At 37.2% G+C, this 144,179-nt stretch overlaps 1 protein-coding gene across 1 annotated transcript; it reads left to right on the forward strand.

The window, feature by feature from the left end:
- Positions 1 to 5,670: 5,670 nt before the first annotated feature.
- moxd1 (monooxygenase, DBH-like 1) lies at positions 5,671 to 94,870 on the forward strand. Its single transcript, XM_039747498.1, has 12 exons — positions 5,671 to 6,231; positions 31,713 to 31,859; positions 32,642 to 32,806; positions 32,908 to 32,991; positions 52,141 to 52,320; positions 56,658 to 56,760; positions 57,483 to 57,649; positions 69,387 to 69,578; positions 74,663 to 74,722; positions 76,220 to 76,362; positions 90,393 to 90,561; positions 94,473 to 94,870. The coding sequence occupies exons 1-12, from the start codon at positions 5,962 to 5,964 to the stop codon at positions 94,620 to 94,622; spliced, it is 1,830 nt and encodes a 609-aa protein (XP_039603432.1). The 5' UTR covers positions 5,671 to 5,961; the 3' UTR covers positions 94,623 to 94,870.
- The last annotated feature ends 49,309 nt before the right edge of the window (positions 94,871 to 144,179 follow it).

A 144,179-nucleotide genomic window follows, 5' to 3' on the forward strand; every position in this document is an offset into this window, starting at 1 on the left:
CACCTAAATCATTACTGGTGCCACCAATTGGCTTTAGAAATCATAATATTGTTTAATGGAGATTATCTGTCTGTAGTCAAATGGTTTCACTTGACACCAGTATAAATGTCACTGTATGTCGTTTGTCCAAACTGTGGTGACTCAGCATTGTGAATTAATCTAACAGTCAGCAAACTGACAAAATAAGCACAAATGAACAATCCAAGAGACTGAGTGAAGAGGAGATTGAAATGTATAATCCAAATCACTGAATATCCAGTTAAATCAATCATTAACAAATATGAAGAGTATGGTACAGCTGTAAATCTGCCTAGAGCAGGCCCTCCACAAAAACTGAGCGAATTTGCAAGAAAATACTGTGGGCAAGTTGCAGTGTACCTGATACAGTACTGTAATAGCTGTGAATCAAGACCAGACTACATAGTACAGTATTAAGAGGAGGCAATCCTCAGGTCTAAGTGCTGTTGCAGTGAACAGTGGAACACGGTCAATAACAAGTTTAACTAATTCACAGCTAGGCTTGTTTTTGTTTCTTGTTTCTTCTCTCTTTGCTTAGCTGGCCATCTGATTCACCATTAACGTCAGCAAATAACATCTTGTCCTTTTTCTCAATTAACAACTTCCAACTGCACATTCCTCTCAATTAAAAGGGACAGACCACAATTACAAACTTATCTCCTCATGTAAACCTATTAAAAAAAATAAAAATCGATAAGCTACAGTACATTTGATCCAAATGAGTGTTGCTCTTGTTATTGTAGCTAGCATTCACTTTGAGCATCTAACCTGGAGCAGAGATCCCTATACGGAAAGGAATGACAACAACAGGTAAACAGAAGTAGAATCAAATCTGAAACTTAAATGCTTCTCTGTAACTCGTAGATTAATCTACCATCGGAGTACCCGAGTGTCTTGGCGTGAATGAAAAAAAGTAATGCTGGCATTTTTCTATTTCAGCAGTATCTCGTGCACTTCCATGCAACATAAGGTTACTTGTATATTATAATTCTGCCTCTCAATCTCAATATATATAAAATCCAACATCTGTCTGCTTGTCCGCTTTTCACAAGAGAACTACTTAACGGATTTTTTCTATAATTTGCTTGAACATTCCGGTTGATTTTGCGACTTCTCTCATTGTGCTATGTATCATAGTTCGCTTGCAGTACTGATTTATTTGTGCGAATCCGAGAGACACGCAACGGGCTGAGGGGAGGGGGTTGGTTCGTGGCTTACCCCTGCTTAGCTAGCTAACGAGAGAACTACTTAACAGATTTAGGATGGGTGTTTTTTCTATAATTTGATTTGATTTTTGCAACTTCTCTCTTCAAGCTAAGAATCATAGTTCGCTTGCAGGAGTGATATATTTGTGCTAATCCGAAACAGAGGCTGCAGGCCGAGGGGAGGGGAAAGCATAACGTCAGGAGTACGTAGTCGGGCAGGGCCCTACACACTGTCCTGTTTCGCTTCTACATGGGTGGAGCCGCAGGGAATGGCTAGTCTAATACAGTATATGAGTGACATCTCACTGAATTTTATTTTATTTTTATATGTGATGGTCTTAGGCATACATATATACAATACATTAGACACCCTGTGGGGACCTTAATCCGCTCTTGTTGTGACTCTTTCCCAATATAGGTAATGTAGAAGAATTAACACTTGTCATTCATTATGTGCCCAGCTTTTCCTAATAACTGAATTAATCTAACAGTCAGCAAAGCATATAAAAACGCTAGTCAGTGGCGAGACAATATTCATAATGTCTACTCGCATCGCAATCTTCCCAATAGCACATAAGCTCTATATAATTCATATTGTGAGAGTTCTGGAGAACAGAAATTACCTACATGACACTCAGAAGGAATACAGCATTAGGAGAAACTGCCCGCATCTTTTAATTCTTATTTTCCAAACTGGCAACCAAGCGATTTCTTAATTAGTGACACTGACTCCTATATGACAAAATATAAATATGTCAATGCATCTGTTGTTTTTTTCTGTGGCATTAAGGTAAATATATTTGAGTCAATATCACACTATACATAACTCCAGATATAAATTATGATTTTCCTGCTTTTTAATGCTATATTGTTGCTTTTCATGTCCATAACAGTGTTTATTACTTTGTAATATTGTCTACCGCACTGAGTCAGTTAAATCTACTCATGAAGTGGTCTAAGTTTGTATGCAACTTTGTTCCCCTCTTCCAAATCCAAAAGGTCACTGCCACTGCACTTAGTCTTGGTGTTGACCTGCTGAGAAACCACAGCTCTGAGGCACACTACAACAGCGGTCGACCTAAACATTAGTCTTGTTATTGTAAATACTCACTTAGATTGGAGCAACACTGGAACACCGCAGGCTCAGGACACACTGCAATTGACCTTGTATGTCAGACCTTTTCTCATCTGTAATAAGCAAGTGTTAAAGTGGTAAAGAAAATGTAAAACATCCAGGAAAATGAATATTTTTTAGTTTTAATTCTATGTCTTGGTTGCATGAGAGCACACACCACCTTCACTAGCACTTTATTAAGCCACTTTTTTCTTGGATTCTAGCAGGAAGGCTGTTTATAAGTGTCTCTCTGAACTCACAACATGTATTGTTTTGCAATTTTAACCCAAATTTCTTTAGAAAACTTTAAGCACAATCTTGTTTCAAAGAGATCTCCTGTGTATGGTATACGGTGATGGCTACTCACACAAAGAGAGAGACAGAGGCAGATTTAAAGTCACGAATTGTAAAATCGTTTAAGGAAGATTTCCAAAAATATACATTCATACACTAGTATTTATTACAGTATCCTTCCTTTGTTTTGTCACACAATGCCCATAATCTACTATCAGTACCATACCCCTGCTACCAAACACACAGGGTTTGTCAAACTTGGATCCTGGAGGTTTTCATTCCAGTAACTTTCCTAATTAGTAATTAATTACTCCTGTCACTAGAACTTACTTTTTTGCTGTTTGGATTTTAATTGACTTTTTTCTTCAGATTCAAGACTCTCCATTGTTTTTCATTTCCTTAACCAGAAGTCAAACAATTCAATTTGCAGTTCAATTCAGTTTATTTTTGGATAGTACTCTTGTAGTCTCAGACTGCTGAAGCATGTTCACTGGTAAAATGTAATTACAGGCTTACAAAATGTTACTTACATAGTGAATATGCATAAGATTCAAATGTGTTTAAAGACACAATAAAACAATGCAGATTCATACTGATTAACATAAATGTAAGCTAACCATATCTGTCGAGTGACATCATATGGCTGAGCTATATAAATATATATAACAAAAACTCAGAAAAACTGATGAGCATCTACTGTACCTCTGGGATCTCATACTCCATTCCTGCAATGTCACTCTTTCACTCTCAGTCTACCGGACTTTTGCAAAACTGTTGAATTTCTTTTATCTCAGGGCACCATCCAAATGTTTGGTGGACCAGAAGTCTTCGTTATTTCTCAAAACCTCACCTTTTCCTTTAGATTTTCTTTATTGAAACAGATACTATATAATAGACAGACAGACAGACTAGTGCAAAAAGGGTCAAATTAGCTGGTAGGCTGTTGGTTAGTTTTGTATCTCATTATTGACTGATAACTGCCTTAAATAAATAAGCTGCTCTTTTTGCCGTTCATTCTTGTCTCACTATCCCACAGGTATGGTGAATGCATAAAATATTTGCTATACACAGGAAGTGACCATAAATCATTGGTTCTCATTTAAGGTTGTTGTGATTCTCTTGATAGACCCCATCATGATCTTTCTTCTTGTCTGTCATCAGTTTTGGAGGAACATTCTGATCTTTACAATGTTCCCAGGGTGCCATACTGTATTTCCTTCATTTCTAAAAACTTTGCAGTGTTCATAACGTATGTAATATTATCAAATTTCTTTGATTTCCCTCTGTCAATGTGTACCCACAGACATTTTCTCAATTCCTTGAAGGACACAAATATCTCTTCAATACGCAAACAAGAAACCCTCAAGGAAATCCAACAGGATCAGTTGATTTCATGTATGGGCAATCAGGATCACGTAAGGTGAAGGCAAATTACTGTTGTACACGTTAAAGTCAAAGATCAGAAGACAGTAACACCCCCTTATAGATGCCTACAAAACCACAATATCAAGAATTTTTTTTTTGGAATTATATTGTAACACCCTTTGGATAAAAGTGGCAGGTTTTTTTTTTTCATTTCCTAAAAATCACAATTTCTTTTTTTTTAACTTAAATAATATTGATTACAAAATAATTTTTAAAGTGAGAAAAGATTTGTGTTGAACCTTTGAATTAACTTGTCTTTACAAATGAATGAACCTGTGTTCAGACATTTTGGATGAAGCTGGAATTGTTTTCCCACAGAGTGATCCATTTCAGACTTAGGAGTCTCGGCATATGAACTTAAAATTGGTGTAATAATTTCCTTTTATACACACACACACACACACATATATATATAAAACCTGATATTATGTTATGAGGATGAATTGAATCAAATGAAAAATGATATTTGAATCTTCAATAAGAATGTGTAAATATTTAATAGTGACTTTATATCACAGAACATATAAGAATTAGGTGTTATCTGTTTTAAACATCTGTGGATTGCTTATGAAGTATTTGTCTTTTAAGAAAACCTTTTCTGTGCAAAACAAGATTATTTATTGATTGATCGATTGATTGATTGGTATTTGCTTATGGTTATGCAATTTCGCTGCTCCATCCATATATTAGAACCCACTATGACATACAGTACGTGCTCATAAAATCATTTTTTAACATAATATTCTCAGAGTGGCGGCACAGTGGCGCAGTGGGTAGCACTGCTGCCTTGCAGTTAGGAGACCCGGGTTCGCTTCCTGGGTCCTCCCTGCGTGGAGTTTGCATGTTCTCCGCATGTCTGCGTGGGTTTTCTCCCACAGTCCAAAGACATGCAGGTTAGGTGCATTGGTGATTCTAAATTGTCCCTAGTGTGTGCTTGGTGTGTGGGTGTGTGTGTGTGCCCTGTGGTGGGCTGGCCCCCTGCCCAGGGTTTATTTCCTGCCTTGCGCCCTGTGTTTGCTGGGATTGGCTCCAGCAGACCCCCGTGACCCTGTGTTCGGATTCATCGGGTTGGAGGATGGATGGATGGATGGAACATTTTTAGATGCGCTTAATACAATGCAGGGCTGCAGGGGCTGGAACCGATCGTGGCAACAAAGAAAGCACCATTCCTGGACAGGATGCCAGTCCATAGGAGGGTACAGTCGGACATACACACAGTCAGTTGGTAATCCTTGGTAATACATGAGGGAATACTCACGAGTAGAAGGGCCTGGTCGCTTTAACATAACCGAGGATGTTTGATCAGAGAGGAGCCAGCGCTAAGCACTGCACCACCTGGCGTAATATTTTAACAGTAGCTAAAAACGAATATTCATATTGGAATGTAAATCTGGTGCCTCGTTATTATTAGTCGGATGCGCGTAATGCGTGACTCGAATTTTCTTTTTTCAAACGTGTCTTCCATTACGCACTGTACGCTAGGTAGGCACACGGGGGGTCTCGGGGTGTTGCTGGCGTCAGGACAGCACCGTTCGGACCGCCTAAGTCATCCACCACGAGCGCTGCTCAAAGTTCCTCCGGCTCCCTCCCTTTTAAGTAGGTGAATATGACAACCACGGAAACTATACTGTCAGTTCTGTGCATTCTGATTTTGTCTACTGTGTAAGCGGGAACACAGCATGCCTGCACAGATAAAGGCAGCTCGACTTTTGCAAATGTTGGCACTTTGAATGGGGGGACGGGTCGGCTCACTCTGGTGACACACTCAAGACTGTTTTTGGTTGGATACTTTCTTTTCTGGGGCGCATGACGAATAGCTTGGCACCAGTACAGTCAGAAATCAAAGCTTCTGTTTGCGGACCTCGTAGTGACTTATAAACTCTGCACAACATCCTGACAAGTAAAATGACTTCTCTTGGCTTTTGCGCTTTACTCCTTTTGATGATTAGTGAACTGCGCCAGGTGTCCTGCTCGAGACAGACCTTCACGAATGCCGCACTTCTGGATGCGCACGGGAAATACCACTTAAGGTGGAGATATGACGAGAGAACCGTAGTGTTTGAGGTTGAAGTCGAGACCACCGGTTATATCGGATTTGGACTGTCTCCCTCTGGGTCTATGGCGCATTCCGACATAATGATTGGGGGAGTAGAAAACGGAAAGCCGTACGTGCAGGTAAGGATGGACGAATAGCGGCACTGCCAGAAATACGGGGTTAAAAATGAATGAACAGCGTAGACAGTAGCATCATGGTATAGTTAGTAGTAGCGAGAGTAACTTGCTAGGTAATGTACTGTATATATGCCTTTTAAAGGATTAAAGAACGTTCGAGTGTATTCTGAGGAGCTTCTGTCAGTATCTGACTGATGTGTTAATATGTGAAGGTTGCTCGAACTCTATCTATCTATCTATCTATCTATCTATCTATCTATCTATCTATCTATCTATCTATCAGTCTGTCAGAATATTTAACCTGTGTGATCAATTTTATAAACTGTTACACAGCTCTCATGTACGATTTCCCTAGTAATAATAATAATTTTATTCATATAGCGCCTTTCCCATAGTACTGTATATTATTATCTTTATTACAGTGTTGATTTAATTTATTAAGCCTAAAACATTTGAAGAGGGTATTAATATTTTTTAAGAGAATAATGCCATTGAGAATCACTATTATTATAATTGTTGCTATTTTTAGTCTTAATTGTAGAAGTATTAATGGAAGTATTGTATGCTCGTGTTGTTATGTATGCCCTTTTCTGAACAAATAAATTAAAATAAAAACATCTTGTTTTACTATAGTAAAATAAAATTACAAATATATTGAGTTTTTGATTTAATTGATATAGAAAGACAAGTTGTTGCCATTAACAAGAGATTCTCACAGATTATACAGATATTTTAGACTGTGTCGCTCCCTTCTTCAATGGTTAAGACCGTTTCACTTTACAAACTGATATTTATTATATTTGAAAAGCTAAAATATCTTTTAAAATTTGTACTGGTTTGAATGTCGGTCAATACGTCTGTCCTGTGGTAGCCTGATCTTCTGTCCAGAGTCGGTTTCTGTCTATCCTCTGCTTCTTTTTTTATCCCACAACCATGCTTTTTAAATATCTCTGCCTAAGCTGTAATGATATATTTTGTTAATACAATGCTATTAACAAAAGGCTTTTTTATCAATGTACATAATGTAGAAAAAACTACTTACAGCAAAATTGGTAGTGCTAAATTAACATTTATACTTATTTGTGGAAACAATTTTTCAATATAAACACTTTTAAAGGTTACTTTAACACTATTAGAGTAAATTTAACAAGACAAATCACTCTGTGACAACAACTCTTCATATATTAAATGCCATGCTCAATTTGTCCCTATAATGTTATTCCTAATAATAATGAAGATGGCTGGCAAGTTTGACTTTTCTATTTATTGGATCTATTTATTGACTAAGAAATAAATGTCTGCACAGTAGGTTCACAGAAGAGGCATATATGGAAGCGAAGGTCTATGATATGGCTTCAATATTCATAGCTAGTAATCCACAAAGAGAGAAAATGAGTCATGTATCTTAAAATTGTTTTTTCTTCCTAAACTTTCAACAATCTACCAGGTGGTATCATCAGCAGAAAATGATTAAATATACATGAATTAAATATCTCATTATTATAATAAAAAAATCCTGGGATGAGACGTAACTTTTTCTTTGTGCCAAGAGATTTAACCGGGCCCAGGGCCGGAAATAAAAGACAAAGAGTAAATGACAAAGTAGAACATTGTAAAGAATTCAAAAACGTTGGTGCGATACATATGCAAAGCAGGTTAGAGATAATGAAAATACTAAAATTCGAAAGTCTCAAAAAATGATAGTAAAGATCGCATTAGTGCAAACAAACGGAAATTATTACTTGATGAAATAATGGTACAGCAAAAAGATTGAATATATTGTTCAGATTTAAACTTTAAGTCAGAGATTTGTAGATCGCTTAAACCGTGTTGCCATCAGGGAAAAGTAGTGTTTTTTTCTCAATGAACAGGAGTATCTACGAGAATTAAAAGATTTATTGTTTGGTGAAAGTGAAATCCACACACGCGAGTGGCAGTGGCTGACGTGTAGTGCAGGCCGGGGGAGATGGGAATGAAGCGAGCAGGGGGCAAAGTCCCCTGGTGTATATGTATGTGTGTATATATATATATATATATATATATATATATATATATATATATATATTGTGGTCTAAACTGGGGCAGTACTGCTCCTCAAACCTCAACACAGACAGGTGGACCTCACAAGGGAAAAAGCAGCACGCTTTTTACTTAATTTTCTTGTCTTTTCATAGCACTCAGTGCACAAATCAGGAACAAATAATGCTCAGTCCCTTCTACTTCTCTCTTTCTCTTGTTTTGTTTGTTTCTCTTTTCACTGCCCCCACTCCTCCACACAAGCTTTGTCCACCACCTCCTGACTCTGGCTCCTCAAATGAAGTGAGGCGGCCTCTTTTATAATGCAGCTGGAAGTGCTCCAGGTGCACTCTCATTTTTTCAGGCAGCACTCCTGGGTATGGCGGAAGTGCTGCATAGGCACCTGGAAGTGCTCCTAGTGCGCTCAGATCCTCTTTTAGCAGTACTTCTGGGTGTGGTGGAAGTGCTGCAGTCCAGGTGCCCCCTGGCGGTGGCCATGGGCCCCAGCAGGGTTGAGCTTCAAAGTTCCAAACCCGTGTCCCCAATGCAATCCGAGGGGTTGCCCACTTGTCTTCTGAGGGAGGCATTTCTGTAAATATGTCCTCTCCCCCTCATCTGTCACTATATGTATATATATGTATATATATACATACATATGTATATATGTATATATATACATACAGAATATATAGTCATGGCTGGCCAGGGGGCAAGGACTGGGGGAAGATAGCGTGTTCAGGGCATTATCTCCCCTGGAACCTTACAAGACAGCCACCCCAGGGTTGCTGTGGCACTACGGATTCTTACAGGGCATGCTGGGAGTTGGACTTCGCTGCAGCCATTTTGAGTTTTGTGGGTATTGCCAGCAGGAGCTATGATGGCTGCAGAGTCTTATTATGTTGGGCTTCTGCGACACCTGGGAGTACATGGTAATGGGCCACCTGGAGTGCTCCTGGGTGTGGTTTAAATGGAGCCAGCTGGTACTACTCCAGAAGCCAGGTTCGGGAGGAGGGTGACAAAACTTGCCGGACGAGGAGTAAAGGCAGATGAGAGAGAGAGAGAGCCAAGAAGAAGACAATAAGAAAGTGCTGTAAAGTGTACTAGGCTGTGAAAGTGGGAATGAAATGGAAGCATTCCCACTAAAAATAAATGGGTGTTCAGCTGAATAATATGCATATATATATGTGTGTGTGTGTATATGTATGTATAAATATATATATATATAGTATATGTATTTTATTATATTATGTTATTTTTATTAATTCTTAAAATTTAAAAATATGACATTTTTGTACATTTGTTGAAATCCAGAGACAGCACTTCATGTTTTCATGTATACATTGTCACAATCGTAACTTGTGATTGTTATTTTCAGTTATCTTCCCACACCAAAACCTTAATTAAGTTGACTTTGAAGATTACTGTGATAAAACTGAGGCAGCAGTTGTTTGGTTTAAAATTAACTGAAGTATGGGTCTATAGTTTCAGATCCACTTAAGATTTTCTGATGGGAAAATGCTTAAAAATATATTTAGACAGTTTTTAACTTTATGTACACTCTGTAAAACTTCACAAAAGTTCCTGGCGAAGTCTTCTATCATCAAGGAATGTGACAAGCATCAATGGAGCACCAAGGCACCTAATTATCCATGCCCAATTATTTAAAATGGTTTTATTAAGGTAAAGTCAATTTGGTCTCTTTTAAAGTGTGCATAGTTTGCTGTGAATAACGTTGTGGTTACAAAAAGCCGAGCCTCATTATATTTGTCTAATTCTTGAAGCTTGTCTAACTGTCAAAATTCTGTTTATTGCAAACTAGAGTAAGATGCTAGATCACAGAAGAGAATTTTTTAAATGTTAAGTAAAAACAAAAAAGTTATTTTTTCAGTGAATGTATGCTTTGAAGTAAATCAATGATACTGTTAATTCTTTTACATTGCACACCTGCTGTTGCTGAAAACATCAAACAACAGGCTTATGATTTTTATGCCTGAAGCCCCAGATTCTTGTAAAATCTCAAGTTTGTGTGGGTTCTGCATGTATTGTTTTAGTCTGAAATATTTCAGACTTTCAGCACTGTGAGAATCCTTAAAAGGTACATGTTGCTTCCTAACTTCAAAGAAAATTCTTAACGGATAATTATAAAGTACAGTAGGTCTTTAAAACTAGAGAATGAGTATATTCAGGGCACAGTAAGCATATGCATAGACAGCTACTGTGAGAAGAGCATTTCAGCAGTTGTTAAAAGTGCATTCCATCAAGGTTTAGGGCTAGTGCTGCTGCTCTTTTAAATTTATACTAAAAACCTGGATAAAAATGCTACCAAGATGGTGTTTAAATTTACTAATGACCATTAACTAAAGTCAACAAATTCATTGCATATGGGGATTAACAGAATTCAGAGAGGATTACTATAAATGAATGTAAAGGTTTAAACACTGGAAATAAAAATGTTAGGCAGGATTGAGATGACTGAACATTGAAGTACACTTTATAATAAAGACCGTCCACAGCTAAGCACAGGATGTTGGATTCCGTAGCCTGATGTGTTTGGCGTACTGTATGTCCTAGGAGGTTTTTATCAAGCCACGCAACACACTTGTGAGGCTTCATGTGGAATAGTGTTAACAGTTCTGTGTGAGTACTAAATTAAATATATAACAGTGATGGAGACAGTTCAGAGTCATACAACTAATCTGATTCTAGGACTGCACAGTATTGGCATTGAGGAAAGACTGAGGAACCTGAATATTTTCTGTATAGGCAAATGATGATTAACAGGTGACATGATTGGAGTTTGTAAGACTATGAAGAAAATTATTACAATGGAAAGTATCACTTTAAAATGTAATCTTCAAAAAGAAATAAATAAATTGATGTACATTCTATACTAATGTTAGAAAGTATTTTTATGGACAAGCAAAGCGATACATGGATATGTTAAAAGGAAACACAGTAGACACAGTAGACAGACAGACAGATATTTGGCACAAGTTACTTTAGGATGGATTGAGAAATTATCTTTGGCCAAATGACTTGTTTTCATCAAAACTTTTCTTACATTCAGAAGATGGTTGTAGACAGAGATAGTCCCACAGACGAAATAAGAGTCAGCTGCCACTGCTACTCAATTTTGGTAAATCCTCATTTGCATTTGTCTGTGTTTCCTTTAATTCCAACAAAGTCTCTGTAACATCAGCCTGTATTATGAGACAATCCAAACACTTTGTGTCTGGATTAGCATTCATTTTGTCCACAAAACAAAAAACGAAGCATTATCTTTTTTATCCCACAGTGGAAATGTTCTTAACAATTAAGATTGCTGCTTTATAGATAACACATTATCTTCGCTATTTTTACCACTTCATGAATGATTAATTGTTTTTAAAGTTTCACTCTTGTTACAGAAGACCCAATTTACACAGGCATTGGCTCAAACGTTCTTTGAAGTAACATTGCCAATTTAATGAGAAAGTACTACCTTGTATCCGTTCAAATGGACTACTGAAGACATAATTCAAATATTTAATGTTAATTTCATGAATGTCAGATCACTTAGGGATTCTCATTATCTAAGGATATATCGGATTCTTTGAATATACAGTCATATGAAAAAGTTTGGGAACCCCTCTCAGCCTGCATAATGATTTACTCTACTTTTAATAAAAAAGATAACAGTGGTATGAGCATCTGAGTAATGGGGTGTTTTCTGAACAAAAAATTTTAGTGAAATAGTGTATAGTTGTATGAAATTAAATCAAATATGAAAAACTGGCTGTGCAAAAATTTGGGTAAACTTGTAATTTTGCTGATTTGAATGCATGTAACTGCTCAATACTGATTACTTGCAACACCAAATTGGTTGGATTTATCTTGTTAAGCCTTGAACGTCATAAACAGGTGTCTCCAATCATGAGAAAAGGATTTAAGGTGGTCAATTGCAAGTTGTGCTTCCCTTTGACTCTCCTCTGAAGAGTGACAGAATGGGATCCTCAAAGCAACTCTCAAAAGATCTGAAAACAAAGATTGTTCAGTATCATGTTTTAGGGGAAGGCTACAAAAAGCTATCTCGGAGGTTTAAACTGTCATTTACAACTGTAAGGAATGGAATCAGGAAATGGAAGGCCACAGGCACAGTTGCTGTAAAGCCCAGGTCTGGCAGGCCAAGAAAAATACAGGAGCGGCACATGCGCAGGATTGTGAGAATGATTATAGACAACCCACAGATCACCTCCAAAGACCTGCAACACCTTCTTTCTGCAATTTGTGTATCTGTACATCGTTCTACAATTCAGCGCAATTTGCACAAGGAACATCTGTATGGCAGGGTGATGAGAAAGAAGCCCTTTCTGCACTCACGGCACAAACACAAGTCACTTGTTGTATGCTAACGCTCATTTAGACAGCCAGATTCATTTTGGAACAAATTGCTTTGGACTGATGAAACAAAAATTGAGTTATTTGGTCATAACAAAAAGCTCCTTTGCATAGCGGAAGAAGAACACTGCATTCCAAAAAAACACCTGCTACCTACTGTCAAATTTGGTGGAGGTTCCATCATGCTGTGGGGCTGTGTGGCTAGTTCAGTCACTGGGGTCCTTGTTAAAGTCGAGGGTCGGATGAATTCAACCCAATATCAACAAATTCTTCAGGATATTGTTTAAGCATCAGTCACAAAGTCGAAGCTACGCAGGGGTTGGATATTCCAGCCAAACAATGACCCAAAACACAGTTCGAAATCTACAAAGGCGTTTATAAAGAGGGAGAAGTACAATGATCTGGAATGGCCGTTACAGTCCCCTGACTTGAATATCATTGAAAATTTATGGGATGATTTGAAGCAGGCTGTCCATGCTCAGCAGCCATCAAATTTAACTGAACTGGAGAGATTATGTATGGAAGAATGGTCAAAAATACCTCCATCCAGAATCCAGACACTCATCAGAGGCTATAGGAGGCATCTAGAGGCTGTTATATTTGCAAAAGGAGGCTCAACTAAGTATTGATGTAATATCTCTGTTGGGGTGCCCAAACTTATGCACCTGTATAATTTTGTTATGATGCATATTGCATATTTTCTGTTAATTCAATAAACTTAATGTCACTGCTGAAATACTACAGTTTCCATAAGGCATGTCATATTAAAAGGAAGTTGCTACTTTGAAAGCTCAGCCAATGATATGACGTAAGCAAAAATCCAAAGAATTAAGAGGGGTTCCCAAATTTTTTCTGATTCTGTAATAGAATCAAAGTACTTGTTTTACTCATATGCACAAGTTTGCCTGCCCATTATTGTGAAAGCATAACAATTCAAACTAGTATTTAAACACATTGAATCACATTATCTAGAGATCCATGGCCAAGATGGCAGTTTAACTCTCAAGTTCCCAACCAACTCAGAAATTTGTCTACAGAAATTTAACTCAAATACTACTGTACATGTGTTTCTTTAATCTGGATTTTCTGGCAAAAACATGGATAAAATCCTGATATCTCAATCTAGAAACAAAACAAATTTTATTCTGTGATGATCAAGAATATATTGTAATTATGTTCAAGCAGTTTATCTCTGAAACATTACAGAATTATGTTAATATAAGAATGGCAGAAGCCACAAGCTGAGAACATTGCTTCTGTGCTGAAACAGCAAGATTGAATAACTGAGAATGTAGCTCATCTCACATAGTAAAATGTCTGTTATTGTATAGGCTGAGGACACAAAAGAATCTGATTCGAATGGATTAATTAATTCCAAGTTATCAGATTGATTACTAATACTTTGTTATTAAGACCAAAAATCTCTTTGTTAAGATGTTGTTACATAACAGTATATGAGTAATAGATTCATTTCTTGTAGTACCTAATCTAAAGTGTTACCAATTGTTTTAACACTTTGGATAGCAGTTCTGCATTGCCTTTCCACTGGATAGCTATATTGTGGTTTTCACTTCTGATATTGCAGAGAGGTGCGCCATAAGCAACAAATTCAGAGGTAAATCACCTACTATAACTGACTAAACCAGGGGTTCTTAACCTGAGGTCCGTGGACCCCAGTGGATCCATGAATGGGTTTTAGGGGGTCCGTGAGGGTCAGATAAAAATTAACATTTATATTCAGCTATACAGCCCGGTACTGTTGATTTAGAGTAGATGTAGTAATAATAGTAGTAATGGCAATAGAAAATGTAAAAGCAGTAGTAGTAGATCTGTTTAAATTTGAACAAAAGGATTGTATTTCATAATTATGAGTGGCCATTACCTTTTGCCTAAAAAAAGAGTGTTTTTTAAGATTGTTTACTTTAAAGTTTAGTAATACTTTTTGTATGTTATATATGGATGAGACAATCAAACCTATATAAATAAAGTACATTATATTCATTGCATGCAAAGTTGTGTTTATGTGAATATTTCTGGGGAAGAGCGTTTATAGCTTACATCAGATTCTTAAAGGGGTTTGTGACTGAACAATGGTTAAGAATCACTGGACTAGACTAACGAAAAGGTGGACTTGTTGTTGCATCACTGGTTTAAAAAGTCCCCCCCTTCATTGCACTTTTATCTCCCTGTCCCTCTCATGAATGTTAGTTTTGAACCATGAGGAAGTATTTATGTTTACTTTTGTTTATATTAACGACATCATTCTGATCCAGTTCTGGGCTTTGTGTAGTGTTTGTTGTTATTTTGTTTTTAGCAACAATGGTCTTTGCCTTTCGCATACTTTGGTGGTTTTGTTGCATGTGACATCACTTCATGAATGCTATTTAAGATGGCGGCATGGTAACATTAGCATCTAAGTTTTAGATAAAATGTCTTAACAACAAACTTCTGATTGAGACAACAATTTAAGAAGAGGAACTTCAGGCAGCAATGGCTTTTGCTTAAGCTTTTTGATATGATTTTTCACCTTATTGTACATATTGAACTTGAAGATTGTTTTTGTTTGATTTCCTGGTTTTGACTGTTTACTTACCCAGCAATAATTCTTCTGGTTATATGTTTAGCTTAGTCTCCATTTTTTTTTCTTTTTCCTTTGTTATTTCTGTCCCTTGGGGCTGGTAGTTTAATCTTGCTTACAACACTGATCCAGTACAAGCTTTAGATGCATAAAAGGTGACCCCCAGTCATTATGAATATGGCTGCATTTTCAAGAAATGCTCTAAATACACAATTACATTTGGTTCCTCCATATATTGAAATGATAGTGGAGCCCCCTGAGGTACAAACAGCAGTCTAGAAAATCGAGATTACACATCTAGAGTAGAGAATGTAGTTTTTCACAGTTGGACTTCTCTTGAGATATCTTTAAATATCATAAATTTAATACCAAATGTGATATTGTCATTAGACTTGGGATTCTGACATTTCAGCTGCAGCAGTCACTCTTTGATATCTTAAACACCCTCAGTTTCAGCATTTGTTTAATTTCTTAAATTACAGCACACTATGCTTTGGAAATTATTCATTGAGGTAGACTTTTAAATCATTTTCATTTATCATGTTATTTGTAGCAAGATGGATCCTACTATGCCAGAGCAAAGACCATTTTCTCTTTCTTGATTAATGGCAACATACTGTATGGCAATGCCTGTTAGGGTATCTGTTTTGCTGGGAAAAGTTTCCCATTCATGCTACTCTTTTAAACATTTGAATTTGTAATGTATTTTAATGTCTAAGAATTCTCACTGTAAAGCTGGCATGGCTGAGTTTCTCCTTTATGCCAGGAATTGACAAAGGTCATTTAGAATCAGCACCGAAACCTTGTCTCCATTGTGAAATCCATGTAATGTTGTCCTTTGATCAAAGCTTTGTTTTTGTATCATTGGTTTCCTTTGCAGATGTTATTCATATGGCAAATAGCTTTAGTTTTTTAAAAACTCCTTCAAAAGAAATGAGCTGGGGTTTCCTGTATATTAAACTACACTTTTGCTTTAAGATCTGAAGAAACTCCTTGGGTTCCCAGATAACCTGCAACTCCAATGGACTAATCCTGGTTGATGCAATGAAAACAAGTTCCCACTGCACATATCTAGAATGGCATGACTGATAGATTTCCCTCTACAACCCTCTTTATATATATATTTTTAGTGTTTCTTTAAAACACTCCTTTGATCTGCGGATGGTGTACACACATACTAACCTACATAACTATTTTAATTAAGTAGAAGTGAAAGATGTTAGTCGATCAATTAACTTTTTTATAAAGATATCAATGAGTTTTCCCATACTTTGTTCAAATTGGTTTTCACAAGGGACTTACCTCTGAATATTCAGTAGCATAATTATCTATCACTTGGATATTTTGATAACCCCCTTTAGAATGAAACAAGGACTTATGTTGTTTCCTAGTTTTTCAATATAATATAAGACTGAGTCCCTTTTACTGTTTGGGATGGCCATTAATTCAAATTAAACTTGATGTGGATATTCCAGTGATTGATGTGGACATTCCAGTGATGTATACGTCCTTTGCCTCTGAAGCTTGTTTAAAGACAAACCTCAGTGTAGAATCATCACACAGAGCAGCAGCGACTGGAATAAACCAGTCTCCACAGCCTTTTAGCTAACACTGCAGGAGGAGGAGGATGTTGAAGCAGTTCATTCCCTGATCGCTTACATCACTTTCAAGGTCTGGTTTTGCACCTAAGAAACTGTTTTTAAATTTCCATGGTTTCATACGCCACTGCTCCTATTAATCTCAAGTGTTCTTGTTCCCAAGCACATGTAGGTTAGGTGAATTGGTGATCCTAAATTGTCCCTAGTGTGTGCTTTGTGTTTGAGTGTGTACGTGCCCTGCTGTGAGCTGGCTCCCTCTCCAATGTTTGTTCACTGCCTTGTGCGCTATTCTAGCTGGGACAGGCTCCTGCAGACCCCTCCATGATCCTATTCATGACAAAGAGGGTTTGAAAATAACTGAGTTACTATCATTTCTTAAAGAATACGATGGAATTCTTACTCACATGTGGGATTCAAAATGCACCCCAATATCACTCACTGGTGCCATGATTACAGATTAACTACCTTAACCTGAAACTTCTGTCTTCCTTAATCAAAAATCTCAATATGTAATTACCAACGTAAAATTATTATATGTTTCTTAGAATGGATAATATACAAAACCCTAGTGCTTGTATATTTTGATAGTTTAGGGCAGGGTTAGGACCGCAGTGGCTGCAGGTTTTCATTCTAACCCTTTTCCACTTAATGACCTGTGTTTGCTGCAAATAAACATCTTTTGAATTAATAGCAAATTGAGCTGCTCTTGAAGACTCAGAACCCTTAATAGTTTATTTTTCTTTAATTAGCTGCCAAACAATAGTGAGATACAAAATGAGCCAAAACATGACCAGGAAACTGTGTCCTTCATACAATATCTGATAATAAAGACAGATGAAAGTCTCAGGAATGTTGATCTGCTCAGGTCACCAAAACATTTTAACAGTGCTCATGGAAAACAGAACCTCGACCATTTCAGAAATGTACGCATGCTATTGCACAATGAGAGCAGCAACACACCATGGAATTAATGAGCAGGTTTAATTAACAAGACTTGGCGCCTAATTAAGCAACTGATTGGAGTGAAACTGGCTGGAGTTTGAGGTCCTTACTTAGTTGGTGTTCTGTTGTATACTCACTTCACATGTCAATTCTGTTTGGGTGCCGTTTAAGGAAAGAAATAAAGCCATTCAGAGGAATGATTTAGGGAAACAAATCCTAAGATACAAGTCAATTAAAATGATTTCAAAAGAAGTTAATTAGCAGCAAAAACAGGTCACTAATTAAGAAAACAGTTAGAATGAAAACCTGTAGCCACTGTAGCCCTCCAGAACCAGAGTTTGAGATCTCTGGTTTAGGGTGTCCATAATAATGTGAACTACTCTTATATTAAGGTGTGAAAAAAATGCATGAGTGGGAAATGTTAACAAGTAGAGATTTTTCAGTTGATTTATATTCAGTTAAAATGAATTGATTTTACTGATTATACAATTGTATTGATTTACTTTCCTCTATTTTAATGCCTAATATAGACTTTCATGTTATTTATTTAAATAAAAACACTGCAATGTTTGAGTTATAGTACCTGTCAAATCATTTTACGAACAGAAACAATGTACTGTAGATGCAAGAAGAAAAAATCAAGCCTGCTGAATGTAACTTGTCCTTGCAGCATTTCTTACACAATTGATGCTGAAAGTTGTGCAATTCTGTACTAAAATATAAATCAGCTCGCCTACAATGTACTACCACATACATAACAAGCATGTACATTTTGAGATGGGTCTACAGAACCTACCATTTCAGTAATATTAAGCAGGAAAAGCTGTTGAACAATGGTCAGAGGAAATCGCATAAGGGGGGTATACAATGGAAGAACGAGAGACACCACCAAGAAGATGAAGTAACAGATATCCTACTGACATTGAGATTCACTGGCAAAAAGGATGCAAGTTTTCACGATACGGCATATAAGATTGTGGCTACAAATTTACCCCTGCCCTTGACCTTGGCAACATGTTTGGCAGCATGTTGGCAATATTGACTTGTGGTGATGGATGTAACATGTATCTTAACCGTGGTCATAAGGTGCCTGTGCATGTCTGGAACATTTGTCCTATAACAGTGGCTTTTCTCGTCTTCCTTTCTGACAGCGCAACAGACCACTATGCTAAGTGCATTCTGTAAACATATTGTTGGTGACATGTTTTCCATTAAGATTAATTAAAACACATGCATAATGAACAAATAAAACTTTTATGGGAAATGTATCCTTGCCTTAGTTTCTATGTTATTGTAATGAATAAAAAAATGTGGTAGACCTCTATTCTAAAAAAATTAGTTTGTATTCCACTCAGGTCTGAAAACATGAAGTAAGCCTCAACAGCACAAGTATGAGTGGTAATCCAACTCGAGAACAGCACCCAGTTTTAAATGTCACAAAAACAGGTAGGGGAACTGTGAAACTCTTGCCCCAAATGGCATAAAAACATGTTTCTTTGTAAAAAAAGGTTTTTATTATCAAAATATACAAAACAAAAAGCAAATCCAGAGCAAATAGTGAATCAAAAAGGTTTGCCCTTCATAGTCACACACCTAACCATCAACAAAACCAAGTCTTATATCAAAAAATCTAAAATAAGAACAACAGCCAATGATTGTAAAACCAGAAAAACAAAAATAATTTTCTGATTAACTCTCGAATGCTTCCTAAGATTGGAACTGAACAACACAAGTGGGAGAATGTTTGTGGATCAATACCAAAGTAAGGAGTCTCAGTCATTTATAAAGGCTGGGGGAGTTTTCCTTACAGCTGCATTGTTACAGGGTCTGTGCTTTTAGATAAATATACAATAAAGAAGGGTAATATTCTAGAGGGTTAACATAAAAAGCACATCAAACTGTAAACCAAAATACATAATAAAAATAACAATGAAACAAGACATAACAAATACATTAAGTTAGAAATAGAACCATAATTCAGAAAGAAAATTTACAACAACTTTAACAAATGAAAACATAGACCATGAGTAGAGCTCTACCACTCAACCTATTACACAGGATGTTTCTTATTATCAATTATTAATCAATCTAACAGGACAATTTCAAGTTATGATCAAAATTCCTTCTTTGAGTTTATTCATTTAATCTGAAGTTAATTGAGAAGACCTCCATATGATTCTTATGAGAACAGTGGGCAAAGCCGAGGAGTCACTGCACATTCTTTGTGTCTAGAGCAGGTGGTTTGGTGGACGCACTGCATCATTTTCCTAAGTTATCCAGATTTGTTAACTATCAAACCTCATGCTTCAGTCCAATAAAAAGGTTGAGTCTTCCATTGCAATTTTTGAAAAGAAAGAGTAGAGTTACGTGAGGACATATAGACAAAAGTAAAGTTATAGAAAAAAAGATGAAAAACTGAAGAGATGACAGAATTCCGGATTTCTGATTCTTCTTCTTTTGGCTGCTCCCATTGGGGGTTCCCACAGTGAATCATCTTCTTCCATATCTTTCTGTCCTCTGCATCTTGTTCTGCTACACCCATCACCTGCATGTCGTCTCTCACCACATCTATAAACCTTCTCTTAGGCCTTCCTCTTTTTCTCTTGCCTGACAGCTCTATCCTTAGCATCCTTCTCCAAATATACTCAGCATCTCTCCTCTGCACATGTCCAAACCAACTCAATCTCTCCTCTCTGACTTTGTCTCCCAACTGTTCAACTTCAGCTGACCCTCTAATGTACTCATTTCTAATCCTATTCATCCTCGTCACACCCAGTGCAAATCTTAGCATCTTTAACTCTGCCACCTCCAGCTCTGTCTCCTGCTTTCTGGTCAGTGCCACCGTCTCCAACCCATATAACATAGCTGGTCTCACTAACGTCCTGTAGACCTTCCCTTTCACTCTTGCTGATACCCATCTGTCACAAATTTTTGGATTTCTGATTAACTGAAACAAAAAAAAAATGCTAATCACTATAAAATTTTGCAAAAGTTAAGCTGGAAAGTTTAATTCAAAGCAGGTTTTACAGTAACTGTTATACAAGAAATCCTTTGTGTTTTGGAGTGTGTCGACATTTATTTAAGAACATTTCTGCACAAACAGTTAGATGCCAAGCTGTAATCCTCATTGTATAATGCAATTTACAGGGAGTCATAAGCAGAGATGGGGTCGGGGAAAATAAAACCCACAGATTTGTAACACAGAAGAAAAGAGACAACTGCACTTGCACAATATATCAGATATTTGCAACCATCCAAAGCAATTACATTGAATATTTCAATATCTGTAGTTGTCTGCCAAAGCTTTGTAGGTTATATAAGCAAGGAATGTGAGGATTCTGAGGATGCTGATATGTTTTCTAAGCAGTTCTGTTTGGGTTTTTTTTTTGTTTTATTTTGTTGGTAGCTTTGTTTTGCTTCATATATTAGTTTTATTATACTGTACCTTAAAAATGATGGAATTGCATGCCCTTTATTATGCATTACTGGTGTGCGCTGCCATACTCCTGACAGCTTTGTTCCTTACATAAAGTTGCTTGATTTCATGCAGCTTCATGGATGTTATCTGTAAAAGCTCAATGTTGTATATCTGAAGAAAACAGTAGAAAGTAAGAATGTTTCGCTTTTGGAGCAATTATTTTTTTCATGTGAAAGCCTGGGGGCTGTTGAATACATAAACTGACACTTCCCTTTGCTTTTGCTTGTTCTTTTTGCTTACTCTGTGGCAGCTGTGACTTATTTGTGTTTTTTGTTTCCTGTGGGTGTTTCGCTTCGATTACTATGGCACATGTGTCTGTTTATGGTTGCAGCCCAGTTTTGTGGGGACTAGTGTCGTTCCAACTGCCTGCTTGGTTTTATTTAGTCATTTGCCCATTAAGTGGAAATTATTCCTTTGTTTTTACTCAATCTGGTTCTTTTTTTTATTTTGAAGATGTTGCTGAACCCAACAAACCAGCAGGCACTTCATCCTCTTTGTCTACGCAGCTGGCCGCTCCATATTCTTGATGCCTGCAGATCTCATTCTTGTTTTGTCTTTGTAGCCAACTGATTTCTTACCAGCAGGTGACCATTTTATTTGCGTCTCTGGGAGACCCCTGTTTGGTTATACAAATGGCACAGAGTTCTCCTTGCTCACTTTGTAAAGTATATTTGGAAGTAAAGGCTTTCCAGGGCAATTTAATCTATTGAACTCTACAACTAAAATATAAGTTAAAAATCTAAAAGTCATAAATGAAAAAAAAAAAATGTATACAGTATCTGACTAAATAGATCAGTGAAAGTAACCAATATACTGAATAAATAGAGTTTCTAAATTGTAAGTTTAAGATTTGTATGAATTGTGCCACTCCAGAATATGCTAACTTGTAAATGATGTTGAGATAAAGTCCTGCATATTTTTTGTTAGATGAAATAATCAGTACATGGGGAAGAGAATCAATTAAAGCAGTCAAAGTTGCATAAGATAAAGATTGTAAAGAAGAAATAGGATGGATATCCATAATGTAAAGGCCCAAAAGCTAAAAAGAGAAGATCATCTCAGAATATATTTGCAGTTTGGTGTTAGTGAATTATCAATGTATTCTGGGAATAGAATTAATGAATAAAATAAAATTTAAAAAGCCAGTCCCATGAGCTTGACAACAACAGAACAATCAGCATTACAGTGAATTCAGTGAGTTGGACACATACTTTATAATATTACGCATATTTTGACCCAAATGGTATTCTACCAAATTTAAAAAAGGATAATTAGAGCCTCAACAAAACTTTAAAGATAGGAAGGCATGCAAAAAAAAAAAGAAAGTTACAAAGAGACAGAGAACTGCCACAGTTATGGTTTAATGTTGAAGATCAGTTGAATGTTTGTCCATTAAAAAAGTAAATACTGAAAGAGTTGGAGGATTAGGTTTTTTTTTTAGAAAATAAATGTAAATACTGTATAAAAGTAAATAATATGAAATCTAAATATACATACTTTTAATAAATTGCTATAAGGGACTTTCTGAGACAGTTTGTACAATTTTTGTTGTGGATTTTGGATGATCGCTGTTCTCTTTTGTGTTTTTCTGCTATCTACCCTGTCTGTCCGCCCAGTGCTCCACTTGGTTTGCATGTTATTATCTTTACTCTGCTCAAACGTTAACATTATACAAAGTTATTGTCTGTTTCTACCTGCATTGTTATCACTCTTTAATTTAATATTGTTTATTTTTATCAGTATGCTGCTTCTGGAGTATGTGAATTTCCCTTTGGGATTAATAAAGTATCTATCTATCTATCTATCTATCTATCTATCTATCTATCTATCTATCTATCTATCTATCTATCTATCTATCTATCTACCATGTCTGACCCTAAGAGCTGCTTAGTGAAATAGGCTAATTTCTAAATTTTAATGGCATTATAATTTATGTTAGTGTCATGAGTGGCTTTGTCATCGAATATCATCACACTTCTTGCTTGACATTTCTGATACAGCTTCCTCTTGATTTTATGCATCTATACCAGATAACTGGCACTCACTAAAACAGGAAGATTATATTGTAACTGGTCATCCACTCTTAGTCCTTGCTTTTAGGTGTTTGCCTTCACCTGTTGCATAAGATACAGCATATTTAATTAAAGAAAATCACTCTAGTAAATGCCTTTGGCTAGTAATATTTCAATTTTTAATTTAGAACGATTATAAACATTATCAGGTTCTTGTATACTCAAAGAATTCAGCTAGGTGAAGTTTATGGGTACATTAAAAGCCATTTCTTCACAAGACCAAAGAGATTTACGGACCCCAGCTTGTCATGTAGGTAAATGACCATTACCGTAGGTCATTCTTTTCAAAGAGTCTGATGTACGATTTTATGTATGGCTAATTCATGCAACATTTAGGCGAATGAAGATAAAAGTTCACTGTTTTAAATATTTTGCATTAATTTATGTTCTTGTGTAGCTTGTGGAGAAACGCAACCCAATGCAGATCCAGAAGGCACCTTTAACTACCAAACATAACACATTGGCACTTTATAGCAAGATACATGGCAAATTTCAAAATGTATATTCTAAATAATAAATTTGACTTGGTGCACCATTCTTTCCATGTGATAGACACTACAGCCCTAAATTCCAGAGGAGTTCTGCCTGAAGTCATTTTGCGTATAGAAATCTCATTATTTGGCAGTATGGCATACATCTCTTCTACAGCACATCTTGTGACAAACCCATATGTCTAAGTGGTCTGTAATATCTGTTTATTCTTGATCTATTGTTTTAACACAGACACTTCAGCATAAAATCCCAGATTAGTTTTGACCTTGTCCAGTGCTGCCAATCCTGGCACGTCCCTCATCTGCAGCATTGTTTACAACAATAATTTTAAGAGTTGATTTGCTTAATGTAAGTTAATCCTGTCAATCTATGTTAGATATTTCAATTTTTGCCATTCAGACATGTTATTGTGACACCATTTTTATTATACTATACACTTTTAACAAGATAAACCACTCTGTTAACTTAGCTTAGCAGTGTCTTTCTTTAAAGATACTAAAGTAGCCAAAACTGACTTACGCTTCTAAACCAGGCTGCATTCCTTGGTTTTCCATGTGGTGTGTTGCAGTTACTTGCTTTACCACATTTACCAGACATTTAGTCATTGCTGCTGCGTTTGTCTGGAGAAAACCCACCTCAAATCTAAAGCTGAAGGATGGCAAATTGCAAAAATTAATTTAAATATGATCAAATGATCAAATTTGCTAAGGCCAAAAATAATATAACTTCATGGTACATACATAATTATTTTATACTGTCCTTTAATGAAAGCTTGGGATGAAACTTTGACTGTAAGAAATTCAAAATGCCACACAGAAGACACTTTTTTCCTTATACAAGTATAAATGAGAGTGCATATATTAGGTCCAAAACAGCATGTCAAAAATTGTAATTCTGAACATTTCTACCTACTAAATGAATAAAACCATGTAATTATAAGTCTGTTTCATGACACCATGGAATGTATAATATGGTTTGGAGCTACTATACTGTTGTACTTTACCTTTGAGTAACATAACACTACATTAGCACCAATTGGAACTACAGTTAATATGAGACATGTACAATATTTTAGCCTTGTAAATTTCCTGATATCGAAGAAGCCGTTCACAACAGGCAAGTGAAATTAAAACCTAAAAACAGGAAGAAAGTCTTTAGCTTTTAGGATGAATACCATGTTGACTGGGACTGTCAAATTCCGTCTTTTAGTTGCATTAATATTATTATTCAAATGTGGGAAGCACACTGACATTCATTCCTGCTTCACCACAGGTAAAATTCCCAGCCCAACCACTGACTTTGTGGTGTTTATGTGCTCTTCTTTCTTTTCAAATTTGTCTGGTTTGCTCTCACATCATAAAAACATGTGTGTTTTAAATTAAACAATTCCTTTAAATATGTCAGGCATACTGTAAGTGAATGCGTCTGAAGTGTGCCTTATGGTGGGCTGATGTTCCAGATGGGGTTTCTCTCTTGTGCATGACACAACAAAGATAGACTTTCCTGTATAATGCCCTTTAATTAAATAAAGATTTGCAGAAAACAGACATTGGGTCGTTTTGTGCCATGTGTGAACCTATAAAATATAAAAGGTTGGTTATTAGGAAAAGTACAGTTAGAGGAAAGGAGTAATAATAAACGGTATCATAATACAACAAAATAATAAATTCTAGTGTATCTAACTAAACACTCATAGGGCTCCCAGCTAACTTTATGGAGTGTCCTTACTTCTTCTCAAACTATAACAAGTTTCCTTCCTTCCACTCATTCACCAGGCAAGCCATTTCAAACACTCCATATCCGACTGTAAGCTAGAAAGCCCTTTTGAAGCCCAGCTCTGGAGCACATCCAGGTCTGCCTTAGAATCACTTATAAAGCTGGAAAGGGCTCTTTAAACATCCTTGGACTGCCTCAGTCATCCCTGTAATCTGCATTTGACACAAAAAGACCAGCAGAAACCTAAATTACACAAACGTCTATACACTATATATCAGTTTAGAGGAAGTACAACATCTTATCCTGCATCCTTCACTTGTCCTGCAGTATTAATCTGTTCCAGAAATATTACTTCCATGGGTCCTTTTATTATTGACATCCAGCCATGACCTCAGAAAGTGGGCTTTCCATCCTGGCTGCTGCCCAATGCATTGTAACTGCAACCCTGAGTGTGTTATTAATATTCCATATTCATTAGTAGTGAGAGACACAGAAAAGCTGGGCTTGTACTCTACGTACAGGTGTCAGGTATTACACCCTATGGGGGAGCTCCTGGCATGACATAAAATTCCACAAACGTTAGAACGGCAGCAAACTATTATCTACTCTTTTCAAAATAACAGCCACTTTATAGTGTGCCATAGAAGTGCATGGACAGACACTCAAAATCCCAACTGTCGTGCTTGACCATCTCTTGACAGAACCAAGAGTCAAATAGGAATGACTAATAATCTTAGGTTATGGAAGCATCAGTGTAATGTTATGGAACTTCCATAATTTTTAGAATAAAAAAATGAAATATGTGATTCACATTTTTCAGTAGTTTACCATGTTTTTTAGTATGTCAAAAGTTTCACATTGTATGATACAAGTAAATGAACGGAAGTTGAATATTCTATAATTATTGTAACTTGCATATTATTCATCCACCAGCCCATCTTTGTTATTTTATTTTTGGTCCAGTTGTAGGGTTGAAGAGACTGTTTTGACAGAAATGGAGCTCCAGTCACAAACACATACACATGATTTTGATTCTTCAAAACAATGTGTCTCAGAAAAAGACGTTTAAACCATCACATGAAAACCCCATCCAGAATAAAAAAAAAAAAATCACAATAGTCCGGAGAGAATATATATGCATAAAACAATGGGAATAATAAAATTATGATATAAAACATTTGTATTGTGTCACAGAATTAAATAATGTGGTTGTAGAAAGCTAATGAAATGCAGTCTGTAGAATGGCAAGAAATGTAATTCTCACTTTAAGCAAACTTCAGAGGAGCACTACTTTCATTTTGTATAAAATGATTTCTGTTTAATTTGAAGAACCAATTCAATATATTTAGAATTTGAATTAATTAAAAATGTTATTTTCACTAAAAATGATCTAATTGTGTATACGTTTATGTCTTTAAAAGAATAAGAGTTTAATTCCTCTTAAGAAAAATAATGCTAGCAAATGCTTATAGTATTTCCAAGTCATAGATTCAATGGCAGCTGCATTCAGGATATAACTGTGTTGTGCACATGCCTTTAGTCTAAATCCTAAGTATTTGAGGTTTTGAAATCCCTATAAATGCATTCATCTGTTCAGTTAAGCTGCATAAATATATATATATATATATATTTTTTTTTTTTTTTTGCTTGAGGCATCCCTTCAATGTGGTTAATAGTTCCTGGGAGGTCCTTCATTTGCATTCTTTTATGTGTGACTGAGTTGCATAATTGTTAAAAACAATACCATAAAACAAATGACTGTAAAAACTTATTAACATAAAATTTACGATTACCACATGATGAAAACTCTGCTTAAAATATTGAAGTATGTAAGCAATAGGAAGGTGATAAACAGGTATTTCCAATCCTTTGTATTCATATATGTATACAGATACACAAAACACCTAAGGAAATTTTTGTTATTTTCCCTGTCCAAGTGATTCCACATATTATAACTTCTGTTATGCTGATGCTATGACTCTGAGGTGCCTGATTTAATACTATATTGCCAGCTCATATTATGAGTGACACACCCCTTGACAATGGATCTTAGTAGATCTGATGCTACAAGCGGTATTTCAGATTCCACACCTCAGCTCCATCAGCTCCTCAGAAGCGCCCAGCCGGACCACTGTGGTCTCTGTGGCATTTAACACTTGCTAGAATTGGATGGTAGGTCTTCTTTCTTCACTTCTAACACTGATGTAGAGCTGGCGCCAAATGCCAGAATGCATTCTTATGCTCTTTGCATAGCTCTTTTAGGTGGGTCACTATCTTTAAAAGGACTCCTTATTATTGCCATATTAGATGGAATTCACTTGGCAGTTTTGCAGGCTTACCATTTTTATAGCACTAAGGGGGACTCATCCTGGGTCGATGCTACTTGCTAGTGCTTTTATAATACTGCAAACATTTCTTCTACAGACCTCCAATCGAGGTAGGTCATAATTGTGTTTACAGTGTGTTTGGTTTCCGATGCTGAAGCTTAAAGACTTTGCTGTTGGTGAAATTTATTAAATATGCAAAATGGCTTGGATACCTTAAGGAGAGGATTTGGAATACAATTTTTGTTGCTCTAGCCAGCTCACAAGCTATCAATATATTTTTGCAAAACACAAGAATGTCTTGTATTGTATTGTTATTGTTGCTAGGACTCATGAAATGTGTATGCATATTCTGCTTGTGCTTTGTCATCATTCTACAATTTTGTATTTCATCTGTTTGTGAATGGTTGTGGGCATGTGAGAAAATAAATGTATGCATTACTATATCATGTTTTTACATTGTTCTTGGAATGGTTTTCACTTTAATGATTTAGTTACGGCATAGACAAATTCAGGGCACAACAAGTAAATATAAATGAAAGAAGTTAGGGGCAGCATGTTGCCACAATGGTAGTGCTACTGCCTCATGGCAAGGAGACCAGGGTTCAGGTCCCTGGTCCTTCCTGTGTGGAGTTTGGATTTCCTCCCTGTTCCTGTGTGGGTTTCCTCTGGGTGCTATGGTTTCCTCACACAGCCCAAAGACATCCACATTAGGTGGATTGGTGACCCTTAAATGGCCCTAGTGTGTGGTTGTTATCGTCAGACTGGCGCACTGTCCAGAGTTTGTTCCTGCCTTGTACCCTGTGCTTGCCTTGATAGGTACCAGCAGCCCCTCAACCCTGTTCAAGACTAAACCGGCTAGAAATTGACTGTAAGAAATCAATTAATGATACTAAATGAGGTGAATGTGACTTTTTTTAGATTGAATAGAAATGAAAAATTGAATAGCTACAGCAAAGGCAAGCAAATGCAATCTTTTTACTATGTTTTTATGAAGATAATGTTACAGATAAGCTATACAACAATGCTACTTCATTAATTTTCTACTTCAACAACAACATTTATTTAAATAGCACATTTTCATACAAAAAAGTATCTCAAAGTGCTTTACATAATGAAGAAAAATAAAAGACAAAATAAGAAATTAAAATAAGAAAACATTAGTTAACATAGAAAAAGAGTAAGGTCCGATGGCCAGGGAGGACAGAAAAAACAAAAAAAAACTCCAGACAGCTGGAGAAAAAAATAAAATCTGCAGGGGTTCCAGGCCACGAGACCGCCCAGTCCCCTCTGGGAATTCCACCTAACATAAATGAAATAGTCCTCTTTGTATTTAGGGATCTCTCTCGATGATGATGGTCATGCAGACTTCTGGCTTTTAATCCATCACTGTTGGAACATCACGGTGCTTTGAGTAGATAATCGTGCCTGTGGTGTCTCCCCAGCAAGTATTTTAATCTGTGCTGGCGTGCAGCTGATTATTTTATGTGTGCCATCTCCCCAGCAACGGATTTTATGTGAAGGGCCATGACTACCCAATCAGCACTCTCTCCAGCAATGGTTTCCTTTATTTCTTATCATGCGCGGCCGTGGCAAGGCCATTTACTGTGCACCCAGCTTCCAGTGTGTGTGCGTCCGCGGTGCTGAGCGCATGGACGGGGCACAGTGCGATGTGCGGTGCACCCCGCGCATGCACACTTCACCAGAAGACACACACACATGGACACCTGGACGCACACAGGGGTTTTATTAAAGAGGATGATAAGTAGAATTTTAAAGTCAATCCTGAATGACACAGGTAACCAGTGTAGTGACATCAAAACTGGAGAAATGTGCTCGGATTTCCTTTTCCTGGTTAGGATTCTAGAAGCTGCATTCTGCTCTAGTCGCAAATGATTTATGTCTTTTTTGGGTACTCCTGAGAGGATTGCGTTACAGTAATCTAGTCGACTGAAAACAAAAGCGTGAACTAATTTCTCAGCATCTTTCAATGATATAAGAGATCTAACTTTTGCTATGTTTCTTAAGTGAGAAAATGCTGTCCTAGTGGTCTGATTAATATGTGATTTAAAATTCAGGTTACAGTCAACAATTAACCCAAAGCTTTTTACCTCTGTCTTGACTTTTATTCCTATTGTATCCAGTTTATTTCTAATAGCCTCATTGTATCCATTATTGCCAATCACTAAGATTTCAGTTTTCTCTTTATTTAGCTTGAGAAAGTTACTATTCATCCATTCAGAAATACAAGTAAGACATTGTGTTAGTGAATCAAGAGAATCGGGGTCATCAGGTGCAATTGATAAGTACAGCTGTGTGTCATCAGCATAGCTGTGGTAGCTCACGTTGTGCCCTGAGATAATCTGACCTAATGGAAGCATGTAGATTGAGAAGAGCAGCGGACCCAGGATAGAGCCTTGTGGAACACCATATCGGATATCATGTGTCTTTGAGTTGTAATTCCCACAACTAACAAAGAATTTTCTCCCTGTCAGGTAGGATTCAAACCAATTTAAGACACTGCCAGAGAGGCCCACCCATTGACTAAGGTGATTTCTAAGAATATTATGATCAATGGTGTCAAATGGCACTCAGATCTAAGAGGATGAGAACAGATAAATGGCCTCTGTCTGCATTTACCCGCAAGTCATTTACTACTTTAACGAGTGCAGTTTCTGTGCTGTGATTTGTTCTAAAACCTGACTGAAATTTATCAAGAATAGCATGTTTATTGAGGTGGTCATTTAACTGCATAATGACTGCCTTCTCCAGAACTTTACTTAAGAAAGGCAGGTTAGAGATGGGTCTAAAATTTTCAAAAGCAGAGGGGTCAAGATTATTTTTCTTAAGTAGGGGTTTAACTACAGCAGTCTTAAGACAGTCTGGGAAGACTCACGTATCTAATGACAAATTTACTATGTCAAGAATATTATCAATCAGCACGCCCAATACTTCTTTGAAAAAATTTGTTGGTATTGGGTCAAGGACGTAGGTGGAAGGTTTCAGTTGAGAAACTATTTTATGTAAATCAGGTAAATCTATCCTAGAGAAAGAGTTTAATTTGTTTATAATGGAGAACTGGGGTTTAGGAGGATCCTTAGTGTTGGGGAGATATACTATGTTATTTCTAATATCATTAATTTTTTGATTGAAAAATACAGCAATAGCCTCACAGGTTTTACTGGAAGTACTTAGGAGGCATTCCTTTGTTTTACCTGGGTTTAGCAGACGATCAATCGTTGAGAATAAAACTCTGGGATTACTAGCATTGTTATTTATAATCTTAGAGAAACAGCAGCGCCTGTCAAGATGGACAGTGTTATTGCATTCAGTTATTTTAACTTTTAATATTTCATAGTGTATAGTTAGTTTAGTCTTCCTCCATTTACACAACTTAGCTCTACGGCATGTTCTCTTTAAATCAGACACTCTTTGGGTCTTTCATGGTATAACAATGCTAGAAGATTTTTTAACTGTCTTTTCAGGTGCAACTATGTCAACAGCAGCTCTCACTTTAGTATTAAATCTTTCCACCTTATTATTTACATTATCCTCGCTATTATAGTTGGCACTATAAACGGACTGATTGCTTAGAATGTTTGTAAATTTTAAAGCTGCTGATGAGTCAGAGAAGCGTTTTTTAACAATGTTTTCTATCATTATTTCTATACTAAAAAGTAAAAGAAAATGGTCTGATAGACCCGTATCAATCACCTGCTTTATATCAACTTTTAGTCCAGTCAAGTCTAGCGTATGACCTTCTTTATGTGTAGGCTGATTAACAAGCTGTCTCAAATCAAAAGAATCTACAGAATCTTGTATGAATCTTAATTACCAACATAACCTATTTTTTCTTTCTCCTATGATTTTTATTTACATTTATGTTAATAGGATTTTTATACAGGTACAAACCGAGAAGTCCATCTGGATCATCGTCAAGACTATCATCTGGAATATGCAATAGAAAATAACACACACACCATCTTGTGCTTCTCAAGAGACCTCAATACTTGTGATATGGATGACAAAATAATCACGGTATGATTATTTGCTGTTATTTACTCCATTTAAGTGAATGGCTATAGTAGCAAAAGTCACTGTAACATTTCTTACAGCAGTTTTTATTTATATACAGTATATATAAACTGCTCAAAAATATTAAAGGAAAACTTTTTAATCAGAGTATAGAATCAAGTCAATAAAACCTCTGGTATATTGATCTGGTCAGTTAAGTAGCAGAGGGGAGTTGTTAATCAGTTTCAGCTGCTTTGGTGTTAATGAAATTAACAACAGGTGCACTAGACGGGCAACAATGAGACAACCCACTGTCATTTTTCCCTCCTCATCTTTTCTGACTGTTTGTTCAGTTTTGCATTTGGCTACGGTCAGTGTCACTACTGGTAGCATGAGGCGAGGCCTGGACCCTACAGAGGTTGCACAGGTAGTCCAACTTCTCCAGGATGGCACATCAAATAGCTTCTAAGGCCACTCTGCATCCTGTCACGTGGCTTTGACCTGTACAGTAATGACACGGTGATTATCATGGGACATTAAATGAAGATTATCTGCAAACAATACAAAAATAAATAAATAAATGACAAAAAGAACAAAACAGTGAAAAAAACAAACAAAACAAACTGTTCTCGGTATTGACATAAATGTTCATGCAATCTCTTTATAGACAGTGACGCGAATTAGAACTGAATCTGACCGAGGAAGATATTCTACAAAACCACCATGTTGCCTTGCTCCCCAAGGAAATTTATTTCTTCAAGTATTTGTGATTTATTTTGACATTTTCTTCATTGTTTCTATATTAGGAAAGCACAGTAAGAGTTATATGGGCATATCACTCAGATGACTACAAAAATGCACACAACTATCATGGACTGAATCGTGGAAGGAAGAGTCTACGCTTACTTAATCCACAACATTATCAAGATGCACTGGAGAGCCTTCCATTTTTTGAAATAAAAAATCCCAACGTAGGTAAAAAAATTCCTTTTTTAAAAATGTGAAAATGTAATCACATATTGTTATTTATAAAAATATATTTAAATGGTAATTTTGTTTCTTTTGAAGACAGATAACTATACCCTTTAAAGATACAACATATTACTGTCAAATCTTCATGCTTCCTGAATTAAAAAGAAAACATCACATAATAAGGGTATGTTTTTATTATTATTATTATTATTATTATTATTATTATATTGTGAAGTGAATCTGGGTAGTGGTACCCTTATTGACCAGCAGAGAACACTACCATTACAAAAAGAGGTGTTTCAAGATCCCAGTGGTCATAATATAAACCCTTTCACATGGTACTATGTGGCCTCACGGGTGTACTGGGCAAGACAACCAATCTGGCCCTCTTCAGTAGACCTCTGTAGTGGGGCTAACATACGGGAATATCTGGTGCTGCTAGGGAGAGTCCCATCTATACGATAACAGAGATCAATGTCAGCCAAGACCCAGGAAGTGCCTACAGAGGAGTACCTGTGAGGTGGTTGGTGTAAAGTATAAAAGGGCCCTGCTTGACTTGCTCAGAGAGCTTAGTGTTGGGAGTAGGGAATCAATTCCCGGACGGTTTTATCCATTCCAGTGAATCCGCATGTCATTCCCGGGTATCCCAGGCTTCCCGGGATGACACAGTGCACGGGCATCTCACATGTGAACGGTTTTAGAACGACCGACACTTATTTTTAATAAAACTACTGCAGTATGTTGACACCAATAAAAGACTAAACTTATTTACAAGCAGTCCATGCTGTCATATAAGTACATGTATGTAGTTCAGGAGTGCCCAATGCGTCGATCGCAAAGGTAGTGCAGGTAGATCGCGTTGCATTCAAAAATTTTTTTTTTTAAAACGTTAGTCTATCATATATCCTCCCTATGGCATTTGCCACTTGATTGTCATACAGGCCAGTCTAAGATCTCCTTTCTTCTAAGACACTGGTCATCCTGCGCACACGATGAAACGCGCGAGCTACGGTAAAACTCCGGCCGTGATCTAGTTAGCCTTCCAATTTATATCGACTAAAGAAGGGATTTAAAAAAAATTGTTTGGGGAGGGTATGGGCTTTATGTGTTTTAGAAGAGGATTTTTTTCTCTCACGTTAACGTCACAATATATATATATATATATATATATATATATATATATATATACAACTATATATATATAGTTGAAATAGTTTTACTGTCAAATAATGCAAAGAGTACGCGACACGTGTTTCGCCCTAATTCTGGGCTCATCAGGCGTACACATTCACTGCACCCCCTATTGGGAATCGAACCTCGGACGTCAGCGCTAGAGGCGAATATATATACTTTTTAATATAGGTAGATCATTTCGACCTGGTTATTTTAAAAGTAGCTCACAAGCCGACAAACTGTGGGCACCCCTGATCTGGTTAGTTGCGGTAATAAGAGCTTAGAAAGCATAACTTATCCAGCGTGCGGTCGTCCAGGTGAGAGCATACTTCGTGCAGAGTACGCCAGCTGCTGAGAAAGCACGCTTTGCCTCCACTGAAGTAGGCAGCACAGTCATCAGATATAGATACACTTGTTCTAAACAACGCCCGCGCTTGCCGTTGCTGTGAAACACCGCCATTTCAACTGTTACTGATGCATCCAGTTTCTTGTCATCATTCTGTGATGGCAAGTTTCTTGGCACAGATAATGCGGATGGAACAGACTGACGCATTGCAATTTCAAGTTGCTGTTCAAAGCTGTTGTCTGACAGACGTCAATGAAGTCTTCAGTTTTCAACTATAACTCTGTTATTTCTTGATCAATTTTACACTTTTATACAATATATATGCGAACTTGGCTGTTCCCGGTTTCCTGGGAATTACAGCAGTTTCATTCCTGGGACACCCTGCACAATCAGTTTTTAAGTCCTTATAGATGAGTCAGATATCATCAGGTCAGGTGACCAGGGAGGACCACAAAAAATAACTATACAACACAAAATACAAAAATATATATTCAACAAAACAATATAAAGAACAATTGTGTACATAACACTTGGACGCTGATAAAAAGCTGGGGAATTCTTTCTTCTTTGGTTGTGCAAAGAAAACACTCTGAAGCATTCCAGTTAATAAGTAGAAATGTCAGACTTGAAGAATCTAATGATTATCTTGTAATTCCAGATAGTTTAATACTGGATGGCTGAAAAATGTATTTGTTAATTTTAACTTGTAACATATTAATAAATATAATCAAGATTTTGCTCCTAATGACAAGAAAAAAGGAGGTAATTACTCTATTAGAGAATGAGTTAGAAATTGTATAAGACAATTCTCCTTGGTGCTAACCATAACCCTAATTTGTCATTGACATATTTTAGATGTCTATAGTTAATTCTGCATTAACATGGCCGTTAATGGCCCAGTACTGACAGTTATTGATTAATTCACTATGGAAAAACATATCCAGTAACAGGTGAACCAAGTCAAACATTCAGCTGTCTTTACAAAACATAATACATAAGTGCCTGTACATTTTATTTGTAATAAAGAACAGGCGGTGGGGAGTAGTGTGCAGCTGCAGCAGAGTTGACAGATGAGAAAAGCACTTTCAACAAGATCAGCATTTCATTGCAGACATCTAATATTATACCAGTAGTGCAAATGTATTATTTTGGGAAAGTGTTCACCATAGTATTTTATTCCATCCATCCACATTGTGTTTGTTAAAACCACACTTTTTCCTCTGTTTATTTATTGTTTTTTTTGTTTGTACTTGTACATTTGCTTTGTTAATTTGCACAAGTGCACGTATTGTAAATAGTATTTTATTAGTCAATGTATATTTTGGACTTTTATCCTGCCTGTTCATTGTTTTAGATGAGTGATTGGGTGAACAGGACCAAGCTAGAAGGATACTTTGAATTCCTTATTACATTTTAAAAAAAAATCAAGGCATTCAGGCTTTCCACCCATGTGGCAGAGATGTGCAGGTAGAGCTGATTTTAATGAGGTTTTAGCAAATGTGTCCTTGGTGCCACATCTGGGGTTGTCTTGCACATCATTCTGATAAGATAGTCTTGGTCCTGATAACAAACTAAATTCAGGGGATTAATATGTGAAAACTGCACAAATATTAATTGTTATTTTTTACATATGAGTGGCCATGTGCGTATGATAATGTTATTGTGAACATACATCTAAACACCTGACTTCATGTGCACACATGTGATCTGAAAGCATTGTTGGGCAGACATATTTGCAAACATATACACAAGGTCCCAGCTCTAATCCCACTGTATGCTGTTGTACATATGTAATTCTGATTGTTTGAAACATCGTCTCTCTGTATTTCTTTCACCACCATAGAACACAATTAAGGACACTTCTTTTCAAGAATATTAAATTGGAAAAATAATTTTTGATAGGTAAAATTGTGGATGGAATTGTACAGTAATATGCAGTAAACTATCTGAAGTTAACAAAGACAAATTGAATGAACTGGGCACATCCATATGCACTCCATGTGGGTGGAGCTTTACACACATTTTCCCAGGCGCTACTCCAGTTAGCTATTGAAATTTCTTTAAGCAGTGGATCTCAACCTGTGGGGCGGGCCCCCCTAGGGAGGCGCGAAGTAACAAAAAGGGGGGCGCGAAGATGTGAAAAAAAGAAAACAAGAATCAAAAATATGAAAAAAAATCTGTTGAAACCAAAACAAATTAACTTAAACTACATTCTGATGCTAGAACAATAAATATAGAGTTAGATAAATGTCGATAAAAGTTAAGTAGGTATAATAAAATATGCATCTACATTTCAAAAAAATGCTAGGGGCTGGCACGATTAAAACTGTTATGAAAACTCAGGTCACAATTACTTAAAGGTTGAGAAACGCTGTCTTTAATGGTTTTGAGTTATTAAGAAGAAGACTAAAATCCAGTTAATCCTGAAAATCACTTACTCTGCTATTCCAAATAAAACGCAGTCTACCTTAAAACTTCAAGCCATCACAAGAACAGGCCCTTGCTTTCTACAGATACAAATAAAATTCTTTATTAATTGTCATTAATGAACTGCAGTTTATGTATTTTGAAATGTATAAATGTACTGATACATTGTACTTTGGTCTATATGAATGTTAGGTTAAGCAGGAAACTGGCACTGCTTGGTCCACATAAACAATAAATGTCATAACTTCTTATGTAAAAATAGCCCCTACTAGTTTTGCTAGATATTTAGACATCACATATTTTTGGTTCTATCTACCATTATAATAGCAGGGACTCCCAGTATTGTTGAGGAGTGACCAGTAAGAACCAGTGTTACAGAAAACAGAGGGCTCAGACATTATGCGTATAGCATATTTTTATAGCATGTACTCTAAAAGTCTGGTCGGAGACAGGAGGGTGGCCCATTATATGATACAAGTCCCTCTGCAGTGTATTATTTTTAGCAGACCAACTGGGGGTTTCCTCGCTCTTTAAACATTATATGGAACACAGGAATGCAGGTAAACCTTGGACCACTAAACATAGCTCTAGGAGGATATTCCCAGGAGTTCCAGAGGGACCTGAGCAGTGATTCGTGGAATAACTCCAGATGCAGTGTCTGGCCAGAACTTAAAAGAGTCTGTACAGCCATATCATAGAATTTTGGATAGGGAGGTGAGACAGGACAAGACAGCTCAAGAATAGAAGAAGGGCAATGTGTGGCAAGTAATGTGGAAGGTTAGATAAAAAGCAGCGCTTGTCACTTATTTTTATAGGTGGACAAGTGTATCAGACATCCCACCAAACAGCCAGTGTTTCAAAAACTATATAGGGTTGGCTGAGAGAGGCAGCAAGTTTTGTTTTGGGTAGCTTCCTTTGTACTTCTTTTGTCAATCTCCTTTCTCCGGTGTTACATTTTGTTAGTAAGAATACAATATCTTGTATGTTTGACATTTTTGGTACATAAGTAGGCTGCACACAAGTAAACGAGAGGGAGAGAGAGACACACACACATAAAACAACCTAAACCATCTAAATAAATAGTCTCCATTTATTTTCCAATAATAGTAATAATAATAATAATAATAAAACTCACAAAAAAATGGAGACAGTTACACAGAAAAACTGTACCAAGATAGGAGGACCACTAACTTGCCAAACAATTTACACATCTAGACCAATTCCACAATTACCAGCAGGATGGCTAGCTTATAAACAATTACATTTCTTTTAATAAGACAAAATCCAAAACAAGACCATCCAACCCTAACTCGCCACACTTTGCTCTGTTAAACACCAGTCCTTCTCCTCTCACCCTTTACCCTAAAACCTAAACAAGCTTTTCTTATAAGTAAACCCCACCCACCAACCATTTAATCACAGTAAGCAACTCAATACAGGGTCGTCCAGATCTAATTATACAGATCCAGATCGTCTGGATGACTTTGATTTATGCGGGGGCGATTCCAGGTCAGCACAAAGACGATTCTTCATGTCGTCAGTTCGCACACTTCTCGATGGTCCGGGATTTTTCGGGTGATTTTATATGTAATAAACTTAATAAGGTATAGCGTAATGAAAATTGCATGATCAGATCTGGACCACCCTATAGGTAGGTAATGAAGGCAGGCCTCAATTAAGTCATCTGCTCAAAAAGAAAGAAAAAGAAAACAGGCTTGGTTTACAGTGTTATGCTGTGTTTCAGGGTGGCTTGACATCGCTCGTTGTCATTCACTACACACAAAAGTTCCAAAGAGAAAAATTCTTGAACTTTATGTGACGATGTGGGTTCTGGCTCCACACTCCCATTGCTATTGGAAGCACATGAACCCAACACCGTCGATAATGTTGCCGAGTGAGCTAGTCAATGGAGGCAAATAAACAATTGAGCAAGGGGTGGTATACAAAAAGTGCAATAGTGCTTTTATTAAAAGCAGTCAACAAAACAAAAACAGTGTTCAAATAAATAGTGCAGTTCTTCATATTCATTAAATAAATAATCCATAAAAAGAACACGTGGGGGTTAAAACTCAATAGAAAAAACAATCCTTAAAATCGAGAGGTTAAAATGATCAGGAAGCTGTCTTTAAAAACAACAACAAATAAGCTTGGTGCTTCTTTTCTGTATGCGTCTCACCTGCTTATCCCGTACGGGCTTAGCAGCAGGCAAGACGCTCTCTGCAGCTGCCCTCCTACATCACACGCTCGAGACTGGAGACCTCCCGATCCCTGGCTTCGGTCTGGCACTCATCCCAGTCCCCGAGACTTGATTACCCTCAACGGCCAGGTCGCCACGCTGGGGATTCCATCACCAAGTCTCCCGACTTCCGCTGCCTTTTCCATGGCCTCTCTGCGGCCCGTCGCTTTCACCTTGTCACTCCCGCTACCAGATCGCTCACCGGGAGCGACATCTACACAAACACCTGGGTGTCGGCCTAACACCCAGCTTCCTCGCAGCTGCCCACGGCGCCGATCGCGCTCACCACGCCCGCGTGTCCGTCTCCCTCCTGCACCGCTTGCTTCCACGCTCCCTGTAACCTCCGTCCTCTCCTTTCCTTTCCTTTCTCTCCGATCGATTCTCTCTCTTTTCCCCAACCGACTTGCGCTTCTTTTAAAAACGTGAGGGGCCATCACAGCTGCAGCATTAGCCACGGGAGCAATCACGAATGTGGGCAGTTCCTCACCTGTGCACACGGTGAGAAACGCCCACATCGACGACCGCCCCGCGGCTCGCTACAACAACGCCCCCCCTCACGAAGCCGCCTCGGGTGCGGTGATTATTTATTTAAAATCAATGGCCTTTTCTCCACGAGCTGTGGACCCATAACACCACACTTTATTATTCAGTATTCTCAACAATAACACTGCAGAAAATCACATTTTGTCTTTTCCTACTTCGGAGTTTTGATTGGTTCTTCTGAGGTTTTGTCTTGTTCTTTTGTTTTTTGGCATGGAAATATTTCAGTAAAACTAACTAGCTTTCTCTTAAAAGAAAAGCTCACTTCAACTAAAAGACTAAAGCTTCTTAAAGACTTCCATGTACCACCTTGTTCGAGTACAGCACATTACAGTATTTTTCTTTTGTTCACTGTTTACTTGTCTTGATTCCCAAGTTCCATTTCGCTGTCCTCTTCTTAAACATCACACTCATTTCGTTAAAACAGAATGACAGATGTATGCATTTGTCAGCCATTTCTATCAGCTTTCATTCATCAAAAAATGCAATAAATTAAAAAAGTTGCTAAATAGACAATGTTTAAGTAAAAAAGTTGAACTGTAATATGTATTAAATGAAGACCGATCCATCCATCAATCTGTTCCCAGGGATCGAATTTGGGGTGAAGTCAGGGCCTTTCAGGGCAGCATTGAGTAAAGGGTAAGAACCTAATCTGTGCGGGGAGTCAGGCTAAATAAAGAGGTGACATTTAGTTTAGCTGAAGTATTTGGTGTCCGGCACTGTTTTTGTACACGTTTGCTTTAATTACATTTTGGCTAAATCTAAGTACTGTAGCCCACATCTGTAGTATAATAAGCAATTATAATTTTGGCTGAAAAAGAATTTAGGAAGCAAGCATATAATAATACAAGTAATAATTAAGTGTTTTGGAAAATGGAAGACAGTTAATTTTATGTTGCTACAGTAACAACCTCTAAGAGACCCCTTTAACCCACTAAACAAAGGACCTCCAGTTCAAGAAGCTTTTCACATGAATTTCAAGACGCATAATGCTTTCATGCAGCTTTTTTCAACTCATCACAGTTCATTGAATTATATCCTTTTCCATTTTAATAATTATACCGTTGTATATTTTACTTAATATATGCATTTGAAAAATGAGATCATATAAGCAGACAACAACCTCTTTAATAACTTGAAGAATACATTCCAAATTCTGTTTTCTGCTCAATAGACTTATTGTTACGTGGACTTTCTCTTAATTGCTAGTACAGTATATTTCTGTTGTCAGTTTTCAATTTTTTTTTTCTTGAGATAGCAGCATATTTTGCATCAAAGCCTTAATGCTTTTTATTCTTGGCAACAAAAGCTATCAATTAAACCTTATTCAAAGAGGCTTATTGAGAACATATACCACCATAAAGCTTTTTAGAAAAAAATGAAATACAAAAGTGAAAAGTATCCATCCATGAATACAATAATATTGTAATAATGGAATGAAAAAATAAATATGAAAAAGGATTTTTCAATTTTCAATTAGTAAATCTAGATTTTTATCTAAATTTGCTTGCTATTTAAATGTAGATGTATGTTCATCACACTTGATTTAATTACATTTAGGTAATCATATTAAATGTCACTTTTTGAATAAAGTTAATTTCACACAATCTATTCATGCATATACCTTAAGATTATACCTGAGTTTTAGGTGTACTTTTTTGCTTTCAGTTCATGAAATGTCCTCTATAAGTATGTCATTAGAATTGAAAATATGAAAAATACATCTATTGAAACCAAAACAAATTAACTTAAACTACATTCTGATACTAGAAAAATAAATATACAGTTAGATAAATGCATTTGTATCATTAATTAAAAATGAACAAATTGGTATTAGTGGGCTCCTTTCAAAAAAAACCGTTAAGGGGGCACGATTAAAAGTGTTATGAAAACTGCAAATACTTAAAGGTTGAGAAACGCTGTCATAATCGTAAAAAGACGTTTCAAGTGTTATATTGTCCAAGTCTTCCATTTAAAGCTCTGCTACTCTGTAATGTAATAGGGCATCAGGCACGTGTTTACTTCATATGTGCAGGAATGTGTTTATGTGCTTTGTATTCTGAATGTTTCATTTTTAAGTAAGCTGCACTAATTGTCTTATTACACCTTTAAATATTTGTGCTCAGTTTAGCATATTTAGGCGGTTTGTGACTTTTATTTAAATATCTAAGAGATAATGTATATGTCATTTTTAGTAATTCAAGTATAGTTTGTTAAAAGATAACTTGAGTGTCATTCTCAAACCACTTAGCAAGTACCGAGCTTTTGTTTTCTGTTTCTTACGGGAGGCTGAGAGTTCTTTGCTTTCAAGTCTCTGATTTGCCTAAATGTACATACAGTAGATGCTTGATAATTACATTGGTTGGTGGTTAACTGCATTTCTGAACATTTATTTCCAACTTTGACTGTGTCATATGGAGTTATACATTTCTTAAATGCTTTATCTTTAGTGTAACTCTGACTTTTGACTTCACTATCCTTTCTAAGTTTTGATGAATGTCTAAGACAGATAAACTGACCCCAGCTGCTTGAAGCCACATTCTGTTCAGTAAGATCACCTTACAAAAATAAACTAATAATATTTCTAATGTCTCTGAGCTATAGCTAGTGAAAAACAAAAGTGTCTGCCTGACTAAAGAAGTTTCCTGACATTAAAATGAAATGAACATACAGTAAATGAATATGTGGTGCATAATAATAACAATAATAATGTGTTAAACAGTGTTTTACAATGATTTCTTAAAGATGTGTTAGATAGATAGATAGAACATTAGTTTAGCTTTTGTTCTCTTTTATTTTCTTCTTCATGTGGTTATTGTGTAATAATTATGAGTACATACAGATACCATTCCATGTGTTTTGAGCTCTATGGGAACTACCATGTGATTGGGTTTTTACACATGATAAATATAATGATGAAGAGCTCCACATTGTTTAATAGTACCAAACATAGCAATTATTCATTTTTCGTAGGCATTTTTGTCCTGTAAAGTATAACATGATATAGTCAAAGAATTTGCTTAGTGAAAAATGTAAAATATATTACAATATAATGGAAGAATGTACTTAGTGAAAAAGAGTTTAAAAAATTATTCATCTTCATCTTTTCCCACTTTTCCCACTTCTGTGTGGGGTTGATGTGCTTGCTCAACGTTCTCCATACAGCACAGTTCTGCACTTCCTTGCCAGTGAAGCCCTGTTTCTTGATTTTCTTTTACTTTATACATCCACCTCTGCTTTGGTCTTCCTTGATTTCTCTTCCCTTGCACTTCACATGTCCATACCCCTTCAACCAACTTTCCTGTACTTTCTTAGACACCTCTCCTACTTTGTTGTGACTGTGATTGTCTAATTTCTTATCGTGCACTTTTTTTGTAACTCCTCAAATCCATGTCAACATTCTAGTTTCTGCCACATTTAACTTTTCCTACTAAGATCCCCTTATTGTCCATACATCATTGCTGGTCTTACCACTGCCTTAAAAACTATATCTTTAATCTTTGATCTTTAATTCTTCGATCACACAATACTCCTGATACCTTCTTCCAATTGTTCCATCAATAATGCACTTTATGGGTTATCTCTACATTTAATTCATGTTTATAACCTAATTTATTAAGTATTCTGTCTATTTATCTTCAACCCTTTATCTTTCAAAGCTCTTTTCCATTCTTCCAACCTCCTTTTCACTGAAAAAAATATTCATACACTATTATTTGGAATTTGTACTTAGTATGGCCTGCAAAACAGAATTTACAACAGAGGAGGATCATTTTAATTTGATTCAGGATAGAATTTATCAGTCATGGTTTCAGGTCACAACTGCCACAGTCACAAATTAAATTACTTTTAAAAAACTCTATAGCAATGCATGTACTGCATGCAAAGATCTTGGTTATTAAAAATAATGATACAAATTCATATTTATTTATCTACACTATACAGGTAGATTTTTGGAATATATATTTGGGAAGTTTCCTCCAGGTACTCCAGTTTCCTCCCACAGTCCAAAGACATGCAGCTTAGATGCATTGGCGATCCTTAATTGTACCTAGTGTGTGCTTGGTGTATGTTTGTGTGCGCCCTGTGGTGGGCTGGCGCTGTACCCGGGGTTTATTTCCTGCCTTGCACCCTGTGTTGGCTGGGATTGGCTCCAGCAGACCCCCCGTGACCCTTTAGTTAGGATATAGTGGGTTGGATAATGGATGGATGGATGGAAATTGTCTTCATTTAACAGTCATCCAGGAAAACAGAAAATAATGAAACTTAATAATGCATAAGAATGAGCAATATGTAGTACAAAAGACTGATACATTAAGGCCTTGGTGTTAATATATAGAAATCATACATTCAGAATACTTTAACTATTAATAACTTTTTGCTGTCAGTAACAAACATGTTTTCAAACTTGTTGGTTTCCCAAACCATACAAATGAGAATGGTTTGGGTCAGATAAAATTTGAAAATATGGCACAACTTTATCTAAGCAGGGTTAGGTTAAAATGGTCAATCAAAGCTGACGATGTTCTGTTAGCTGTCAAAACTTATTGACCTTATTGTCTTGTATGGTTATGAACACTGTAAGCAAAATGGATGTGAGGCATTATTAGTGAGGTGAGCTACCATTCTTATTTTGTCTCTGTTATTGCCTCCAGAGAGATCTCAAAACAGAATTGACCTTCTTGATTTTTTTTTGATTAAATTTTTATTAACAAAATATAAATCGTAAACAATTGCAACAGCTCACAGAAAGGTACATTATAATTTAACAATAAAACTTCCACCCCATGGCACCTTCCCCTCACCCAAGACTTTACCCACCTCTGGCCTTATATGAACAAGGATAGCCCTGGAGTGGAAGGCACAACAGAAAAAAGGATAAGTAAATAAATAATTAAATAAGTACATTTTGGTATGTGGTTTCCCTGTATATGAAGTAGGACAAGTTGCAAGGCTGACTGCCAGTTTTAAAGACAGGTGCTAGATGAACCATTAATCTATTAATCCATGCTGCAGATAATTCAAGCAAAATAAGATTAAAAAAGGATGTTTTTCAAAAATCAAAAGATAATAAACTTGGAGACTTCCAGCAAGAGGCTAATGCTAATTTTTACGCAATTGTGCCTAGAGAGAATAATCTTGGCTCTAAAGAAAAAAGAGAGACAATAGAAAAATCCAGAAGAAGAAATATTTGAGGCAATAAAGGAATTTAATAATAAAGAATAGATGAAAGAAATGTTGACAAAATGCCCCAATGAACCCTAACTTTGGGACACTTCCAGAACATGTATAGAAATGTACCTAGGGACGTAGAACACCAAAGGGAGCACAGAGGGTCAGCTGATAAACCCATACAAAGCATCTGCAGGGCGTTAGATACAAGTGGTGTACAATTTGAACTGAGTATGTTGGTAATTGGGGTTCTTAGATGCTAAGGTAATACTCTTAAAAACTATATTCCAGTCAAGAATAGTAAGAAAGGGAAGGTCATGCATTCAAACCAAATTAAATGGTAATGTATAAGAGTGGCTTTCCGCAAAGTTGTATATAACACAGAGACAGGCTTCACTTTAAGAGACAGAGACTGAATAAAGGAAAGCAAAAGATGAAAGGGTAAAGAAAAAGACAACAAAACACAGTGAGACTTAAGAACAGACCTCATTTGAAGATGAAAGAGAAAGGAAGAAGATGGAATAGGGAACTTAGATCTTTGTGATTAGAATGTTTGTAGCCCTGAGCTATCAATAATATTGCCAAGTGTGGCAATACCACACTGCCTCCCAGTTGGGAAAACAATAGGGTTGCATCCAATAAGCATGGCCGGATTTTAGAAAATGTGAGTGAGTGAATGTAATTTTGGGGAGAGGCCTAAATGTTTCTCCACCTTACACCAAATAGTGAGAGTATAAGAAATTAGAAATCCCAAATTTAATGAAAGCTGTCTCAATGTCAGAGAAACAAAAGGGAGAAGTGAGAGAGATCTGGGAAAAACAATTTGACTTCAATGGAGAGCCAAGATGAAATACTAAGGGGTTCCAAACAGCACCAAATTGATCTAAGCGTAAATGTCCAATAGCAAGGCAACACCCCCTTCTGACCTATCGCAAATCAATATGGTATGCCTAATGGAAGGTTTTTTTTACCATTCCAAAGATAAAATAGATTTGACATCAGACCATAATTTATTTGGAGGTGAAAGAGGGAGCATGCGGCACACACAATTAAATTGGGGGTCAATGTTCATTTTAATAATAGCCAATTTGACCTGCAAGATAGAGGCTGAGAGGACCAGGAGGAGTGGGAGTCTTTGCACTCCTGAATGTATGTTTATAATTTGAGGTGGAAATGTCATGCCCGGAAGAGGAAATGTCAATCCCCAGGTATCTAATAGGCTCTGAAAGAGGGGCCGTGAAGGAGGAGCAGGACTGATGACTAGACAAATTAAGAGGAAGAAGAGCTAACTTGAACCAATTTATTTTATATCCAGACACAGATTCATAGAAGTCAAATAAATTAAGAACAGATCAGAAGGGACATCACAGAGAAAAAGCAGAATATTATCAGTATAAAGCACAACTTTGTGAGGAGTACCATGCATTATTATGGGAGACATTAGGTGTGAAGCTTGTATAGCAATAGCTAGAGACTCGAGAGAAAGACTGAAGAGGAGAGGGGAAAGTGGGCACCCCTGCCTGGCTCCTTTTAAAGTTTGAAAAGATTGTGAAACAGAATTGGGCTTACTGAATATCAAAATAAGTCTGTTGGGTTTCCTTGGTCTCATGCTACTGCCCCAGCATACCTCTACATAAAAGATCATGCTTACAACCACTGATGGACATAACATATGCAGCACACACAGCAAAGGATCTGAGCAACCTTGGGAATGCGATTATCTTTCACCATTTTTTGCATATGGCCTTTGTGTTTATAACCCAATCCAGATTTCTTCCGAGGTGCATTTCAAGATCTACAGAATGGAATCAGTGCAGGCTTGGTTTTCCTAAAGACCAGCAAAATCTCCTATGATTTGCTAATGTTGAGCTACAGATATGAGAGACATCATTTAGAGACAGTTGTCATCCATTTAAGGGTATACACGTCCCCAGAACTGCCGATATGAATAATCACTAACGTATGTAACCTTGGTTTTCCTGTGCTATGCTGCTATGATGCAGCAAGTATAGATAGGGAGAGGCTGAAAATGTCTTTGGATACATAAGTCAGTTGATCAGTAAAGATTTTAAAGATGTGAGGTGTAAATTAGTTGTATATTGTGCCCCTTTCTTATGACAGTGATGATGAATGCGCAGACATCCCTTCCATTTGTACTTGCTGAAACCTTACAGTTCTTGCAAGTACCTGTCATCTTAAACATACCACAAAATCACAGGTAAAGTATATTTATGTTTCATTTATTAATGTTTTGTCTTGACCTAACATTCCCTTACTATGAAAACACCTTCACTTGTTGTTACTCTCTTCAGCCTCTATGCCTAATGACTTTACATGCTTAACTCAGTTCAGAGTTGCAAGAAGTTGGCACTTATATCTACAGCACTGGGCACAAAGCAGAAGACAACTCTAGATCAGACAGCAGCACATCACAGGACCCTCTCAGAGTCATTCTGAGAATCCCACAGAGCCAAATTTAAATTATCAGTTAGCCTAAATAGTATGTTTTGGGGGCGTGGTAGAAAAACTGTAGTACTTCTTGGAAAACCCATTTAAAAAATCAGAAGAGCATACGGACACAAATGTAAAATCACTTGGTGTGGTATTCATATCCAGGACACTGGCGTCTTGAGGCAGCAGGGCTATCTACTAAGCACCATGCCACCCATAAAAATAAAGTTTGTGAAGCCGAGTAAAATAATATTGACTGGCCTACACATTATAAAATAAAAACTGCTACGCTCCCTTGAATCTTTTCTCCTGCTGGTTGATATATTTGCTTTTCAACTTTATTTCTTCTGTTTTCTTTATTACATTTCTGTCTCTCAAAAGCAATTTCAAAACAAAATGCACTTAGGGTTTTATTACCACATATTAACCATTCCTTGAAATCACTTTAAAATCTGTTTTATGCTTTAACTGCCCTCAGTGTAACTGCTAAAGCTGCTGTTTGTCCACTTATCCTGAATAAGAAATTTAACAACTTGCACTCAGGCTGCACTGACCTCCTTCAGTGGGGTCTGGCAGGAGATACTCCTTTGTAATTTAGTTCAGTTCGTGCTTTATTTATACCCAAGGCCATCAGACAACACTGCATCCCGGCAGCCTTTGGACACAAACCTATGTGTATGTTTTCACTGAGATATCCTTCCGCCCATTATTTCATTTTGAGACCTGCTTAATCCTGTCAGCTCACTCAGAAGTATTTTAACACTCACTCCAGACCAATATGGAGCTACTAATAAATTCCCATTAAATTATTTTACTTAAATATAGTTCAATTTAAAAAGTTCATTTTGTTAAAAAAAAGTTTTATTGTGTATCTCTTGTGGACACTAGGAATTGCTTCAGCTCCCCAAACACCCAACACAAGCAGGCTCAGACACAAGTTAAAAGGCTAAGAGTCTTTTATTGTGAGAAACTCTTTAAAGTTATCATTTCTCACCATAGCCACAAGTTCAGTTAGCACAATACAGCACAGAGCAACTCTTTTCTTCCTGCTCTCTCTCTTTCACTGCCTCCTCCACTCCTCCTGGAAAGCATTGTCCACCAAGTAAGGACATTCGCCATCCATCACACTCTTAGTAATCAAATTCATAGAGCTTACCTGGTTGTTTTACATGTTGTTTTAGTCATTGAGTTATTAATGATAAAGATATTTCTTGCAACCCTTTCCTTGTATTATAAACCACAAGCAAACAGTTCATTTAACTTAAAAATCAAATTTCTGATGTACTTCATCCCTGATTCTAAAAAACAAACTTTACCAACAGAGTCACTGAAGCAGAGAAAGTCCACAAATATTGCATATATGGGTAATCAACTGGTCACACCACTGGTAAGCATAATGTGTTGACTAGTATAAAATTTTGACATTTCTTTGCTTTCGTGTCTTTTAGAGGACACAGATTCCAAACCTCTCATATCAGGTCAGTGTTACTAGCTAACATAACATGTTTGTCCTTTGCATATAGGAGAAAAGAGAGTAAATTAATGTTCCAGGTGAATGTGTGAACTCTGTACAGATAGTCATCCATCCATCCAACCCACTATATCCTAACTACAGGGTCACGAGGGTCTACTGGAGCCAATCCCAGCCAACACAGGACAAGGCAGGAAACAAACCCCAGGCAGGGCGCCAGCCCACCGCAGGGCACACACCAAGTACACACTAGGGACAATTTAGAATCGCCAATCCACCTAACCTGCATGTCTTTGGACTGTGGGAGGAAACCCACGCAGACACGGGGAGAACGTGCAAACTCCACGCAGGGAGGACCCGGGAAGCAAACCTGGGTCTCCTAACTGCGAGGCAGCAGCGTTACCCACTGCGCCACCGTGCCACCCACAGATAGTCATTGGCATGATAATCAAACTAAAGTCTATAAGGCTGTGCTAGAATGCATGTATTTCTTAAATCGGGCTTCCATGTAGGTCATGTAAAGTAGAAATCGCATATACAGCTTTGAGGAAGAATGCATACTTGATTCTTCCCAGGACACAATGTCATGCATTTAAAAAGTCCTGCTGGTTTTAAAATAAATATCATGCTGTGAAATGTCTGAAAACCCAGTGGGTGCATGAGACAGAATTAACTTAAAAATTGAGCAATCCAACATGGGAACTTAAAAAGTGAAACATTAAAATTTTCTCATTGGAGTTAAAAAAAAAAAAGAAAGAAATAGATGTAGTCTTTGTTTAATGTTTTGTTACGCTTCCCAGAAATGTTTACTTCAGCTAACATGGGATTACAACAAAGCAAAGAATGCTTTCACCAAAAATGTTTATTTAGAAAAAAAGGACACACAATTGGCAAAAAAGGCAATGGCAAAACATCTGTCACTGCTTAATATGTTATACAGCAGGTAATTTTTAGGACTTAGCTATAAATCAGCATCTAGTATTGCTAGCTATCAGTTTGAATACCATCTCAATAGTTGTTCCAGCATCATGGGAAGCAATGATGACCTCAGAGAAAAAAAAATAGTTATTACAAAACAAATTTGTGAGTTATGTTTACTTCTATTCATATATTTTTATTCACCACAGATCAATGTTAATGCCTTGTGATGAATCAGTGGGGTTTATTTTAATAGATATGTTAGTCATCCTTCATTAAAAACATCCTGTCTAGCTTTTGAGAAAAAGTTTTGTTTTTGTTTTAAAGAGCCACTGTACTCTAAACTGAGTGGCCTGATTGGCCAAGTGACTGAGGCAAGGGTACTTCACAGCTCCAGATTCCTGGGTGCCAATATCATCCTGTGTGAAGGTTATAGATTCTTCACATGTCTATAAGTTTTTTACCTGGTACTCCAGTTTTCCTTCAACATAAAAGAGATGTGCAGCTGAAGACATGAAACTGTCCCTGCCAGAGTGTGTGCATGACGGAGCGCTACAGTGGGCTGGCACCCTCTCCGGGGTTGGCTTCTGTCTTCTCCAGATGACCTAACATGGCCCTAACTTGCATAAAGATGGTTTTAGAATAATGTGTTCAAATTCAAATATTACTTGCTTTATTGGCATGACAGTATTTTGTACTGCCAAGGCAGTAATGGTACAATAAACAATAATAACTAAGCAAGAATGAAATCGAATCAGTGAAGGGAGAAAGAAAAAACAAATACAAGGCCTTGATATACACTCACTGCCCCTCATTGAATGGCAATAACATGCAATGTTTTGTTTGTTTAATTTATAATGTTATTTTAAGTTTGCCTGTTTTTATAATGTAGAATTATTTAACAGAAACATAACATTAGTAAAACATGAACAAAAAATCATGATGACATTACCTTAGTGCAGAGGTAGGCAAAGTCGATCCTCGAGAGCTGCAATGGCTGCAGATTTTTGTTCCAACCCAGTTTCTTTTGCTAATGAAGAACTTATTGCTCAAGTGACATTTTCTGCTTCATTTTAGTAGTCTCTCATGTTAAGGTTCCCCACCCTTAATGGCTTATTTCAGTCTTAAACAGCAGCATTCACTGTTTTATTGGCTTCTTATTAGTAATAAGATGCAAATGACAATGGATCATTTATGATTTGAAGCCTAAAACAGATCATTTTCAATCTGCCACATTTTACTGTTAGTGTTTTATTAAACCAAATAGTGCATGATGAATCCACACAGGTGTATATGGAAACAAGTTAGATGGAGAACTGTTGGCTCCATTGTCACTTGCATGTTGAAGTTGGTTGGAACAAAAACAGTGGGTCCCCAGGACCGTGTTTGGGAACCACTGCCTTAGACCAGTGTTTCCCAACCTCGAACCTGGGGCACACTGTGGCTGCAGGTGTTTGTTCCAACCAGCTTCTGTTTTTAATTGGACTCCTGGGCTTATTAAGTGATGTGTTATTTCCCAGCAAACGAGAGTTAAACCTTTAAATCTACAGCAAATACAGAAATATTTCTAAATGTCTTATAAATGTCAAAATCATGCCACTGTGCTTTTCTGAATGTAGAATTAAGGAAAAATAATATCAGCTAATTAAATGACCTCAGTGTTATCAGGTGTTGTCACTAATTAGGAATTTGGTTGGAACAAAAACCTGTAGCCACAGTGGGTCCCCAGGACCGAGGCTGGGAAACACTGCCTTAGACCATTTCAGTGTCACTTTCAGGGCTCTGATTTAAACTTATACTGTACATTTATTTGCTTTACATTTTAAAAAAGACTATTTTTAAAATCATTTGGTTCTCATGGTATTGAAAGTCTCTGCAGCGCCTATAGACATACTCATACTCAGGGTGAAGAAAAATGTAAAGATCAACTAAGCACACTACATTGATAAGGATATAAGTAATCATTAATAGAAAAGGCTAAATCTAATTTAAAATAATAATCTAATCAAAGTCTTCAGATTTCTCAGTTGCAATAACAAAGATGATCTAGCAGAATTCTTTCGGTTAAATAATGAATCATGTTCTCGAGGACACCAGTGGAAATTACAGAAAAGAGCTTTCATTTCAAAGTTCAGGAAGTGGTTCTTCGGGTGAAGGACTGTAGACATCTGAGCAAAATAAACAATCAAGTCTTAGCTGAAGCAGACGACTTTTAAAAAATATCTGAATGAGATTGTGTATGTTTGAGTGAATGGACTAATCTCACTGTACAGCTTCTTACAAGGCCAAGTTTATCGTATGTCAAATTATAGCTCTCCAGATGGTACACTAAAGGGCTGACCCTGATAGATATCTACATACATTTAAAAATAACAATAAGCAAGTACTTTTTCTGTATAGTGCTTACAGTGACACTACTTTTATTTTGTGTTACATTAGTTTAATCGCTTGAACTAAATTTGAACAGCACTTTTAATTATGTTTGTGATCTTCAGCAATTTGTTGAATATAAAACATTACACTGTACAAATGGCATAAGGGAAATCAATTATGACTGCTTAACATCTTGTCTTTATTTATCTTACTTTGAATGCCACAGATTGAACCACTAATACAAAAAGGCCATGAAAACTTAATCCATCACATTTTGCTGTATCAGTGTGATAGCAACCTAAACGAAAGTGAGGTTGGAATGGGCCACGAGTGCTACCACCCCAATATGCCAGATTCATTCCTCACCTGTGAAAGTGTGTTTTTTGCATGGGCAATTGGTGGACAGGTAAGCATGACTTTGTATTTTCTTCATTTTTATTTCATTTTCCATTGTCATCTTATGTCTGTATGTAACTATTTTATGGAGGGTTATCATTTGTTATTAAAAATATAGGTAGTTTCTTCTGATATGATTAATCACAGTGTAAACTCAAATGCCTCCAATGCAGTTGCTGTCTGTTCTTTGTGGTATATTCTCTTATTTCATTTGATTATTTTTCCCTGTTTTTTGTCTTCATTGTTTATTACCAACAGTGTATGTTTTCTGCTTTATACATTTCAGAAAGATTAGTTCTGCAAGGTCAGTATTCACTCTACATTCTCTTTCATTTTATGTTGCTTGCTTTAATTTAATTGCGTGTAATATTAAGATTCTGATACTTATATTAATAATAATTAAAAAGGGCGGCACGGTGGTGCAGCGGAAGCGCTGCTCCCTTGCAGTTAGGAGATCTGGGTTCGCTTCCTGGGTCCTCCCTGCGTGGAGTTTGCATGTTCTCCCCGTGTCTGCATGGGTGCTCCAGTTTCCTCCCACAATCCAAAGACATGCAGGTTAGGTGGATTGGCGATTCTAAATTGGCCCTAGTGTGTGCTTGGTGTTTGTGTGTGTCCTGCGGTGGGATTGGCTCCCCGTGACCCTGTATTCAGATTCAGCGGGTTAGAAAATGGATGGATGGATAATTAAAGAATAACTAATAATATACTGATATTATTTTAGCTAACTGCTAAAGGGTGGTGCTGACCCTTCACTGCACAACCATCAGCCACATACAGTCCCATTCTTACATTACAGTAAGGAACCAATGAAGGGCCTAGACCTTTGATGGATTTAGGCCATCATGTGGCTATTAGTTCACATAGCTGAGATTGGACAGCGTATGCTTGACATGCTGCCTTAAACTCGCTTAGAGAAATGGCACACATACTATATCCATTATAAGAGCTACTACCTCCATATCCTCTTCTGTTTGATTGTCAGTGGACAGTGAAAGCCTTGATAAGCAATCAGCAGTAACATTTTCAGATTCAGATTTGTGTTCAATCTTATAATTAAATGACAACCTTGCAGACCATGTGGTGACTCGCATTCCTGCTCCATCCAACCCTTTTGATGACACCAAAGTGGTAAGAGGGCTGTGGTCAGTACACACTATAAATGTTCGGCCACACAAGTAAGCCCTTCATCTCTTTGTAGCCCAGATGCATCCCAAAGACCCCTTTTCTACTGTATTTACATTCAGTAGGTGATAATGCACAAGATGCAAATGTCAGTGTTCTCTCTGAACCATCTCTGTACATCTGTGTGAGCACAGCCCCCAAAACATGAACTGATACATTAAAATGATTTAAAGCTCTTGGTCAAACATGGCTAATGCAGGGCTATGCACTATGAATTTCTTAACATATTCAAAACTTCTTTGAGCATCCTCAGTCTACAGTAATTAAACGAAGATGTGCCTTCCAACATAGGCTCAACCACACAAGAATAATTTGGAATGAACTTGACATACCATGAAGTCAACCCAGGAAGAGAGTGGAGACTGGAAATATTTGTTGATGGGGAAGCCTTCAATACTACATCAACATGGGATAGACCCAGTGCTGATATCGTATTTCGACCTTCAGCTAAATAAATCATCTAAATACAAACATTGGTGTTATGAATAGATAATTCTTTTAATAGTTTTTTCCTGTAAAAGAAAATGTATTCAGTCAAAAATAAAAACCACGACTTTCTTGATATTTTACTTTATAATTTAAAAACTGAATAAGAATCTGAAAATCTAACAACATAACATTAAAGTTCTGAATAAAATAAATAAAACAATAAAATTCTGAAAAGAATGATACCAAACATATACTGTATATGTAGGTTTTAAAATAAGCCCAATTTAAAGTGTGACAAAAAATGTGACATAAAAAGTCACATAAAATCGTTGCAAAAAAATTTTGCATTTTTAGGCTTAGGATTTTAGATATATATATATATATATATATATATAGAGTAGATACAGTATATGAGCCATTGGTATTTCACACATCTGTTACTATCCCTTCATGGCTATTTATGATATGATGCCTGTTACAGATCTAACTAAATAGAGTTTCTATTTGGAACTTTCATGTGGATTTGTCTTTTGGGAACAAAAAATAGTTCCCCTATGACATCACTCTGAAGAAGTACCCAGGCACCTTTATTTTTAAGAGTGTGTTTCATGAAGTGTGAGGCTGACTGTTTCAGTATGCAAGCTAACTAATCAAAAACACAAAAGGCTGATCCTGGAAGTGACATGTAAACACAGACTTGCAAAGTTCTGCAGTGTTGTGTACCTCCAGTTCTGGAGAAATTTAATGCTAAAATATGTGCAAAATAGTACAAGGAATGGTTGTTACACATATACTGGATTTAACTAAAATATTTCTAAACACATTCAAATTACATATTTAAAACTGTGAAGAATAAAAATAAAATATACTGTATTTCAAATGACATATTGTGACCACTAGGTCATAAGTTTAACTTATAACAAAGAAAAAAAAATCTGAATGAAGGAATATATTGTGTGATAGAAACCGGACCATCAGAGAGCCCCAAACACGAACAAACAAAGAGTCCCGGGTTCAAATAAGGGAAGGTTTGTAAAGTTGTAAAACGCAAACACAAATAACAGATTCTTTCTTCTCACAATACTCTCTTTTCTCACCACCACACTGCCCTCCTCCAGTCGAGTGTTTCTTCACATCCTCCCATCTCCGACTCGCCTGGATAAGGGAGTGCGGTCCCATTTTTTAAGGACCCCTGAGTAATTCCAATGCTAGGGCTACTGCACAATGGAAGCACCTCCAGGTAATATGAAGGTCCTGTATATTAGGGAACACATCCTCCTGCAGCACCCCAAACCCAAGCATGGCTGTGCTGCTGAACTACAACTCCCAGCATTCCCTGCTGGTTCCTTAATGGACAGCAATACAATTGTTATATTCATCAAACCACTGAGTGAACCCATATTCTGGTCAGGTAGTGGAAATATTGTTCTGGAAGTCACCTCTCTTGTCAGGAAGTGCATGCTAACTTGGAATATTTAAGTATTAATTAGCATTGATCTCAAGTTTGATGGCGGTAGAAAAGTGTTCCTCATGCTGTAACAGAACAGCCATTTCTGTTAGAGCCAAGCATTCATTCCTGTACAGTAAATGTCTTTCAGTGTATATCATATTTACCCAGTTGCATTTTTGAGGAACATGGTAAAGTATGATTCATTTAATCATATAACATCTGTTCTCACAAATCTGTAGAGTTTAGTGGATGAAACAGCAGGTTACATCTCCAAATGAAATCTGTAGTTCTGTTTTAAGAGCTTTTTGATAGTTAAACATTGATCGAACAACTAATGATCTTTGCGGATGATAGTAAAAACAAATCAAGATCCAAATCTTTGCCACTAAAACCTCCTACAAAAAATCAGCCCTAAGGCAAATTTATGGAAGGTTAACCTTCTTAAAAAACAATCCTTTTACTCTAAAATTATTATTTGCTAAGCATATTTATGAAATCACTCCTTTGTGTAGACATCTACTTTCAATGTGTGTCTTTGATTTCCCCTTGGGATTAATATCTATCTATCTATCTATCTATCTATCTATCTATCTATCTATCTATCTATCTATCTATCTATCTATCTATCTATCTATCTGATTTAATGAGGCATTTCCGCTTCCTTGGCTTCAGCCTGTATGTATTAAACAACTGTAAAAAATAAATACTTGATAATTTAATATACATATGAAAGCATTCTAAAACTGATTATCACTGTGTTTTTTCCTTAGATAAATGTACATTTATAAATTGAACAGATGAACCCATTAATCAAGCTATCTTACAATACTTTTTATAGACAGTTTCCCTTTCTACAGAGTCAGACACATTTCCCTTGTTAATCATATGTACTAAAGTGTAATGTTTTTAGACAATATGAGATGTGTTTACACAGGTTTTAATTCAGTTTATTTTATTAAGTTATATGCCTAGAGCAACTATTTTTATTCTTGGATTTAAAGATGTTATTGTAGTAGAGAAAGGAAATTAGATGACGCTAGGTAAAAGTTTAAAGAAAGTTAAATTAGTTATCATTAGTACAAAATGATATGGAATGAACATTCATTTAATGTAAGCATTTTTAAAAAATACCCTCCAACTTATTATAGCTAAAAATGTAGTTTTATGAAATTTGTAGAATAAACAGGATATGGAGTCTGACATTCTTTACCAGTACATAATTTGAAAAATAGCTAAATTTAAGGGCAGTTTCATCCTGAATATATTTTCTAAATGCTTAATTTCAGAGCTTCTCTTATCCAGACCATGTAGGTCTTTCAATTGGAACCTCAAACGATCCATTATACGTGATGATGGAAGTGCACTATGATAACCCTACATTTCAAGAAGGTAATCAATCACTTTATCCAAATATTTTGTAAAAATAAAACAAAAATGTCCTGATCTTGCGGAAAATTAAAGTACAGCACAAGCATAGAACTCACATGTATGCATAATTATAGTGTATTTGAAATACTTTATAATTACATTTTGACAATTATAAACACCATAAGTCATCGTATAATTCCTTTTGCTCAATACTTACCATGCAAAATCTTGTTCTATTGGTTGTCAGACCACCCTGTTGGTGAAATACGAATGATGCCTGTCAAGTTTATACGTATGACATTAGATAGAGGAGTACTTCAGAGAGGCTGTTGGTTTCCAAACAAAGTGCTGCTTGATGGATTAGTAGGCACCATAGAGGGATTTAGCATCCCCAGGCTAGTGGCATTAATTTTGTCTTTTGAAAGTAAGGCCTTCAAGACGTCTTTGAGTCACATTCCCTAGTCATATCATATAGATAGGTATTAACACATTTTGTTTATTTTCCAATATTTTCAATCAGATATCATCACACACTTAAATGTATTATGTTTTGCTAATTTTATATAAAGTGTTTTGTCTCTGCTGTGCTATGTTACTACTTTGCACTTATTTTTGCTGCACTTTTGATGTTTCTGCACCAGTGAGACAGGAAAAGATGTCATTAATTTGCATTGTAAGGTACAGTAGCAATACATTGAACTGAATTGAACATTTTTGTTCTTCTGAAATACCATTCTCTACAGGTCTGACTGACAGCTCAGGACTAAGACTATTCTACACATCAGAGCTGAGGCAGTTTGATGCTGGTGTCTTAGAAACTGGAGTTTGGGTCAGCTTATACCACATCATTCCACCAGGTGTATCCGAATACCTTTCAGAAGGTCACTGCACCAAGGAATGTCTACAAGAGGTACATCTTTAATGTTCGGTTTCCTACATAGCATCTTTAAAATGTGTTGTGTTAAGGAAGTGAAAGTCTACTGTTTATAGTGTTGTAAAAGTTACCTTAACATTTTAAATGTCACATATTATTGCAATAATTAAGGCACATGCCATATTAAATGCCTAAAAAGTATTCTTAATGTTCCATAAAAAATTGTATTTTCTTACGTGTATGTCATATTTTCATTTGACATCTAGTTAGATGTTCATATGGCCACCATTGACATTTTTAAAATACATGCCTGAACGATGAAAGACACCAAAGTGTATTTGGATTGCAAAGTAACACAGCACAAATTTCTTAGTTAATAATCCCTAATTCAATTACCTGAAATTGAATGAATAAGAAGGTCTAGCTATGTGATGGAGTTGGCAGTAAATAATAAGGAATAATTAGGGCCATTTCTGCTTTATGCATGCATAACCCATCCTTATAATGAAGTTTGCGCTTAAGATATTCCAGCTCTGTGTCATTCTCCAATAAAAATGTATTCTTGAAGCACTTTAGATGAAAAATTGGTGGATACCACTATACCTGGAAACAAACACAAAACCATTTAGGGCTCAATTTCCATGGTAATCAGAAAATAAGAGCCCTGAAACAAACAAGTGTTGGAAAAATAATGAATTTTATCAAAATTATCTGTCCTGCAGAAATGACTCAAAGACGTCAAAAGGCAGTCAGGTGTAGTGGTTAAGCCTTTAGACTTCAAACTCTGAGGCTGTGAGTTCAAATCCTGCTTCTGACACTGTGTAGCCCTGAGTAAACCACTTCACCTGCCTGGGCTCCTATTCTTAAAAAATTAAATGTGAACTATCGTATCATAAATGTCGTACATCACCTTGGATAAAGGTGTCAGCCAAATAAGAAGTGCATGTAAAAAAAATGCACTCCATAGTCATATATGAAGATCTTGAAACCACTCTTGCATATGGTTAAAGTTAAAATCTATCATTGCGCCAACAGAAAAGGCAATACAACTGGAATTTAAGAGATACTGTAGTTGTACGGCAAAAAGATCTCTGTGTTGACAAGAGCATTTCAGATTTTCTAAGTCAGCTAAATCAGCATCAACAGTTGAATGTCATATAAGCAGACAACATTGGAGTAGTGGCTCTGAGGCTAGGGGTCTGCACTGGCAATCGGAAGGTTGCTGGTTCAAATCCCGTAAATGCCACAAGGGACTCTGCTCTGTTGTGCCCTTGAGCAAGGCCCTTAACCTGCAATTTCTAAAGGCTTTGAGTAGTGAGAAAAGCACTATATAAATGCAAAGAATTATTATTATTATTATCAAAAGTGGAAGTTTTAGGGCTAAACTGATACCATATTAACTTGATCCGATATCTGGCAAAAACCTGTCTTGAAAATTACAAGCCTCAGATCTGCTCTCTTATTAAGTAGTTTTAGTGATGACGGTGGCGTCAGGAATATGGTAGGCTTTGGCTCCTCAGGCTGATGTAGCATTTTTAAAGAATTCTGAATGCTGGAATTTGTCTGGCTATAATTAGAGGAGACTTATTTCATATTTGGCTTTATTTATGAGATTTACTTTACTTTGCTAAGCCCATAGTCATAAATAATCACTAGTATTTAGAGTAATAAAATACTTAAGGCGGCATGCCACCATTGAAATGACAGGCTGCTGAAATGCAGAAGAGCAAAATCATCTTGAAAAAGGAGTAGTCAGGTAAGCAAAGGAATTGTCACAGCCACTCAGTTAAAAGGAAATACAAAAGTTAATTCTCAAAGTAAATAATTTAACTGGACCTATACAGCCAGTTTTGGTGAGGGTCATGTAGCTTGGGAAACACAATTAACCTCAGCAAAATAAATGATCTTTAATCTATCGCTACTGTCCAGGGCTCAGATTTAAAAAAAAAAAAACTTTTGTACTCACAAATAGAGGAATGAAATGTTCATACATAACTTTCCATGCAAACATTGGAAACAACAAACAACTCCGATCAATTTCTATGCAGTATTTTGGATAAACAGGGAAATAATGACATTCTTGATCAAGTAGGTATGCGTAGCCAAACCAGCTAAATAATTACTCATGTTAATTAATAATATCTAATCTTTATTATAATGTGTATTGACATAACAAACATTACACCTCCATCCATTTTAAAAGTGTCAAAGCTACATATTTACATTGAAGATTTCTGGTTTATCATCAGTTATAGATTTTACTTGTCAAGGAATTTGCCAGCAGGTCAGCAATATCAGCCAAGCTTCACTCCATCATGACTTCTGTGCTAGAAGTAATTAACCAACTGACATAGAGCTGCATCCATTTTTCATATAGTGAGGGTGTACATATATAAAATATAACATGTTTTTTCTAACACAAAAAGGCAATTTTCAGCAGTTTCTAGTTTTCCTAAATTAATCGGAGCACTTTACAGTACTCACATTACAATAAGGACACCTTGCAAGAATGAAGCTGCTTTTGCTAACTTAAAGAAGTTATATTCCATAAGTTGTTGGCCAGTTGTTGCCAAGATGAGGCTGACAAAGTCATGGCCTAGTGGCCTGGGTCAATCTGTGCACAGGATCTTTGACAGATGTGGTGGTGCTGTATGTGATGACCAACTTGTTGGTAGGGTAGTTGGCTGAACTCTCAGTTTTCATATGGCCAATACTATTCATTGTAACAGCAATCACGTACCATGATATAGTGGCTACCTGCTCAGATGCTGGCGCTGTACGCTTTGCCCTGACTCCCAAAATGCAGAGGAGAGGCACTATAATGCAGTGCATGATCTTGTGTGATCAGTTGTGGAGTTTAGCCTGATACTCTTGAATGCAGGTTGGGGGGAGGTTTGGTGGGGTCTCGGTGCATCAGGAGGGAGGCTGCTCTACCAACCAATGAAGCCCTGTGACATTGTGATTACTCATGCATGAGGTTGATTAGCATAGTCCATGTATAGTAGTTACAGAGAGGCAGCCAGGCAGGTTTTGGGACGCCTTCACATATGCACATTTACCAGCTGATTGTATTTATAAAGGTAAATTGCATAGAAATGTGTGTATACCAGATTTTATCAATCAGTTTTTTTCTGCCATATGCATTTTCTTGTTTTTTACTGTACAAACCTATATATTAGATAGAAAAGCAGGCTAATATTTTATAGACTTCAGAAACCATAAAAAACAGTGCTTTAATAACTACTGCTACTGATTGGCATAGGTTTGGCCTGGACATGAATGCCATATACCGCTAATACTTTGCCTCCTATGTTTTACTTCATTAAAAAGATGTATGGCACTGAAGAAAGTAATTCCTGCAGTATTTTGTGTAGGGGCTTTAATGTGAGGACCCTTTAAAATTTACTGATGATCAGGACTGCATTTGTTGTAAAGCTGCCCTCAGCAGAGAACTTTCCCAGTTTCTTCATTGTCTTTTTCTGGCCCTTGCTATCGAGTCATCTTTACCAAATTCAAACATTTTCAGCAAATATGCGGTAATCAAAGATATGAATTTCTCAAGCTGCTAAATGAGGTAATGCAGATGAAACGACAGTCTTCTTATATAATATGCTACCATGGCTGTTTGTTTGTCTGTCCAGGATTTTAAATCACCTGTAGCTCTCAAACTATTTGAACTATTGACCTGATATTTGGTACACATATACTATGTGACATCTACTATCCACTTTTGGGTTGATGATCAACCTCCAAGGTTATTCCTCTTTTTTATTTTTATTTTATTATAGAGTAAACTCTCGGAAGCGGGCAGCAGAGCTTTTGTGTGGCGCATGCGTATGGGTGCCGTTCTCATCCCTACCACCTTCGCTCTCACTTCCCCTACCTCTTCTTAACTTAAATCATTCTTGAGGCAGATTGAAGACTTAACTGCCAGGTTAAGTGAAAAATTAAGGAAAACATACTAAGTAATTGCAACACAAACATCGACTTAATCAGTTTTAACACAAAAAGATGCCAACGAAATAAGAGAGGAAGCGGGCCTCTAGAGTAGAGAAAAGAAGAGCTGCTCAGGAAGCAGCAAGTGCATCAACCTCTAAGCAAACGAATGCTAAACGTACAGAGAAAGAGGATGAAAACTATGAATGCTCATGTCAAGTGTGTTCACTGCACGTTATTGTGCAGTGTGCCATTACTGTTAGACTATAATAAAAGGTCAGCATGAGGTCCCAATCTGAACAGCCTAAATCTGCACATGAGAAAAAGACACAGATTGCATTTGGAATACGCATAACCCACTATTAATGTCGTATTATAGATATTTAAATTCAGTCCTTATTTCTACTTCATCTCCCTAAAACTAAGAGGAGTGAACCTGCAGATTTTACTAAATAGTCTACATAATTTAAGATATGATTTTCGTTCTTCCCAGATAAGCATTCAGTCACCACAGTGTCACTTTGAAAGTTGATAATGGATCAGTGATCATCATTCTGTCTCAAGTCACTGTTACATAGCATAAATGGTAAAGGAGACAAACTTGAGGATTACCTGAGTTTGACTGAATGCCTTTTGAAAAAAGCATTTATGCTATATATGGAAAAAATGAAAAGCAAAATCCTGAATCCATAATATTATGCATGAATTAGTATTGTTCACTTTATCAGTCATTTTGTGACAATGAACACTGATGGAAAATACAGAAAGAGTATTTTGGCATAGAAACCAGGCTTTTTAAGAAAAGAGTATTTAGTAAAAAATGGCAAAGCAAACAATTCTTATGACTGCTTTAGTGTTTTTTGTGAGTTGCAGGAAGAACACAGAATTGGACAATTGTTCTAGTAAACGTGACACATAAAGTAGTGAAAGATACATCCATATTATCTGTGAACAAAATAAATTATTCTGATGGATGTTAACAGATGAAGCACAATAACCCCCAATGTCACATATATTGTAAATAGTATAGAAACATTTGTTTCTTTTTAATCTTAAAAATCAACATAAACAAAATGAATTAATTCCTTTATATTCAGTTCAGTTCTGTTCCTTTTTACAAAATTCTCTTTCATCTACAAGCATGCACAGAAATACACTTTTACTGTAAAATCATTTTAATTACCGCAATGTTAAAAAAGAAAGTACATCCTTCTTTTCATAATATGGATTTACATAATAGCAATCATTTAGTGCTCTGTAAGTAGTAAAAAGTAACACATCTAACTTCAGATAGTTACAAATTGACATAGTCATTTTCTAAATCAGTTTATCATTCACATACTGTACATCATAATAGAGGAATTTTGCTTTGCTCCAATACTGCTCTTCTTAGTTAATTAATGTTTAACAACATTTTCATTTTGATTCCGGTCACTCCAAATCCTTGTTCTTGTTTATTTTAAGCTGTTCAATTGTAAATTTACTGTTATTATTAGTCCCACTGTCATTTTGCAATGTGCAGTTTCAGCTCAACTTTAGCTACTAGACAGAAGGCCCTACATTTTCCTGTAGAATAAACTCTTATAAGGAGGTGATCAGTGGCCATTTTCTCTAAAGGAGTTCACTGAGGTAGTTAAGCAGCTCCGCAGTGGCAGTGCTCCGGGGATGGATGAGATCGGCCCAGAAATGCTGAAGGCTCTGGACAATGTTGGGCTATTTGGTCCTGAATATTTATTTAGATGCAACTTTGAAAGCTTGAGTCATAATCTTTTAGAAAAGTTTTTTTTTTTCCTTGATACTCTTTCTTGAAAGCTATACTTGTTCAGCATTTTTCTGGCAGTAGAGCCATGAAGTGAGTGCTATAGATCCCTGCATAAAACGTTTCATTATTTTAATTTGTCAGAGCAGTGCACAAAATATCTTTATTGGAATATCCATTAATAGAAAAACTAAAAGCCCTCACCATTAGTACATAAAACTTATCACTGTAGGCCGATGGGCTTCTTATTGTTTAAGGCAGCAATAGCTGCTTCTCTGAGACTACTGTGGATTTTTTGTGGGTTTGAAAAAACAAAAAAGAAAAAAAAAATCATTTGGTTTAATTTCTGGCATCCATATTTATTTACTTATTTCTAACAGAGGCATTGAATTAGGATGACTTTCAAAATAAAATACATTAAAGGAGAATTCTGTTTTTAGTTGTGTTCACACAGATTCAAACTGTGTCAAGCTATCAAAACATTTAATTTTTTTTTCATTGAATCTTAGCTTTTTGTTGTAACCAAACCAGTGCAACAAAACAATTTGCTGTGGAAAATAATTTAGATGTGTACAAGGTTTGAGGTTCCCATGTTCATTATTCTGAAATGTTTGGATTCTAGGAAGATGTTTAGCTTTGTAAAAATCACATCTTTATTTCAGAGGTGAGGATTCACTATCCCCTCCCAACCTCCACTAACTACCACAGAGTTTAAAGGCATTAACTTAAAACATTCAACAAATTGGACTGCTTTCAAAATCATGTATGTCACGCCAGAGTGCACATGCTAAATCCTTTTCCTGTAATTTTAACAAGAACATTGCAGTTTTTAAATGTGTTGCCTTTTTAGCCGTGTCTGTCAGATACAGTAATTCAGTCAAGACGTGTCTCTTTGCATGCCACTCTGGTGTTTTAGTGCCATCCATTGTAAGGCTTGCATTTACATCAAATTTGTTTCCAAACATGTTAGAACCTTGTAAAATTCTTTCCTCCTGTGTTACAAACTGACTCATTCTTGACAGTCATTCCTCTCCACAAGTCTGCATTTGTAGCTTTTGTAGCTGTCTGTGATCTACTGAATTTCTTTTTGGTTAAGGAAGAAAATATTGTTATTTTCCCTCACGGTCACTTGCTTACTGAAATCCTAAGTGGCCTCCCAGTTTCAGTAGCTGTGTTTATGAACACTAAGAAAGGAAAAATTCCATTAAATATCTGTTATGCTAGTGCAGCAGTGATATAGCTGTTGGTACTGCTGCCTCTCAACACTAGAACCCTGGATTCTAATTCTACTTCACTCACACTGCCAGTATTTGCCTGGGTTTTGCTCTAGTGTTTATTTCCACATTTTAGTAAGTTTTGGGCTAGCTTCACTGGTAATTCTAAATGAATTGTGAGAGTGTGTGTGTGTGTGTGAGAAGTAATCTGCAATCAGTTGGATCCTGCCTTACACCTCCTGCTGTAGGAGTAGTCTCTTTCTCACCTCCATAACACAAACTTGAATTGTGCTAGTTCAGTGTATTTGGACAAATTGATCTGGGCAACAGGACTAAACTCTTGTACTATAATAATTAAAACAGGAAAATAAAATAAAAGAAAAATCATAATAATGTAAAAAGAATAATAATCATAATAATATGAACTGGAAAGATGGAATATAAATAAAATGTATAACTATTTATTATTATTAATGTTAATAATTAACCATGAAATTAACAGCTAATTATTAATATGTAAAGATAAGGGATTAAGTATTGTGTTGCTGTATATATATTTTCTCATTTCTTTCTATGATTTCCATTTTCAAAATTGCATTTGATGTCCCAAAAAACACTTAGCAATGAGCTGCAATTCAGTGAATCAAATGCTGTGCACGCATTGATCCAGTTCTTTGACAAAAATATTTGCATTTATTTGCTGCCAATTCATTTTAGACAATTTCTATTATAGCGGGCACAGAAGAAGTTGGAGTATATGATACTTAACATATAATTTTAAACATCAAGAGCATTAGTCTTCTGAGGTATAGAAACAGAAATGTAAAAATTCATTGATGTTTTTGACAGATACAAATATATTTATGATTAACCCAATGCAATTTCCAGAATAACTTGAACATGGAAAATGAATGATGAACTATTTTAAAAGGATAATTAAAGCAACAACAACAAATAAAGATGACTTTAAACTTAAGAGTGGAAAGACCACACACTTTGTTCACGCACTTGAAATCTTGTGATGGCTCAGCTTCAAAGTATCTGGTATCACAGGCACACATTTAACACAACAGGAGGTTCAGTGTTTAACTGCAATTTAGCAGAGGTTCCATAATCCTATGGTTTCCGCTATCAATGCTCAGCCTTGTAGAGCCTTTAATCTTTCAGGGTTTTCTGCCACTTCTGAACATCTACCAGCACACCAGTGCAGCAGTTCTTTTGTCTTTTGTACCTTTGCTGGCTGCATCACAACAGTAATTTAACAAATGGCAGCTTTAAACTGTGTCTTCCTCATTACATTGAATGAAGCCCAAACCTTTTTTCAGTTTGCTTCATCATACATTTCTCTTAAATATTATTGGTTGGCATTGTTAGGTTTATTTATTTATTTGATTTTATTGATTTTATTAAAATCAGATAACATTTCATACAAATAAGTCAAGTTTTACAAAAATAGGCTTGAAACAAATCAACCCCCACTACTGAGAAAGAGAGCTAGGCCAACAGAGTTAAACTTTAAGTTAGTAAAAATAAGTAAATAGATAAATTAATAAATGAATAAAGATAAATGTAGTAAAAGAGGGGAGAGAAACTGCTTTCTCATTAAAATTAAAATGCTTATTCTAAAATGTTATTGATTAGGTCCTGCCAGGATTTGAAAAAGTTTTGTAGAGATCCTCTTAGTGCGAATTATATTTTTTCCAATTTCAAATAGTATATAACATCAGTTAACCACTTAATAGGTAAGTTAGGATTCTTCCAGTTGAGCAAAATAGTCTAAGTGCCAATAGTGTAGTAAAGGCAATTACAGTTTGTCCTTCACTTTAAATCCATCTGGAAGTACACCAAACACAGCTGTTAATGGGTTAGGAGGGATTGTGATTCCAAGGCTGTCTGAAAGGCATTTCAAGATTTTGGTCCAAAATGATGTTAATTTGGTGCAGGCCCAAAACATGTGGCCCAACGAGGCCAAAACCTGCAGCATTCGCAGGATAGATCTTGCCCTGGAAACATTTTGAACACTTTCAAATGAGAAAGCTGCTCTCTCTATATAATTTTGAGTTGAATAATTTTATGCTTTGCACATATGAAGCTCGAATGAATTCTGTGCATTGTTACTTTCCACTCCTTTTCTGAGATGTTAATTGAGAGATCCTTTTCCCACTGTTCTCTTGGATCTTTGAAAGGGATGGGCTGTAAAATGGTTTTATATATTACTGAAATGCTCTCTGAGTCCTCAAGACTGATCAATATTTTTTCCGGCACAGAGGTAGGTGGGAGGTGAGAAAAATTGGGCAGGTTCTGTTCGAATTTGAAGGTAGTGAAACAAATGTGTTTCTGGAAAGTTAAATTTGGAGTGCAATTGTTCGTAGGATGCAAAGACATTGTCAATTTACAGATCTTTAAGTGATTTAATCCCGATTGTTTTCCAGGCATTAAAAACTGCATATGTTTGAGAAAAAGGTGGTTCTTGTACTGGTAAAAGCTTCTTTATCTTAAAACACTTCCTACATTGGTTCCATATTCTGAGCAAGTAAAGCATAATTGGGTTATTAGTATATTGGTGATAACTTCAATTTATTGGGGTGCATACAACCTCCACAAAGGCAGCTACTAAACCACATTTTGAAACAGGGCCATGGAAAGGTTGGGCAGCTGTAATTAATTCGACTGAACCACTTCATCAAAGTGACCTAATCATAAATTAAAAACATGGATATTTGATTGTTGCTAAGCACCCAAAGTTCTCAAAGCTTTATGTCACAAAATACGGTTTGAATTACATTATTTTACCATTGTTTCTTTTGTTAGCATTTATTACAGTGTGGTAAGCCACAGTATATGTGGATATATTGAGGAATCACTATGTAAATGTAATTTATTATTATTATTACTTTTCATAGATTCACTGAACAACAGGTTTGGTTTTAGAATGATTATTGTTGAGCATAACTTTAATAATTTGGCACTTTACTACTACTGACATATTACTATCATTTGTATAGAATAAAAAAAAATATTAACAGAACTGAAAAAGAGCATTCAGTGTTCTCATTTTTTTTTCATTTCTCGTATACGAAATTTAGGGAAAGTATTATAATCGTCCAAAGATCGATGAATCTCAGTGTTTTAGACCTCCCTAACTTTCTCATATATGAAGTATAGGAAAAGTATTGGAATTCTTCAAAAATTCCATTTCGAGATTTTGATGAATGTCAACATTTTAGACCTCCCTGAGTCTGAAAATACCACATGTGTAGGCCAACCAAATTTTGCATACAAGTATTAAGTACAAAACCCAGTTCTTTACCTTTAATTCATGCAGCTTCACAGTCCGATATATTCAACTTTTATAATAATTGTTCAATATATTATTAATTTGATTTGATTTGTTGTTGGTGGTTCTTTAATGTACATAATATAAAAATATAATCACTGTCTTGTGGTTTACTTCTGAATTATCCATCTCCACATCTGAGTATACGAGAAAGTCTAGGGGAGACTACTGCTGATTTTTGTATAATATATTAGAAAAAAACAATACTTAGTAGAATTTTTTCCTTTTGAAACCGAGCCTTCTAACATACTGCTATAAAGTCACTGCAATAGGATTAACAAATCAAAAGTGGTATAACTTTAATCAAAGAATACAGAAATACACAACACTATCCAGCCCTTCCACAAAAGGTCATTTTTTAAGCCAATTTATATGCATCTAAAAACCTTTGGGCTGTTTTACAAAAATACCCTCTTTCATCCAGATGAGCACAGGTTGTGACGTAGTGTTGTAAACTGTGAACTTTCAGTACTTCATTACAGCATCCTTGAGTTTGAATGTGTAGGTTTTTATGTGAGAAATAAAAAAGAATACGTGTATGTGTCTCTTTTCTTTTCAGGATTGGCAATAAGATCATTCCCGCATAATCTACAAATTAAATAAGAGACTGTCATTTTTTGTACATAAAATTTTGCCATAACCCTGTCAGCACTAAAACGCTTAAATGTTAAAGATGAGAATCTCCTTGGGCTTGTCTAGAGTTGGTTTTGTTTCAGCGATCATTGTGTTTTTCCAGTAAGATGTCATTTTCTCATTTTGTATGTTCAAAGCCTCGTTTTGACACCTTTTTCTCCACAAATTAAAAAAAAAACTATTCTTGAGAAAAGTTTATAAAACATCACCAAATTGGTCATGCAGGATGTATGCATTATTGGACTTTCTCTTGTATTACAGTCTTACTCTCACTGACTCGCGTTCAGTCTTACAATGATAATCTCTCTAACAAAGTCTTGAGTTGCACTAATTTATCCCTTCTTTTCCATTCTGGTCTTACACAGTTTATCATTGTCTTGCATCCAGTGGTTCATCCCGTAACATTTATATTTTAATTGTCTCTGTGTCTTACCCATGAAAAGATTTTAATTTTATATTAAAAAAAATTTGAATCTATACCCATCCATGTTTCTAATTTCTTATGGGGTTATCTAGAATTGTTCTCCTTCAAGGATGTTTTGTCTGTTTACATTGAAATACAGTATGTACTTTATATTAAGTTTTTTATTCTATTTAGAAGACTGATATCATTTTTGAAAAAAAAAAAGTGTAATCAAAGCAAAACAATCCAGTAATATCAAGCATCAGTGTTGTTACTGAGTGAACTAATAACAAGCTAATTACCTTATGTAATAAATAGAGTAACACACAGCTCAATATCACAATTATTAATTATCATAAATTAATAAAATAATATCTCGCCAAGTGTGAACTAGATTCCATGCTTACCAGTCTAAGCAGCCTTCCTGTCTTGTAAATGGTCATGCTTTCTTTGTGATGGTGTAATAATGCATAGGCATTTGTTATTTTTAGGTTCTAGATCAAGAGATGCCTTTAGGAATTAACATCTTTGCTGTGCTTCTGCATTCGCACTTGGCTGGAAGATCTCTGAGGACAAGACATTTTAGAAATGGAAAAGAACTTCAGTTGCTGGCATACGATGATGAGTTTGATTTCAACTTTCAAGAATTTCAGTATCTGAAAGAAGAACGACGTGTGTTGTCAGTAAGATGGCTGTTGATTTAATTTTGGAAAGATAAATGAAAGTCTTAACTGAAAAAATAATTGTAGTTTTACTTGTATTTAAATGTGAATTATTATTTTTCCTGACAATGCTATCTTTAAGGAAATATCATAGACTTCTAAGGTGTAGGAAAATATTTTTTTATATAGTATACTGTATGTGGATTATTTAATGCTAATTCTGTGATGGAGCAACCACATATCATGAACACTGCTATGACATATGTGGACACTGGCCCGGACACAGACAGACAGACAGACATGTTGTTCTTCACCACACACCGTTTATTTACAGACTAATATTTACAAAGTTACCATGTTCTCACAAATCCCAGTGCCTCTTTCACCGATTCCCCAAAGTCCAGGCTACACAGTCCTTTTCTGGCCGCCTCCTGTCCTCTCGCTTGCTTTGTCTTCCTTCCTCCCGACTCTCGCCCTGACTGCTGGGAGGCGGCCCCTTTTATGGGAACCCGGATGGGCTCCAGCTGCTTCCCGGCACTCCTCCGCAGACACGCCCTTGTGTGGCGGAAGTGCCGGCTGCGCACCCGGAAGCCGTCCGGGTGTCCTGTGTAGTCTTCTCCCCAGCACTTCCTGTGCTGGGCTCCAGGGCTGTTCAGGCAGCGGGGCGCCGCCTGGCGGTTGGCCACGGGCCCCTACAGGGCTGGGCTTCCATGCCCCCTACCCGAGGCCACCAGCGTAACCAGGACGGACGCCCCCTCGCGATCTGGAAGAGGTACAAGCCCTCCTCTGTTCCTCCTGGGTGTCCCGGTCGGGCTCCCGACCCGGCCGGGTGCCACAGTGCCCTAGCGAAGACACGTGGGTCCGAGCGACACTTCCCGAAAGGGCAGCACATCCCCAGAGAGGGTCCTACTCTGCCCCAGGGTCCAACACGGCACCCTGGGACATCCGTCTTCGGCACCCCCTCCGGCGCCAACGTGCCCCTCTGGTTTGCGCTGCTCCTTGCGGCCTGTTCCAGGAGGGCAGGTCCCAGACGACGTCGGGTCCAGGGCTCGTCGGGGCTTTGAACTTGTGAAATAAGCAAAGAGAGGGCCAGAAGCACTGCCTGGATATTAGCCCCGAGCACCCTGTCGGTCTCTGTACCTATCGACAGCCCACGACTTGCCTGTTTGGGTCCTCCGCTGCAGGTTCCCTGCCCATCCTTCTAGTGTCAGCAGGTCCGCTCTCACAGGCGGCTCGCCCAGCCGTCCAGGGGTTTCTCTCTGCCACCGCCGAGGACGGCCTTCCTCTGGACGCGTGCACCCAGCACAGCGTCCCCTCCTATCTGAGGAACCGGCATTCACCCTTTCGGTTCCTCCTTCTCCTCTTGGATGTCCTGACGGTCTGGGTCTGAGCATGGCAAAAGCTCAAATCCAGCCCCGTCTGCATCCAGGCAGAGCGACAGGAGAGAGCTGCGGGCTTGGAGCGCAGGGCACTAGGACCCAGGGCACTCATCAGCCCCGATCCTACCAGCCCCTGCGTGCTCGATCTCCATGCCTCGCAGACTGTCAGCCCCGTCGCATCTGCTGTTGGGGAATTTCCTACTTGATGCCGGTCCTCCTTCGGAAAATCACGGCCGTTTTCGGCAAATCCCCCCACATGCTTTATGGGGACGGCAATACTTACCACCCCTGTGGTGCTCTGCCGGCCTCCGGTTCCAGCGCTGAGCCGATCCTCCATCTCCCACGGCGTCTCTCCCGACGCGACCGCCTTCCCCGTCAGCTGCTCCAACCGAGCAGCGAGAGCACTCAGCACCTGTGTCAAAGGCGAACACATAGAGACTGATGGTGGTGGGCTTACCTGTCCATCAGCCCCACTCCCCGCCTGTCTCCTGTGGGCCACCCCTCTGGCCCAGTCGGGTCTCTCATAGGCATGAGACTGGCATTCCTTGGTCCCGCCTCCATCCAATCATCGGCGGGCACGCAAGACACACTGGCCAATCCCGTGCCTGTCAGCGGGCGGGACATCCGGCCCGCGGCCATCTTGTCTTTCCCACTCTGGGTGCGGTGACGTGCCTCCTTACAGCTACGCAGCTGCTGCGGCTTTGCGAGCTGCCGCGGCTCCGACCTCGCAGCCTCTGCTGCTGCCGCCACCACGCTGCCGACAGCCCCTGGACCAGTGCGCTCCTGCCACCGGCGCGGATCCGGACTGTCCCTGCCTGCGCAAAACAAGGTACACTCTACCCTGAAGGGCCGATTACTGCAGGGCAGGGCACTCACCTCCCGGATCCCGTCATGCCGAGGCCCTTGCCTCGGTGTGGCCTCCTGTGTTGCAACGCTGGCTGGGCCACCCTTCATGACAGTGCGGCTCTCGGAGCCTGCTGCAATCTGGCGACGTCTGGTTTTCCTTCCCCGCACCCGGGGATGGCCAATCCGCGGACCGGCGGCGGTCCCCTGGGCGAACTGCTCCCGCAGGGTTGTGCATAGGCCGCTCCCGCGGCCGGTGTGTGGGGTCCACTGCTGCGCCGGGCCGTCCACAGACTTATTTGATATTAATGCAGGTCCCCGTCTTGTACCAGACGGGCCATCCTGCCGACTACGCCACTGTGGACGCTGGCCCGGACACAGACAGACAGACATGTTGTTCTTCACCACACACTGTTTATTTACACACTAATATTTATAAAGTTACCATGCTCTCACAAACCCCAGTGCCTCTTGCACCGATTCCCCAAAGTCCAGGCTACACAGTCCTTTTCTGGCCGCCTCCTGTCCTCTCGCCTGCTTTGTCTTCCTTCCTCCCGACTCTTGCCCCCACTGCTGGGAGGCAGCCCCTTTTATGGGAACCCGGATGGGCTCCAGCTGCTTCCCGGCACTCCTCCACAGACACGCCCTAGTGTGGCGGAAGTTCCGGCTGCGCACCCGGAAGCCGTCCGGGTGTCCCCTGTAGTCTTCCCCCAGCACTTCCTGGTGTGGCGGAAGTGCTGGGCTCCAGGGCTGTTCAGGCAGCGGGGCGCCGCCTGCCGGTGGCCATGGGCCCCTACAGGGATGGGCTTCCATGCCCCCTACCCGAGGCCACCAACGTAACCAGGGCGGACATCCCCTCGTGGTCTGGTGGAAGTACAGGCCCTCCTCCGGTCCTCCTGGGCGTCCCAGCCGGGCTCCTGCCTCGGCCGGATGTGGCAGATGATGGTCTGGAAGTGGGGCGCCACCTGGCGGTGGCCACGGGCCCCTACAGGGCTGGGCTTCCATGCCCCCTACCCGAGGCCACCAGCGTAACCAGGACGGATGCCCCCTCACGGTCTGGAGGAGGTACAAGCCCTCCTCTGGTCCTCCTGGGCATCCCGATCGGGCTCCCGCCCCGGCCGGGTGCCACACATATTATCAAATAATCATTAAATACAACATACAATAAATATTTTATTTTAAACAGTCATTAATATTTCAAGAAATTGTTATTATTTGGCGCTGCATAGTAATGTGCTCTTTCAAACCTGTTATTGGTAACATGACATAACAGGGGAGCTTAGCTTGTTTGCAGTTGTAACATTGTGTTTTAATATTGCGACCTGTAGGAGGAGCCTCACATACTCAAACACCAATCCAGGACATCAAAATGACAAAACAAATCAACGGTCTTAATAACAAAATCTCAATAAGTGATATGTAAGTGAGCAAAGTTAGAGGGTCCTTTTATATTGTGTCCAAGTCAACTTCTGGGTACCCAGCTATATGAACTTCCTGGGTCTCGGCTGATATTGATCTCTGGTGTCATATTTCTAGGACTCCCCCTTGCAACACCACAGATTTATGTATCTCAGCCCCACTGCAAAGCTGTAATGGAGAGGGCAAGATTGGCTGTCCTGCCTGGTACACCCATTGGGCCACAATATATTTCTCCCCTAACAGTCTGGGTTGCCTCAAAACTTGCAATAGAATTTTTATTATGACATCTGAGGAAACAGTTCCTGCTGTTATGGAGTCCTCTGCTCATCAATAAAGGTACCGCTACCCAGATTAATTTCAGAATATAAAGGGGCTACTGTAAATTAGTGGCACCCCTCTTAGACCAGTTAGCACAAGTCTACACTTGTCTATGGTTTGTGACATAATGAAAGAGAAGAATATGCATTTAATAACCACATTTAAACATGACTTACGAAAACTTCAAAACCTCATACTAACTTTTTAACTTGTATTTTTAAGTCATATTGTGATCTCTAAAACTGCCAAACATAAAACAATAAATGGCTTTACAGAAGTTATGATCACTTCCAAAAACAATTGTGGATATTGTTCAAATTACAGATTTTACAAGTGATATTAGAAGTTTTACGTTATTGTGTTTAAAAGTGTAATGGAAATTTATTTTAATATTTTAGTGTAGCAATACAGAACAAACAAACATGTACTAGTACATTTTCATTATCTAACCCACCAATCTTATCTCCTGAACTCTCCTGTTATGCTTTTTGTGTGAGAACCGTGCAGACTATGGCATTAAAATTGTTTTTGTCTTTTTGGTTGCACGCATAAGTAATTTTCAGGAAGCACTTTAATTATAGAAATTCATGCTATTTCCTTTTTGTTAGGTTTCACTCAGTTCAAAACAGAATTAAATATGGGGTTTTTTATGTGCTTGTCCTTTGGTCTTCCAGACATACTGGTAAATAAATATGGTTTAAGAACATTTCCAAATTTTAATTATTATCATATCCTCCTTCCTGTATGTTAGATAATAACTGAAGTTTTTATAAAGTTAATAAGTTTGGTTTTAGGAATACTTTCTGTTGGCAGTATTCATCATTATGAAAGCAGGGACATTCTTATTAACTCTTTTCAAAAAACACGCAGCTGGGAAAATAACGTAACTAACCATACCATTGGACGTCAGGTAATTGGAATGTGTCCCTCTGTGGAACTCAAGAATAATAATCAGAAACCATTTTTTCTTACCATTTTCCATTCTTGTAGCCACATAGTCAAATACTATTATATTTGAATAGTCCATATGTATATGTTTTATATAACCTGATATAAGATACCTTAAAATAACTTGGTCATTTACTGTGACACATTTACAGTATATTTTTCATAAGCTTAGACAAAATATTTCTTTTTCTACCATAGGGTGATCATTTGATTACAGAATGCAAGTATAATACCATTGACCGCAAAAATGTAACATGGGTAAGATATATATTCCTTTTTTTCATTAAAATAAAGTAATACTGTTGCATTTGTATACAGGCTTTGTATGAGGCCTTATAGTAATATGATTCTTACAATATTCAAGGTTAATGTCACTGCCTCACAGTTCAAGTGTCTTGAGTTCAAATCATATGGCCAGTCACGTCATGTACACCTTTTTGTATCCTGCCTGCGTCTGCATGGGGTTTCCTCTGTACAGGTCAGGTAGCTTGGTGACTCCAAGTGAGCGTGAATGTGTAACAGTACATAATACATAAACTGATGCACCCCAACCAGGAATGGCTCCTGCTTTGCACCCAGTGCCACTGGTAAAGCATTTGGCACCTCAATGTGGAATCAGACTGGATTTCCCATGTTTGGTCTGCAGAGATAGCAGAATAAGGTTTAGTGCACCCCACCACCCCCTGGCCTGGCATGGAATTACTTTCACACGGTCACTTCAGCTCCCTCCTATTCCCGTGCGTATGACAATGGATTGATTTTTTTTTTTTGGTCAGTTGAAATAATTGCTCAAATTATTTAAATTGATTTTTACTATCAATAAAAGTGGGTTGAGTAAATTATTAGGCCAGGTTTAAAACTAGAGTGTAATGCTCAATTGAGCTGAAACTGATGGCAAATACTGCAGTCACTGGCAAATGTCTTAGTACTGAATATTATTCAGAGATAAAACTCATTCAGAGAGTTCTAATATAATCAGAAAATTATATTTTCATTAAAAGAAGCTTAATCTGCAGAATTCTAAAAGAGAACACAGAAGGAGAAAGCACTGTAAATAACATTCTGTATGCTATCCCATCTCAAGAAAATCTTCACACACACACAGTGACTGGTTTGGGATATGGAAATATAGAAGAGAACACAGTCACTATTAACTGATCTGAGGTATTAGCTGCTAATAGGTGTTGGAAATGTGTCTGCCTACCATTGGAGTTCTAGGAGAATTTTTAAGAGCAACTGTTTAATTGTGCAACCTCCCTAATATATGAAATATGCCCAGGTATTTTCAAAGTGAACAATGATTTAGGATTTTATTTGGTAACTATTCATCCTGATTACTAGCATTAACAGGACCAGATTAGTGAAATATATTTGGGATGAGAATTGTAGTCATGCAGTAAGATTATTGGAGTTTCTGTAGATAGACACTGAACACCCTGCCATATTATTAGGCCCAAGAGGTATAGAAATATTATCTTTGGTAAGAAGTGTTTGTAGCTAGGTTATTAAGGAGTTTTGGTAAAGCCTATAGGTATCAAAATTCCATTGAACTTTGAAGAGAGATATTTCTAAAATAACTTGGTTGTTTTTTTCTATACAAATACCTTTACACAAAGACTTACCAAAGTGATTCTTTGTATGTCAGTTATGGTCTAACTTTACAAAAAAAAAAAATAAGAACTTGAGATCTCTATCTCTTATGCCTTTTTGAATATCACAAAACATTCATATTTTTGCTTATCTTTTTTCATTTAGGGCGGATTAAGCACCAGAGATGAAATGTGTCTATCATATCTACTCTATTATCCAAGAATTGACTTATCTAGATGTGAAAGCCTGCCAGACCAAATACAACAGCTTACATTTATTGGCGTGAAAGAAATTTATTCACCAGTAACGTAAGTATTACTCTATGTAATTTGATTGTTAAACATATATGAATGCTTTATAGGGGATTTTCCACTTTATGAATTCATTAGTATTTAAACTGAATTGATGCAGAGTTTTCAGTTTTGCACAGTAGATTGACAAATTTTCAAAATTGCCAAATTTAGATACATCTTGATCCTGATCGAGTCAATAAAGGAAGCTAGATTGGATCAAAGACAGCAGCAGGATAATATCCCTAAGCAGAGCTGAACCCACTTGCTTTTAGACAATGAATATAGGGGATGGTGAAAAGAAAAAGGCACACAGTTTGTCCTCAACAGCACTATTAATATGGGAAGTGGTATAGGAAAGAGTGTTTCTTCTTTTGATTTTGCTCTAACAATGTATTAACCATTTCTACTATTAATGATAAGTGAAAATCTTCAAAAGCCCACTGTCACTTACATGAATTCCACTGATTGTGTAACAGAGATAGATAGATAGATAGATAGAAAGAAAGAAAGAAAGAAAGAAAGAAAGAAAACACTTTTGTCACCGGGGGAAATTTGGCTTGATTATCGATAGAGAATACTCCTGTCAAAAGTGTGAAAAACTCATCTGAAATCATCTTTAGAGTGTTTAAAATGTAACTTAAAACTCTAAAAATAAAAGCAACGAGAATAACCATGGACAACTACAAAGCTACTGTATATAAGCTAAAGAACAAAAGAAGGAAAGTGTCCTTATAACACCTTAGCACAACGTGGTGTATTAACCCCAGTTTATGTTTTGTACATGAAATTTGCACTTAATGTCCACATATTGTATATGCATGAATTTAGGTTTGTGCCTTATGCTTCTGGATTGGGTTCCAGCCTCCTATGACACTAAATTAAGAAAATAGAAAACAGGATGGTTGAATGGATTGATTTTTCTAATTCAATGTCTATATCTGTAATCTGTATTATTATTGTAAATATTTTCTTGTGAATTCTTAGAGGCTTGACTACATGTGGATTGATTTCATTCTCTCAAGTGTGGATATTACCAAAAGGTATATCCGAAAACTGAGCTTGATTGATCTTTAGGGCTGGAGCTCATCTGAGCAGTATCAGGCTCCAGTCAGACCAATCCTAGATGGGACAAGAGTCCATTGTAAAACACATTCACTCATAGCGTCACTAGTTAGCATGACATGCATGTCTTTGGGATGGGGTACCCAAAGAAAAGTGTCAGGAGAAAACACACATAAACACAAGGAGAATGCATAAACTCAGCATAAAGAGTGCAGAGACCAGGATTTAAACCCAGGACTCATGAGTTCTGAGAAAGTAGGACCAATCATTGCACCCATATATCAGGTAGAATTTTCATTAAGCCTGTTGGGGCTGCTTTATACTTTATTAAACTCTTCTTCACTGCCTATCATAGCCTGTGTCAGATTTTAAATGAGTAGGTAAAAATGTAAGGAAACATAACAAGAGTCGGCTACACAGCTTACCATTTCATCTTTACCCAGTGTTTTCAAAATAGGCTTGATGTTTAGGTTTAGCACCTTTCTTGAGTTGTCTAATTATGTTTGATTAGATGCATTTGCACATTGTGCATAAAAAGTAGCATTCTTGCTAGACAGAGGTAAAAATCTGCCCTACCGACTGCTCCAAGATTACAAGGGAAGCTCTTCTAAAATACTTCAAAATGCCATTTCCAGGGAAGCTCAATGTCTTTGGGAATAAATGGGGCAGTGGGCTGGCCAGGATGCTGGCTGCTGCATGATGATTGGAGGAACTGTTAAAGTGGCTGGACCTCTTTTTCACTGACAGCGTTTTGGCATCGGAGCATTTCAAATTCAGTCCTGTGCATATTTTTGGTAAGGGAAGTCGTGAAACAAGCTGCTGCTCGTAGGCTGTTATTTGCTAGCAATATAGCTCACTATTTTCGTTTGTACATATTCTACTGTAAATAAAAACATAAATATAGCATTCTTGACTTTGCTTATTGTTTCAGTTTAGAAAAGTTCAGGTGTGGGGAGATTTGGGGGTGCTGGACAATGGAGTTGGGGTTTTGTGTTTCTAGCCTGCCAGCCAGTATCTGTGCATAATGGCAGACAGTGCTAATATTGTTCACCTGATTTTGGTGAAGCCATTTCATAGTATTCCTTATGAGGAGAGTCTCAGAGTTAAACAGCAAGGCAGATCAACACCCAAGACTGATTTGGTTGAAAAGTCACAGAAAAATAACTGGCCTTTTCAACTCTACTTGTATGACAATTTGAGCTGGCTGACTGGAAGTGCTGTGACGAAGAGAATGTACTGTTGGCCATGCCTCTAAATGAAACCATCTCAGGTTGTTTCTGGCTAACTTGGACTGGGCATACAAAAGACATGAGAAAACCAATGAACACATGAGAACATGTGCACAGTTAAGTTGTCTTGGCTGGGTCAGAGTAGAACATGCAAATAATGACGGTGTTTTCACTCAGGCGGCAAAACACAATGAAACAGTGAAGTAAAACAGGGCCTTTCTTAACCACCTAATTGACGTCGCTTTACTGCTTGGCCACCAACAACCAGCATTCAGAGAGCATGATGAGAGTAGTGAATCGGCGAAAAAGGGGAATTACAGAGAATTCACTGAAACATTATCCAAATATGATTCGGTCTTGGCCACACAATTCCAGTCATCTTCTGTGTTTTCTGGAAAGTCCCATTCCACTCAAAAGTATTTGATTTGTGCTGCTGCAGCCAGTGTTGGTGATGAAATCAAAGGCCAAGTTCACATTTCTCCCTTTTTTGCAAGGCAAGAAGATGAGACAACTGGCATTTTATGTCAGCACAACTGTCTGTCATCGTTCAATGTGTTGATAATGCAGATCAAATTCAGGAGTGATTTGTTGGAGTTTTTAATATTTCTTGGGGGCAAGATGTTCAGTTTGTCTTTGATATTTTAAATGAAAATATGCATGGTTACAATTACAAAGAAAAACTTGTGCCTCAAACCTATGATGGGGCTACTGTCATGGCTTCTTCTCTGAATGGACTTCAGGCTAAAGTTAAAGCATTGCCCCCAATGCAATTTTTGTACACCGCTGTGCACACAGACTGAACCTGGTGTTATCTCAGGGGGCAAAATACTTGTCTGAATCCAGTATGTTTTTTGCATCTCTCTCGTTTTTTTTTTTTTTAATCTTTTCTTGAGTATGCAGGGAGTTCAAGAGCACTGAACGAACAACTATGATGGGCTCCTGAAGACTTTTGAAAAGTCTGCTGAGGATGAGACCATAGGACACACTTAATACTGCCAAAGGCTTCTTAAGAACACTGGAGGATTCTGAGTTTGTTTTCATGTTGAACAAATATAAGCAAGTTGTCTAAGAAACGGGTGTAGAAGAGGGCTATGAATGTTCTTTACTGTAAACAAAGAATTGCTTTTGCAAAGAAGAAGAGGTTAGAGGAGGATTTCAAAGCTGTTTATGCAAAAGATGGCAAGTTTCACATCAATCCCTCAAAATGAACCTAGACAAAAGCGTCACTGTCTGCCACAATTGTAAAATCCACATGAGGATCCATAGCAGTGTTACAGAAATCTGTACACGGCCAACTTAGATAATCTATAGTGCTTTTCAAATTTGGAAAGTATATGATTCCTAGAACTAATCAATCCAGGGAAATTTGATGAAATGAGACAGGTGTTTTCTGAGGAGGCATTCCAAAGTGTCCTAAAAAGTTATGGCCATTTCTTTGATTCAGGGAGACTGCGATCAGAACTGTGTGATTTCTTGGTGTACTTTATTGACATGGAGTTGGATAGTGCAGTGTCTCACCTATACAAGCTATTGTCTTTATTGGCAACAGCTACATCAGCAGGTGTAGAGGGGAGCTTCTCCTGCTTAAATCAAGTCAAGTCGTACAGCCATTACACAATTGGACAAAATTGTTTAAGCAACCTTTCTTCTCTGGCCATTGACAGGAAAATAGTCAAGTCTCTGGAAAAGACTCCCAGTTGGTAGGCCCAGATCACAGATCATTTTCTACAAAAAGAGTTGACATATAAATAACATGATGCCATGATTGACTAATTTTATGATGTAGGCCTAAAATGTGCTTCTCGTATTTGAAAGACCACCAGCTGCCACTGATTCTGATCTATTGGCAACCACAACATTTTACTGAAAGACTGTTTAAAAGTCAAGTAGGGGGATTTACTCAGAATGCTGGTAATGTACCAGAACCAGCAGGATTTTCAGTAGCTCCAAATGATAGCTTAAGAACTGCAGGCAAAATTTGAAGAAATATCTACTTGATAATTAATTGGATAAATAAATAAATTCTGTAGTAGTCTACAGCATTATTGTAATACTGGGTAAATGAGAGTAAAATTTGGCAAACAGAAGGCCCAAAATGAAATCACAGTTAAGTTGATCTAACCTAGACCTGGGGCTTTACTTAAATAATCAATTTAGCTTTAAACAGTTCAGAGAGAAACTTTTCATCATCATGATGACAATTTATAATAAAGGTGCATAATGCAGAAAGTAGTTTATTTTTTGATCCCATTTTATCGAGTAATGGGCAATGCGAGGCACAGCCTACACCAGCATGGGGTACACTCTTGTAAGTTTCTGCCTTATTAAGCACATAAGAAAGTTCACTTTAAGAAAAAAAAAATAATTTAAAAAAAAAGTAATATAAAGAGAGAGCAATTGTGTCATTAGTTCCCACCATTTGCTTGCCAGTGAGAACATCCTGCTTACACAGCTGCATGCAAGTGGGTTAAAGAAATCTCTGATCGAATCTGACAATGACAAATTTTTGGTCTAACCAGAATATTTTTTTTTTACTATTTCAAAGGGTCTGCATGGTCTGCTAGGAGTATTTCTTTTGTTTTACACAAACCATTACACTTACACAAGCAAGTGTAAAACCTTCCTCTTTTTTATTTAGTTTCATTTATGATGCTTCATATAAATTCCACAAACATCTAAAACCACAAATTATACTCTAGACAGCAAGTAAAGAAAATTTTATTTTCCATTTCTTAAACAATTAAGACATTTCACCACAAAAAAACAAGACAAATCCAATAAAAATATATTGAGATTTTCCTTTTCACAGAAGAAGCATTGAACAATGTTTTCTGTGGTAAACATAAAAACAAGGTTTAGTGTAAAATATTTATAAATTCTTGTACCATGCACTATATACAATCCCAGAGGACTGCTGAAAAAGACCACATAGACTGAAACTGTGTTTAATGAGAAATTGTTATGCACAGTTCAAAAGGACAGACACAAACACCAGGGTGGTGATTTTAATTGTAAGTTTAAAAGATTAAGCTTTTTGTAAACCTTTAATCAACTCCAGAGGTAATATTTGCAAGAATATCCTTAAAAAATTCTTTAAATCCTTAAAGAATAAAGAAGAGACACGAGAAAACACATGAGGAGGAGGAAAAGTGTCTATAAACGTATCTCATGCAGAAACTACGATGAAAATGTTACAAGAAAAAAGTTATTTCTTTACAAAGTTATTTATCCAGACTTTAGAATGACCTCCCTAAATTTATTAGATCAGCTGACTCCATTCATTCTTAAAAAAATTAAAACTCATCTGTCCAGGAAGGCTTTTAACTTAGCCTAACATTCTGACCCCTCTTTCAGTCTAGCTCTCTGTCCAGATACTCAGCATAATTTATATGTGTGTGTTATATCACAAATGATGTTATTTATTTCAGGTATTTCTTTTAGTATTGAACTTAGTATTTTACTCTGATTTACTTTTCTCTTTTATTCTATTCAATGCTTTGTATAACAAGTATGTATCTGTATTAGTGTTCTCTGCACAAAATATTTGTATCCAATGTTACATATACCCTGCTGTTTAAATAAGTGCCTTGCACATGGGAAAGGCGCTATATAAGCAAAATGTATTATTATTATATTCTCTAAATTATAACTGTGTTTTTAAAGATGGGAGGCAACTGCAGATTTCCTTTTTACATGCCATATATTTTAGGTTACACTATTAAACAATTGCCCTGTTACTCAGGACTGTATATTAGTCATTAGGTGATATGTTATTGGAAAGTATGTGTAATTAGGAGTCTTATCTCTACCAATTCATGTGACTCACTGCTGATGATAGTTTGGTAGATGAAAGTTTTGTGAGAGCTCGATGATGCTTTTAGTGTAGTTTAGTTTTGACTTAGTAACATTAGTTTGCATTCATTTCCAAAATAATAATATACAGTGTAGGGTCTGTTTTGTTTTTACTCTCATCAAGGCAGAAGAATAATTGCAAAAAGGAATTATTTACGTGTCCAGCATTCCAAAGCAAACTAGCATGACTTATATCACTGGTTTGTAAAAATTCAGCCCACATAATGATATAAAATGGGAAACATATGATTTTTAACCAACTAGGAGAAATTGGTGCTCTATGACAGTTCTTCTTTATTAGGGTTATGACAGGGTAAGCACTGTAAAAAGATTTTATGGTAAATTCTTGACTAATGTGGCTGTAATGTGTTAGGGAGAGAATAGATAGATAGATAGATAGATAGATAGATAGATAGATAGATAGATAGATCATGCTTTTTTAATATTAAGCTTTATTTATTCCGGATAAATACAGTTAAGAAGAACATAAATATTACAATAAGCAACACTCTCAAACACACATAAGAACTTCTGAATTGGCTAATGATAAGAAATACATTGCTATCTGATAATATGCCTATTGGTGGTGAGTAAAATGAATCAGATTGTGGTCAGATCTGCCCAAAGGTGCTACAGTTTACATTTAAAACACCTGGGGCCTCATGTATAAAGAATGCGTATGCACAGAAATGTTGCGTAAGAACATTTCCACGTTCAAATCGCGATATATAAAATCTAAACTTGGCATAAAGCCACGCACATTTCCACGGTACATCATACCCTGTCGTACGCAAGTTTTCCACTCAGTTTTGCAGACTGGTGGCACCCAGCGTCAAAGCAGTGCTACTGTTCCTGTGTGGTTCTTTCTTAGATGCACATTCCTGACACGACTTTATAAATACACTGAAACTAACTGCATATTGTTTATTAGAGTAATGCATCTGATTGTAATTAACCAGTAACAATATAATGGTCCAGGGAATAGCCATAGTATTCCAAATACCATAACTGCTTTTGCATTGTAATTCTCACTGCACCTTCTTTTTCTGCTTTCAGCTGCTCCCGTTAGGGGTTGCCACAGCGGATCATCTTTTTCCATATTACTCTCACTCCACCACTAGGAGTATTTATATCACTGTATCGGAAAGAGAATTATCAGGATACAGCATCAATCACATGCTGCCCTAGCCACGGCAAAACGCTTCAGAGTCTTTCCTGTACAGACCTCGTGGTTCAGAAACAGTTTCATCCTAAGAACTTTAAACACAGTCAATCAGTCCATCATTTGTTCCTTGTAGAACTGTTTGTAATTATAAGTAAACTTTCCCCACTCTAAACTTGCGCTTCAGTTATAATATTGCACAACCTGCGCCACTTTATAAAGCGCCTATTTACATATAATGATGATATTTTTAAGATGAAATGCAGCAAAATGTGTTGATTATATTATAACGATAAAACTAACTTCATTTAAATAACCTGTATTGTTAATAATTTAACATGTGAGGACACGGTGCCACAGTGCTAGCTAGTTTACAGATTGAGCCTGATTGATTGCTGTAAGCTGGAGGGATAAATGAATCGAATAATTAAACACATACTACGAAGATATTTCAATGTTCCTTAAAAGTTTTGAAGAATCATCATTGTAAGCTTACAGATGGCTTAACGTCTATTACAGAGCTGATTGTTTGGCGATTGGGTATTTGGAGAAAGAACATTAAGGAGACAGGAATTGGGGGTTAGTACATTTGAAAGAGACAGTACCACCACCGTGTTCCCATGTTTAATAACATGCTTTCATTCCTATCATCATGAAAAAGATATCACGTATACATCTCAGTATTTTAATTATTCAGACAGCTGTAATATCACGAATGTAATGGATTCTTTGTCCTGTCGGAGGAAGAGAAAGCCAGTTTAAGAATCACGTAGTGATTGACACACAGAGCACAAAGAAGATCAAATATAAAACAAAGCATTTAACGTGTTACTTTAGTTACGATGGGCTTTGGAGAAACTAGTAAATTCATCGATTTTGAGATGAAGTTTATGATGTTCTACTTTAATGACAAAATAAACTATGTGATTAAAGTGGAAATTTTGAGATTAAAGTTGACATTTCCTGCTTTTTTCCCCACTGTGTGCCTATTTTTTTTTCTCTGTACCCTAATAAGCTTTCATACGACACTCAGACGTTGGGCTACAACTCGCCTTTTCACGGTGACTTGGATATGTGACAACTTCTTTTTTAATTTTGGGTACTGTGCGACTTTGTGAACTTGAGCTTTCGAGTTTCTCCGACACTCTGTCACTCGATCAACTTCCTTTTGTTGATTATACCACTGTTTTAACCAAAAAATAGTACGTTTTTCCTTGCCTCCACTTGGTATTCGCTGAAATTCTTATATTTTTCCCGGTACGTTTCCCATTGTCTTTTCACAGAAGGCTGATTTTAAGGGCGATTTATATTCATTTGCATATTCAAAGAGGCGTAATTCTGGGAGGAGTTGGGGCGTTACATAAAGCGCATGCACGAACGTTACATTTCACACGGTCCGGGGTGAACGTGGAAGTTGGAGTATGCACAGATTCCTGCATCTAGATTTTTTTGTGCGTAAGCACATTTCGGCTTTTGTGCTTACGTCATGTTATGGTGTGAATTCTATGCACGGCGCTATGCATGAGGCTCCTGAACTGGCTGATTTTTGAAGCATTGTTCATGTTTCTCACCAACAAGAGGTATTCTAACAATAGTAATGGGCAATTTACTAAAGATTTGTTCTTTCTGAATGGCTCTTTCCAGTTAATCATAAAAATTTACTCAGTGAAGTTAAGTAACTAGTTAATAGTTTTGTGTAAGTCACATTTTTTGAGTAGCTGCGATTGACAACATTTTAAGTTAATCTTATTTTCTAAACCTTGTTATGCAGATGGGCACTGTATAATTGCCATCCATATATGCACTATCCAAAAAGTTTTTTTAAAAGTTAAATTAACTTTTCTAGTCTTTAATTTAGCTCTGATGGTTTTTCTCTTTAAGTTCATAATCAAATGATATTTTAATTAAGGAAGATGTTTATTAAAATTCATGTATGCAGTACAGGCTAAGATAATTTGAAGAAAAAAATAACGTAAAGCATAATGTAAAAGTTGGGCCAATGAGGAAAGTAAATGGACCTATACCCACCGGACCCTAGACTGGTGCCACCCCTGCTTTGTATGGTTCATCATTATTATTTTTCCTTTTGCTTGGAGTACCATTTGCTTATTACTTGTGCACTGATGCAGACTTCACAAAAACATGGTTTTCTCTATACAGAAAGTGACATAATCAAAGCGACAAGCGGAACAAGGACATCTCATATGCCTGTAATGCATGTATGGAACCCATACAAAATAACTCACAATTACTTAAACACGTTAAACATGCACATTAGTTCCCACACTCTCCCTGCTCCTCCACCCCTCCACTTTGTGCCCATCTGTGTTTTATATAAGTTGAACAAAAGATGGCCTTTAAGATGACCTTTAAATTCTTTACAAATTAATTCACTGATATTGTGACTCTTGAGTCCACACCCCTAGCAACCAGGATGTGCATTGCTGTCCAAAAGCATGTTATGTAAAAGCTACCTTCTAAACAAAGAATCCAATCAAGAAAATGACCACAGAAACTTAGTATAAAAAACATAGAAATGACACCTGGATATTTGGCTCAAGAAAATTCCTCAAAATAACTCCTTTTATAATAGACTGCAGCATGAACTGCTGATTACTAACACAAGAACAGAAGTAAATAAGGTGGACTTTGAGACCCAAATCTCTTAGGAACAATATTCCATATTTAGCACTATGCCCAATAAACTAAAAATATGCTTGCATTAAGGTTACAGAAATGTGATACATTGGGTTCCTTCTTCATCAAAAAATAAATTAGGCAGCCATATCAATAATACTTTTCCAACAAATAATCAAGTTGTAAGTTATTCTATGAAAATCCTAACCTAACCCTTCCCATCTTGAACTTACCGGTAATTAATTTCTAAAGGACTTGGCTGCCATAGGCCCACTACAGCAGGCATGGATATGTTGGATTTCCGAATTATGTTTTTCATGCTGAAGGAAGCTGTAGGCTCAATGAGTTCTGGAAAATTCCCAGTCCCTGACACTCGCTTTTCAGGACTACTTTTTGATTTTTATAATTAACCTTTATAATTAACCTTATCCTTTATTTCTGCAGCTGTTTACTTCCACCATTTCTTCTACTATACTGAACCCCTCAATATATTTAGCTATTGTCACATTCCTTTTCAAACAAGGAAGAGAATCTATAGATTACTGTAATCATCATTCCATACCATTTGTGTGCATTAAGAAGTATTAGCTGGCTTTTAGAGGAATATCCAATACTGGTTATTTAAAAGTTAATTCAGCCCAGTGAGTATGGTTTCAGTTGTTATTGATCTGCCCGGGAGTACTATTTCTTTCTTTTATTGACTGCTTTGCCTCGTCTCCATGGCAAAGGATCAACAAAATGTTTATGGCACCCACATATTCATAAATTGTGATTAATGTGATTACACATTTACTGTTGTTCAGTTCTAGAGTGTCATGTCCAGTGTTACCATTTAAATAACCCCTTTTGTTAAGTAGTTTCTAAATATATTCAACATTAGCATGAATAAATGAGTAAATATACATTAATGTGCCAAAAAATAGAGGACTATAGTGTTACAGGGATTAAAAAGATTTACAAAGTCAAAAAAACAAAGAAATAATGGGCAGGTATTATTAGCAAATGAACCACGTTTTAGTCCCAGGTATAATGTCATGATGAATACCTACATTGACAATAAGAGTAACTGTTTGTTCCTGTACTTAACAAATCAATGTAAAGACTGAAGTGTCATGTGGATGCTCATATGTGCATACTTGGCTAAATGTCTTTAAGAAACAAATTTCCTAGAGACAAGAAGGGTGCATAGGTCGTAAGAGATTTCTCCATTTTGCAGTTAATACAACCCACTTTTGGGTTAAACCCTATTCAGACTTTCAGGTTTATAGAAAATTTGATAAAATTGTACATCATATTTTTTGGCCTTGGTAAAGAGTATTTAAAACATATGAGAATGCAGTGGTCCTTAGTAAGGTAACAAATAATTATCTCCCACTCTGTTTTTAATATTAGACATTTTAATAATTTTTACAATCAGTGACAATAATTAGACCCACTTTGTGTGCTTTGAAATTGTTTTCATGATTTATCCTTGTCTGATCTATTTAACAGTCATCTTCATCCATCCATTTAATCATAAGATCTGTTTCAGAGTTATGAGCAGAGGAGCCTAGACCTTGTAGTAATTGATGCAAGTCAAAAAACTCTTTCCAGCTGTGGTGGCAGTCCATTACATGGCACTCTTATGTACATATCAACACTGAGCCAGTTGAGAGTATCCAATTAACCTTGAACTCATTTCTGTGAAATGTACGTAGAAAACCTGAGAATCCGAAAAAAAAATACATTTGGATATGGCAAGTACTAATAAAACTCAAACTGACAGTGACCAGAAACGAATTTTAACCCAGTTTTCTGATGTGAGGCAGAGACCAACCAGTTCACTTCTCCTCAATTTAGCCAGTCAGTCAGTCAGTCATTGTCCAAACAGCTATATCCTAACACAGAGTCACGGGGGTCAGCTGGAGCCGATCCCAGCCAGCACAGGGCGCAAGGCAGGAACAAACCCCGGGCAGGGCGCCAGCCCACCGTAGTCTCCTCAATTTACATCTATAAAAGTGGGAATTTTAAAAAAGAAGGTTTACCAAGTATATTTCCAGAGGTGAGATCAATTACTAAATATTCAAAGCTTCTTTTAAACCAGCATTGTGAAAAGACATTAGAAGATTGTTTCTTAGAGCAAAAGACTCTAATTGCACAGCTGTGGCAAACATTCATTTATGCATGTTAATGTTGAATATATTTAGAAACTGTTTAACAAAAGGGTTTATTCAAATGGTAACACTGGACATGACACATATCAAAAGAACAGTACTTTTGGAGAGGTTTTTATTCACGTTAAAGGAGTTGCCAGGCACATACTGTTTACTGCACAGTGATTAGTTATAGGTTAGAACTTTTTGTTGCTAGGAAGGACCTAAGATAAAAGCTTATTGTTGGTCTTCTGGTTGGCAGATATTCTTGGTTTCACAAGCACAGTTACTAAAAAAAGAGAGAAGGCTTTACACTTAGAAAGACATCAAATGAGAACCAAGTAGTCTCTGATGTCTAGGTGAAGATTCAAGCCTAACTGCAAACCTTAACATTTTCTTTTGGTACATTGGGAATGTTATACACTCTTGTTAAGTATTTTTTTTAATGCTAAATTTGTTTCCACACTTTTAAAAATAAAGGTGCCAGAGTGGTTCTTCAGAGTGACGTCATAAAGAAACCATTGTTCGCATCTGAAGGACCCATCCACGTGAAGGTTCCAGAAAGAATCCTTATTTATTTAGATCCATAACTGGCTCCATACTGTAAATAGCCATGAATAGATTATAACATATTTGTAAAACACCAATGGGTCATGATTTTAAAAGGGTCCTTACTTCATGCAATAACACAGGCTAGGTCCAGGTTTTCTTAACCTGTTAGTTTCCTTCTAGGTAGACTAGAAAATATTAAAGATTTTTTTTCCTACATATTTAGAAGAACCAACTTCATTTGTAAAGACCCATCCCATAATGAAATGGTGCTTTGTCAAGCAATGGAGTTACAAGGAACCACACAACCCAGTAAAGAACCATAAAATGCTATTAAGAACCAACATAAGTTGTTTGTTCCTCAGGGAATTCTGTTGTAGCCTTCTATCAAGAAACCATTATGTTTGGCCACAAGATGAAACTTGGCAGGCAAAGGTGGGCAAAGTGATGAATAAAAAAAGCAGGGGATCTAAGACAAAAATAAAAAAGTGATTGTGTATCAATGCAAAAATGAAATAAAATTCTCAAAATCAAAAATTCACTAAAAGTTCCAAACACAGGCATTTTCAAGAAATCTTTATCAAACATTTTCAGAGAGGTTATCCACAAGCTTGGACAAAAAAGAATTGTAAAATATGCATCACAACCAGTGGAGCCCCATCCTTTAGCAACAAGTATTTGCTTTTATACCAATAAACACTAGAAATGGTGGCATCCATAAAAACCAAGATGGACTGTTAACATTTCAAAATAATAATGAAAAAATAAAGTAATACACCTTAAATCAAAAGCAATGTATAAAATGAATGTGAGTCAAAATTTTTGCTATTTCAAAACCCTAATACAAACAGATCTCAAAAAAATTGTATAGACCAGAACAATTGAATAAACAAACAAGAATTTCATAATATGTTAACAGCATTACAATATATCTTGGTACAAGTTAAATTCAGTTATATTCAGAGTAATAAAGAACAATCAATTTAAAATAAATAAAAAAAAGATTACTATTTAGAAATTATTAAACTGGCTATTAGAGAAGGGCTAAACAATTTGGTGAAGTAAATTGGTGTTTTATTGTCATATTCTAGATTTTAGGTACAGTTTATCATGCATTTTCATTTTCATGTAGCCAAATTTTTTGCAAACACATGGAGAAAATACCTTATAAAAAGCAGTGAAAAAAATTTGTTAATGTTCATTTTAAGGCTTAATGTCCAACCCATATTTCTGAGATTTGGTGATTAATGAAATACCATTCACCTCTTGTTAGTATTTGGGAAGAAATGGGGATTTAGTTGTAATGTTTTCTTTGGTTTTCAAAATGAGTAGATTTGAATAAAATATCTTTATATTTACCATTATTTTATTTCATTTTTTTACATGTGTAGAATTTGTTTTTCTTTTCTTTTTCTGACAAAGTGCCTGGCCATTTATTATAAAAAGTCCCAAGAAATACAGGAATCTTACATTCACTGATGCCATGGATACATTTAAATGGTCCAAGAAGAAAGGGTTGGCCTTCAACAAATTTGTTCTTCAACAGCCAATAAATGTGAGATGTTCCAAGCACAACCAAGAAGAATGGCCGGTGAGTGTAATTATATATTTGCAGTCTGTTAGTACATTTACATGATCTTTATTTCTTTATTTTGTCCATTTGCTTATTTAAGTACATGGAGGTGAAGCCGAACCTGGCAGGATAATGCAAAAACAGTTTGTCATTGAGCACAATGAGCTACACATCCAGACTAATTCATTCCAAGCAATAGCAAAGCCAATAATAAAAGTAATATGTGTGTTTAAGAGACCTGTAGAAAATCCAGAGTATAAACATATAGATCCATGGAGAATATACACACAGACAGCAACTGGGCCAAGATGTGACTCGAGTTATAGGATGGTAATAATAACCACAGTGGTGCCCCCTCTCCTTCATTCTCTTTTATGTAAGAATGACATGTGAACAAAGTTTTACAACTGTTTGAAAGTAAAGGTATAACTTTTATTTTAGAGAAAACAACAATAAGGTAGAGTCCTGTGGCTTACATTGAATGTAACATTTTATTTATGAGAGATCTTATCAACACAAAAAAAAATTAACACAGAAAGGATTGCCTTGTTGGTAACACTTTAGTTTAGGTACTATATATATATATATATATATATATATATATATATATATATATACACACACAAAATTTTCTAAGTCATGGGAGTGTGTCATGACTACCTTAGACTTGCTAAGATTATGTTGATGAAGTTTATGTCAGGTTGTCACTAGGGTTTTGTCCCTCAGTTGTTTTCTTTATTGTTGTTTATTTCTTTTCTGTAAATTGATTTAAATTAAATACAATTGCTTGTGTTAGTTTATTTCTTTTAGTATTTGAGAAGTTATCAATATCTTGTTTGTTGCTAATAATATTGCAATTATCTTTCCTTTATTTTATAATTGCTCTAACTACTGGGGGGTTGGGTTCCACAATTTGCGTTTTGCTCCATTCTTTTTGAGGTTTTTAAATCTTTTGTGTCTATTTCTAACCAGCCAACCCGCGGCGTATGCTACGCCGCATAATCAGGCCACTTTTTAAATGATTTTTAAGCACAGAGGAAAAATTAAACATTTGAAAAATCATTTAATAAACCACCAAGAAAAGTAACATTGCAATAATGCACGCTACGAACCAACATACAATTGTCTGTGACTGAAAACCGAAGGACAGGGTTGAACGGCGCTCGTTCAGTACACACTGCCCGCTTATGTGCCCGCCCCAACTCCCTACCTGATTCACTTTCGTCTGTGTACAGTCCACACGCACCTGTGAGTCACATTGACTGTTAATTTTCCAAACACAGCCTCAGTTGGTTTCCACGTTGATTTTTCATTGTTCTTTGCGGTTCCGGCTGCTTTTTTTTATATATAATCCTCCAAGTCACCCGACCATGGGGGGCTTTACAAAGGGCAGGGACGTAATCAGTGTGAGCGTATGACCCGCACGTACTGGGAATTTCTCGTTCGTGGGGAACAATTGGAAGCCACGGTCTCCATCACGAATGGGGTTCAACAGCTTATCCACACCTCCCCGCGCCGGGTAGACACACGTTGATCCATTCAGTGTAGCGCGCATGCAGTACCGGACATACAAGTGCATCACAGACCTGTTAATGCTCAATCTCACGTGGCTGAAAGCCACTTGTCTCTCTTAAGAATTTGGACGCCGACCGCTGTTGGGTCGTGTAACTATTTAGCAGGCGGGAGTCTCGTTCGTTTTCGGAAATAACCAGCCAAATCGCTCCACCAACTAAGAACTGCCATGCACCACCACCCACAGAATCGAGAAAGAGCTATCAATCTGTCAATCCTGTCCGTGTCTGGGCCGGGTGAGGTTTCCTGTGTTGAGTCAAATGAAGCGAAAGGCTCCACACCTGGTGGTGCCCTTCCATCAATTCCTTTAAGTTTCAGCTTTGTAACCATACTCCCCCCTGAACCCAAAGACTTTGGTTACCCGGTTGGCTGCCCGGCGGGATCGCCTGTTGCGGAGTCTGCATTGGTGAAGCAGGTGAGACGGTAATGAAACAGAGGCACAGGGCTTATTGGTTTTTAAAGACTGCTTCCTTCATTGGGTTTTAACCAATGCATGGAATGAACCAACACACAATCGTCTGTGCGGCGCACAGGCACGGAGGGTGGAAAGGGAGGAGAGGAGAAGGACATCCACTCCACTCCACTCCCTCCGTCATGCTAGTCTGCTGATTTCTCGTTCAGTATACACTGCCTGCTCATGTGCCCACCTCCAACTCGTCACTCAAGTCTTTGTACAGTCCAGATGCACATGTGACTCACGTAGACTTTTCATTGCTCTGTGCGGTTTTGGCTGCCTTTCTATATATAATCCACCAAGACACCCGACCACGTTGGGAGGGGGGTGTGTACATAGTGCAGGAGTATCTAAGAAGACGCATGTTTGTCGCGGATGCGAATTACTGTATGTAGTATGTAAAACAGTTTGCTATAGTGCACGCGGTCGTGCGTCATAACCGAAAACTCATTTTTTAAAGACTGCTCACTTCATTGTGTTTTAACCTCAGTTGTAAAGGAACGTTTTAAGGATCCCATGGGATACCCCTTGCAAACAGTTTTACACGCCGCATATGGCGATTCACCTCCGCGAGAAACATGCCTCTATTAACAGTCAATGTGGGTCGGAGCTGCATGTGATCTCTATGACAGACGAATATAAATGACGCCGGTTTTTCTGTGTCGTCGCGTCTGAGTTGGTGGGCTTGGCTCTGTGAGTTGTCGTCGTATCCAATGGTCTTGGAGTTGGTGGGCGTGGCTCCCTCCTGCGTGCGCCATAGGTATCTCACTTGTCGGCGGCTTAGTGAATCCACGCCCCTTCCGGCGTGCTTTCCATGGTTGTCTTGCCTTAGTGAATTATATATATAGATGGTAAAGCTTGAAGCTTGAGGTGTTCTAGTTATTGAGAACACGATTACAAAAACATTCATAACCTCTTGCAAATAATTTGTTTGTCATGTAATGATAATGCCAAGCTCATTTTTTTGTCAACATTTCAAAGTTGTTGTTCTAACATGCAAAGCTGTTTGTACTGTAAGTCCAACATAACGTCAATGCAGAGGGCTGGAACTAGCATGGAAGACAGAAAAATATTTAACATTTGAAGATTAGTCAGACAGAAATAAATCCTGCAGAAACGGTGTATATGCCTGGATGTGTCTCATTCAACTGGTACTCCACATCAACTTACCCCAACCCAGTGTTCCAGCTCCATGTAACTTTTACAGACTGAGCCCACTTGCTGGGGAACACCATGCCAAAAGCTGACTACAAGTATGGGTTCTTACTTTTTTGCTTCTACTTAGATCATCTCAGAACCATTCTGAAAGTCATATATTTGAACTGTTCCTTGTCACCATACTTTGGTTTGCTATAGGAATTACTCCTGGGAGCACATGACTCTAGACAGCATAGCTCTAACTTTTCTTGAGGTACACAATCCCTTCATAAATGCTAATATCACCATCAGAAGGTGTGTCACTGTAAAATACAAATAGTTTTTTTGGCAGAAATCAATTCAAAAATATAATATTGTTATGAAATGAAAATGAAACAAAATATGATGATTTTAATATGAATGATGACATAATAATAGTGTTTACCATCTCAAAAGTGATTTTTTTGTGCCTAATTAATGCTGTTGTGAGATCGCAAGGCAACAGACCCTGTCCTGGAGAACCCAATAGTTCATTATTTTAAGATAAAATAATGAATTGTTTTATTTTCTGTTAATTATTGTATATTAATATTTATTCACACACACATATATATACAGTACAGTATGTAATGATTACATAATTTGGACAGTATATATCGATATATTTTAATATGGTGTTTAATTTAATGAAAGCATTTACCCTCACTGGAAAGAAAAATTTTACTGACTTCTTATTTTTTCTCATACATTATATTTTTTGTTTCAGGTTCATGGAATGTTAGTATCTCCCCCAGTAAAAGAAGAGGTCACTCAGTTTCTTCCTACTGTTTGCAACAGAGCTCCGCATGTGAATAGAATATTTATAATTAAAGTATTTTTAGTCACTGTCACTTTTGTGTTTTATTTAGATATTTGACTTGAACATCTGTGTAAATAATATCCTTTTTTTGCAATATCAAGTTGTAGCAGATGTATGGAGAGAACAGGTGACTGTCCCAAAGGAAATATTTAAACAGTTAATAATCTGAACTATTTCAAAATTTTTTGAAGTTGTAAATCCATTGGTGTGTATTTCTGGAAAAGTCAGATGCCAATGTCTTTTGAAGCTGTATGTGTTCATTTTGATACACTGTCATTTTTATAAAAATAAAAAATAAAAACCTGTTTTGTGTGTTTTCTTTATGACTAATCAAACATTTAATAGTACAGCAGTTTACATACACAAGCAATTTCAAAGTCTTGTTGTGAACAGAAAATTTGTATCACATTTTTCTGCACTATATGTGCTTTTGAAGTGCATCTGTGGTTTTGTACCTTGCCATCTTTATTTTGATCACACTATTTTATTTAGCCTGATATATTTTCAAGATGAATGTTGCAAGTGGAAACAATGAAACAAGAACGTCTGTTGGTCCTGAGGAGCGTTCCAATCTTTCTTTACTTACTCTGCGTACTAAATCAATCATTTAATTGTAATGTTATATAGCGACTTTCACTCTATTGCATTTTGGCCTTGGAACCAATGGAGGTTTATTTTCTCCAAAATCTCGCCAGCTTGAGATTTTGTTTTTCTCTTCTGTCATTGCAGTCATATACTGTTGAAACCATTAGAGAGAGACATGAGTTCAACTTATTGTGATTTAATTCATGCATATGGGCTCTCCTATTTCTTTTACTTATTTGTGTATCTGTACTGTAAGTTTCTATTTTGTTTATTTATGTTTATGCATCAATTTGTAATTTATTTACAGTATATATTTTTATTTGTAATTGTAATTTTCCTGTAACTGTAAAGTAATTTAGTTGTCTACATTTTGTATTGAAATGTGCTGTATGAGTAAATATTGTTCTGAGTAAACTTCTACTTGTTATTAATAGGAGGGCATGCAGTTTAAGGTAACAGAACATAAACATATACATTAAAATACAAGTAATATATATATAAATTAAATGAATGAAAAATGACTAATATTTTTAAGCAATGTCTTTGACTATGTTCTTTTGTTCTGTCACTTTAATCAACTCTGCAGACCCCTTGACGTTGTTTCAAACAGCTTCACAGAGACTGTCATCAGCCAGTTACAAAGGTTTTTGTATGGTTGTAAAATATCAGGCAGCCTGTCAAATTTTCATGAAATACCTGTATATAAATATAAAATGCAAGCACTTTGCTTTTGACATGCAAAATTATTAAATGACAAACATGGCAAATAATGTCCAAATTTAAGCAGAAAAAAAGAACTAAATGTAACTGTTCTACTGTTTTTGCAGCATTATTTCCCTTCATCATTGAACAGTAGCGCAGATAAAAAGGAATGAGTGTACTGTACTCTCAATAAATGGCTGTTGGGGTACGTTATTATTAGCAAGCTACCTTGAGTTAACATTAAGTAAACCAACATGTTTCAAAGCTTTATATATTGTTTTCTAATAAATCAGGTAGAGATTTCTTGTATGTCACTTTAACAGTTTTAATTTCTGTAGAAGCAGCATAATGGATTCCATCACTTTAAATAGCCGTTGTTTTTTAGGACGCAGCTAAGATCCTAAAACCTTAGGTTGATGTTACTCGGCATTAACGTGTTTTTAAAAAATATTTTTGGCATATGTTGTCTTTAGTCAACTACCTTAAATTGATATGAATGAAATTGAAAGTGTTGGTAGACGTTTAGCTAGATTTTGTTGAATGTCATGTTAGCTAGGTTAGTTCATGTTGTAATGGAGCAAGCAAATTTCATTGGCATTGGATGAACAATTATTTATGTTTGTTTTAGATTTTTTACATTCAGATTAATTAGATAAACAACTGTGAATTATGTCCAAGGGAAATCCAAATCAAAAAGGACTGGGACTCAGTTGATGAAATAGAACAAGCCAAAATTAGTGTTGATACAACAATAGATTAAGATTAAGACAAATCTGTTCAGCTCTCTGTAAATATATAACAATGAGACATCTGTTTAAACCAATGATCTATTTTCTGAATGTGCTGGTGGATGCATCATTGTAGAGATCTGTACTGTACCATCAACTAGAATGTAGAAATGAATACATACAAATAATTCAACGAGTGAGTAAGAGAGGAAACTTGTGCAATGTCACTTAAAGAGATTGGTGAATAGGCCAAGATATTCAAGATGAGGGGTAACACAAATAATCCAAACAAATAGTAAGAGATCAAAAACCTACTGATTCGTGTTTTTTAGTAAGCTTTGTAAATTTATTGAGCTATTTCTTCTCTTGTTATCATTTTTTATTTTAGTTCAATTGAAGTTGAATTAAAAATAAATTAAAACACACACACACACACATAGACTATAGTTTTACATGATATGTACAAACAAATCAGCAGAGTGATAGTGAGGTGGAGATTGAACCTGCACCAGATTTTTAAAATCTGCTTTGCAGTACATTTCACTAACCGTGTATTTATTTAATTTTGTAAGCCTATTTCATCCAATACTACATTGCTTCTCAATCTTTTAGTCCAAGGACACGAGTCAGAAAACCAGTATCATACTGGGATCGAAGAAGAGGATCGTTGCCATTATGACAGCAGTGGCATTCATAGAAGAAATAACAATGGCTGTACAGTGAAAAACAATTTTGTTTCCATTCACTCATATCTCTTACATGAATAGTTTTTAAAGATAAAAGTGAAAAGCAAAAGTACTTTTAATAAGACAATAATTGTAAATACGAAGAATTATTATTATTATTATAAACAATACTTCACATCCAATCTCTGAAGCTGTCGTGCTGTGAGGCACTAATCACGCAAGCTGGTGACCCTCAAACTTTTCTTTTGATCAGGTTGTGACTTTGAGTTTTCCAGATCTCTTCCTATCAGTGTTTCTTCCAATTTCCTATTGCCTTTGGTTTGTGTAGGACACCATACTCACTGATGCTTTGATTTTTTTGAGCAATTTCTTTAAATAAAAGGCCTACACTTCTAAGGGTTATTTGTCATTTTCTTGCCATTATCATTGGAATATTGTCCAAGTAGTACTTTAGAGAATGTAGTAACACAGTCTGTTCCAACTCTACTTTAAGACAGACAGAGGGCTTTTAAGTATTCAGCAGAAGTTGGGACACCTGTGCAAATTGTTTGCTTCAACTTGCAAGGCTTAATTTACTTTAATTGCTGCAGAACATCTATAGGTTGTAACCAATTAGTTGTCCACTGAAGAAGGTCCATTTGTAATATTCTGATCTTTCCTTTTTTCAGTGTTTACTAACCTAAACTTTAAATGTTAAACCTCTGGCAGTTTTTTACTTAACTTTTCACAATTTTAGGTCATTCACTGCATTTAAACTGATACATTTTGAAAAAAAACTGAGGCGTTCTAAATCTTTTGACTAGTAGTGTATGTCACTGCTTAGTGTAACCTTTAGGAAACCAGATAGAAATACATTCTTCTTTGTAACGGATTCAGTGTGAGGATATGACAATGAGTGGCCACTGGTCACCTGACTTAGTCTCTTGACTCATGGCACCAGAGAGAGGTGACATGTTGCATGTTTTTCCTCAAAGACATCTGGGCTGTATTGAATTAGATAAGAACTAAACTACTCAAGCAATGAATAAATGCAATTTTTTATTTCTATTATATAACATTTTCTTTTAAATAATGTTTTTCACATGTGAATCATAACATATTCTTCTAAACAAGTTTACAAATTAAATAAAATACTTATGCACAAGTGTGTAAAGTGCGTTTTCAATTAAATCTTGATCAAGGATTCTGCAAACATCCATCCATTATCCAACCCGCTATATTCTTACTACAGGGTCTGCTGGAGCCAATCCCAGCCAACACAAGGCAGGAAACAAACCCACAGGGCGCACACACACACCCAACCAAGCACACACTAGGGACAATTTAGAATCACCAATGCATCTAACCTGCATGTCTTTGGACTGTGGGGGAAAACTGGAGTACCTGGAGGAAACCCACGTAGGCACAGGGAGAACACGCAAACTCCACGCAGGGAGGACCCAGGATGCGAACCCGGGTCTCCTAACTGCAAGGCAGCAGCACTACCCACTGCACCACCATGCTGCCCTTCTGCAAACATTCCAGTAGGAATTTTTAATGCTGCTTACTGACATTGTCTTCATTGTCAAAAGTTCCCCACTAAAGTGTGTCTGAACCTTTTGATATTTCCCGGCGTTAGAGTTCTCAATGGCACAACAAACTTGTTCTTCACGCTAAAAGTAGATTTTAGTATTAGTATTAGATTTTTGTGCCATAGACACTGCCCTCCATTTGGTGTACTGTTTATTGCAGATGTTTGCAATCTATTACTTGTTGCAGAATTTGTCCTTGGATAAACTTGACTAATTTTTATACATAAACATGTAATGGCCCATCACAGACTGAAATATTGGGTTACTAGGGGTCAGCACATGTGCTAGCAGTGCCAGCACAAGGAAGGAACCAATTCTTTATAGGGCACATAGTGCCATCTGAGTACAATCAATAAAAGTACACATTTTTAAAATGTGGAACTAACCAAGGTGGTCATAGGTTTGAACCTGGAACTTTGCATTTACTATTGTATCACTTATAAAAGAAAAATAGCTGTTCATCAAAAGTATTACTGTCCTTGATTGTCCTTATCCTGGAAGTATGGAGATGCAGCGTTAGTGCTGGCTAACCTGCCTGGTTGAGGTGCTGTAAGCATAAGTTTATGTCATTGAGCTCTGTGCAAATCTGTCTTACAAACCTGATTTTGTTACTCATATGTTGTACAGCAGACACATAGCCAGATTAAGCACGCTATAATTGCCATGGAAGCAATATGACAAAAAGAAAGACTAGAACAAATGGACAGCGTGTGCAGTCAGACTGTGGGAAGCTGTAAGCATGTGCTATTTCTGTCTGTTAAGTCAGCATGGAAATCTATCCTTGTTTAAGCATTGTTGCCTTGTTTGGAATTGCATGTTCATCTTAAAGGGACCCTGCACATGAAGAAAGAATATAAAGCCTTGGAACATTGCCCAGCACACTTTTGAAGCCAACAAACAGATCGTCACCACCTGTCCCTGAGAATGCTTTCCGCATCTGCAATGACGACACTGACAGACTCCACTGCTCATGCCCCCTCTCCCGTCCGAGTATTGTCACTGGCTTCATTTGTCTTTGTGCTATCTGCAGTGTAAACTGACATCAAACAAAGCTAAGTTATTCCTCCCATGTGATTTCTTACTGCCATATCACTAGGGAGGGGTATCGATATATAGTCAGGTTAACTATCATGCCACAATCACAAAAAGAACTTATTCCCAGGGAGCGAGTGCCCCCTGCTGGATACAGGTGCATGCTCATTTTTCATGTACTTATACTCTACTCAAGTTTAACTTCCTAAAGATGTATATATTGAATTAATGAGCAATTCTACATCAGTCTAGAAATGTGGTTGTGTGCATGACTGACTCCTGTGTGGACTGACACCACATCCAAGAATCGTTTCTGCCTTGTACCTGATGTTATTGACATAGATTCTCAGCTCTGTGACACAGAATTAGGGTTGAAATGATTTGAAAAATGGATGGACTTATCATCCCTTTGCTCAAATGAGACTCAATTAAAAACCACAAAATATAATAATATATTATAGTTCACACCAGATCATAGCAAGCCTGTTTGAATATGAGACAAAGTATCAAGTCAAGTAATTGAGTTGGAAACCTTAACAGTTTTTAAAAGCACCTGGATGAGATATTAGGGCAACTTAACATGTACTGTATCTTACTGCAGTGTACAGCAAATAATTACTTGTCCTTTTGGTTATGTTTAATTGGTTATGAAATATATGACTATACACCCATATAACAGTATTTTATCTTGTACTGGTAATTTGAGAGGCTGTATAACCTGCAGAAGAACACCTTTTTGAATTGTAATAAAGCTAAGCCTCTTCCTTTCTCTGTTTTTTTATGGTTTTTCCTCCACCACTTGTTTTGTGGCATGTGTGGGTGTTTTTGGTTTATCTTTAGGCTTTAGATAAAAAACTTTGTTTACAGTGAGTTTGCACCCCCTGCAAAAATATAAAAACCAAATATCTTCATGGATTGAATGATGTCCCCTCTTTGGTCAAACTTCTTCTTTAAAATACAAATTAAGCAAAAAGTAAGAAAACAAAACCAAAAAATGAAATTGATATTAATGTGTTCAACTTGAAACAGTGTCCAACAATTACTTAAAGTTTAAATTTTTTTGCTTTTTTAGTTTGTAAAGTCATTAAATTAATTATAAAACCTAGGGCAATTATTTATCAAATTGATGACAAATTTGATTGGAAAGAATACATTTGTATTAAGTTAATTCATTACATACAGACAAAATGAGAACTGGACTTACTGCATCTCTCTCAAGAGCTGCCCTTCAGAGTAGGACAGACCCTCTGGCGCATTCTTTTGCCCTTGGAGTGTTCTAAGTCAATAATAAAATTAAGTTGCACTCCCTGAACTGGGAATTAACTTGACACTTTGGGAAATGCTCAGAGCTCTGGAAAGCTAAACTAATGTAATGGATGAAACCTCTAAGGGGCACTTAAACAATTACTTCAGTGCAGTTCAGATTTATGCTGCTTTACAGTTAAGTTAATTGAATTTGGCACTGTAGGCTGATTATTTGTTAGGGTGGGTTTTAAAAGTTACCATTTAACTGAATGTTTAATTATACAGGGTGGTGCAGTGAAATGGGAAATTTTGGAAGTACAGGTGCCGGTCACAAAATTAGAATATCATGACAAAGTTGATTTATTTCAGTAATTCCATTCAAAAAGTGAAACTTGTATGTTAGATTCATTCATTACACACAGACTGATATATTTAAAATGTTTATTTCTTTTAATTTTGATGATTATAATTAACAACTTTTGCCTCGGTTCACAACCACACACTCGGTATACAAATAAGCCAGTTTTCCTTTCGGTTTGTGCCCGCCGATGATTTCCACACGTGTTGCATTGTTCTCGGTCAGACGTGCGTGCTTGCACGTGCGTGCATACTTTCGCTGTGAACTCTTTGTGCTCTATTCCATTTCCCTTCCGGTTCGTACGCGCCGATTACTGTATTTAAGCACGTGTTGAGCCACTCCCTGTTCATTGTTTTCAGTCAGATGTGCGTGTTTTACCTGTGATGTCTTTGTGCTCTACGTTATTTTGTGTGCTTTTGCAGTTAACCATGGCTTCTAAGCAAGTGAAGAGTGGTGCGAAGAAAGTTTTGAAGAAAATTGAAATCGAAGTAAAGAAAAAAATTATTGAAGTTTGAGCGTGGCGTTCGTGTTACTGATCTTGTGAAATCTACGATTTCGACTCTTCTAAAGCAGAAAGAATATATTAAAGCAGATGATGTTGCAAAAGGAGTTACAGTGTTAACCAGGCAGAGGCCTCAAGTGCTGGAAGAGGTGGAAAAACTGTTGCTAGTGTGGCTGAACGAGAAGCAACTTGCAGGGAATGTTATGCGAGAAAGCCAGGCAGATTCATGGCGATTTGCTGCAAAACTATCCTTCTACGAGTGCCAAAAGTGAGGAATTTAAAGCCAGTAAAAAGTTTCGCAAAAGAAGTGGCATTCATAGTGTGGTAAGGCATGGAGAGGCCGCTACTTACGACGCTGAAGCTGTTTACAGCAATCGGGTTGTAAGGCTATTAGCGTGAACTCCTGCAAAGTTACTTTCTTGGTTGCTTGTGGTTGGTTTTTAAACAAATTTTGAATTTGTTCTAATGTTCCTTTTTTTTCCCCTGTGCTTAAAACTCAGTAAAAAAAAGTGTTTACAGGGAGTGGTTCGTAGCGTGATTTGTAGCAATGTTACTTTTGTTGGTGGTTTATTAAATTACAGATTTTTCAAATCTTCCTTTTTTTCCCTGTGCTTAAAACTCATTTTAAAAAAAGTGTTTTATGTACAGTGATAGGGTTGTAACGCTATTAGCTTGAACTCCTGCAATGTTACTTTCTTGGTTGCTTGTGGCTGGTTTTTAAATAAAGTTCGGATTTGTTCAAATGTTCCTTTTTTTTCCCTTCTGCTTAAAACTCATTTTAAATAAAGTGTTTACAGCAATCGGGTCGTAACTCTTGCAATGTTAGTTTTCTCTGTTGTTCAAGGTTTTCTCAGTGTTGTTCAATGTTTTTACATTTAGTTTACTATTAGATGTACATTCTATCGTATAATTAACTATATCTGTGTTTAAAAATCTTTAAAAAAATATATTTACATACAGTTTGGAACAGATTAATTGTATTTACATACAATCCTATGGGGGTAATTGCTTCGGTTCATGACCAACTCGGTACATACAGGGTGGTCCAGATCTAATTATGCAGATCCAGATTGTCTGGATGACTTTGATTTATGCAGGGACAATTCCAGTTCGGCGCGAAGATGATTCTTCATGTTGTCAGTTTGCACACTTCTCGACTGTCCGGGATTTTTCGGGTGATTTTCTATGTAATAAACTTAATAAATTATAGCGTAATGAAAATTGCATAACTAGATCTGGGCCACCCTATATGTATGTATATATATATATATATATATATATATATATATATATATATATATATATATATATATTGTAAGATATGGCCGCCATGTACCCGCCAATACCCCAAGCCGCCAGGTGGAGCCCTCCTTGCAGCATGGAGGTCCCAGAAGACCAGCAGGGCATTATGGACCATGTAGTTTTTATGCACCGCCCTGCTGGATGCCATGGGGGCCACGAGAGGGAGCTGCAGGGAGGACCGAAGAGTTCTTCATGCCCTATGACCCGGAAGTTCGTCATAGGAAGAGCGACGGGCTTCCGGGGTGAGAAAAAACATTATTTACCCTGACCCGGAAGGAATAAGGACTTGTGGACTGTTGGGAAGGAACACCTCCGGGTCAGGGAATATAAAAGGACTGTGGGAGCTCCCAGACGATGAGCTGAGTTGGGAGGCAGGGTGGCTAAGCGTCTGGGAGTGGAGGATTGTTTATTATTGTGGTTTATTGTTATTGTGAATTGTGGAGAGGAGCGTGCTTTGTGCACTTATTATTATAATAAATATCATCTTTGGACTTTTACCTGGTGTCTGACGTATAGTCTGAGGGTACAAGGGTGCGAGAAGCATCTTATTCTGTTACAATATATATTGTGGAGCCAACCCGGACACAGACAGGCGGACATGTTGTTTTTCAACCACCACACGTTTATTATACAGTACTATTTACAAATATAATGGTCACTTAGACCCAGTCCCGTGCACAAACCCCAATAATCACAGTCCTGGCCACAAATGCCTTCTTCGCGGGCCGCCTCCACACTCTCCTCGTGCCTCGTCCTACTTCCACCCGACTCTAGCCTCGAATGAAGGGAGACGGCCCCTTTTATACATGACCCGTTGGCAGCTCTCCGGGTATCGTCCTTATTCTTCCCCCCAGCACTTCCTGGTGTGGTAACTGAGGTGGTGCTGAGGTAACAGGTCCACAAGGCATCGGGGCGCCTCCTGGCGGTGACCACGGGCCCCTACAGGGTGGGGCTTCCATGCCCTCAACCCGTGGCCCCCAGAGCAACCACGAAGGCGGCCCCCACGTGATCCAGGGTGGGCCTTGACCCTCTTCTGGTCCCTCATGGCGTCCCGGCCGGGTCGTTGTCCCTGGCATCCCTGACTATATATATATATGTATATAAGGGCGGCACGGTGGCGCAGTGGTGGCGCTGCTGCCTCGCAGTTAGGAGACCCAGGTTCGCTTCCCGGGTCCTCCCTGCGTGGAGTTTGCATGTTCTCCCCGTGTCTGCGTGGGTTTCCTCCGGGCGCTCGGTTTCCTCCCACAATCCAAAGACATGCAGGTTAGGTGGATTGGCGATTCTAAATTGGCCTTAGTGTGTGCTTGGTGTGTGGGTGTGTTTGTGTGTGTCCTGCGGTGGGTTGGCACCCTGCCCAGGATTGGTTCCTGCCTTGTGCCCTGTGTTGGCTGGGATTGGCTCCAGCGGACCCCCGTGACCCTGTATTCGGATTCAGCGGGTTAGAAAATGGATGGATGGATGGATATATGTATATAGATATATATGTATATAGATAAATATATATACAGTGGACCCGAAGTAATTTCCCTCCATTCTGGACCATACGAGCTGTATGTAAATATATTTTTTTTTAAAGATTTTTAAGCACAAATATAGTTAATTATACCATAGAATGCACAGTGTAATAGTAAACTAAATGTACAAACATTGAATAACACTGAGAAAACGAACAGAGAAAACTAACATTGCAAGGCTTCACGCTATAGCCTTACTTTACGAACCGCTCTCTTTTTTTAATGAGTTTTAAGCACAGGGAAAAAACTGAACATTTGAAAAATCCGTAATTTATACAAAAACTAACCATAAACAACCAAGAATACTAACCTTGCATAAGTCGAGTTCTGGCATTAAGGAAGTGAGGAGGAACTGGTTGGAGAGGAGATTACAGTTTTGAGGTAAAGTCTGTGAAGAAGCAGGTTTGCTGCATGCTTCCATCTCGCTTCTGGGAGCCCTTAACCCCATCACCGTCGGTAATGTTACGATGAGCACGACAGTGAGGCACTACAATGGAGGAATCGGATGGTGCAAAAACTGCCAAGTGCTTTTATTAAAATCAACAAAACAACAATCAACAACAAAGTCCAAATTATAATGCAGTGCTTTCAGAATCCTTTAATAAATAAATGATCCCATAAAAACCGAAGTGAAGTGGAGGTTAAAATCCAATAGAAAAAAGTCTTCAATAAATACAACGAGATTAAAACAATGCTGGAAGTAGTCTCTTTAAAAACAAGCCCGGTGCATTCTTTAAGTACCTTCTCGCACTCTCTCTCTCGCTCGCTTGCTGCATAAGGAATGCACAGGGAGAGACTGAACCCGTGCGGAAATCTTCAGCGTGTACGAACCGGAAGGGAAACTGGCGTGTACATCACTGGAGTGTGTGGTTGTGAACAGATGCAAAAGTTTGGCGAACTTTTTGCTCATAACCAGATTTGCACGTGGTCCGAGATGTTTGTGACCCGAAGTTCCACTGTATATGTACTGTATATGTATATATATATAGTGTCACAAACAGCTGGGGTTTTGACCCAGCCAGGACGCCTAAAAGTACAGGAAGGTGGCATGAATAGCTTCTGGGCCATGAGGGGGCAACTGCCCTGTAGCAGGAGAGGACCACGGGAAAAGAGAGAAAAGGTTATAACTCGTTGGGACCCGTGGCCACCACCAGAGGGCACCTTAAACCTTGTGGGACCCGGAAATAGTTACTTCCACCACACTCGGCAAGATGGCGGAGGAACCTGCCAGGGACGCCCAGAGTGTTTTCGGTGCAAAGGGCAGCACTTCTGCCACACCAGGAAGTGCTGCCGGAAGATCATCATCAGCCACCTGGAGCACATCCGGGCGGGAATAAAAGGTGCCACCTCCTAACAATCAGGGAGCTTGAGTCGGGAGTGGGAGCTGGACAAAGCTATATATATATGTATATATATATAGCTTCTATGTGAAGCTATAACAGAATGAATTATTAAACATTAGGAATAGGATTGAATGTAACTCAAAGGTTATTAAAATGAAACTTAAAACTGAAAACGCATGAGGTCTTTGCCTTGTCTTAGAGAAGCTACCAATGTCATTTTCCAAGGTCAAACTGAGGTAAATGAGTAATGACCACCCCTTAAAACTAATGGGAAAGCCAACACACTCCTTCTATGAAGCGGTGCCAAGATCAATAAGGCAATTTGCAAAACAACCCTTTTAACAAAATGATGTTCAGAATAATGGGAGAATTGACATGAGTCAGAAATTACTGGTGGCATTAGTTGATTGGAGGAAGTAATAAAGTTCTGCACATTAAGAGTCAAATGACATAATGTATTAGATGAGGTGATGTAATCAGAAAACAGTATAAAAGCAGATGAATTATTTAATCAATTGCTCAATTCATGGACTGATACATTTGTGCATAACCCTATGCAAATAAGGAAATGTTCTACATTCTAATCTGGGCTCTGTGACTGCCTTCTTTAAAGATCCTTGGAGCAATGCAGTTTTCTCAGCCTACTAGTAAATGCACTCCTCTGTTTAGCCTCATACAGGGGGTGAGAGTGATTGTCCAGGATAGTAAACAGCTTCCTGAATGTCCTGTCTTACCACTTCCTCCAGTGAGTCAAGCCAAAACCCTAATATTGAACTAGCATTTCTATTCAATTTATTTAGTCTGTTGGTGTCACCTACACTAATTCTATTTCCCCAGTACATTACAGCATAAAAAATACACTGGCCACTACAGACTGGTAGAAAACATGTAAGAGTGGCCTGCTTACACACCAGTCTGCTTACTCAGTCAGAAAGTTGGCCTTCATTAATCAAAAATGAGAATGAAGGTTTCAGTTTCAGTTTTGAATTTTTTTCTTTCAGATATGATGAATGTGTTTTAGTAACCAGTATGGTGATTAGTGCTGCAGGCTCACAACTTCAGTGGGTTAGGATTGAACTCTAGTCACTGTCTGCAGTGGACCATTTACAATAGCCTTGTCTACATGAGGGTTATCTTCTGCAACTTTGATTTCTCCCTACAAGCCAAAAAATATGCAAGTTAGGCTGTTTGGTGGTAAGAAACGGCGCTGGTATCAGGTAATGTAATCTTTATTCATTACATGGGATTAATTATAAGATTAAAAGAGTTGAGCCTTTTCAGTTTAAGCAAAAGAGGATTAGGAGGTGACATGATTGAAGTGTTTAAAATTATGAAGGGAATTAGAACAGTGGATCAAGACTGTTATTTTAAAATGAGTTCTTCAAGAACACAGTGACAGAGTTGGAAACTTAAGGGTACATTTTGCACAAAAATTATAATTTTTTTCTTATACACATGGAATAAGTTACAAAGTAGTGTGACAGACAGATAGTAGACTTGTCTAGATTGTTCTAATGTTCTAATTAATAGAATAAGTAGGGTTAGCAAATGAAATCAAAGAAAAGTTCTCGACATTCAAATATGTGAAAGAATGGTTGACATCTTGGGTATTATATATATATACACGTTTTTTTTCTTATTTTCCCTTTTTTTTTCTTGAAAAGGGAAATGACTCCAAAACTCTGGATAATTCTGGTAATGAAAATGTATAAACATCTTTGTAAGCCTTTAGGCAATTATCATCATTAGTAGCCAAATTTAGTTGATGTAAGTCTCTGACATGTTATTAGATGTGTTTGAATGTTATTATTACAACATTTGGGGCAGAGGATGCTACTAGTTCTTTGTATTATTTTTCATATAACAGCACTAAGGTTCTTACTATTTATGCTAAGCTAATTCTTGTCTAATTTACTATAAAAAGCATTAAGCTCTACCTTCTATCTGAATACCCTGCACTCCCAAGCTGTCAGCCAGAGTTTAATTCGGTAAGGTAGCTGAGTAACAAGAAGAAAGCAAATTTTGAAAAGAAAAATGATGTATTAACAGACTGCCCTGCTGACACTAGACATTCCTCAGAACTCCTCACCACTGAAGAATATTCTATCAGGATATGAGAGTCTTTGGTTAACTTTACATCGCTATTGCAGTAACAGTAGTTTGAGTTATAACGATGATTGTAGCTTATGTTTACCTTTCATATTACTTTTTAAGCTTATAATAGTTTTTTGCATCCACAGAAGGAATAATCAAAAAGTGGCTTCAGTTTGCTAGTAATGACAAAAAAATTGTCTTTTTTTAAAGGTGAGTTTTCCTGTTATTAACAAAAACGTTGTCTTCAGCAATAAAAACAGCAATGGGTGAGATGCAGCGTCAAATGTGGCTTTTAGAAAGCTGAATGAGTCACGCTGTTTTTAGATTGACATCATCTGGGTCAGGAGCAGACAAAGCACAAAACCCAAGGCTGCGGCTGGTCAAATATATGACAGGATTCTGTGGTGTCTTTTAAATGAATGGATGTCATATTGCATGCGAGATGGAATCCCTAGAATTTCAGATATTGTTTTCATTCCCTTCTATGTTTCCTTCTTAGTAAAATAATATACAGAATCCAAGTTGCCATTATATTTTTGGATTGTTATGAATACTTTACATGGGCTGCATAGTTGTACTGCTGCTGCCTTGCAATAAGGAAAACCAGCTTTGCGTCCTGAGTGCTCCCAGCTTAGTGCTTCTCCCAGTATATAAGTGGACTTCCTCCAGGATTTCTCTCACTCTCCAAAGATATGTACATTAGGTGAATTGGTGATGTTAATTTAGTCCTAGTGTGTGCTGTCTGTGTGTGTTTGACCTGCAATGGACTGTACAGGGTTTGTTCCTGCCTTGTACCCTATGCTAGCTGGGATAGAGCACATCTGTGGTCTGGATTAAACACATTATAATATTAATGACATGAATACTGCTAATAAAGGGCTGTAAAACAATAATAAATTGCAGAAAACTCTTCTGGAGTTCATGGAGTAAATATATAGAAAATGTACTATTAATAAAGCAGACAGTCATATGCATGTACATTTAAACATTGTTCAAGAGACTTTGCCAACAATTCATTTTTTTGGGATTAATAGGAACTAACATTCTGTAATGGTTCTCTAAGAGTTCCCACTGTTTAGTGTTCATACCTCTAATTACTGGGGGCTCAGGTTGTGGATGGATAAAGACAATGGATGTTACTAACTTCACAGTTCATGAAAGACTAAATGTATTTTGTTAATTGCGAAGTATTACTGACACTTTTCCAGTATTCAGCATTACAACGGGTAATCACACACAGTTACGCGAACTCACTGATATTAATCAATCCACAAATACACAGAGAGAACAAGTCAACTCCATGCAGTGACAGTGTAAAGCAGGAATGACAGTTCTGTGCTTATGCTAAAACATCAGTACAAAACTTGCTAAACTTTAAACCGATTAAAACTAAATTGATATCTGTAACTTCTTTTCCTTTTTTTTGTAATTGCTTGCTAGCTTGTCAAGATGTTACTGACAGAAGCAGGCAAGGTTTTCATGAAATAAACCAATAATTATTCAGAAATAATTTAATACTTTTTCAAAATAGCATACTTTTGTTAAATACTACAAGAGAGATTTTTTTGTTACAGGAAAAAGCTACCTTAGTTTTAGACATTACATCTAAAGAATAAACGTGATTCCCATTTTATTTACATTAGCATTTATTCACACAGAAGATACTTTTATCAAAGCTGACTTATTGAAGAGGTCATTATAATCGAGTAAACATCATTTTGGAGTGACTGTTTAGGAATTACAGTACATGGTTAAGTGGCAACATTTCTTTATTTATCCTGCATTTTATTAAGAGATTAAAAGATAAAATACCTTTGCCAAAATAAAAATAATTAACATATCACCCCTCAAATGGTTTGATACTGAAGCAACTTTAAAACTGTCCTACTGATTAACAGTACAAGTTGTATATTCCAACACCCAGTCTACCTATCATCATTGCTTTGGCTCAATGAGCCAGACAACTGTAACCTTTTGAATACTGAAAAAACATCCTGTGTTATTCTAATTCTCCTGCTCTCTGGATTTCTCACCCTAGGTCAGACGATAAACATCAAATCACCTGTAGTAATTCTATCTATCTATCTATCTATCTATCTATCTATCTATCTATCTATCTATCTATCTATCTATCTATCTATCTATCTATCTATCTATCTATCTATCTATCTATCTATCTATCTATCTAAGCAGAACCACAGATAATTTCTATTTAATTATCAAGCATGTTTAGGATTTTGTATTTCAAGTTCACACCCCTCTGTGCTGAGCATGTCTCATCACTCGTTTAACTCCAGGTTTCTTTTTTATTTAGTATATCTATCTAATCCACATTTTCCTCTTCTGCATTTTTGCCATTGTCTATCCATGCATTGTCTGCATCCATTTGTTTTATCATGAAATCACACTATGATCCATCCCAGGGTGCACATTTTGCACTGTCAGTGGTCAGTCATGAACCCACAACATCGGGATTACAAAGGTCTTTAGAAGCACTTCACTTTTCTATGCTGTGAGCAATAAGAGGACTCTTATTCTTGGGTGTGAAGGGATAGCCTGTATGCACTACAAATTGGAGTTCTTCCTGGTGATATCAGCTGAGTTTTCTCTCACTCAGCCCTCACCTTTCTGCGCAGCACCACCAATACCCTCCACCTGTCCACAGTAAAAATCTACTAACCACACAGTGTTTTGTCTTAGAATCACACCACTATTCATCCCATTCTCCACATTTTGAACTGTAATAATTGCCGGAGGTCAGCCACGAATGTCTGGAGATACAAAGGTCATCAGAAGCAGCTCCCTTTTCTATACCAATAAGAGGACTCATCCTCAGTTGTGTTTGCAAGCACTGCAAAGTGAAAAGCTTCCAATTGATGTCATCTGAGCTCCTTCTCAATTAGTCCCCACTTTTTTGTACAGCCTCATCATAACATTATTTATTCTAGAAACACTGAGTGCAAGACATGTATTAACCTACTGTAGGATGGGGTCCCAGTCTAATGCAGGACACACTCATGCACACACCCACAAGCACCCATACCAGTCAGTCTAACCAGCACATTTTCAGGATGTGGAAGCCAAATAAGAGTATCAAAATATACCATACCATACCATACCATACCATATTTATTTGTTGAGCGCTTAAAAACACAGCATTACAACTGACCAAAGCGCTGTACAGTTACAACAAGCAGGACTAAAAGCAAAATATTAAAAACAAACATTAAGAGAGAATTAAAACAGAGATACTAAAAACAGGTCAGGGGACCAAATAAAATAGAGAAAATAGCAAAAGCCAAGTGGAAAATGAAACAGGTTAAGAATGAATTAAAAGCCAATGTGAAGAAGTGCGTTTTTAGGCGAGATTTGAATGTGCGGCTTGCCTAACCACTAAGGGCAGGGAGTTCCAGATCCTGGGTGCACAGACGGAGAAAGCCCTTTCACCACGAGCTATAAAACGTGCCTTGGGAACGGTTAGGAGCAGCTGATCTGCGGATCTAAGAACACGAGGGGGATTGTGACAATGGAGCAAGACACTCAAATAGGCGGGGGCTATAATAAATATAAATATACACCCAAACAGACATGAGGAGAACTTGTGAACTCCACTCAGCTGGTGACCAGTCAGAAGTTTAAACCTGGTCTTCCGATTACCACAATGCAACCCTAGAATAGCTTCACTTGTGCTTGTTTTACTCCTTCATTTGCAATAATTCTATTTTAATGCTGTTAACTTTTAGTTTTTAACTACTGTTATGCATTTTTATTTTATTTCACTTTAATGTTCATTTCCCTCTGCTTTATTTTGACTTCACCCACTTTACACTTCTCTTATTTTTTCACTTGTATAGTGGCCTTATTTACATTATTAGGCATGCTGCATTTTTGCATTTTCTGAACAGTAGATTATAGAATTAAACTATAACAGGATGATTTACAATTGGTGGACGAACGCTATCTGTGTCAATAGATATTTGTTACCAATTCTTACACATTAATTAATGTATTATTAATTATAGCTGAGTGTAACAAACAGCTAACAAATGCCAGATATCTCTGACACTGGAACACATTCAGTGTTTTTCAGAAAAGGAAATCAGATCTAGATTGTTTCAAAGGTTTCTTTCATCGGAGTGACACTTCATGACACTGCTGGGCAGAAATCCAATGACATCAGGACATTGCAGCTTCAGCTCTTCTATAGCCTTGCCTGAAAAATGGAGCAGTTTGTTTTACACATAGAGCTGTCAAATATCTGTGGTAATGACTTATTCTGATATTATGCAGTCGTCCTTAGTGAGGAGTCACTGAGGCCAACAGTCCTACTCATAGCAAGTCTCCCTCCCCTGGGCTCAGAATCTTGGAATCAAATAGCAAGCTTGTCAGCCATATAAGCAAAACTGAGAAAGACCATCAGCCAGCTGCCAACATAACCTGTAGCTGATGGGCAGCCAAATACAGTAATATATCTCAATACATCTCATAAAACTTTTGAAACTGCACTGTATATGGTTAAATGAAGTTCATACTTGCATTCCTGTGCGTTATAAACCAAATAATAACAATAGAAGATATTGAGGAGCTGAGGTTTATTCATGCAGCAGTTCTTACCAGGCCTTTAGTCTACCCCAAAGCACCTTCATGACCACAGCAGTAGCCAAATCTAAGCTACCCATGAATCTGTTTATGTGTCTTGAGTATATGGAAGGACCATTGAATCCCCCAGAAGAAACCACACTGACCTGTTGAAGGTGTGCAGACTCCACACAGATGTATCCCCAACAAGGAATGAATCAGGCTTTAAAAAGGGGGCTTTCATTTTCGTAATATTAACAGCTAAACCAGTTGTCGTGTTGTGACTGATAAGAAGGACTTTACTGATGACTAAATAATCATTGCAAATTAAAATGAGAAATTATACAAAAAAATGACCTTGAAATTAACCAATAGTGTTGAAGGAATCCTATTTATTTAAAGTGAAACTGATAGTTTGCTTGCATATTTATGAATTCATAACTTAATGATTATAATAACTGGCCTGATAATAAACATGAATGTGCAAGATAAAGTCCTACCTTCACATTGAAGATATGTCTCACTGAAATATACATCTGCTCGCACTGTATTCTTCCTGAAGTTTAGAAAATTACAGTCCAGTATGAAGAATACTGGCCCTGCTCTATAACCACAGACCTACCACCTGTGCACTGGACCCAATACGTTCACATCTCCTTCATTCCATCTCTCCTTACTTGATTCCCTACATCTCTACTCTTTTAAATGCCTCACTGACCTCTGTTATCTTACCTACTTCTTCAAGAAGTCTGTTGTGATCTCTGTTCTCAAGAAACCATCTCTCAATCCATCTGCCAATGAGAATTACTGGCCTCTCTACCTCATGCCATCCCTGTTCAAGACACTAGAACGTACAGTCCCCAAACAACTTTGCTCTTATCTCTCTAACAACAATCTACTAGATCCTCTTCAGTCTGGATTCTGCAAAGGTCATTCTTGAGAAACTGCACTGCTTCATTCTTAAATGCTCTTAGATCTGCTTTAGCTGCTTCTCTCTCTTTTGTCCTTGTTTATCTCTTCCCTTGAAAAATGTAAAGTCTGTAGTTCTGATTTGGACTGCTGAAAGTCCTACCTTTCTAACTGATCTTTTTGTGTCTCCTGGTTTAACTTTTTGCCTTCTCTGTAGAAACTTTCCACGTGTTCCTCAAAGATCAGTGCTGGGTCCACTTTGCTTTTCTGTCTACATTCACTCCTTAGGCAATGTTATTTCTTACCAAGGCTATTTCTATTACCTCTGTACTGATAATGCGTAGATCTTTCTCTTATTTCCTACAGGTTTCAGCACTGATCTCCAACTGTCTCTCTGCTATGTCATCATAAATGAATGTTCATCACCTTAAACCTAACCTTTCAAATCAGATATCCTGTGCTTGCCTTCTGATTCTCCTTCCTCAGATTTGTCTATAAGCATTGCTTTTGGAAAAGTCCCCCTTTCACAATTAGATATAGTCATGACGCTTGGCCATCTTGGATTCATCAGATATTTTTCTTCAATGACACTTTCGTGTTGTTTCTTTCTTCATAATATTAAGAGGATTTGACTCTTTCTCACTAACTACTTCACACAACTACTTGTTCAGACACTTGTTCTCACTCAGCTGGACTATTGCAGTTGTCTCCTGGAAAGGCGTTCTTCAACTACTATTAGACATCTCCAGCTTGTCCATAATGCAGTTCCTCAGCTGATGTTCTATGTCCCTCATTTCACTCATTCTGATCTTCTGATTTGGTCTATTAACTGGCTTCTTGTTGCTGTAAGGAACTCTTGCCTTGACCTACGATTCCATGTCTTTAGTCACTCCATATGGCCCTTGAGAAAGTCTGTTCTACCTGTCTGCTATCATTCCCACCTCTTTCCAGATGTGCCCAGACAGGACAATGCTCTTCCAGTCTACAGAAGCTACAGAATGATCTCTCATTGCCTATTTGAATTTCACCTAATTTAGTTATGTTAGGCATCTTTTGAAAATGCACCTTTCTGTTGAATATTTTGGAATTGTTTAGCTTCTCTTCTACAGTATAGATGTCGTTGTAACAATAAAGTGTTTAGAATATTAACTGTTTTAGGGCTGATGTCGACTTTTGTCATAATTCAGGAGTAGAGGACAGTAATCAGCTGTAATCTGCAACAAAACTTACCGTTACATTTTAGTTTGACTCTCTTTGCTAGAAATAAAGTTACAAAGCTCTGCTGATTTAACCTCAATTCCCTGCGCGTGCATCAGTAGCGAAGAGCAAACAACCTCTAAAATGGCACAGACGTCTGGTGAGACCCCAAAGCGAATATGCAAAGCAAAATACTCCATGGACGTTTTCCGTAATTTCGTTGAATAGGACTTGTCAGACTCCGAGTTTGATGGAAGTAATCTGGAGATGGATATCAGAATTGAAAGTGAGGTACCAGCATCATCTGATCTGTCTCCAGGTGATTGTGGCGCTGAACAACAACAGTGTTTGCCTGGGAGGACCACCACTTATGATGACAAGAGGTACAAACCATGTTGTGTCACACTGCAGCCGCCACCACCACCCACCTGCTGTGCGAAGACAGCCAGGCAGCTGGCCCACCGTGCATTCCTGCTGACCATCGAGGTACCCCCATGCAGCCACTGCCACCAGTGATGCCATATATGCGCCAACGGCAGCCACAGCACATAGCAACAGACGTTTTATGTTGACTTATGTGTGAAACCATTGCTTTTTGTGCTTTTCAGAAAACGGAGTTTTTTGGAAAAAAATATTCAGCCCTCAAAGAGTTAATGTTTAACTTAGTCTAGCTGAAGGTATAATTATATGGTTGCAATAGTACTAGTACTTTTTGCTAGGTTTTTATTTGTTGTTTGTTGCTTTTGACAACTGCACCTTCTAAGCATTCTTATATGTATTATAAATTGCTTTGGATATCACTTTGGATAAAGGAGCCTGCTAAACAAAAAATAATCATATTAATAATACCAAAAAAGATCACTAGGCAAATTTTAAATATAATTACAACTATGGACATTTGTTTGCAGGTCCAATATGATATGTAATGTTATGTTTAAATGAGAAGTTGATTTTAGACTTCTTGCATACTACATGTAAACCTCATAAATCTATTAGAAATAAAGCTGTAAGGGGGGAGGATACTGCCCACTAGTGGGGCTAACGCTGGATGTTGCCTGTTTATATAAAAGGGAGGCAAACAAGAGGCAGTAATGGATCAAGGCTTGCTCATCATCTGTCTGCCATTACTTATAAAACTTTGTGATGAGACATTTCACACAGTAACAGAAGCAGCCCACTGCTTTCGCTCTTTAAAGAGGGACATTCAACATGTGGTACACAAATCCCATTTCTGGGAAACTTTGTTTTTCACACAAATGTGAAAAAAATAATTTCTGTGTTTTTAAAGTTATTTTTTTAAATATGTGTACATTCTATTACAACGAAATACAATTTTTGATATATTGGTGCAAGGTAAAAGAATGTATAGTTTTTCTGAACAATTTATTTTTTTTATTATTTATTATTATGTTGTGTTTGATTTTACATTTGACTACTTTTCTTACAGTATATGTTATAATAGCAGGTAGTAGTGGATGGGTTTGTTAAACCTGAACAAACACATAAAAGGGCTTCTGTTTTTTGTTTTTTTAAATGGGTTTGGCAACTCCTTTATTTCCTTGCATGGTGGCACAGTGATTAACTCTGGCATCTCACAACTCCAGTGACCTGGGCTTGAATCTGAGGCACTCTGCCCATGAAATGTCTATATGGTCTGCAGGTCCACTTTTTCCTGGTATCCAAGTTTCTCTACCAAATCTGTAAGATGAGTATGTTAGATTATTTGACAACTTAAAATTGGACCCTCTGGGTAAGTGCTAGAATGATGAAACGGTGTCCCATCCAGGGTTGGTTCCCACATTGTTCTCAATGCTGCTGGGATAGGCACTGGCTTCTTGCAGGTTTAAACAGTATAAACAGGTCAGATGGAGTGTAAAATAGACCTGGTTCACAGCTGAAGAGTACAACTACGGAAATAAAAAAGTTCTTCATTTTCGCAAAATACAAATGGCACAATGGTGAACTGGTGAGTACCATTGTCTCATAGCTCCTGTATACTTATTTTTATCCAGGCACTTTTTGTGGAGGACATGCACATTTTCCATGTGTTTTTGTGCTTCTTCTTTGGGTATCCTGTTTTTACCCCAAAGATTTGTAGGTGATGTTAATTGATTACTCCAGATTAGCCCATAAGAGTATATGTGCTCTATGCTAGACTGGCACCCCATTCAGAGTTTACCCCTGCCTTGCATTGGCGCAGTCAGGATAGGCTCCAGGCCTTATGGCCTTCTGCTGGATTAGACAGGTTTTAAAAGAAATGAATAGACAAATACTGCAGTTATGCCTTTATAAGTGGAATGGAACTGCGCACACACTCAGTCAAAGGGTACAGTCTTTTGAGAAAAAATTCTCTGTGCATCTTTCTATATATTTTCTAGAAATGCATTCTTCATTACAGGGTCAGAAGGAATTCTGGCAGCACCAGGCAAATGAAAAGTTATATTTAACTCTGCACAAAACAACAGACCTTCATAAGACCAACTCATTTACATCCCCATGGCAATTCATAATTTGCTAGTTTGAAGGATTGACTTGCCTTTTTTCATTTGTTCAACTTCTTAGTTCTTACTACTACTACTGTTACTACTATATTAATCCACCGCACATATTTTATTGAGATAACTGCAATACTGAGAGCAGGGCATAGCAGACTCAAACAGAATGTGCCCACAAGGGTAGATGGGATACCTTTTCACAATATTCTACAAAAGTAGTCATGCACCTTTGTCAGATATGCTGCTAGCCCAATCTCATAATAATTTCTTTGGTATCAGTGCATGCCTTGTTTCAGCCACTACTCTACAGAAAATAAATCAAGGGAGAAAAAAAATTGGCCTTTGCTTTGGCTCATAGGCCAGTGCAAAGCCATGTGTGGGGTTCACAAGATGTCAGAGAAATAAATGTAAGAAAAGAAAAAACAAATTAAAATTATATAAGAAAAATAAGAAATGAATAACATACAAAAAATAAATCAATATGCACTTAAATAACTACTGGAACTCATTTATACTAACAGAAGTGCACTTATATAATGTCTCACTGTGACTGTGACTGCCAAGTTCACATTCTTTTAATTTTTTTTTTCCTTTTTCATCATTCTGGTGCATGATCAGACTATAATCTATCTATTTATTTATGTATTTATTTAAAGACCTTCTATAAAACAGCAAAGTTCTCCTGGTGATGAATAAAGTTTGTTCTATCTATCTATCTATCTATCTATCTATCTATCTATCTATCTATCTATCTATCTATCTATCTAATAGAAAATAAATCTTTATATATTAAATTGCTTTTTAAGTTTCTAAGGATGAGTCTAATGATAAGATCAGATGGCCAGAGGAGACAGAAAAGAATAAAGAAAATTCCAGAGGTGAAATGCCAGAGAGCAAAACAAAATCTGCAGGGATTCCGAAATGAAAAGATCCCACAGACCACACCGGACATTCTGCCTAACATAAATACACTTAATTTTTTCCTTATTGTCTTTTAGGCTTTGTCCTAGAGGATTGGATGCACTGGGTTTTGTGGACAGTTGGGGTATCTGATTTCATATAACATTCTCTACCATAGATTTGTCACCCTGCACACAAGTAGGAGCTGATAGAAATATAAGGTCTGTCAAGGCCCACATGTGAATCTGAATTCCTCCAGCATGTGTGCATGCTTCTGTTTGAGTATACTGTAAGATGGACTGCAATCCAATGCTACTGAAACTGGCTCAGGATTAGATAAGTGGATAATGAAATTGGATGGATGGATGCATGGGTGAATGGATATCATATGCTAAGCATCATTTAAAAGATAAGGATTAGGAAATGCTGTATTATCTATTCATAAACCCACAGAACTATTCTTCAGCATTAGGATCTAGAGGCCAGCCATAAAGTTGCTGGTTTGATCCCTGCTTCTAATTCTCACTGTTACCTTTAGTTGTTCTCCTACCCTGCCTGTACTTTATTTCTACAATACCGTGCAGTATATATACAATACTGTTACAGCTGTGGACTTGAAAAGTGCTTTTGGATGGTGTTCCCTATAGAGAGGCTTAACATGAAATCAACATTGTTTATTAAGTAGCAGTGCTCGTGTATTAATATTGAGCCCTAAATGATTACAGAACAAATTACCTTTGTTTCAAATTCACCTTTGTTTCACTTCACTAGTTCACCAGAAGCTCAGGCAACAGCTTATGCAACATTCCCGTTACCGCCACAAGATTCCTGGTACCACAGGGAACAAATATGCTTAAATTCCTGAAGTTTACATTATTATTTAGCCCCATTAATTACTTTAGAGGCCAATGAACAAGTGGAGGTATTATGCAGTTAACAGAAGCATGTCAAATAGCAGTAACACGTTCCTCTCTTTACAGTGAACTTGCTTTCAAAGCAAAAGTGCCCTTTGGTTACCTTCAAAGGTAAGGCAGATGTTATTTGTTTGCTTTATTGCCGCCATATTTACACTGCTGAATGCCTTTCATGGAAATCTTTTGCAGGATGGGAGTGGTGCAGATATATACAGTGCAGCTTTTAATTTATGAAATGAATGGTGTTACATCAGTCTTACAGTTACTGATCCGAGGTAGCAATTAAATGAAGAGCTAGGTAATTAGAAAAAATAAACAATTTGAAAAAGGTGCAAATTATACACTGCATTATGTGTTGTTAATGCATGTCTGTACTTTACAAAAATATGTTTTCAACTAGAACATTTTGTTAGTCACTGAATGTTAACATTTGCTTAAAGACACAAGAGCGTCAGCTACAGGGCAAAAGCATGTAGAGCTACTGTATGGCCGTGTGTTTGCAATGTAGATTTTAAGAGCCATTTATGTGAATATAGCATTTCTAACTTATTTCAGCGGAACACAAATATTAGCAATATACAAAAACTACATTATGCAGATATTACCTGTATTGCACCATGAAGCAAATATTTAGTAGATAGATCATTAGTCTATGAGAAATGTGGCTAGGAGCAAAGGAAGGGAGATAAAAAAAATTATGGAAACTTGGCTATTCTTTTCCAAATGATTCCTCTGTGTGTGCTTGCCTGTACATGCATGTGTGAGTGAGTTATGAGCAATTTAATTGCATCTGCTAGATCAAGTGACAATGAACTAAATTCATTTAGTCTATAAAATAACAGATTTTTATGGAAAATCTGACTTGCCTGGACACATTTCACAAATTTCTAACAGTCACTTTTTACCTTTCCGCACGTTTCCCTAACTATCAAGTTCAGACTTTTTAAAAATATTCCTTAACCTACATATGGGTATTCTGAATATAAGCAGCTTGAACATGCCTGAATTATCTGATGGTCCTTGAGAGAGACAGACTACTGTAGAGTGTTTAATTGGTCATTCATGCCTATTTGATGATGGGTTACCACCAGCTAAATATGTAGTATTATACAGTGTGTAGTTTTATGTTTAAACTGAATTAGTAATTAGCTAACAATCTACAAGTTAAGCAAATTCATTGCAAAATCACTCTGGGAGTGTAGATGTTAGATCACATAATGGCTTCTATTGACATACCGCTAGACTAATATGGACTATAAATTGTTTTTATTAACACACTGATGAGAATTATTACGTGTTAGTACTGCTTTAATGGTTATCTATATGAGGGAGCATCTAGCTTCTGTTGCCTCCTAACACTCTGTCCCAATTCCTACTTCTTTGTCTGTACTTTTGTCTCAGCAGCTTTATTTTCTTACTTTCTTCTTCCTTCTTGTAAGCTACTCTCCCTTATTACATGGGTCCTAGCCTTTTTACTGCATGCAGACCATTTTATTTGTTGTGTTTACAACTCTGGTGTGACTTCTTCACCAGAAAAATACATCCTCCTAAATAATTATGATAGACCAAGTCAGAAGCAACATTTCCGCTCTTCACTAATATTTACTGTTTTTGCAAGATGCTTTGGACTTTAAATGAATGCACAGAAGATGATATCTTAATTATAGACTATATCATGAAACACTAAGGTCTCTGTGTCTAGTCCCTCAGAGCAATCTGATTGGTCAGTTTGGCATTGGCAAGGGTGAGATGCATATTGAGGAGTAAAGGCATAGGATGCTTACTGAGAGAGCTACCTTAAAATATAGAAAGTATAAAACTGGACAGGAGGTGAGAAAGGAACATCCAAAATAATTACAGAGTCTGAGAAGCAAACTTTACAGGAACGCGCTCGACAGACATTAGTAATGGCAAAAGAGGAACGCTGAGAAAGTTGCCTTGAAAACCAGATAGGAGGCTAGAAAAGTGCCATGAAAATAAAGAGAGAGTCTGAGAAGGAGACTCTTTAAATGACCTGCTCAGGGTTACACAGTTAGATAGAGGTGGGTATTGAACCAGGCAACTTCAGGTTTAATGTTCAGTTATTTCTTTAAATATGATAGTTAATTAAAATAGCAAAGGTGTGTAATTTACTCCAGCAGTAGGATATTGTGATTGTGAGTTTGATTAAAAAGTAGATAATACTAAAATATAAGTAGCATTAAATAAGAAAAGATAGCATAGCTACCATAATCACATCTGGATCCTTCATGAAATGCAATCATCCATTTTCTATTATAACTTGTTTTTTTTTGTTAGTTTCATCTGTGTTGGTAGAATGGGAGGACAGTCCATTTCCTAGTATTTCAGCTTTGTAAATTCACAGACTTGCTGATTTGCACCGGGCCACCTTAGAATCACTAGACAGCCTCCAGACAATCGAAAAACATTGTTATTCATAGAACACAAAAAATACATCAACATGAGAACATAATAAAAAGAAAGAGAAACTGAGCAGAAAAGTCTCAAATTAAGGCAGGTATAAGCATTTGAGAACAGGAAAGGTTGCCTGTTAAAATACCATTATTCGTTCATATAATGGTTTTATTTGCTAAAACACCTTAATCCAATTATTTTATGATGACATTTTTATTTGTCTTTAATAAGAAAAAAAAAGCAACAGTAATAATAACAACTTCCCCAGAGTTAAAATCCTTTCAAAAGGAATCCATTAAGGATTGAAATTTATTAATGAATGTGTAGATTCATCATCAGACACATTAGCCCAAAAAGTAGAGAGAAGAAAGCTATCATTCTTAGACAGTGCACATTTAAATTGTTGATAAAAGACAGAAATGTTTCCTTAGAAGAGTTCATTATGACTTTCAAATTAGCTTTTCTGCTGCTTTATTTTTACAAGGTGAAAATCAGTTTTAATGTGTTCTACTTTTGTTATTGTCTCTTTGCAAAGCAGGAGTGTACCCTTGACTGAACAATAATGCATTACAAGGTAAACACACAGATACACAAACTCACTTGGAAAATTTATAGAGGATCCTGTTAGTAAGCACAACTCTGGGGATGCAAACTGCAGCATCTGCGGAGAATCACAAAAAGACAGCAACCAGGATGAGAATCCAATTCATCACATAATGCTGCACCACTGTGCTCCACCCTTTCATTTACTACAAATATACACAGTTTGATATATTACAGAAACAGACTGTGGTTTCATTTTTAAATTAAAATATATTTTCAGACAGTTTGAAATGTTAATCATATATCGTTTTGTAAATAGGTTTTTAAGTTCAGTACAGATAGGTGCAGCATGACAATAAATAAATAAATAAATAAATAAATAAATGCAAAGCCTAAAGCAGTATGTTAAAAATATTTATATTACTTTTACATCTGTCCTATGTTGGTCTATATCCTTAGTTATTATTGTGTTGCCCTGAGGATGTACTACAGTGGATTGTTTCAGGGTTTTTATTTTATTGTTTTGGATTTTATTTTCCTTATTGTTTGTCTGATGGGTGCTTTTTGAGGAGGTGGGCAGAATTTAGTAGGCCTGGGCACTGCATCTATGTGATATGTAGGGAAAAAGGTTTCAAGTGTTATGTTTATTAAGGTCACACTGGCTAGTCTGGTGGCAAGTGAGGGTTAGGGTGTGGTTAAGGAGGTGTTGTCACACTTTGTTGAATAGTTTGATGTTGGTAGATTGACAGGTGTGAGTACTGTGAGTGTTTGCTGTTGTTTGTGTTTTCATTTTTTACCATATACCTTTCTTTCAGAATTTCTTTTCTGTAACTGGACTGTCTAGAGTCTCAGCTAAAAGACTGAGTTTTCCTGATTACCATTTGTAGAAAAAACAGATATTGCGTTCTTAAAGAAATCCAAGATATTAGTGGATGTCCTTTAATTTGGAATTAAGCACTGTATTGTAGATGCCTTTTACTTTGCAAGCTAAAATAAGTGTATCATGAGAAATATAACATAACATCAGATCCAACTGAAAACACATGACTCTATTGCTGATGGTGCCAGTAGATTTTAGTACTTTCTGGTTTAGAAAAGTGGAGTAAAGTTCCAATTATGCCCACTTTTTGCTTGAAGAAGCCCTCTGCTAAAGAGTATAGTGTCATTTTTTCTTCTTGCCATCTTTGCCAATATAAACTTGACAACAATTTTATATCTCAATTACTCATTCACCTTCATTCACCTAATCATAAATCTGCTTTCACTTCCTGTCACACTTGATGTGTTCTACTCATTGGATTTCAGTTCATTATGTTTTACACCATACTGTATTTTATAGAAACCTCTCCTTCTGACTGGATTCATGTGTTTATATTAACTTTGGCTCTGTGAATGATTCGTAACCTTTTTAAAAGGTTGGTAGGGAGCAATATGCTACTTCTTGGTAGCGTTTGCCAGTAGCCTGCCTCAGTCCAGGGGCCTCATGCATAATGCCGTGCATAGAACTCACATTAAAACATGGCATACAGACAAAAGAGGAAATGTGCGTACACACAAAACCCTACGTAAGCCAAGTTCCAATCACTTCACCTCCATAAATTCCAGTCAGTGTGAAAAGTAACGCATCTGTATATGCCTGCTATCACACCCCAACTCCTCCCGGAATTTTGCATATTTTAATATGCAAATCAATATAAATATCACCTTCCCCGTTCAGTGTTTTGTTAAAATACAATGGCAAAAGCACATGAAAAAAATAATTTCAGTGAATTCGAAGTGAAGGCAAGGAAAAATGTACTATGTATTGGCTTAAGCAGTGGTATAAACAACAAAAGAAGTTCAAGTTCAGAAAGTTGCACAGTGCCCGAAATAAAAAAGAAGTGGTCAGATATCAAAGTCAACAAAGATGGATCGTGGACTATCTTACAGACAGACCTTAGTATGTGCGTCTCGGGAACTGCAGGTCTGACATTGTGGTTAGCAGCACAGGAGTGCCGCAGGGGGCTGTGCTTTCAGCCTATATACATTGAACTTCCAATACAACTCGGAGTCCTGCCATGTGCAAAAGTTCACTGACGACACTTTTATCATGGGCTGCATCAGGAGTGGGCAGGAGGAGGAGTATAGGAACCTAATCAAGGACTTTGTTAAATGGTGCGGCTCAAACCACTTACACCTGAACACCAGCAAAACCAAGGAGCTGGTGGTGGATTTTAGGAGGCCCAGGCCCCTTCCGAACCCTGTGATTATCAGAGGTGATTGTGTACAGAGGGTACAGACCTATAAATACCTGGGAGTACAGCTGGATGATAAATTGGACTGGACCGCTAATACTGATACTTTGGGCAAGAGAGGACAGAGCCGACTATACTTCCTTAGAAGACTGGCATCCTTCAACTGCAGATGTTCTATCAGACAGTTGTGGCAAGCACCCTCTTCTATGCAGGTGTGTTCTGGGAAGGCAGCATAAAGAAGAGGGATGCCTCACGCCTGGACAAACTGGTGAGGAAGGCAGGGTCTATTCAATAAAATAATAGACTCTATTGTATGGAACATAGCTGAACAGTTTGACATCTGTGGCGGAGCGATGGGCGCTGAGCAGACTCCTGTCAATCATGGAGAATCCACTGCATCCACTGAACAGTATCATCTCCAGACAGAGGAGCAACTTCAGCAACAGACTCCTGTCACTGTCCTGCTCCACTGACAAATAGAGGAGATTGTTCATCCCCCACACTATGCGATTCTTCAGGTCCACCCTATAAACATTCACATTATACAAGATTATAGACCTGCGGTGGGCTGGCGCCCTGCCCGAGGTTTGTTTCCTACCTTGCGCTCTGTGTTGGCTGGGATTGGCTCCAGGAGATCCCCGTGACCCTGTAGTTAGGATATAGTGGGTTGGATAATGGATGGATGGAAGATTTTAGAGTCTATAATATAGACTGTTACACCTGCGTCGCACTCTCCACCTTGCATTTTTTAACTTGCACTGCATTTTTACCACTCTAAGTAATATTGTTTTTATTGTTTTTATCAGTATGCTGCTGCGGAAGTATGTGAATTTCCCCTTGGGGATTAATAAAGTATTTATCTATCTATCAATCTATCTATCTATCTAATTTGAAGTAGTCTGAAATAATGCTGTTAATACAAACTAAAGCTTCTGGACTGGTATAAAGTAGTTTGATCCATTAACAAATGTTCATGCTAAACCCAAATTTCTCCATTGTAGTGAAAAGATACTTCCAATCAGCCATATAAAATGCTTTTTCTGTATCCAATGATAATAATATCTCTGGGATGTTAGACTTTGTTGGTAAATATATTACATTAAAAAGGCGTTGAAGATTGGAAGCTAAGTGTCTGCCTTTAATAAATCCAGTTTGGTCTTGTAATATTACTGAAGGACGCACATTCTCAATCCTTCTAGCTAGTACTTTGGAGAGTATCTTCACATCATTATTTAGAAGTGAGATTGGTCTATATAATGCACATTGTAATAAGCCCTTGTTTTGCTTAGGAAAGACAGTAATTAATGCTTGGCAAAAAATTTGAGGTAGAATTTTATTGTATCTAGCTTCTGTAGATGTTGCTCATAAAAGGGGAAATAACTTATTTGAGAATTTTGTATAAAATGCAGCAGGGTAGCATTCAGGGTCTGCTGCTTTCCCACTCTGAAATGAGTTTATAGCACTGAGAGTATCTAGTTATAGTATCTGTAATGCATCAAAAAATGCATTTGATTATGTCTTGTCTTCTTCAAACTGAATAGAATATAAGGATTAGTCTCTAAATGTGTGCATTATATTTTTATGGTCGATGACTGTCTCTGTCTGTGTTGGTAATTGCTGGGATTGCATTGTGCAATTCCTGCTTGTGGGTTTGTTGAGCTAAATTCTTCTTAGCTTTCTCTCCGTTTTCATAGTAATGATATCTTGATTTAAAAATGAGTTGTTCTGTTTCTGTAGTTGTCAAGAGATTGAGTTCTGAATGCAGAGCCTGCCTTTTCCTATCAAGTGACTCATTTGGAACCCTGGCATGTTTTTGGTCTATTCTGTTAATTTCAATGATTAGCTCTAATACCTTCTTTGTTTCCAATTTATTTTGAGTGGGAAAGATATGTGATAATCTGTCCTCTTAAGAAAGCCTTCAGAGTTTCACAGAATATTCAGACAGAGAACTCTGAGGCTGTATTTGTCTCTAAAAATCAATTTGTTTGGATATAAATTTTGCATAGTTCTCATCTTTTAATAAAAGTGGGTTAAGATCCTAGCTGTGAGATGAGTATGTGGGGCATAATGATTCATGCTCCATTATCAAAGGGGCGTGGACAGAGATAGCAATAGCGTCCTACTTATGAGATTTAATCATAGGCAAAAATTTTTATCTATAAAAAAATCAATTCTTGAGTAGCATTGATGCACTGGTGAGTAAAAGGAATATGTTCTTGAGTTTCGGTTTAGAAATCTCCAGGGGTCTGATAAGTTGTGATCAGTTACAAACTGTGTAATTGTTTTTGCACTGTTAGATTTTATCGCCCCTGTGGCATGAAACCTATCTAGGTCTGGATTTAAACCACAATTAAAGTCCCCAGCCATTATGATTTCAAATTGGGAATGGATGCAAATCCATTTTGGATGAAGTCCCTATCATCTACATTGGGTGGGTAGATATTTAGCAAAATCACTTTACAGTTAAATTAATTGCCTATTACGATCACATATCTACCTTCAGGATCAGATACTACTATTAATAATTTTATTTTTTGTCTTTTTTTATCATCCCAACGTATCCTGTATGTAATTAACTAGAGGAGATCCAATTACAGTGTATGGAAGCATATATAAAAACATGAGCGTCAGTAAAAGGGCTCTGAAAGAAACCAAAAATACGCACTCTCTTCTGTTGAATTGAATTCCTTAATTGTTGTAGCCGCTTTGCGTAAGGTGAAGTCAGGCACGGGTAAGACGCGTGTCAAAGAAATCTCTCAGTCCAAAAGTTCGTTTTAAAAATATTTAGTGAAAGTTAAAGGCAAATAATCCATACAAGAATAAAAAGAAAAATAGTTACACACAAAAAATAAAGGCAAAAAAAGGTAAAAATGTATCTTCTATAAACTTGGTTTTTCTTATGAAGCTTTGGTTACTTCTGTACTTAAAGGTTATTTATTTCTTCTTCTGTATGCTTTAAACATACGGTTCAAAACTTAGATCTTTTAATTTACGAGTTACTTTACACTCAAAAGACCCTTAGGCCGTTGGCACTTAGATATGCGCCAAGCTCAGTACCGTGCATAAGCACGAACGCGAGCATAAAACGAATTCTTTCAAGGACACGGTTAAAAAACCGTATGCCTCTATACCTTGCACAAGGCAAGGCAAAACACTTACTAAAGAACATTGTTTACTCAAAAACTGTTAAGAAATGACAGGAAAATACCAACTCAATTCTATTCACGGGGGTTTTAGGAACCTCCCATATTTTATGCATTATCATCTAATAAATATTCATACATTTTATAGAACTAGGAAAATGGCTCTTACAATTGTTATTTTGTGGTATATTGACATTCAATATGCATATCCTCCATAAACTTATTTTCCTATAAAATATTAATAATACAATAAAAAACAATGAAAATATACAGTATGAAAGCATAAGTACAATATACATTTACATGCAATGCAGATAATGCAAATGGTTCATAAAGTGTCTCAGGTTGTGCAATATTACAACTGTAGTGCAAGTTTACAGCGCAGTAATTGTAATTCTAATTCTAAGTACAAACTTTTCTACCAGGAGCACTTGATAGACTGATTGAGTGTGTTTATAGCTCTTGGGATAAAGCTTTTTATGAATCTTGAGGTTTGTGCAGGAAAGACTCTGAAGCGTTTGCTAAATGGGAGAGGTTCAAATAGACTGTACTCATGGCTGAGGCAGCGTGTTCTTTAATTATTATCCAGGGTAGAAACTGAATCCTGATAATCCTCTGCACTCTCGACACAGCCCACCGTTCTGATCAGCTGTTGTACAGCTGTGATTCCACACTCAAATACAGTGGGTTAAAATACTACTCTGAGTGGTGCACTGAGAGTAACAATACTAAAGCAATGATGGTGTTTGGAATAGTTTGGTTATTCCATGGGCTATTTATTGTTACGGGTTGATTGCAATCTGATGCCTTAAGTTTATAAATGATATCCAGTTAATTTCAGGCTTTCTGAGAATCTTTATTAGACATTTCCCCTCACAATGATTGACCTTTTGGAGGCTTTGGACTCGAAGGTCTGCTGCAGACCTTTGTCTATCCAGCATCTGTCCACTTTATAATTTTTATACAGTCCAGCCTCTTAAATGTTAAATGCTATTTTCCCTATAAATGAATTCATCGATTAATTTTGGCAAGGTCACACTTCTTCTGAAAAGGTTAAGAACTTCTTTGGATGTTTTAATTACTGCCAGAATGTTCAAATTACTACATTTATAATAAGTTATCCAGTTATCTTCTGTTTTGTTATTATTTTCTGTGTGCCCTTGTTACTGTCCAGAAAGCAAACACACTGTTTCTTAATCTTAATATTTAAATGTAGTATGTTTTAAAAACATACAGTACTTTAACGCATCCAACAGCTTCAACAGTCATTTCCTAACTTGTTCTGCTAAAAATACAATTTCCTTATCTTCTTGTAATCTACTTTTGCTTAATCCCCTGATACTCTGACATGCATTTATTAACAGCAGCAGGCAACTGTGCGGGTTAATTTCATCATTTGCATGGTGTGTTTTGCTTATATAATTCTTTGACCCCTCTGATCCACAAGCTCTTTCTGTTTATAAGACAGATTATCACTGGTAGCTTTTTTTTTAATTTCACATTGTTGTCAGTAGTACTAGGGTGTTGTACTGTGTTAGCCGTTATGGATGTAATAAGAAGTCAAGCAAAGTGACTCCTTTTTTTGGTTAATTAAAAAGGTTACAATATGCAAGCTTTCGAGGTAACTCAGGCCCCTTCTTCAGGCAAGATGTAATGTTTACATCATTGCATCATTGTCAGTAAACTCTTGAATTGGTTGTACATGAAAAGCTAATGAAATTGTTTGGGAGATGCTAGAACTGACAAGCTTAGCACTAAGTATCATGATGAATTTAAATTCATTAAGGTTACTGGTTTTGCCCAAGTCTAAAGCTCAATTGAAAACTAAGTAATGCTATAAACACTGGTCATTCAGATTTATATTAAAGATTGCTATTATATAACACATTACACGATGGAATATAGAATGTTTTTGAAGGCAGAGGTGTAACTAAAATACTGGCAAACTTAGTTTTTATGTACAGTGCATCCGGAAAGTATTCACAGCGCATCACTTTTTCCACATTTTGTTATGTTACAGCCTTATTCCAAAATGGATTAAATTCATTTTTTTCCTCAGAATTACACAACACCCCATAATGACAGTGAGAAAAAAGTTTATTTGAGATTTTTGCAAATTTATTAAAAATAAAAGAATTGAGAAAGCACATATGGCCTCTGAGTTGAACAGATAATCAGGAGAAATCCGTTTCTTTTCACAAACCACATTCCTGACTCGTAGACAGAATTGTGTCATTTTCACAATCTCTTAGAATATTAAAGGGAGCTTGGGGAAATTTTTTGTGTCAGGTTGTCTTTTCTCTTATTTTGACAGATTAATACAATTAAATATGTTTTTCTCTGAGCCGTTCTTTACTTTATGGAATCATTTGATTTTCACTTTAGCCAGAAGTGCTACATACTTGATTTCCTGGTTAACACTGCCATCTTGTGTTAGCTTATGTATAATCAGACTTTAAGCAGAACCAAACCCTTAGTGAGCACTATCCCACTATACAGTCATATGTTCATATTGTCATGGTTCTCAATTTCTAAAAGTCATATATTTCTGTGTGTTTTGAATGTTGTAAATAAGAAAAGTCTGTGAATGTTTTAGAATTCTTTCTATTTCTGCATAAATATAACCTAAAATATGTACAGATTTTTAATAGTCTTAAAACTAGATAAACTGAATTCAGTTAAATAAATACACAAAACCATTACACTTGTTCATTTATTTATTGTGTTGCAATAGTTTCAAATAAATATTTCCGATAACTGTTGAGCAGCCCTGCACATTGATTTGGAGGAACTTTAACCCATTCCTCCTTGCAGAATTGCTTCAGATCAGGGATGTTGATGGGCTGCCTTATGAGAACTGCTTGCTACAAGTCCTTCTTCAACATTTCAATAGGATTATAGACAGAACTTTAACTCAGCCATTCCAGAACATAATTTTATTGTGTTTAGGATCGTGGACTTACTGCATGACCCACTTTCTCTTGAGCTCCAGTTCATGGACAGATAGCCTGACATTTACTGTAGAATTTGTTGATAAAATACAGAATATATAGTTCTATCAATAATGGTATGTTATCCTGGTTCAAAGGCTTCAAAGCAAGTCCAAACCATGATACTGCCACCACAATTTAGAATTAGAATGCAGTCTTTGGTTTTTGCTAAACATAACACTTCTCATCTAAGTAAAAACGTTCTATTTTAGACTCATTCATCCACTGAAAATTCTTCCAATAGCCTTTTTCTTATTAACATCCTTTTTAGTTAACTTAGAACCATGGTATTCACACCATTGTTGTTCAGTGTTCTCCTCATTGTGGACTCATGCACAATAACATTATCCAATGTAACACACATCTTTAGATATTAAGACATTACCCAGTGGTTCTTTGCAACCTCCTGAATTATATACCTTACTCTTGAAATAATCTTTCTTGATCAACCACTCCTCGGGACTGTAACAATGGTGTAGAATTTCCTCTATTTGTACACAATCTGCCTGCGAATGGGCTGGTGGAGTCCAGACTCTTTAGAAATGGTTTTGTAAACTTTTCCAGCTAGGTGAGCATCAATAACCTTTTCCCTGAGGGCCTCAGAAACCTCGTTTGATTGAAGCATGACATACTTTCACCGTCTTGTGTGGTGAATATCTGACTTAGTTAGTGAAGACCCAGATTTATATTCAATAAATAAAGCAGGGTCCCAGACACTCACAACTGATTGTCATCCTATTGATTGAAACACTTGATTCAAATTTCCCCTTCAAATGAACTGATAATCCAAGAGATTCACATACTTGTTCACACACTAATATGTAATATTGGATCATTTTCTTCAAAAAGTAAATAAACATTTATAATGTTTTTGTGTTATTTGTCTAAATGCCTTAGTGTTATGTTTTCCCCAAGAAAACGTTAGTATGTGTAACATAAACATGTAAATACGTTTTGAAACAGTAAGCAATGAACAAAGGATGCTGTTTGAGTAGATTTCAAAAGATTTTTTTTTTCTTTGCGCATAAGAAGATATAATTTAATCAATGTGTTATCATGGGCTACCACAGCATCAGGCTTAGTGACTTCCATATTTCCGCTGACATGAACATTGACAGTTGCTGTATTGTACTAAAGAGGCAGGTATCTTTGTTGTCCTTACACTTGCCACACAGCTACTGCACTACATTGCAGCTTGACACGTTCATGCAAGTGGGGTCACCAGGCATGTCACAGCAGTTGTATGGTGCCATAAACATCAATTTTCCATTGAAGTAAAATCTCAAGAAGTTTAGGTGAGCTGTATAAATTGTCCATCAACGTAAAGCAACCTTGGTCAAGCAAAGTGTCTTCCGGTGGCAGCGCAGATGATATAGTTTCACTGTCTGTGTCAATGTCCAATTACCAGTTCACATCATCACCACTATTGCTGGATTTGTGCAATGGTTCGGTTTCAGGTTATTTTGAATCTGGCTTTACAGATTTTCATTTACATATCATCGTGTTTTTGGTTCAAGGCTCAATGCATGAATAATGATGCATTACCATAAAGCAGCAGAAAACATAGAAATATTCATGATTTTTTGCAGCATGGTGTTACTTGATCTGCTAGATGGCAGCAAAATACTGTCCCAAGAGTTCTTCAGGCTTTACACTGTTAAGCGTTTCTCTGGGTTCACCATATTTACATAGAATCCTGAATTTTATTGCTATTAATCAGGGTCAAGATGGTTATTTGAGCTCAAAAGTTTTGGAAAGCAACTCTCAATAAGATCTGCCTACCAATGTGATTAATTTCTATCTAATAAGACAGAGTAAATAGTTATGCATGTTTATTGTTACAAATTTAAGCACCTGCATGGCATTGCACAAGATCCACACTATTGCCTGTTTGGTCCACTCAAATGGAGACTCAAGTTTAGTGGTGTGTTACACAATGTAGAAGTGGGAAATACTGGATCCACAACCTGTCTGTTTATAATACACCAAATTAGCCACTAGGCTGCAGTGTCTGCCTTTCTCAAAAAAGATTCCTAAATTCCAATCTCAAACAATGGTGCATCTCACATGAACACTTCAGAGACTTTTAGACAACCAAAAAAGCTAAAACGTGATAGACACTGCCTTTCTGTATTAACTCTCAAGAGTATGATTGAGACAGAAGTGTAGAATTCTTAATGAGTTAAATTGGGGCTCAATCAGTATTTGTCTTGGAACCAGTGTTTACCAGAGGGAAATGACATCCCTCTGTGAGTAGTTACTGACTGACATGGCTGTACCCTCGGTTTGGGCAAGCCTGTGCCTGATGTAAAATAAATAATCATAAGGACATTTGCTTATAATTTTTCCCTTAGAGAATATTCATTTCAAGCTTATTTTTTCCTTAAAATTTCATGAAATTTAGATAAATCAGTGGCCTAATTCTCTTCCTTTTTAATTTTTTTTATTGTAATTTGCATTTTTTCAGTTCCTTCAGTGAAAGTTTTCTACTCCCAAAAATGAAAAATTCCTGATGGATGCTTTTGATTATTAAGCAGAGTTTTTCGCATTTTCACACAAGTGCCATCAAATAAAAGGTTTATTTATTTATTTACTCTTCATTTCAGTCTGGCACTAGAAGCACCATTGTTTCTCTGATACTCACTAAATAGTGCTTGATTCTTTATAAAACATTTCTAGACAATTAAACATTGTACTGCATATGACTTTATAAACTCACGTCTTCACGTCTTGTTTTACTATATAATAAAGTGTACTTGAACATAGGCATATAGAAGAATGTTTTCTAATTCAGAATAAAGTGATGTAAAAGTTCATTGTGAAGTATTGAACTATGGGAGGAATAAAACCCACATGGCTCACCAGACCATTGCAGGACATACTTACGCCTACAAGTATCAACATTCACTCATTCAGGTCCAGTTTAAAGTTGGTAATCAAGCAGACATACACCTCCTTTGGATGTGGGAGGAAACTGGACTAACAAGATACATTGGGACAATGTGAAAACATTACAAAGACAACAGTTGGGCCAATGCTATAACCCAGGTCATTGGCCTTGTGCAGCAGTACTAATTCTACACACACAGATATATATATCAGCAAAAATATTAAAATGATTATCAAGGTGCAATTTGGCAGTCTTACGCCACAAAGACTACAGAGTAAAAGAGAGTGATTGAAGTACCAGGGCATGATGGAGCTGTCATACATTTTCTGCCCATCAACTAGTAGTGCTACACTATGGACAACTGTTGAAAAGGGCAAATATGGTGAGATCTGTTTGACATGTTACCACACTGTAAACTTCACCAGGACAAGACAGTACAAATCAAGGAATGCTGGTTTCATGAGCAGATCCATTCAAACTGTTTTTTTTTTTTTGCAGAGACTATAAATCTATAAACTTCTTCTTTTGTCTGCTCCTGTTAGGGGTTGCCACAGTAGATCATCTCCTTCCATATCTTTCTGTCCTCTTGTTCTGTTACACCCATCACCTGCATGTCCTCTCTCACCACATCCATAAACCTTCTCTTAGGGCTTCCTCATTTCCTCTTACCTGGCAGCTCTATCCTTAACATTCTTCTCCCAATACTCGTACCCAGCATCTCACATCTTCACATGTCCAAACAAACGCAATCTCTCTTCTCTGACTTTGTCTCCCAACTGTCCAACTTGAGCTGACCCTCGTACTTATTTTCTAATCCTATCCATCCTTGTCACACCCAATGCAAATCTTAGCATCTTTAGCTTTGCCACCTTCAGCTCTGTCTCCTAATAATACTATATTGTCAAGTCACTTAAACAAAAAAATAATTACTAGTTCTCCAGCAGATGGTGTATTCCTATTTTTTTTAAAGTGTGTTGCAAACTTGTTTCAAAAACAATGTTCAGCAGAATTTAAATACACACAAAAGGTACATAATGTCTAATGTGAAACTTGTGGCATACAACTAAAATAATGGGTTTACTCTGTAAGTCAGACATATTTTGTCGAATATCAAGTAACTTTTAAATGGAACAATGCAATTAAATGCAAGTATTGTGAAATTTTATTTTGATTTTCCATTTTTAAAAGTGAATAATCATAAAAGAAATTTGCCACATCTTAAGCTATTTATCACTAAAACAAAATTATTCAATGGAATCAACACACAAGAAAAGAACAATGATAGCGTACAAAATCAGACTTGGCAGCAACTCTCATGTTAAATATATTTTTCACTATGTTTGGCTTTATTGTTTCTTTACCATGTCAGGCAACTCGCCTGTGTAACTCAAGGGTAGAGTATAAGACAAGGGTACAGCGAGGTCTCATATTGAACAAGAAGGGTTTGGTTTCCCAGAAAAATTCAATCAGAGATGAAGTGGGTGGAGATGCTGCTGCTCCACACCTCCAAGGCCCTGGCCTGATCACTTTTTACAGTGATGAGGTCAGCAAACTGTCTGAATGGTGTTTTATTAACAACTTAACATTCAGTACTTCCAAAACAAAGGATCGGAATATCAGGCACAGGTGTCAAGAAGAGGAACCTTCTCCTCTGTACATCACAGGAGACATACTGGAGAGAGTGCCTACTTTTAAATTCCTTGTATTCCTGCTTCATTACAAGGTGAGCCCCAGACACACTGGAAGCTGTTGTGGAAAAGAGGGTAATGACAAAACCTGATGCCATTATGAAAAATCACCTCCATCCCCTCCAGGATGGGCTATCTTAGAGAACTTTTAGTCACAGGCTCATTCCACCACAGTGTTCTAAGAAGCCCCTGTGGTGGTCCTTGCAGTGTTGACTCCCAACATCCCAAACTAAATGCTGATCCTAAGGTTAATTATGCAATTTTAAGTTTATTTTTCTGCACAATGTAAATTATTCATTTATTTATTGATTGATTATATTATTTGTCCTATAAGTTTACATCATTGTTTTTTATGTTTCTGCTGCTTTATGCATCTAAATTTTCCCCTTGGGATTAATAAAAAGTATCTAATCTAATCAGATCAGATCACTTCAGATTAGATTAGATCTGATCAAGGAAGAAGTGTATTAAAATGTATGTATTCTGTATAGGTTAATTTTAATTTGGGAAAAAATAATAATAAAAGATATTCTATAGACCAGGGTGGGCTAAGGGGGTGAGAAAAGTGAGTAAGCCTAGGCCAACCATGGTCATGTACTGGTGTTGTGTCTGGCCCATTTATCATGTTGGTTAGCAAATAGTTAATTTGTCCCATTGTCTCCTACACATACTTTGTGAAGTTTGTTAAGGTTTCAGTTTTAACTGTGCAACACAGTAGTTCTCATAATTCTTTTCTTGAAGAAGGGCTTCCTGGTTTGAATCTTAAATGCACGTACCTTTGCTGGTATCTTTCACTACCTGTTTCACCACTTACACAAAATACTTATACAAATTGCTCCTGGAAAACATACAGTACAGATTTCAAAAGGCTTAAAGCAATGTTTGCCATACCTTTACAGGGTGTGCTGGAACATGTCCAAAAGGCAGGAGGAGGAGAGTTTTTTATTCAGAGGATCAAAACAGAAAGAGAAGGAAATTATCAAAAATTGAAGACTCTGTGTGTTCTTTGTGTATCTGCATGCCTCATGCCAAGAAAGCATGAGCAATGATGGGTATGCTTGATAAACTACCACCAGAGGGCAGCAGTCCCCTAATATATAGTTAATGCTCTGGAGTGTGCAGAGGTACTAACACAATGTTGGTATATGCTGGGACTCTCCTACAAAAAAGATGTCAATGGCTTTCAGGGACCAACTAAGGAGGTAAAACAGTTCAATCAGTTTTAGGAGGTGAAAACCTGGTTGGGAGGCAGGACATCCTCCAGAAAGTGATCCTGGCACTGTAAGTGAGGCCCACATAGATGTCAAAGGCATCTGCTGATTTTGTTTGATATTGTGTGTATTTAGGCTGTGACAGCATCATTAATTTGAATATTTGTCATCCTTCTACTAGAAGCAGAAAAATGAGTTAATAAATTAATTAATTAAAAAAGCAGGCTTAGTATTAGATTTTTAAGTTGATTATTTATTGAAGATAAACTTGAGAAATGTTGAATCCTATACTGTATATCTTTTGTGCACCATATTAATTTGTGCACAAATTGTGTTTAACAGCCATTTACACAAATGTCAGAATCTATCTATAGATATGCTGTTCAGGAGTATTCAGACCCTTTCATTTTCTGCACACATCATTGTTTAGTAGATTTTATTTTAAATGTATAAATTTGCCATTTCTACACAACGATCTACACTTCAAAACCCATAATTTTCTTTTAAATTTATCCACCTTCACCAACTCTAGTCCTTGCATCCTCACCATTCCACTGACCTCCGTCTCATTCACACACATGTATTCTGTCTTGTTCCTACTGTCCTTCATTCATCTCCTCTCTAGAGCATATCTCCACCTCTCCAGGGTCTCCTCAACCTGCTCCCTACTATCACTACAGATCACAATGTCATCAGCAAACATCATAGTCCACGGGGAGTCCTGTCTAATCTCGTCTGTCCACCTGTCCATCACCATTGCAAATAAGAAAGGGCTCAGATCCGTCACTCCTACCGCAGACCTCACCACTGTCATGCTTCCCTCGTACATACCCTGTACAATTTTTACATACTTCTCTGCCACTCCCGACTTCCCCATGCAATACCACAACTCCTCTTGAGGCACCCTGTCATATGCTTTCTCCAGGTCCATAAAGACGCAATGCCACTCCTTCTGGCCTTCTCTATACTTCTCCATCAACACCCTCCAAGCAAACATTGCATCTGTGGTGCTCTTTCTTGGCATGAAGACCACACTACTCACTAATCATCACCTCCCTTCTTCATCTAGCTTCCAGTACTCTTTCCCATACCATGCTGTGTCTCATCAATTTTTTCTCCCTGTAGTTACTATAGCTCTGCACATCCTCCTTATTCTTAAAAATCGGTACTAGTAACTTCTTCTCCACTGCTCAGGCATCCTCTCACTTTCCAAGATTCCATTAAACCATCTGGTTAAAAACTCCAAAGCCATCTCTCATAAACACCTCCATGCTTCCCCAGATATGTCATCTGGTCCAACGGCCCTTTCATTTTTCATCCTCTTCATAGCTGCCCTTACTTCCTCCTTGTTAATCCAATGCACTTCCTGATTCACTGTCTCCGCATCATCTGAACTTTTCTCTCTCTTTCTCATTCTCTTCATTCATCAGCCCCTAAAAGTACTCTTTCCATTTGCTCAACACACCCTCCTCACTTGTGAGTATGTTTCTATCTTTATCCTTTATCACTCTAACCTGCGTCACATTTTTCCCAGCTCGGTCCCTCTGTCTAGCCTTTTGGTACAGGTCCTTTTCTCCCCCCATAGTGTTCAACCTCTCATACAACTCAGCATACACCTTTTCTTTAGCCTTTGCCATCTCTCTCTTCACCTTTCACCTTATCTCTTTGTACTCCTGTCTACTTTGTACATCTCTCTGACTATCCCATTTCTTCTTTGCCATCCTCTTCCTCTGTATACTCTCCTGTACTTCCCCATTCCACCACCAGGTTTCCTTTTCCTCCTTCCTCTGCCCAGTTGTCACTACAAGCACCCTTCTTGCTGTCACCCTTACTACTTCTGCTGTAGCTACCCAGCTGTCTGGTAACTTTTCATTGCTACACAGTGCTTGTCTTACCTCCTCCCTAAACTTAACCTTGCAGTCTTCCTTTTTCAACTTCCACCATTTGATCCTTCATAACTCATAATGGCAAAGTGGAAAACTTTGTTTTCAGAAAGGTTTGGATATTTATGAAAAATGAAAAACTGAAAACTCTAATTCATATAAATACTCAGACCCTTAATTCAGTACTTTGTCAGAGTCTTTTTAGGTTATGTCTCTACAAGCTTTGTTCACCTGGATTTGGGCAGTTTATCCCATTCTTCCTGACAGATCCTCTCAAGCTCCATAAGATTAAATGGGAATTGTCCATTAACAGATCTCTACACACATGTTCTCTTGAAATAAAGTCTGGGTCAGGTCAGACACCCTGGCTTTGCCTTGGCTGTATGCTTTGGGACAGTGAACCATCGCTTGAGACTGAGGATGTGTGCACTCTGGAACAGGTTTTCTTCAAGGGCTTCTCTGTATTTTGTTGTATTAATTTTTTTCTTTCAATTCTGATCAATCTTCCTGTTACTGCTGCTGAGTAGCACCCTCATAGCATATCGCTGCCACCACCGCACTTCATTGTAGATACAGTATTAGGCATCATCTTGGTCCAATAAAGTGCTCAGAGTTCTATCCAAAGAGATAAATTTTTGTCTCACCTGATGACAATCTTTTCCCTCATACTCTCAGAGTAGTTTAAAATGTCATATGTCTTTTTTTCAACAGCGGCTTCCATCCAGCCAATCTACTAGATACCCCTGATTGATGGAGTAATGCTGAGATGGAATATTGCAGAGAAAACCCCCTAGACTTATTCATTGACTGTGGGTTTGATCTATGATACTGAAAGAGTTTAATCATTTCAGAATAAGTAAAAGGTAAAATGAAAAAATAAAAATTATAAAGTAAATAAGTAAGATGAATAACCAACATTACTTAACAAATCTCTTCTTCACAAGAATATGATGACATAGAGGTAGGTTGGATAAAGATACATTTTACAAAAATTTCTTCACACAGGAAACTGTAGCTACCAAGTGCTGTAATTGAAAGACCATCAACTATCTAGTCAACCAGCAATACTTAGGTGAGCCATTTAGATAAATGAAATCAAATTAAGTGATTTAATATATTTGACTGAACAAGTCTGAATTTTTACACCTCTTCTAATATTCATGAAAATAAATTAAAAGGCACATTAGTGCAATGTCTGCATTTAATCAAGAAATCTACTGGACTGTCAGCCTTCTTTTATACATTCCAGAACATCCTTCTGTTTGTACTGCCAGTGAGGTGGGATGCGGCAAGCTGCTAGGGCAGAATAACCAAAGATGCACATTTGTATGGGGAACTGTAGCGAGGATTGATATCGAAAGTCGGAGAGAAACCATTTGCAAAGCCAAAGAGCTAATACTGTGAACAAAGTCAAAAGAAGAATAGCCAGAAATCAATAAAAAAAGATTTACTGTCACCAAAACCTAGATAGTGTATGCAACTGTTAACAAAGTTGAAAAGATGAATGCTATCAGTTAATAATAAAAAGATGAACTGTCACCAAAAATAAATGCAAAACTTAACACTAGAATTACCAGAGCCTACGAAAAACTCGTAATTCCGTCCCACCTTAAACTGCTTCTTAAATCCCTTCACACCTCTCCGCCAGCCTTTGTCTTCTAAATGTGCTGATAAAGAGAAGCTAGGAGCAGCCGGCTATTCCATCCCCCACCAATTTAGAACGTGCACGAACTTCTCTCAGCTCATGCCTTGATTGAGTATCTGGGAGTGAAGTGGAGTTTTAGAGTGGAAATAATAGATCGTTGTTTGGAACACACGCATTTCATGTCTGTTCGTTTCTACAGTAATCTGTGTCAACACATTGTTAAAACAGAAACGTTTTTATATTCTAGTAGTAGATGACAAAATGTAGGCATAAACTATATAATGTATGAAGCCTGAAGTCCAAATAGCAAAGAAACATTTTCACAAGAATAACACAATTACTTTTATTCAAAATATAACTGCAGAAACAAAAGCCGCCTTAACATGCGACATTGACACCAGTTTACTATAACTGCCTCCGTGGTTCAATAGACTCAGCCCCGCTTGGGAATCAAGGGTCATGAGTTGATCCTCGCCCCTCCGTTTTGAGAAGTAAACTGCTCTTAGTCTTACTGTTTTAGAATAAAAGCATACATTTGATTTCAGTCTGTAACAGCCGGTGCAATTTATGATCCTTGTAAAGGTTAGCTTTTTTTTTTATTCACTTTTCATTCTCTCAGTCGCGTTCAGAATCAATCCATACAACCCCATCTGACACGGCTGTTTTCACTAAAGACGCGCTATAGCTCTGCAGTGTACCACGATGCATACTAACTCCAAACACCCCCGGTTCTGACACACAAACGCTGGCGAAGCTGCCTTCTTCGATCTCACCGTCACTTGCTTTTCTTTTTATTCAGTTTTATTGAGTGTTCCTGCCAGTCCCCGCATGTTGCTGTATGCTTTTCTTTTGTACTCCAGGACATGCAGAGGAAAGAATGGTAAAGACCAGTAACTTCGCTCTATATGCAATCATCAGACACTCCCCATCTGCCCGTGTCGCTCAAACACAGGAACATATATTGGTGTAAAAGTATAACAAAAGTGCACTTTTATTCAAGTGCACTTTTTCCATCGCCTTTTCCTGTAAGAAGCAGTGTACACACTTCTCTCTATGCTGTGGTTTCTATTACACACCTGAAAGAAAGAGACAATACATGTGAAAATATCCAGCATACAGCAACATGCGGGGACTGGCAGGAACACTCAATAAAACTGAATAAAAAGAAAATCAAGTGACGGTGAGATACGAAGAAGGCAGCTTCGCCAGCGCCTGTGTGTCAGAACCTGGGGGCGTTAGTATGCATCGTGGTACAACGCAGAGCTATAGCGCGTCTGTATTCTGTTTCTTTTGTACTCCAGGGCACGCAGAGGAGAGAATAGTAAAGAGCAGTAAGTTCGGCGCTATATGCAATCATCAGACACTCCCCATCTGCCCGTTGTTTTGTTATACTTTTCAATACTTTTATACTGCTCAAACGGGCATGCTCAGAAAATACACGTGTAATGCCACGAAAAGAGCACGCAGACACTTCATTTCGCAAACAAAACAAGTGCACTTTTATTCAAAACTACCTGTATAACCAAGAAAAAGAAAGCAAGTTACAGTAGGCGATTGATACGACAGCTTGCATGGTGCAATGCTAAGAAGTGCAGATTTTCATTCCGTGCTATATAAAATCATCACATTCAAATATTAACAGTTCCCACACACCCAAGGACCGTCCTTCCTACATTTACGACACGTGTACTTGTTGCCGTGTACACACCTCTCTGTGCTATGGTTTCTATTACACTGAATGAGCACCTGACACTGTACTTTCTTCCCTGGGGGAAGGTCCCGCATCAGAGAATTTCCAGTTCCTGCATAAATTCACACCCGATCTGACGCTGTTCGCTTTCAAATAATATTGCATTAGTGCGATTATATTTTCACATATATTGTCTCTTTCTTTCAGGTGTGTAATAGAAACCACAGCATAGAGAGAAGTGTGTGCTTCTTACAGGAAAAGGCGATGGAAAAAGTGCACTTGAATAAAAGTGCACTTTTGTTATACTTTTACACCAATATATGTTCCTGTGTTTGAACGACACGGGCAGATGGGGAGTGTCTGATGATTGCATATAGCGCCGGTTACTGGTCTTTACCATTCTTTCCTCTGCATGTCCTGGAGTACAAAAGAAACAGCATACAGCAACATGCGGGACTGGCAGGAACACTCAATAAAACTGAATAAAAGAAAAGTGACGGTGAGATACGAAGAAGGCAGCTTGCCAGCGTTTGTGTGTCAGAACCGGGGGGGATTGGGGATGTTTGCGTTAGTATGCATCGTGGTACACTGCAGAGCTATAGCGTCTTTGTATGGATTGATTCTGAACGCGACTGAGAGAATGAAAAGTGAATTAAAAAAAAAGCTAACCTTTACAAGGATCATAAATTGCACCGGCTGTTACAGACTGAAATCAAATGTATGCTTTTATTCTAAAACAGTAAGACTAAGAGCAGTTTACTTCTCAAAACGGAGGGGCGAGGATCGAACTCGTGACCCTTGATTCCCAAGCGGGGGCTGAGTCTATTGAACCACGGAGGCAGTTACAGTAAACTGGTGTCAATGTCGCATGTTAAGGCGGCTTTTTGTTTCTGCAGTTATATTTTGAATAAAAGTGCAATTGTGTTATTCTTGTGAAAATGTTTCTTTGCTATTTGGACTTCAGGCTTCATACATTATATAGTTTATGCCTACATTTTGTCATCTACTACTAGAATATAAAAACGTTTCTGTTTTAACAATGTGTTGACACAGATTACTGTAGAAACGGAACAGACATGAAATGCGTGTGTTCCAAACAACGATCTATTATTTCCACTCTAAAACTCCACTTCACTCCCAGATACTCAATCAAGGCATGAGCTGAGAGAAGTTCGTGCACGCTCTAAATTGGTGGGGGATGGAATAGCCGGCTGCTCCAAGCTTCTCTTTATCAGCACATTTAGAAACAAAGGGCTGGCGGAGAGGTGTGAAGGGATTTAAGAAGCAGTTTAAGGTGGGACGGAATTACGAGTTTTTCGTAGGCTCTGGTAATTCTAGTGTTAATGGAATCAAAAGGACAATTGCTATGAGTCAACAATCAAAACACGTTTACTGAAAGCACTTTAGTTACACTGAAGCTAACTAAAGTTGGATGCATAAGTTTCGAGACTTTGTTGAATGTGCTGAAGGGGTAATAAAGTGACATGTTCCAGATTTCCAAAACTCTGTGTGAAGAAGTGGCTTTCTGTTTTTGGTATTAAATGCACTTGTACTTAATTTTCACTGGTGTCCTCGAGTATGAGATTCATCCTTGAAGCTGAAAGAGTTCTGCAAGATCTGCTTTATCAATGTCTTTGAGGATTTTAAATTCCTGGTTTAGGTCCCCATGCTTTGTCTTTTGCTTGAGACTACCCAGGTTTAAATCTCTGAGTCTGTCAGAGTAGGACAGGTCCTTAAGTCCTAGGATGATCTTGGTTGCTCTCCTCTGCACAGCTTCAAGTGCTGAAATTAGTTTTTTGTGGTGTGGGGAACATAACTGCATACAATACTTCAGATGTGGTCCCTCTATTGAATTATATAGTTTAAGAAAAAGACTCTGATTATTTTCAACAGTTGTTACAATATTACCTAACATGTTATTTGCCTTTTTAATTGCTTCATCACTTTGCTTAGGTGATGACAATGTTCTGACAACATAAGCCACTAAACCTTTTACAGAGGTTGTTTCCTATAGGACATTGTCTCCCGTTTTGTATTTATAATTGACACTCCTGTTACCCACGTGTAGAATATTGTACTTTTGTACATTAAACTTCATTTTCCCAATTGTATATCAAATTCTGAAGTTTGTCCAAGTATTTTTGAATTCTTTTTGCTTCCTCCACAGTGTTTCCCATTCCTTCAATTTTAGTGTCATCTGCAAATTTCACAAGTTAACAAGCAGCACTGGAATTAAAAATGATAGCAGTCTAAAGACATGCCCCTGAGAACTTCATTGAAAGCCTCACTCCACATGGAGCATTTCGCTCTTATCAGTAATTGTTGTCTCCTATCATTTAACCAACTTAAGATCCAGTTTTGTAGGTTACCTCTGATGCCACAGATTCTAGTTTTTTAGAATTAATCTACAGTGTGGGACTGAAATTTCAATTTACATGACATATCTTTTGAATTTGTGATGAGACCAAAGTATCTATAGAAATCTCACATTACCACATGGAGACAACACACAGGCAGTGACTGAACCCTGAATGCATAGGTACAAATATTGCAATGAAAAGGAGAAAATTCAAAATTACAAAAACTGTTTGAAGCAAAGAACATGTCCACTAAACAAAATCATTTGC

Source organism: Polypterus senegalus, chromosome 3 (assembly GCF_016835505.1).
Source record: "Polypterus senegalus isolate Bchr_013 chromosome 3, ASM1683550v1, whole genome shotgun sequence".
Classification (NCBI taxonomy): Eukaryota; Metazoa; Chordata; class Cladistia; order Polypteriformes; family Polypteridae; genus Polypterus; species Polypterus senegalus.

Coding starts and splice junctions, on each gene's coding strand:
- moxd1 (XM_039747498.1), top strand. CDS start 5,962: ATGACTTCTCTTGGCTTTTGCGCTTTACTCCTTTTGATGATTAGTGAA. Junction 31,860..32,641: donor TGGATGACAAAATAATCACG/GTATGATTATTT, acceptor TTTCTATATTAG/GAAAGCACAGTAAGAGTTAT. Junction 76,363..90,392: donor GAAATTTATTCACCAGTAAC/GTAAGTATTACT, acceptor TTTCTGACAAAG/TGCCTGGCCATTTATTATAA.